The 117,008-nt window shown below is 37.2% G+C and overlaps 6 protein-coding genes across 22 annotated transcripts; 3 read left to right on the top strand and 3 right to left on the bottom strand.

The window, feature by feature from the left end:
- The first annotated feature begins 8,216 nt into the window (after window positions 1-8,216).
- On the top strand, window positions 8,217-13,012 carry LOC135598948 (uncharacterized membrane protein At1g16860-like). 4 transcript variants are annotated; one of them, XM_065093476.1, is made up of 5 exons: window positions 8,217-8,395; window positions 10,516-11,477; window positions 11,832-11,987; window positions 12,157-12,368; window positions 12,616-13,012. In XM_065093476.1, the coding sequence occupies exons 2-5, from the start codon at window positions 10,581-10,583 to the stop codon at window positions 12,806-12,808; spliced, it is 1,458 nt and encodes a 485-aa protein (XP_064949548.1). In that variant the 5' UTR covers window positions 8,217-8,395; window positions 10,516-10,580; the 3' UTR covers window positions 12,809-13,012. The 4 variants fall into 4 exon arrangements, with proteins under 4 accessions (XP_064949548.1, XP_064949549.1, XP_064949546.1 ...); XM_065093477.1 differs by having other exon boundaries at window positions 10,516-11,486; window positions 12,157-12,387; window positions 12,616-12,854; XM_065093474.1 differs by having other exon boundaries at window positions 8,218-8,395; window positions 10,516-11,486.
- A 15,199-nt stretch (window positions 13,013-28,211) lies between these two features.
- On the bottom strand, window positions 28,212-33,152 carry LOC103995937 (F-box/kelch-repeat protein At1g51550). Its single transcript, XM_009416691.3, has 2 exons — window positions 32,392-33,152; window positions 28,212-29,325 (listed from the first exon to the last, which is right to left on the bottom strand). Exons 1-2 carry the CDS (start codon window positions 32,909-32,911, stop codon window positions 28,370-28,372), a joined length of 1,476 nt encoding a protein of 491 aa, XP_009414966.2. The 5' UTR covers window positions 32,912-33,152; the 3' UTR covers window positions 28,212-28,369.
- Window positions 33,153-35,942: 2,790 nt separating this feature from the next.
- On the top strand, window positions 35,943-64,794 carry LOC135585240 (DNA ligase 4-like). Of its 5 annotated transcripts, none has more exons than XM_065093469.1 (27): window positions 35,946-36,504; window positions 37,848-37,939; window positions 38,435-38,520; window positions 38,590-38,726; window positions 40,987-41,061; window positions 43,188-43,279; window positions 43,540-43,611; window positions 43,841-43,920; window positions 44,010-44,047; window positions 44,134-44,140; window positions 44,604-44,759; window positions 48,371-48,446; window positions 50,473-50,597; window positions 50,675-50,709; window positions 50,951-51,009; window positions 52,126-52,209; window positions 57,182-57,274; window positions 57,359-57,407; window positions 57,666-57,753; window positions 58,607-58,807; window positions 59,003-59,128; window positions 59,250-59,352; window positions 59,432-59,537; window positions 59,913-60,043; window positions 60,177-60,335; window positions 60,862-61,017; window positions 63,918-64,794. In XM_065093469.1, the coding sequence occupies exons 1-27, from the start codon at window positions 36,169-36,171 to the stop codon at window positions 64,621-64,623; spliced, it is 3,468 nt and encodes a 1,155-aa protein (XP_064949541.1). In that variant the 5' UTR covers window positions 35,946-36,168; the 3' UTR covers window positions 64,624-64,794. The 5 variants fall into 5 exon arrangements, 4 of the variants coding, with proteins under 4 accessions (XP_064949545.1, XP_064949544.1, XP_064949541.1 ...); XM_065093470.1 differs by having other exon boundaries at window positions 35,947-36,504; window positions 59,253-59,352; XR_010481747.1 differs by lacking the exon at window positions 60,177-60,335 and having other exon boundaries at window positions 35,944-36,504; window positions 59,913-60,006; window positions 63,918-64,054.
- A 3,641-nt stretch (window positions 64,795-68,435) lies between these two features.
- On the top strand, window positions 68,436-80,036 carry LOC103997705 (pumilio homolog 5). Of its 9 annotated transcripts, none has more exons than XR_001979771.2 (11): window positions 68,436-68,627; window positions 70,133-70,977; window positions 72,605-74,049; window positions 74,155-74,296; window positions 74,446-74,553; window positions 76,682-76,894; window positions 76,990-77,100; window positions 77,537-77,731; window positions 78,753-78,924; window positions 79,328-79,456; window positions 79,642-80,036. XR_001979771.2 is itself a non-coding variant. In XM_018831414.2 (10 exons), exons 2-10 carry the CDS (start codon window positions 70,345-70,347, stop codon window positions 79,342-79,344), a joined length of 3,036 nt encoding a protein of 1,011 aa, XP_018686959.2. In that variant the 5' UTR covers window positions 68,436-68,627; window positions 70,133-70,344; the 3' UTR covers window positions 79,345-80,036. The 9 variants fall into 9 exon arrangements, 6 of the variants coding, with proteins under 6 accessions (XP_018686959.2, XP_064949538.1, XP_064949537.1 ...); XR_010481745.1 differs by having other exon boundaries at window positions 79,621-80,036; XM_018831414.2 differs by having other exon boundaries at window positions 79,328-80,036.
- Window positions 80,037-83,292: 3,256 nt separating this feature from the next.
- LOC135598946 (bZIP transcription factor RISBZ4-like) lies at window positions 83,293-94,597 on the bottom strand. 2 transcript variants are annotated; one of them, XM_065093462.1, is made up of 7 exons: window positions 94,373-94,597; window positions 94,177-94,303; window positions 85,781-85,937; window positions 85,280-85,357; window positions 84,680-84,755; window positions 83,914-84,039; window positions 83,293-83,803 (listed from the first exon to the last, which is right to left on the bottom strand). In XM_065093462.1, exons 1-7 carry the CDS (start codon window positions 94,520-94,522, stop codon window positions 83,444-83,446), a joined length of 1,074 nt encoding a protein of 357 aa, XP_064949534.1. In that variant the 5' UTR covers window positions 94,523-94,597; the 3' UTR covers window positions 83,293-83,443. The 2 variants fall into 2 exon arrangements, with proteins under 2 accessions (XP_064949534.1, XP_064949535.1); XM_065093463.1 differs by lacking the exon at window positions 85,280-85,357.
- Window positions 94,598-95,485: 888 nt separating this feature from the next.
- On the bottom strand, window positions 95,486-111,692 carry LOC103995984 (cation transporter HKT1;5). Its single transcript, XM_009416767.3, has 3 exons — window positions 110,505-111,692; window positions 96,000-96,218; window positions 95,486-95,848 (listed from the first exon to the last, which is right to left on the bottom strand). The coding sequence occupies exons 1-3, from the start codon at window positions 111,638-111,640 to the stop codon at window positions 95,650-95,652; spliced, it is 1,554 nt and encodes a 517-aa protein (XP_009415042.2). The 5' UTR covers window positions 111,641-111,692; the 3' UTR covers window positions 95,486-95,649.
- Window positions 111,693-117,008: the final 5,316 nt, after the last annotated feature.

Below are 117,008 nucleotides of genomic sequence, written 5' to 3'. Positions count from 1 at the left end.
GTATTAAATAAAGCAAATTTTCTTCTAAAATATAAGAAAATTAAAGCAAAATCAAAGATCAAATAAATTTTAATAAAAATGACTGATGAAGACTATAAAAAGTGGAGACTTTATAAATTTATGATTTTAGGAAAAAAACATGTAATTATTTTATAACTGCATTATGTAATCCCATATATATATATATATATATATATATATATATATATATATATATATATATATATATATATATATATATATATATATGAGACAAAAGTCAATTCTTGTATGACTTTTGATGTATTGATGGTGTCATATTGAAACCCTAAGAGTCTCGATGAAGCTGTAGAGGCCGTATTGCATGGAAAGTATCATCAAAGACTTGTCCATCAAAGTATTGACTATGCTATATTCGATATAACAAGCTATGTAGGATATAAATCAAGTCATATATATATATATATATATATATATATATATATATATATATATATATATATATATATATATATATATATATATATATATATATATAATTCTTCTAGAGGGGTATAAATTAAACGTATAAATTTGATGACTTGAAACCAAAGTGAGTCATCAATATTTTTTAATGGTAAGAAAGGAAGGGGAATAACATCATGCATTTGAATGGATTTGGAGAACGGCAGCGTACCTGATCCACCACCGTATCGCCATGCGCGACAAGTGTTTGTTGATTTGCTGCTGACGAAGACACGACTGCCCTGCGCCTTTACCTAACGCGCGACAGGTGTTTGATGTTTTGTTTACGAGAACATGACCGCGTTGCGCTTTTGCTAAAGCGGCAGCAGGTGGGAGTTGCTTCTTCTTCACGGCCCCCTGCTTCGGTACGCCACATCGGGAAGCCTTGGTCGCCTAATGTTAGCATCTTACAGTTCCATCGCATTAATTCTTTCATGAAAAGAAGGGGAAATATCTCCAAAGTGGAATGTGATCCGATCGAGTTATCTGTGGCGATCCTCCCGCTTTCCGAAGGAATCTCCTGCGCTGCACTCAACCGTACCATGTGAAGCAAGCGACTCACGAACAGCGTGGGACGGAGGGAATCAAACGTACTTATTATACGGATCAACTATCTCTGTCTGATTGGTATAATGTATTATTTATTATATGAGTGATAGATTTTATGCTCAAATTCAGTCATATATTATTATTTGATATAATAAAATAAATTTAATTAAAAAAAATATTTTGATGCTCAAATTAAATTATATTTATTATGATTAGACTTACTTATAGAAGTTCATCCATGGATTCAATCATATTTATTATGATTAGACGGTGGGATTGGGTGGGAATCTGTGCACGGTGTGTACTTTGGACTCCGTCGCCCACCCGCGTCCTTTTATCGTGAACAGTGCCGCTCTTTATTATGTTGTATCAAATTTTATCGTGGTCCTAATAATTTTATTGTGTCACTTCCCAACCAAGTTGTATTGGTATTGTTGTCATGCACTGCTCGTGACACATGTCACGAGATTCCTCCACTTTGATGGACTCATGCGCTTGTGTTGCGTGAGGATGGAGTCATGCGCGCTCTCAAGTATCTCCCATATGTTGCTTCGCGATGTGAGCCCGTACACGTAGCCTGGCCCACGAGCCGTTCAGCCCAGCCCAACTCAAGTCTTGTGCAGGCTCAGCTCTCTCTTATATATATATATAGTAAAATAAGGACCTTATTATTTAGAGCACCTTCATAATATTCATAACCCCTTTAAAGTTTAATAAAATAATACTTTATTATTTACAGTCCTATCTAATTCTATTATTATCCCTTTTTTATTTTTTTCCTTCCTCAAAGTCTTTGCGTTTACACCCTACTGTCGTCAGCTTTCCCTACCACTCATGCACTTTATCGGACAATTTGTAAAAGCTCGAAACATGACATCTTATAGGTTAATATAATTGACATAAAAGATGATATCTTTTGGGTTATTACAAAATGTATGAAAAAAATATTAAATCATTAGAATAAATATAAAAAAATATTTCTTACATTCTCAACTTTGATCTTTGGTTCGTCTCATTTTATTATCTATCTTTTTTTTTATCATTTTACATCATTGTGATTAAGAAGAAGAAAAAGAGAAGAATGAAAAAAATAGAAGAAAAAAGATTATATATAAGGAGTGAAAAGTTCTTATTAGAATTAAGTTATAAATTAAGGATATATATATATGTCTATTTATAAAGGGATAACTTAAGAAAATTTAAAATTCTTAATATGGGATTAAAAAAGTAAAAAGAGATTACTAATAGTAATATCCTAAAATAATATTTTATTATTTTTAAGGGATTATCAAATAGCAAGGAGGCTATTAATATTAGAAAATGGATGTGAGTAGTAAGCTTCATAACTATATCTTATATTCCTTATCAATCCTTACATTAATTTTCTTTAGTGCAAATAATATTTTTTGAATACATTTAAATAAAAATATTTCTTTAGATATCTTTAGATGTTCTATCACGTCTCTTTCTTTTTATTATCACTTTTATATACCTTATATTTGGGATATAACTTGTTAAACTGTTAGTTAGATAAAACTATTTTAAGTTATCATTGAAACTGCAATATAACTATTAACAATAAATTATTAGTTAGGAAAAAAAGATTTGCATGCTTTATTCTTTTTAGTTCTTTGTTTATTTTTTTAATTTACAAGATCATTCATCTTTTTTTTTTCGGTCAAAAGATAAAATTATTTTCTAATCAAACTTCTCTATGATAAGTATTGTATAAATCTATTGAAGTAACAAGAGTTGAATCACAAGAATAAATCTATAAATTAATAATTAAGTATAAATTTAAAAAAGTTGATGCAAAATTTACATAGTGCAATTCTCCTTAATTATATCAATGGAGAAAAAAAAATCACTATATGAAAATAAAAAATTATAAAGAATTACTCTTGAGTTAACATAAATTTAAATATGAAATCTTTTGTACATGATCTAAATTGAGTTTGCATTCATTATAGAGCCAGCAATAAGGAAGCTATGTTAATATTTTTAAGCTCATGTTACGTAGGTGATTATCGATCAGTCGCTTTGATGTCCTCTATTGAGATAATCATTAGAGTTTGACAAATTTGATGTCCTCTGTGCTCTAAGGGTGACGATAAAGGTTGGTTCTAGCATACTTCATCTTAAAGGTTATTCTACCATACCTAACCTATGAACCTGTCCTATCTACCTGAACCCTCTTTGTCGACGGATCGACCACCACCAAAGGAGGAAGAGCCAAATTTATTCTCAAAAGCCTCGATGCGTAGGCATATGAGCAAGCTCTATGCTTTGGGTTTAAGATATCCAATCACGAGATAGAGTATAAGGCCCTCTTGTCCAATCTCAAGCTGATAAGAGAGCTTGGTGTTAGGGAGTTCGCAGCATACAATGACTCCCAATTAGTGCGAAACTAAGTTAAAAGAGACTTTAATGCCTTGGACGCAATGATGGTGAAATACCTTATCGAGGTATGAAAACTTACCCCCACTTTTCTAAATTCGAGATCTTAAATATACCTCAAGAGGAGAATACTTAGGCCAATGAGCTAGCTTCGACCCAAATGGTGAAAGACAGATGCATGTAGGTCGAGATGCTACTGATGAGGAGCATTGACACCTTGCATGTCTCCCAAGCAGAAGACAAACCTTACCGGATAGACAACATCTGCAATATAAAAGGGACGACACACACCTTACTAACCAAGCTTCAATGAGGCAAGTTAGGCATCAATAAGTATGCCTCAACTCAATCGACTACAAATGACCTTTCGTTTAATAGGGAATTGACCTTCTCGAGCTCTTTCCATTGGTCTCAAGAGAGTGTTGATTCATAATAGTTAGGATAGGCTACTTCACAAAGTAGGTCAAGGCCAAACCACTCATATCCACTATCAAGAAACAAGTAGGGTTCATGTAAAGGAAAATTATTACTCGGTTTGGGACCTTGAGAGCCATCATCATCGACAATAGAACTCAATTTAATAATCATAATTTCAAAGAATTATGTCAATCCTTCGGTATTCAATTTAGACTTACCTCAGTGGCCCACTCGCAAACCAATGACTTGGTTAATGTGATAAAAACCAAACCATATTGGAGGGTATCAAGAAACAAGTGGTGGACGCAAAAAGCACTCGAGATAATAATTTGTCTAGCATCATATGAGTCTTATGGACAACATCAAAGATTAAGTAGAATGAATCACCATTGAGCCTAGCATTTGACACGAAATCCATCATTATCCTCGAGATAGTATTCCCAACCCTTTGTGTTGAAAGCTCTAATGAAACCACTTCAGAGGAGAGACTTTGCTTAAGGTTGGATCTTATTGATGAAGTTCAAACCAAGACACACTTGAAGATGCTCAATAAAAAAAAAAAAACTATCTTCTAACTCTATAACAAGGATTTCTAGCCCCAAGGAATTGACCTTGGTAACTTGATCCTCTAGAAGGCTGAGATAAGTGACCTAATGCGCTATGAGGAAATTTAGCTCCCAATTGGGAAGGATCATATCAGGTCACTGAAATGGTCTAAGATGAGACCTACCACCTTAAAACGATGGAGGGGTCACTACTACTATAGACGTGACATATATCCAATCTTATAAAGTTTTATCCTTAGCTTGAGGGACATCGATATGGGTAGACCAATTGAGGAGTCATAATCGAAGAGTTATATCAAAAAACATCTTATAATTCTACAAATTAATAGATTTACCAAATAAAATTCTATTCTTGGAATGTGCCACATTGTATGGGTCGGGTATTATATCTCTACCCAATCAAAAGAAAAAGGAGAAAAAGAAACAAATACACTATTTCATTGGGAGCTAAGCATTCTCTAAGGGAGGAATATCGATTGAGGGGCTCGTACTGATCGAGGAGGATTCATGGGCAAGCATTTCAAGGAGTCGATGTCGAGAGGGGACTCTAAGCTATCATCAAAGAAGATACTCGTATTTGAAAGATAATTTCTTTGAACATAATAGCCCTTTTTTGAAGTTGACTAAGGACTTGACCTTTTAATCATCTTAGCATCCCTCTTCGATAGTATGGCCTCAGCCATTGACTATTTGGCTAGCTCGATGACCCAGAGTTCGTGCTTTGGAATTTATCACTTCAACACCTTGATTATCACTTAGTGTTGTATTCAAGGCATGGTATTATCTCTACAGTGCCTTCAGGTCAGCCACTCGAGTGGCATCAATTTGACAAAGCTGCTTGACTTTATCCTTCTCCTCGGTGATGTGGCATTCTAGTTTGACCACATGCTCCTCCAATCGAGAGACTACATGTGGGGTAGTCGTTTCGTTCTGTTTGACGTTCTCACTTTAGAGTCAAGTAATCTAATCTCCTTTACTTGATTAGAGATAATGACTCTAGAGTTATGACAAACACACACACACACACACACACACACACACACACACACACACACACACACACACACACACACACACACACACACACACACACACACAAGAGCCCCAACTTAGGAGGTACTTACGAGGACCTTCCACTTCACGACCACCTCGATAAGTGTCTTTGATGATAACTTATACACCTTTACCTGAGAGGCAACTAGAGACTCTCAGAGGTACTTAGTGGTCATAGACTGATCCTTCCAAATGACATGGGAGGCCTTTAATCCCTCGTAGTGTGGCTCTAGTGGGGCCCACTCTACTAGGTCAAGATGTCTGTCATCTTCAGTGCCGTGAATGACACTAGTCAGTGTCGATAGAGGTCTTAGAGCTAGTTCTTTTGAGACATCTTCGGGGTTGGCTCCTTCGGACTCAGAGGTAGGTTCCCTGAAGCCTCATAAAACCTTCTATTTTGGATGACCCCTCACTTTCGAGTGATCGAGGTTGTGGGGTGGTGTCTCAACCTCTAGCTAAGGCTACGACTTCAGCTCAACCGCCTTAAGAGGCTAGTCCTTAGATGAGAAGGTCAACCCAATCTTTTATTTAGATCCCTAAGATTCATTCCTATAAAGAGACAACTTAGTTAGAAGCACATCTAATAAGCCATGAAAAGATACCTTGGGAGATGATGCATACCTTGAGGAGCTAGACTCATATTAATGTCGATTAGCCAATCTTCATTCATGGACTTAATGGCCAAAGAGGAAATGATCTTTCCTAGTCGGAACACTAACTTCTCTTTTCGTTAGTTAAAATTCGAGTTGTGTTAATGAAAGTGTGTAGATAAGTATAGACTGATGTCGATAAAGAAGTATCATCCCTTCTAACCCTTATTGGAAGTTGGGGCCACCCTCATTGTGAATTCTTCTCGAGTCACAAGATAGTAGTTGTTGGCCCTCTTGCAAGCCTAGAAGCAATAATGAAATAGATTAAGGTTGAGTCTATGTTGGTATAGTAGCATTTCTCGAGGAAAGTGACTAGATAACATCATGAGTTAAGCACCATCTGAGAAAGAAAGATCATCCACCAATAAAGGCACTCCAAGATGAATGGATGAAGGGAGAACTTAAGCATATGTACTTGCACATCAAGTCAAACGAATACTACTCGACCCGAGGTACCTTCACTTGATCCTCAGATGAGATTGAGAACCAGAGGCATAAGTACTCTAGGAACTTAGGTTTACAACCAAATCTTGGTCATAGAAACCCTTTATAATTTGAAGGTTTATAATGACCTTGAGATCAATTAGGACCATAGATGAACCGATATCTTCTAGACCTAGTTAGGGAGAGCTGACAGGTGCTTTGGAGGTCCAAAAAGAAAAATGAAAGGCTGAAAGAGAAAAGAATCAATGAAGGTGGAGCTAAGGATGCAAAGTGAGCCCTGAGGGGGTGCATCTTATACCCTCGAGGTGCCACTTCACTTTCTAAGGTGTTAGTTTAACTCACGAGGTCCCCACTTAGTGCAATACTTAGTGGTCTTTCTCGTCAACGAAGGTATGACTAGATGAAAGGGTGACCTCCCTTTGAAAGTGCACCCAAGACGTATCTCTCAGACTAAGAATGAAAAATGCACTTGAGACATCTTCCTCAAGTTAAGCATGGAAAATATACCTAAGTCGTTTTTTTCAGGCTAAGTAAAGAAACACACCTGAAACACCAATCTCGAGTTAAATGGTATGCTATACCCGAGGCACCCTTTAAAGGTGGTGAACTTGAAGCTCAACACATTGAAACTATCAAATACTCAAAATCATGTTTGCTATTTATTAGGCACATCTTGACGCTTGAAAGAAGATCCAAAGGCACACCTTTTGGGGGAAAATAGAAAATGCACTCAAAGGCCTCTCTCGAGTCAAATATGAAAAATATGCTCAAGACTCATTTCTCGAGCTAAGCAAAACAATGCACCTAAAACACCCATCTCGGGTTAGTTGGGATGCTACACTTGAGGCACCCTTTAAAGGTGGAGAATCTGAAACTCGACATGCCAAAACTACTAAACATTTGGAATCTTATTCATCACACATCGAACAAATATTGGACACACCTCGATGCCTAAATGAAGACTCCAATGTATACTAATAGTAAGGGGGAGGGGAGAGAAATTATAGGGGGAGAATTCACCATCGATAGCCTACCAACATAACATAGTGGGTGACACCCAAATGATATGATAGTCATCCAAACTCAACAACAATAATGAACCCAAAAGAAAATATTCCAGAAATATTTCCTTTAACTCAATCTGAAGTCTATTAATCTGAAGTCTATTAATTTATTATTATCTAGATTAATTATTATTTATTTGTGATCCTCATATTTTATTTCTTTGTACTAACTTGAATATCATAGGAACTAAGCATCCCATTTGATCTCGATCTTCTTATGAATCAATTCTTATAGTTTTTTTGAACTTAAAGATCGAGTGGAATTGAGAAAATTTATCCTATCACATATAATTTACAAACAAGTTTCCTAATTGAGAAAAAAATAGCCCGACTTAGAGGGTAAGGGTATTATCGTAACAAGATCAAAACAAGTTCGCGGCTCGACTCGTGCGGTAAGTTGTGGTTTACGTCACTCCCGTGGCAGCGATTTTGTTAACCAGTTGACTAAAATCTTACCTGCCATAAACTTTGTTCGTACGAAGAATAGGACGAATGTGAACCCTAAGGGTATTGTCGTAATTTCAGGAAAGAGATCCGGCCTCCCACCTTTCTCTCTCTCTCTCCTATTATTTCTTTCTTTTTCCTCTCTCTCTCTCTCTTTGTCTCTCAATCGCTCCCTTTCTCTGTCTTGAGATTTTGGAGTCAGTACGCTTCTCTCCCTCCTCCCTTCGCTCACTCTTCGGCAATTGTGGCATTTCAACTCCACATCTCGCGTGCTTTTGATCCGCCCGCGGACTCGTCCATCGAACTCTCGGACGCTCGCTTTGTGGAGGTACGGGGACAACTCTCTCTCTCTCTCTCTCTCAGACACACACACTCTCGCTCTCTCTCTCCTTTGTTTGGTCTCCCTTGAATCGAATATCAAGGCATTGGCATCTCGGGTCGGGGTTCGTTACTCGTAAAGTTGTGATCGGAAGGGGGAGTGCGGGTTCTGATTCCTCCCTCTTGTTTGGATCTAAGTGAATGGAGACTTTTGATCTTATTTTGGTGGGTAAATCCGAGTTTGGTTCCATCGGAGGTGGAGATCCAGGAATCGAACTGGTTGTTTTGATTCGTCACGTGTTGTTGTGGGATCTGCATTACGTTGTAGGGCGAAATTCTTATGAAAAAGGTCGATGTACATAGTTTCTGGAAATGGTGAAAAGGTCGGATCTTATTTGTATTATGGCTGACATTAATATAATTTATAGTGGTTGATCTGTTGATCGGAGATCTGCTTTTGATTTTGGAGACTTGGACAACGTAGATGCTAGTTTTTCGTACATCTTTTAACTCTTATTGGGACTGTATGATGTATTCTATACGGGTTATGGGTTCTAATGGAATGAAATGGAGATATGGATGGAGCAAGAATCTGAAACTGTTCAAGACCTAAAAGGTGGAGTCAAATTTCAAATGTTACTCTTTGCACTTCTTTTAGCACCCATTCATCTTCACTCTGGTCCAAATGTTAGTGGACACCGAGCTTATATTTTCTCAATGTTCTCATGACTGGCCGCCACAGTCCCACTTCAACATAGGCGCATAATGCTTGTCGAGCTTCTGGCCAAGCTGCCGGAACTATGTACTTCAATCCCATATTCTGTCTGAAACTGCTCCTAATAATTAATAATCAGTTGGTCGAGCAAGGTATCAAATGATACTAGTAATCATTTCATGTAATGTGACAAGAATCACATAGGGAATCAACTCAAAATGTGGTTGTTGGGCCATAGATTCTTTTGGGGAGTATCTCTATCTCATGCACCTTTCAATTGTTCTCCTTTATGAAAAATACACTACACATGTCATAATTGACATGCGTTAATTTGATTTTAGACCACATCCTAAAATTGGAATATATGTTGATCTTTTGGAAAGAATTTGATTTCATTGCTTAAGTAGGTATCACTTAATCATCCTCAGCTATCAGTTTCCTAATTCGTATTTCATGGCAAATCATGCTTCCTAGTCAAAGGCACCCTGTATAATTTACAAAATTTGGATCTTCTTTTCAAGTTCTAGTCACAAAATAATTTCCATATTAATCAATTCCACTTCCATGGGTCCAGAGTTTTGTTCGTTAGTTTGTTGTTTTTAACTTTTTATAATGAAGATCGTAGGTTTTTTCAACCATCTCTTCTCTAGTTAAATTTCTCTTTCTGTAATCCTTTGTTTCTTCTCTCACATATTGATCGATTAAGTTTGATCATGACCCTGGCTTTGTTTACTCTGTCATTGCTACATATCTTGATTAGTAGTCCTCTTTCTGATGTGTTTCAGTGAAACAGAAATTAGAATCTTTGAAAAGCTTGGCTTTCAATGTTGACATGATTACTGCACTGTTTCTGTTTTGTTGAGTTTGCAGTAAAAGATAATTTAAAAACAGTAAATTTGTCTGTTTCGTAATGAGCTACTTGATGCTCTTTTCATCCAGTCATCAGTGGACTCCTATGATTTTTCTGGCACCAAAATTAGAGCAGACTTCAGGTTCTAATGATTGATCCTTAGTAAAAGTAATTGGTTGAAATTATTATTATAAAGTATAGGAAGAAAAGGACAAGAGCCAATATTCTAGCGACTAAATGTGTAAGACATTCTCCAAATGTCGTTATAGGTTAACAATGTTTTTTTCAAAAATTTGCAACCTTCTGCTATCATTGCCATAATTAGTATGAACATTTTTTACATTGATACTGGTCATTATTGGAGATCTTGATTAGTTTATTTAGATATCTTGATCCTTTTTTCTTCTGTACAATTTTTTTACTAGGCAATGGATGAAGAAATTGTGCCTAGATATACATTCTTGATACCCGACATTGGTTTTCGGTGCTCTAACAGAGTGCTTTTCCTGTGGATTTGTGCTACTTGCAACTTTAGCCTCATCATGACCAAAATCTTATATTGCAGTGCTGATTCCTGTGGGCTACAATAAATATCCGCCGTCTGCACTCCAAAGAGCCATTTGAAGCCTGATGGGTTCCAGATTCCCATCGCACCAGCTCAGCAATGGCCTCTATGTTTCAGGTCGACCTGAACAACACAAGGAGAAACCTCCAACAATTTTCTCTACAGCCATGCCATATACAGGAGGAGATATTAAAAAATCTGGAGAACTTGGGAAGATGTTTGATCTTCATGTAGAGAAATCCAGAAAATCTGGGCCACTTACTAATCCCCCTTCAAGAAATCGATCATTGGGGGCTGCTGCTACCCACTCAGGGCCTATCATGCCTAATGCCTCTGGTCAGCCTAACTATTCCGGTTCTTCTTCTTATGCAGCTCCGAGTTCTGGTTCTTTGCTAGTCACTGGTGGTTCTGGTAGACAGAAATCCAGTTCTGGGCCACTTAAACACGGGGATTCAGTTAAAAAGGCATCTGGGCCTCAATCTGGAGGTGTTACCCAAGTGGGACGCCAAAATTCTGGCCCTCTTCCACCGGTGCTGCCCACTACAGGTCTCATCACTTCTGGCCCGATTTCTTCTGGGCCACTTAATTCATCCGGTGTCCCCCGGAAATTATCAGGTTCTCTGGAATCCACTAAATCAGTGAAGTCACATAGTGCATCTGTCATTCAGAACCAAGCTGTCACTAATCTCACTCAGGAAGATGATTATTTGTTCAAGGGAAGCTTGCCTAAACCCATCATTTGGTCCGTGGTTTTGTTATTTGTGATGGGTTTTATTGCAGGTGGCTTCATTCTTGGTGCTGTTCACAATGTCATTCTTCTTATGGTTGTTGTAATTATTTTTGGAGGAGTTGTCATGCTTTCCTTTTGGAATACTTGTTTTGGAAGAAGGGCAATCGTAGGATTCATTGCTAGATATCCTGATGTGGATTTGAGAACTGCAAAAGATGGGCAGTATGTCAAGGTCTCTGGGGTATGCAACTCGAAGAATGCTTTTTTAAACAAGTTTGTTTGGAATCATGAAAGTTAGTATTCGATATTTGACTTTCTTATTTAGGTTTGCATATAAAAAAGAAGTATCAATTGCTTTTAGTTGTTTGTGAGCAGTGTTCTTACGAACGATCCCAGCATGTGTGGATTCTTTTGTTGATGGCTTATCATGTGGAGAAATGTTGATGCATAAGCCTTTTTTAAGCTCAAACTATCATGTTTGCTCCAGCTTGATATATTTCCCAGGACTTGTTTACTCTCTTTGTTTCTCCCCTAATGCTTATAAAAATATGTGCAACATGATATATTTAACAAAAGCTTCTTGCAGGTTGTTACATGTGGAAATTTTCCCCTTCAGTCATCATACCATATGGTTCCTAGATGTGTGTACACATCTACTGGCCTCTATGAATACAGGGGCTGGAACTCAAAGACTGCCAATTCCCAGCATCGGCGTTTTACTTGGGGACTAAGATCAAAGGAGGTATGCCGCTTTGTTGAATAATTGAATTTATAAGAGAAACTACATCTGAAATAAAGGAACCTGTAGAATTTATGCCCCATAATTTGGAAATTTTTAGATTAAGCAACAATTTGCTCCAGCTTCATAATTTTATCTGATCTGTGAGTCATCTTATGTGAAACTTTGGCAGAGGCATGTGGTTGACTTTTATATATCTGATTTCCAATCTGGTTTAAGAGCTCTGGTCAAAGCAGGCTATGGTTCTAGGGTGGCTCCGTATGTTGATGAGTCTGTCGTCATTGACATGAACCCAAACAACAAGGATTCGTCTCCTGAATTTCTCAGGTGGTTGCAGGAGAGGAACCTTTCTAGTGATGACCGTGTGATGCGCCTGAAAGAAGGGTAATCTGAAACTTCAATTGTTAGTATTTCATCAAACAGTTATCATTTTGGTTCCTTGTATGTGTTTCCAGTAGTAGGAATAAAGAGCTAGGATTGTCTTTGTTGGTTACTGGCTTCTCATCAGGATCCCTATGCATAAAACCTTGTTTTTAGCCTACCATAGGCAATCTGACGAGAGAAAAAGATGTCATAATATATTTTCCCACACCGTACATCTTTTAACAATTTGATTATTGTATCCATGCAGTTATGTCAAAGAGGGCAGCACTGTAAGTGTAATGGGAGTTGTCCGAAAGAATGACAACGTTCTGATGATAGTCCCTCCTCCTGAGCCCTTCTCCACAGGGTGCCAGTGGGCGAAGTGCGTAATTCCAGCGAGCCTCGATGGAATTATATTAAGATGTGAGGACACATCAGATGTTGATGTCATACCAGTGTAATCGATACAATTGGTGTCAATATATTTGCTCTTATTTGTGCCGTCTCTGGAATTTGTTTTATTTCATTTTCGGCAGTGCGGTGTTTTGAAAAAGCCACCTATCAGTTTGAAGAGGTGGCTTCATATCTCGAGTCTGTATAGCTTTGTCTCCCCCTTTTTAAATGAGATGGATATTTTTTGTGAGATAGATATCTATGTTGTTGTCTGAATGGCTTCATATCTCGAGTCTGTATAGCTATAAATGTCATGCATTCTTCGGCTCTGCACTACTAAATAACATTTTTGGTTCTCCTTCTGCTCTTCCTTCTTCCTTCTCCCTTTCTTCACCGGAATGGGTGTTTCTTCATTGCGAGGTTTGTTTTTTTTCTGCTTTTAGGACTGAACCATTCTGGTTTTGATTAAAAGTGATCGAACCGTTCCTTTTAGAGTTCCTGACGAGTTGCAAGTTCTAAATGCATTCTTCTGCATTTTTTTTTCACCTTCTATTCTTCCTACACCGTTAGAATCTATACTAATGGTATTCAATATAATATTTATATATGTCCATATGTTTCAGTAGAAAACTTCCACATAGTCACATAAATCTATACTAATGGTATTCAATATAATATTTATATATGTTCATATGTTTCAATAGAAAACTTCCACATAGTCACGTGGGGTGTCAGTTAGCACATCCACATCCAGAACCTACCCGGATGTCTAAAAATGATTTACTATTTTATTTCATAGCAATGTCTAAGTGGGCACTTGTAGGGGCTTTTGACCATAGCGGATCACCTTGAACCCTTTTTTGCATAATCGTTTTAAGTTTATATGTCTATATTTATAATTTGTATTATCTATCAAGTATTTATCAAAATGTCTACATGTGGAATACCAAGTTAAATACTTCCTCTAACCCATATTCTCTTTGTAGGTCCTTAAGTGACTATAAAAGGTTTCGGGGAGATTGACCCTTTGCAAACTAACATGCAAGGGTTTCACATGACTTTGGCAAAACCAGTTAAGTTCATGACAATTGATATCAAAGTGGGACAATCACACTTAGAAACACTTGACATGCAAATGTGGAAAACTTAACAGAGATGTATTGAGGACAACCAACACGCATGACCGATTAAGAGAAACAAGCGTAGGGACGTAGAGAAAGGGGTCGCTCAAAGGAGCGAGCATTCAAGATTGACATTCAGAGGAATGAACAACATTTCACACGAGGGGCACCGTAACAACAAATGAGCTAGGAAGAATGTGTAGCGCACAAAGTTGAAATGACTAAGTTTGAGCTATAGCTCGACGTTGGTAATTAAACTTGATGGTGCTCAAAGCAAACAAGACACTTGGTAAATAATAAGACTATGTAAGGAGGGATGAGTTGCTCAACAACTAAAATAGTTGTGTAAAGCTTAAAGAGATGAGAGGAATTGCTAACTTGAAGAATTTATTATTCATGCAAGGGCTTGTATACAGATGACGGATTGTCTATGGCCATCCTAAGGTAATCGAAACTCGACGATATGGAGCATAGAAACTTTCTCTTTGGATAGAACCGATATATTCATAGGAGGTTGAAGTGTGTAATAAATTTAGCATATTGCTAGGCTTTAAAGGGTGCAATGAGGGCTATATTAGCAAAGAGTTGTAATCTAACTTGGGTGAAACTTGGTGAAATGTCAAATTCACATGAAGGGAGTCGACATAGAAGATTGAACATAAAGTAAAGGCACCAAACTTTCCTTATAGGCAAGGACTTGAACTCTTACGGAAGCAAGAGCAAGTTCATATCATTCCATAGGTCCCCCATTCTATTGGAGTGAACTAATCTTATATGGTGTTAAAGTCGAAGGGAGCTTCGAAACATATGCACCTTATCTCGACGAAGTGATTGACGGAGAGACTAAGGAAATCAAAACTATCAGAGACTTGCTCCAAGTCAAAGTAGAATTTTACTCTTTTTGGGGCAAAACTTCTTGCATTCCAAAAGTTTGATGGCAACGAGAAGATAAATTACAGTAGCTAACTCATTGCAATGAGTGTAAACACCTCGGCTGCTTTAGTATTGTGAGGAAAAAGTACGCAAAAGCTAGTAAGCAAAGTCAAATAATTTTTGTCCTCTCAACTCTTAAGAAAATGGGTGAAACCGGATACTAAGTTCTCTTATTTATCTAAAAGAAAAGCTTTGCATATATTCAAAGACTTTTCAAAGAAACTTAGTAGAAGTTAACAGTTATCAAATCCTCACTAATGGTGATTGATTTCACCGAGAGTTGATTGTCTACTTCATTTTTCAATAGAATGTCAATTGAAAATGAAAGTGGTGTGAAACTAAGCAACAATTAAATAAAAGAGGAATCAATGAGCAAATTTTATGGAGGAAAGATATCAAAAACTTCAAAATCTGCAAGGTGATGCTCGTTAAAGCTCTAATAGGTATCCACCCAGTTCAAGCTATGCGAGATGTTTGAGAGACTAGTGCACAACAAAGAATGTATTTTCCTTCATCTGAGAGATCCGTATAAACCAATAAAAGTCAGCACAACTCGATCGACCCTATATCAAAATTAGAGTAATTGACAAGTTGAAGCAGTATCGGCGGATCAAAGTTCGGCTGCTTAACAATAGTGCTAATGAGCAGCTGAGAACTAAGAGACACATTGCAACTGAAGTAGAAGATTAAAGATTCTATAAAGGCAAAGAGATGCAGCATCTATAAATGCTGAGAGAGAGAGAGACTTGATTATATAGAGATATAATCAGAGTGACTAAAGAGTTGGACTACTCCAGAATCTATTATTTTCTTGAGAGATCTTGGTAAGTCAAAGGATAAGGCTGAGTGAACAAACATTACTACTAATAACATAAAGGAGAATAGTATTAGCCGAGCCCAACAACATAATAGTGGTGGTCATGCATGGAAGTTGTAATATATCTTTCCATTGACCAAGAAGAATTACTCAGACAACATAGAGGTGTTGAGGTAGGTACCTGTTGGGAAAATCTTTGGGGGCGACATCATATGCGCAACGGAAGAACAAGAAAATAAAATCCTCGATTCCCAAAAAGATGTTCGTCGTCGTGCGAAGATTGGTGCGCAAAATCCGTGAAACTAAAAAACTACGTATAGAATAGATTGTGTTACCTAGGGAGATCGTATATCCCTGTTTCCTTGCAGATCCTTAGGAGAGGGTGAAGGAGGTCAAGCGTCCTCCTCTCTAGTGGTGATCCACACAGTAGGGCTGCGACGATGCTCCTCAAAAACTCTAGCCCTGCTCTGAGGTGAAGAGGGGAAGGAGAATATGAGAGGCAAGCAAAGGCTCTAGCCTATGAGGCTCTGAATCCCTCCTATTTATAGAGGTCTCCTGTCAAACCCTAATGGATCCTCGCCTAGTGGGTATTGGATCTGCATCCAATAACCCAAGCCTTTTAGATTAGTGGATCTCTATCCAATAATATCTCATGGGCTCTAATTGGATCTCGTCCATGGGATCCAATAATTCAGGGGTTTATTGGATATCCAATCTATCGCATGAACAACCTGGCTTTGGTACCACTGTTGGGAAAATCTTTGGGGGCGATATCATATGCGCAGCGGAAGAACAAGAAAACAAAATCGCTGATTCCCAAAGAGATGTTCGTCGTCGTGCGAAGATTGGTGCGAAAAATCCGTGAAACTGAAAAACTGCGTATAGAATATATTGTGTTACCTAAGGAGATCGTATATCCTTGTTTCCTTGTAGATCCTTAGGAGAGGGTGAAGGAGGTCAAGCGTCCTCCTCTCTAGCGGTGATCCACATAGCAGGGTTGTGACAATGCTCCTCAAAAACTCCAGGCCTGCTCTGAGGTGGAGAGGGGAAGGAGAATAGGAGAGGCAAGCAAAGGCTCTAGCCTATGAGGCTCTGAATCCCTCCTATTTATAGAGGTCCCATGTCAAACCCTAATGGATCCTCGCCTAGTGGGTATTGGATCTGCATCCAATAACCCAAGCCTTTTAGATTAGTGGATCTCTATCCAATAATCTCTCATGGGCTCTAATTGGATCTCGTCCATGGGATCCAATAATTCAGGGGCTTATTGGATATCCAATAAGACAAGGGCTCCATCGGATATCTTATATACGAAACTCTACTGATTACAATGCCTACCATATGTGTATGACCCTCTAAGCCCAATATCAAGTTGGCCGTGAGTCATATCTGTCAGAACTCCTTCTAACTCAGTGAATTATTATCTCTGTAATAATTTACTTGACTCATCGACTACAGACATACTAGGCCACTGCGCTGTAGTCCCCAGACGATACAGGGGAATCCAATCCATTGGACCTGTTTGTCCTTAGTTACCGTGTACCTATAGTCCCTCATCTATCTAATATCCCAGAGACCGTATATCGAGCATGGTGCTGTCAGACCCATACGGTTTCTACTCGAGTCTCGCTATAATCGGATTCTCCCGGAGAACTCTTTCTCTCTCAACCTGAATGACCCTGGCCAGGGATTTGTCTAAGCAAGAACACATGAGATATTCCTCTTATGACGCCGAGAGTGGATGATCCTCTATCGACACTCAATAGCCCTCGTAAGGTCGACTACCACTCCCAATGACCAGCTGTACTAGATCTGGGACAATCAAACCGATAAGTCTGGTATCAAAGAGTGGAGCACTCATATAGGACATCCTTGGTATCTCAAGTCTAAGGACCATATATACCACTAGGACTACGAAATCATTGTCTGACAATAAGGCATCATCAATCATCCAGCATTCCGTAAGCGGATCAATCAGTGAACTCATTCTACAATGAGCACCTGTTCTGTATCCCTAGTGTCCCTACACGAGCAGCTATGAGACCAGCTGCATCCATCATATGGACGGGTATACAGCACACCAATATGTCCGGTTATCACGATGTCCCTCTCGAATAAACCTATGACCGAGATTATTTAAGATCTGTGTTTAACGGTGAATCGATCTCATTTTCATGATCTCATCACGATCCGATTTCTATTGCACAAATCCAAGGACATCACAATATATATATGCATATATGCAATAGTTATAAAGTGATATATACGAAAATATAATAAGCAAAAAGATTCTGTATCAAGTCACACGTGCCATCACTCACGTGATTGGCTTGCTGGGCACCTATGACTAGCAATCTCTCACTTGACCTAAAGCCAATCACCTATGTGTCTGATCCCCATCAGACCCCCATGACGCTTAAAGACAATCTAAGACAACGATTTTGTTAGTGGATCTGCAATGTTATCTTCGGATGGAACTCTTTGCACTATTACATCTCCTTGGGTTACGATCTCTCTGATAATGTGGAACCTCCTCTGAACATGCTTAGATTTTTTATGAGACCTAGGTTCCTTCGCTTGAGCAATTGTCCCGTTGTTATCGCAATATAATGAGATCGGCTCCTCGCTACCCGGCACGACTCTCAAATCTGTGATGAACTTCTTCACCTAGACTCTCTCCTTTGCTGCATCTGATGCAGCAATGTACTCCGCCTCTATGGTCGAGTCAGCAGTAGTATCTTGCTTGGAACTCTTCCAGCACACTACTTCTCCATTCAAGGTGTACACATACCCCGAATTCGACTTGCTATCATCGACATCAGATTGAAAACTTGAGTCTGTGTAGCCTTCAACCTTAAGGCTACTACCTCCATATACTAGTAAAAGATCTTTAGTCCTTCTCAAGTACTTAAGGATACACTTTACTGCTTTCCAGTGCTCCAAGTCTAGATCCACCTGATACTTGCTCATGACACTCAGAGCATGCGCTATATCAGGCCCAGTACATAGCATGACATACATGATAGACCCTATTGCTGAGGCATAAGGTATCATATCCATGTTCGCCCTTTCTTCTAGAGTCTTTGGGGACATACTCATAGAAAGCGATATCCCATATCTCATCGGTATGGGACATCTCTTGGAATTTTTCATGCTAAACCTTTTGACAATGGTTTCTATATACCTAGATTGGGACAAGCCAAGCACCCTCTTGGATCTATCTCTATTGATTCTAATCCTTAAGATATAGGATGCTTCCCCTAAGTCCTTCATGGAGAAGTGTCTAGATAACCAAGCCTTTACTGTGGATAGCATTCCTACGTCATTCCCAATGATCAGGATGTCATCCACATATAACACCAAAAAGGTGATAGCGCTCCCACTTACCTTCCTGTACACACATGGCTCATATTCGTTTTTAACGAAGTCATAAGATATGATTGCCTCATCAAATCTTATGTTCCAACTTTGGGAAGTTTGCTTTAGTCCATAAATGGATCTAAGCAACCTACACATCTTATCTGGGCAGTTCTTGGATACGAATCCCTCAAGTTGCATCATATACACCTCCTCCTCGAGGTTCCCATTGAGGAATATGGTTTTCACATTCATCTGCCAGATCTCATAATCATAGTATGCTGCAATAGCCAATAGAATTCTGATAGATTTTAGCATTGCTACAGGTGAGAAGGTTTCGTCGTAGTCAATACCTTGCCTTTGACGATACCCCTTAGCCACAAGCCTTGCTTTATAGGACTCTACCTTTCCATCTACTCTGATCTTTTTCTTAAAGATCCACTTGCAACTGATGGGTACAATACCTTTGGGCGCATCAACTAGGTTCTAAACCTTGTTGGAGTACATTGAATCCATCTCAGAATTCATGGCTTCTTACCACTTCCCAGAGTCTATACTCATAATAGCCTCCTCGTAGGTCTGAGGATCAATATCCTCTCCTCTAATATATCCCACATATCTCTCAGGAGGATGGGATACTCTATCAGATCTACGTAAAGTTAAAACTTGTGTATTATGTACCTAAACAGACTCGGGCTGTAGAGTGGTGCTTGAGCTTGGTTCCCCAACCTCGCTTAACTCTATCATTCTCCTACTATTTCTGCCAAGAATGTGTTCCTTCTCAAGGAGAAGGAACACTGCTCTCTTAGCTACAAAGACCTTTTGGTCCTCGAGATGATAGATATAATACCCACAAGTTTCCTTGGGATATCTCACAAATTTGCATCGCTCTATCCTTGATTCTAACTTATCAGGGTTGTGTTTTTTAACGTGGGCAGGGCAGCCCCAAATCTTAACAACCTTAAGATCAGGCTTCTTCCCTTTCTATATCTCATATGGTGTAGATACTACCGACTTAGTTGGAACTCTGTTCAGAAGGTAAGCTGCGATTTCTAGGGCATATCCCCAGAATGAGATGGGTAGGTCAGCGAAACTCTTCATGGACCGTACCATGTCTAATAGCGTACGATTTCTCCTTTCAGAGACACCATTGAGCTGAGGTGTATAAGGAGGTGTCCATTGGGATAATATCCCATGGTCCTTGAGGAACTGAATAAAGTTTGTACTTAAGTACTCACCTCATCGATCTGATCGAAGAGTTTTGATACTCTTTCCAGTCTGATTCTTCACCTCATTCTTATACTCTCTGAATTTCTCAAAGGCCTCGGACTTGTACTTCATTAAGTACACATATCCATACCTTGAGAAATTATCAGTAAAGGTAATGAAGTAGGAGTAACCACCAATGACATGAGTTGACATGGGTCTACATACATCACTATGTATGAGTTCCAACAGCTCAATGGCTCTCTCTCTAGTTCTACTAAATGGAGAGTTGGTTAGTTTTCCACGAAGGCAAGGCTCGCAAGTTGCATATGACACATAGTCAAATGGATCTAGATTTAGCAACTTTTGAATCCTTCTTTCATGGATGTGATTTAGCCTACAATGCCACAGGTATGCACTGTTCATCTCATCTCATTTCCTCTTAGACACATTTACATTCATGATATGTACATAAAGCTTCATCAAGCTTTTGTTTCGCCCTTTCTGCAAGGTATTCTTTGCAGTTCCTCTTCCAGTGCCCATCTTTACCACAGTGGAAGCACTGGCCTTTGTCCTTTGCTGGGTCTTTCTTAGCAACCTTTGCTTTACCTGGTCTGCCCTTGCCCTTTCCCTTCTTAAGGGACCTTTCTGCTTTCCTTTTCTTTTTAGTCTCACTAGTGTAGAGAACTGGCTTCTCTTTCTTAATAGTACTCTCTACCTCCCTCAACATATTGAGGAGCTCTGGGAGAGTCACATCAAACTTGTTCATATTAAAATTCATTATGAACTGTAAAAAAGAATCTGGTAGGGACTGAAGCATAATGTCCATACACAAGTGATCCTCTAGGACCATTCCTAGACCTGTGAGTTTCTCTATCCACTCAATCATCTTTAGGACATGGTTTTGAACCGGTGTCCCCTGAGTCATCCTAGCGCGGAAGAGGCTCTTGGATATCTCATATCGCTAAGTCTTTCCCTGTTCCTTAAACAATTTGCAGACATGTAGGAGAATGGATCTGGTATCCATCTTTTCATGTTGTCTCTGTAACTCAGGAGTCATAGAGCCCAACATATAGCACTGAGCAAGAGTGGAGTCATCAATGTACTTCATGTAGCAAGCAATCTCATCCTCGCTTGCCCCTTCTTCGGGCGTAGGCATCTATGTATCAAGGACGTACACGATTTTCTCTGCCATGAGAACAATTCTCAAGTTACGGAGCCAATCCGTATAATTTGGACCAGTGAGCTGGTTGACATCAAGTATGTCACGTAAGGGATTTGAAAGCGACATTTTCTGAAAATAAAGATGCAGCAGAAATGAATAACATGCAGATTTTGCAAGAAATAAACTATCAAGATATGGACTTCTATCTTAATATGCTCCCACTATTTTACTAACGAGTCATGTGACACCCTCAGCACGTGAAACGGAAGTCTCCGGCGGACTTCTAGTGGGGATCAGGATCCAATCAGCGTCTTAGTGTAACCTCGAGGGACTCGACCAATCACACTAAGCCTAAAAGGTAGACAACTCTTGCCGATCACAACTCCTTGTGATTCTCATCCTGTTCGGCCTCTGAATCACCATGGTCTCGAGGGACTTGACCAACCATGATGCTCGGTTAAGTCAACACCTTCGTTACAAGATGAGTCTGATTTGATGGTATACCCTCGAGGGACTCGACCAAGCATACCATGTCCTCAGGTCACCGGTGACATCTCTATGTCGTAAGCAAGATAGCGAATCACGATATAGGTGAGTCTCGAGGGACTTGACCAACTCAACCTACACCGGGAATCGATTCCTACTTATAACGATGGAAGGCCACGTGGGTCAATCTAATTGCCTCACGTTTACCGACTTAATATTATCGAGAGAGATGTTTCTATGATTTGGTCTCCTAATATGACATGTCACACATATGCATATTTAATATATATCTACATCGCATGCAAATATATATACATATCTAGTATGTGTATAAGCAATCACACCACATGATCATGGACCACAACCTAATGTGATTAGGCCCGAGCCAGTAGGCCTAATCACTCACATCAAGATCTATGTGTGCAACGGTGCATCTCCATGCCCTGTGATCATCCATCTCGTCCTCGTCGGTTTCGTCGACATCTTGATGCATCTTCATGCATCGCGATCGTCCGTCTCGTGGGTCCCGCTATCGCATCCACGCTCCCGCTGCGTCTCCTCATGTGATTACAACTTAATCATAGGCACGCAGGCCCAACAATAAACAAGAAATATAATGGAGGCTCGCAGACCCCGATAATAATAATCACAAGTACACACATTACACGGTCCATGATCATCCGTCCACACATCATACATCACATGTATAAATAATCATCATCATGTAGGACTACTAGATAATAATAAAAATAATAATCAACTAAACCTTTTAATTAATTAGTATTTTATGAAATCAGGGACATATAGGGAATATCTTAATTCCTAAGGGTATTTTCGTAATTTAGGCAAAAGACATAAATTGGAATTTCTCAAATTCCGAGGGGCAAAACTATCTTTTGCCCAAAAACCCTAATGCCCTCATCCTCCCCTGCTGTTGCTGTTGCCGCCACCCCTGCCGACGATGGGCTGTGCGGCGGAGGGCGGGGTCGCTGCCCTCGCCTACAGGTGGCACGCCCCTGTGGGCGTCGTCCCCTCCGCGGGCGGTTCTGCCCGCGAGGCAGCGCCCACAGGCGGTGCTGCCTCGCTGAGCGACTGCCCCTGCTGGGTTTTTGCCCACGGGAGCAGTGGCCACAAGCGTCGCTGCCCTGTGCCGTGTGGTGCCGTTGCCCTTGCGGTTGCTGCTGCAGGCTACCTGCTTGCACACAGATGGCAGTGCTGCCATCTGCGACGACAACGAGGGCAGCAACAGTTGCTGCCCTTTTCCGCTTTTGTGTCAACGATTTTGATGTCAAAAGCTTCTCCAAAACACAACACACGCAGTTTAAAACCAATCTATCGCACGAACAACCTGGCTTTGGTACCACTGTTGGGAAAATCTTTGGGGGTGACATCATATGCGCAGCGGAAGAACAAGAAAACAAAATTCCTTATTCCCAAAGAGATGTTCATCGTCATGCGAAGATTGGTGCGAAAAATCCACGAAATTGAAAAACTGCGTATAGAATATATTGTGTTAACTAAGGAGATTGTATATCCTTGTTTCCTTGTAGATCCTTAGGAGAGGGTGAAGGAGGTCAAGCGTCCTCCTCTCTAGCGGTGATCCACATAGCAGGGTTATGACGACGCTCCTCAAAAACTCCAAGCCTGCTCTGAGGTGGAGAGGGGAAGGAGAATAGGAGAGGCAAGCAAAGGCTCTAGCCTATGAGGCTCTGAATCCCTCCTATTTATAGAGGTCCACTGTCAAACCCTAATGGATCCTCGCCTAGTGGGTATTGGATCTGCATCCAATAACCCAAGCCTTTTAGATTAGTGGATCTCTATCCAATAATCTCTCATGGGCTCTAATTGGATCTCGTCCATGGGATCCAATAATTCAGGGGCTTATTGGATATCCAATAAGACAAGGACTCTGTCGAATATCTCATATCTGAACCTCTACTCATCGCAATGCCTACTATATGTGTGTGACCCTCTAGGCCTAATATCGAGCTGGCCGTGAGTCATATCTGTCAGAACTCCTTCTAACTCAGTGAATTATTATCTCTGTAATAATTCACTTGACTCATCGACTATGGACGTACTAGGCCACTACGCCGTAGTCCCTAGACGAGTCAGGGGAATCCAATCCATTGGACCTATATGTCCTCAGTTACCGTGTACCTATAGTCTCTCATCCATCTAATATCTCAGAGACCGTATATCGAGCATGGTGTTGTTAGACCCATACGGTTTTTACTCGAGTCTCGCTCTAATCGAATTCTCTTGGAGAACTCTTTCTCTCTCAACCCGAATGACCCTGGCCAAGGATTTGTTTGAGCAAGAACACATGAGATATTCCTCTCATGACGCCGAGAGTGGATGATCCTCTATCGACACTCAATAGCCCTCGTAAGGTCGACTACCACTCCCAATGACCAGCTATACTAGATCTGGGACAATCAAACCTATAAGACTGGTATCAAAGAGTGGAGCACTCATACAGGACATCCTTGGTATCTCAAGTCTAAGGACCAGATATACCACTAGGACTACGGAATCGCTGTCTGACAATAAGGCATCATCGACCATCCAGCATTCCGTAAGCGGATCAATCAGTGAACTCATTCCAATGAGCACCTGTATTGTATCCCTAGTGTCCCTACACGAGCAGCTATGAGACCAGCTACATCCATCATATAGACGGGTATACAGCACATCAGTCTGTCCGGTTATCACGATGTCCCTCTCAAGTAATCTATGACTGAGATTATTTAAGATATGTGTTTAAAGGTGAATCGATCTCATTTTCATGATCTCATCACGATCCAATTTCCATTGCACAAATCCAAGGACATCACAATATATATATATATATATATATATATATATATATATGTGCATATATGCAATAGTTATAAAGTGATATATGCCAAAATATAATAAGTAAAAAGATTCTGTATCAAGTCACACATGCCATCACTCACGTGATTGGCTTGCTGGGCACCTATGACTAGCAATCTCCCACTTGACCTAAAGCCAATCACCTATGTGTCTGATCTCCATTAAACCCCTATGACGCTCAAAGACAATCTGAGAGGTGGACTTAGAGGAGTGCTACAATGGCATAGAGGCAGATCTACTAATCACAGAGAAAGAAACGCAAATGCTAGATGACAAATAGTAGGGCTATGGACACAATAACACCATGATGCCGTAAAGGTGAGACTTCCATGGTGTCATTGTTCTCTTACTTTCATGGAGGGAGGGTGTATAGTCGTGAAAGGGGCTAAGGAGGTGCAAAATGCAAATATAAACTTCAAGTACCAAAATAAGATCCAAGGATAGAGGCTAAGGAACTTCGTAAGACCAGTATCGATGAGCTTCTCATCAAGATAGCCGAAAGTATGAGACTTTGGATTTATGTAGGAGTGCTCGACAAAGGAACAAAATAGACAGTACGTAGTGTTGTACCCTTTTTACTCAGAGAAGTAAGCGATAAAAATGATGAAGAAGATGGTACAATCCCAAAGGTAATTAAAACTATCGAAGACTTGCTCCAACTCGAGGTAGAATTTTACTTATTTTGGGGCAAAACTTCTTACATTCCGATGGCAACGAGGAGATAAATTATAGTAGTTAACTCGATGCAATGAGTGTAAACACCTCAGGTCCTTTAGTATTATGAGGAAAAAGTATGTGTAAACTAGTAACCAACTTGATACATGAAGTATAACCCTTGAGAAGGCAGGCAAGATAAAGCAAAATAATCTTTACCCTATCAACTCTTAAGAAAATGGGCGAGTACTAAGTAGAAAATCTTTACACATGTTCACAGACCTTTTGAATAAACTTAGCAGAAGATAACAGTTGTCAAATCCTCACCAATGTTGATTGATTTCACTAAGAGTAAATTGTCCACTTCATTTTTCAACAGAATGTCAACTGAAAATGAAAGTGATGCGAAACTACTTAGAGGCAATAATTAAATAAAAGATGAATCAATGAACAAATTTTATGCGGGAAAGACATCAAAAACTTCAAAATCTGTAAGGCGATACTCATTAAAGCTCTAATAGATATCCGTCCAGTTTAAGTGATGCAAGATGTTTGAGAGACTGGTGTACAATAAGGAATATATTTTCCTTCATCTGAGAGATCCGTAGGAACCAACAAAGATCATCACAACTCGATTGATAACACATCAAAATTAGAGTCTTTGGCAAGTTGAAGCAATGTCGGCGAATCAAAGTTCGACTGCTTAACAACAGTGCTAATGAGCAGCTGAGAGCTAAGAGATGAATTGCAATTGAAGTAGAAGATTAAAGATTATATAAAGTCGAGGAGATGCAGTATCTGTAAATGCTTCAACGAGGATGTCAAAGGAATAAGTGGGGAAGAATGTCATAGACAAATCTATACCAAAAGTGTTCAATGTAATATTTGTATATATCCATATCTTTTGATTTTGTTTATGCTTTGTACAACATTTAAGGATTTACAATAGACTTGACAACCCCATTTTAGCTGACTTTTATGATCGTCTTAGTTTTGTAAATACAAATTATGTGTAATCATCATGCAAAAATAAAACTATCCAAAAATATGCTAACCAAGCAATCATTTTCTAACTCCGTAAAGTGGTGCGGAGTATCAACCCACACAGCACCCCAGATCTACCTGTATAGCACTTGACTGGATAAGCCTTTGAGGTAGTGTCTAGAGTTGATTTATTGTTTTGTTTTGTAGCAATGTCATATGTCTTTATTTTATTTTGTTGAGGACTTTTGATCACAGCATACCACATTGAACTTTTTGTCATATGACTATTCAAGGTTTGCAAAGTCTATATTTATAATTTGTATTATATGCTAGTGGGATCCAAAGTTCAAAGCTTTCTCTAATTGTTTTTGTTTAACGGAAGTTAATTCTTTACGGATGGACATACAAGATAAACGTACAATTAAGGTAAAAAAATTTAAATCCATAAGAACCCAACATACTAGACTGTACCGGATATGAAATTGCAAACTTTAGCTAACGACTTATTTGCTGGTAAAGATACGGCTAAGAAAGCTGACTCGTGACTAATTCTATTTGCTAGTCTTTTACCGAAACACTTTACCTAAGTGTTTATTTTAAGCCTCAATTGAGATGGGCATTGTGCTATTTCTTTTGGTATAATATCAGACTGAATCCGTTGTTGAGATGACTATCTGAAAACAATGTGCTCAGTGCTTGCAGTCAACTGCCATGTCTTATCAGTACCGCAAATTAAGCACAACAATATGCCTTCTTGAAGCTTACTTGAGATGAGTCTCAAATGTGCAACAGCTGTACATCTTTTATTGATTGGCATACAATTCTCAGAATGCATTCTCCCATGTTGTGCTTGCTCTTGCAAACACAGTTGTATGAAGCTGGATGTTCTTATTCCTCCCTTGAGGGAAGGAAAGGGGCTTTAGAACTTATTCCAGTGAATCCTACAATAAGCTGGAGAAAGCCACAGCTGCACAGGATTGCTTTATATTTGGGAAGCAACAGATCTGCATCTAAGCAAGTTGATGTGGAGATTTGAGCATGGTAAAAAGAGAGGGACCTCACACTCAGAAGATTTGCGTCACCATCAGGATCGGTGTCATCACCGATCGCTCTGTGACATTCCTTTCTGCTAAATATCATGGTGAATTGATCTGACACTGGTTGTAGCAGGACCATGTTGACATGCAATTTGTTGGTCCCCTTTCTTTGCCTGACCATGTCACATGAGAGAGTGCATGCATCCAGACAACACCGGTGTAGCTCCATGTCCATTATGCATTGAGCAAGATCCAGACAACATTGGTTGGACCATCTTACCAGCGAATGATCCTAGATCAATCGTTATATCATCTCTCTCTCTCTCTCTCTCTCTGTGCATTCTTGGCCTTGTCATGAGATCCCTGGTCTCTTCAACCAGCTGCAGTCACAAGACAGAACAGCCTCCTCAGAGATTTCAAGCTTTGGTTGGCATGAATGAACAGTTCAAAAATGGCCTGTCAAGGACATGGAATAAGATCACTCTTTGTTCCCAAACAACCCATAGTGCTCACAGATTTTTCTCAAAGAAGGGACCAGAGGAATTGTCCTCTCCAGCACAAGACCTTCAGGTCTCTGGCCGTCAGAAGATGAGCTCACAGCAAGATGAGGAATGTCTGTCCTGCCACAATCACTCTGATACAACTTGTCGGGCTCTTTACTCCCCTCAAAATCTCATTATTACTGGGTAAAATTGCTCAAACTACAGTCTAAAGCAACTAGTTTCTACCTCTATATTTCTGGCTAGGTTCTTAGTAACTAATATATCTGAACTTCCTGAGAATTCATTCCCACCACATTCAGTAGCATCTGCAACCGATATACAACCTCAGTTGATGACAAATCATGATTCATACGATCTGATCCACTAATAAAATGACTTAATGGATACATTCTTACAAGGAGCTGGATTTCTGAACAGACTACCATTTGTCTATACAACATAGTGGATAGATCCTAGTAGTGGTTTGATACAGGAAGTCACATGTGCCTATAACTGAAGCACAAGCTTGACCTGATACAACTCCCCGTTGAAGCTCAGCCCATAGGCTTCAGCAGGATGTACAACACCATCGACCATACCACCAAAGACATACACATAATGTCCTGACCTGTCTGTGCAGGCCCCATGGAAGGACCTGTACTGTGGGGAGTGACCTTCGATGCTTAGCCTCTTCCACAATTTTCTCGGTGTTTTCTTTGAACCTGCTGTTTGGAAACTTCGCAAGGCTCCTATGTCTAACACCCAGAAATCATCCTTCCGGTGCCTCTCTGAATCTTCACCACCATATATGAGAATCTTGTTTCCTAATATAAGTGTTGCCGAATGCCCGACTCGTGGAAGTGGCATTTCACTAGGTAAACCAGATAGCTTTAATTCCTTCCATTCAGGACCATCGCCACCAACATCAAAGAGCCAGACATCATTAAGAACCTCATATCCCGAGCCCCTCCCACCAAAGAGAACCATGTATGTCCCACCAATCCATGTTAACGAGTGACCGGACCGTGGGGGAGGTGATGACTGAGCATTCATCACCTGGTGCCACCTACCAGATTTAAAGTCATCTGACAGATCTAGAATCCATGTATCATCAAATCTGAGGCCGTACGACCCGATCCCTCCATGTATCATCACCCTCTGATCTCCAGCACAACATGCAGCATGGGCTCCTCGAGGGGGAGGAACCAGAGTACCCACATCCAGTAGCCTCCATGCAATTCTGAGATCAATTTGTCCTTCATAAAGAACCTCCCCAATCCATGTATCATTTAAACGCTCTCCATTATCGTTGATTCCACCAAACAGAACTAGAAACTTGCTAAGGAGTGTGCATGTCTGTCCAAAACGCCCACTTGGAACACCAGAATTAACATGCTGCCAACATATCACTCTATTGTGTCCATTTCCAATGTATGCTACCCATGTATCATCAAGGTGGCGACCTAAATAAAGAAGAGAAATATATCAACTGGAGGGAAGATTCCAGTACCAAAAATGAACATGCCCATGGAAATATTATTAAGCTAAAATTCAAGTTCACGAATAGCTAATATATACTTGAATGCTTATGAATCTGATAATTGCAAAAAATTACTTAGGCAATTAAAGGAATTGCCAATATAAACATGAATGTGAATACTAACTATTCTTGCAAAGTTGCAGTGGAAGCAGTAGTTCAATGTCCCTATTACCATGACTTCTTAAAATCTATGGTTCCTGATATTTTATGATTTTATCGACAATATACAGTTTCCTGGAGCAGACAATAGTTCTACATTGCAAATAATTCAAAAGTTAATCAACTCTTCATTACCTCCATAAGAATCATATGGATCTACTAAGAAGCACTTTTTTTTCATATGCATAGCATCTTGTAGTAGAACCAGTTGAAATGTAAACTATGGTAATACTCCTACAAATAGTAACCAATAAGATCTTTAGTGTAAGCAGAATGCGTTTTCAGAGAACAATCAGTTTCTAGTAAAAAGTCAAAATAATTTAGCAAAGGTTGCAGATATTTTATCCTCACTTTGTCATGCTTCCCAGAATTAGAAATGAGTTGATAAAGACGATTGATATTAATTAAATATCAATTGCCACAAAGGTTCTATCAGACTTAGACTTAAATACGATTGCCAAAGGTTCTACCAGAGACAATTGCCAAAGCTTCAGACTTAAATATAATTGATATTAATTAATTTATAAGATCTATCAGATTGACAAAGTTGCAAGCAAGATACTGACCTGATTTTCTTGACAACTTTAAACAAGCACTAGAATAGCACAGTATGAACTTAAAAAGGTAAGCATTGCTACAGAGAATAACATTTTCATGCTGCTCAGATTAGACAAAGAAACTTTACAACATTAGCAAAAACATCAGATATTAGCCATGGAAGTTGCAAAGTAGTCATAACTTCTGATCACCAATGCCAAGAAATGGAATTTATAAGAAAGGACGAAATGAATAAAAGAAAGGGTGGTTCAAAATTCCAAAAACATTTCCACTGATATCACCAGAGACATTTTTAGCTACTACAAGAACGTTATCAGAGACATTTGTAAACATCAGGAGAGAATGAAACTAGTTGACCCGATGAACTAAATAATGAAAAGTGCTTAAATTCCATCAGAACTTTCATTCTATAAGAGTCCATCAAAACTTCAATTTATTCCAAAACCACCATTTGTACTTTACTGCAGGTATATCATAAATGGCTGCTAGCTTTGTATCGAAGAAAGTGCACAACTATGCAGTATGAATGCCAATACATTGACTTGTTATGATACAACATCAATTCAGCAAGTAATATATTTTCAATATATAACATAGTAACATACACAGATTTGACAGTTATTTATATGCTACAGTAGACAGTTGTAGCCCATCACAAATGATAGTTATCTGAAGAGTTTCCAATGTGCCCTAAATTTACTTGGCAAGTACCCTTTATATGATGTCCTATGAGTGTATGCAAAATGTTTTGAAGTATCTGTATCACAGGCAATCAACAAAGGACATCAAGTGATATATCTGAAGGAATGGTATTCCCTCTAGGACATGTAGAAGTCTATTTTGCTTGTTGGCTGACTGACATTTTCGTTTATACATCATCATAATCGTTCAGCCTCAGAATCAAATGTTTCTATGAGCTAAAGTACACATCTTGAATAAAAGTTACTTTAATTGAGGCAAATGATAGCAAAAAGAATTAATAAATTGAAGCAAAGGCTTGCCTTTGTAGGCAAATATATTTTCTTGTTGTCATAGTCCATATAGCTTTTTCAAAAAAGTATTACCTATTTTGTCCACACTCTCTCTTCTCATTTAGATCTCCCTTAAACAAAAAGGATATATTTTCTGGTAAGAACAGCCCAATGGCAACTACATGAAGGCAAGTGAAGAAAGATATTCTGCATCTTTGTGAATTTAAGAAGATTCTTCATTTGACCCCAATGCTGTGTATGAGGACAATATTCTGATAATGTCTGGAACAAGTACTTCAAAACTAGTGATAAATTTCTCCGTTACCATGTTTGGGTACAAAGAAAACCTTAAAGAAAGTAACTATTTTCACATGTAGATGTCAGATCAACAAACATAAAATAATTTCATGTTTCAGCAAATATGTAGCTGCAAAGAAATATTATCCTTATAAAAGAAAAAATATGCTCAATGAAACAGTTCAGCGGTGAAAAGTGGATACATCTGACCAAAGGAAGAGGTTGAGTTTATTTCAGAATAACTGAAATACAAATGAGTGAGAAAGTAACGATCAAAGCAAGGTTGACTTCTTCAGATCTCTAAACTCTTGGAACTCTTTAATCAGCGGTTCTTGGTCCCTCATTGCAGCTCTTTTCATTAATAGTTATGCCGCCCTTCAAAGTAGATGACATATGGCAAGACCTACTCGTTCAAGGGCAAATGAATTTGCCCATTTTCTGATACTACTAGTCTACAAATAAATAACTACAAGGGATTGCAGCGCTACACTCAATTGATATTAACATTGAACGTGAATGGGAAAAAAAATGCTGGTTTGGAATTTCAAGTGAACACTTATAGAAGTCAAAGCAAATAATTAATTTCAAAATTTTCTTTTAGAAGCATAGTTTCAGTAAGTTGCACGGACTGCAAGAATTATACAGATTTGGAGAGACATGCATCACTAGAAAGAACTAAAAGAGCCCAACTTCTCTTTCTCAAAATAGATAAGCAGCAAATGGCATGTTCTGGAAAGTCTTTGTCACCGATTGTTATCACACTTCTTCTTATGCACTGTACATGTACCAAAACAGAATTTCTCCAGACATAAAAAAAAAAGTAGGTAAGATTAGGCGGTAATAGACAAGAAACTGAACAAGATCCATAAGAACACGGCTGCAGCAATAAAAGTACCAACTCAACTATCCAATCAAACTATCCGCCTATCATTTGCACGCCCACTAAGAATCTAATTGCAAAGAGGAAAAAAGACAGGTTAAGCCGCTAGCGAAAAAGGGCTGACCTCCTTCGCATCCCCCGCCGAAGAGAACAAGCCAATCAGAGATGAAATTGAGGGAGTGAGAAGCCCTGGGATTCGGAAAGGCGCCACTTTTACTCGACAATCGGCGGCAAGAAAGGGAACGGGGCCGGGAAACTTGCGCGTAGAGCCGCTTCCAAGAAAGCCGCTGCCTTTCTTGCTGAGACAAGGAAGCGACGAGGGCGTCGACGCCGCCGCTGCCCCACTCCCTCCTGCAGATGGGTTCCCACACGGAGTCGGAGGAGGCCACGGATCTGAACCTTCTGCATGTCATGGAGAAGGAGAGGATGGACTCTACGGGGAGGAGGAGGAGGATAGAGATGATGTGATCACTGCCCATCTGGGTTATGCTGCTTGAAGAGTAGTTGGAAGGGGAATAAGAAGAGGAGGAGGAGGAGGAGGGAGAAAGCGGGGGAGGGATCGAAGCCATGAGAGGGGCCTTCTTTAAGACCTTGGTCGGGGCGGGGAAGGCAGAGAGGTGCCCTGTTTCGGCCGTGGGTTTCATGGAGGTGTAGGAAGCAGCGAGGGCAGGCAGGTAATTTGGAGATTGGAGGGTGGTGGGTGATGGACGCTGTGACGAGAGAAGTGAACTGCCGACGGACTCTTATGTAATCATGGGTTTAGTGGAGGCCGAGAGACTGGTGATGCAACTAGAAAGATAAGGAGCGAGAGAGAGAGAGAAAACAAGCTACAACTTTGGAGAGCTCTCAAATGGTGTGACGCGCGGAAGAAGACAACCAGGAAATTTTACGTGGCATGATCTGCTCATGAAACAGTGCAAAGATTTGGAGTGTGGCGTCCTCACCCTCATCTTAAAATCTTTGGTAATTTGTTGTCTTTTATGAATAAAGTATGTATATTGTCATAGTGAAGTCAATTTTTTAAGTTTATCCTTCTATAAAATAATATTATATTATATATATAATTTAATAATATTATATATATATATATATTATTTAATAAATGTTTAATTTTGAAGTATCACCCTCGTATATTTTTGATGTTTTTAGTTGGAAAAACACAAACGGTACCTCAGATCTAGAAGCTTCTGCTTAAATATCAAGTCTGAGAATATATTCTGCGTCTCGATCCCGTAAGTATCATCATCTTAAAAGAATGCAGCATAAGCAGACTTTTCAATGGCTTTGTGGAGGGGTATCTTTTAGAGATAAGAGTTTGCGGTGGTGACTTTGTCCATTGATGATGCCACAACCTCTCGCGTTCGACCCATTTGTCTTCACTCACCTGCCTTTGTCATCGTTGTGCTGCTTCTCCGCATCTTCCGCTGCACCTCCTAATCAACGTCGAACAGCCTTCCTTTCGTTTTCCGAAGGAAGATTTGGATGAGATTTAGGCTGAAAAGAAAGCCTCCTCGAGGAAGAGGAAGAGTGAAGAAGACTTTTGCAGAAAGTGATAATAATTAGATAACCATATTCCTATAGTTAATTGATTTATCATTATTAAAGGATAATTATATATTATTTTTATTTATAATTAATTATAATTAAAATATCGATTTTATATATTTTTAAAAATAATATTATGATATCTATAGTTACGAAGGTGAAACATTTAATCCGATTCTTTTTACATCGCCCGTATGTAAAAAAAAATACTAATAAAAAGAATAAAAATATTATTTTTATTTTTTAATTATTAAATTTATATCAACTTCTCGTCTTAATCGATTTTTCTTTCTCTCATCTTTCCACTCCTCTTTCCGACTTACTTACCCTCCTCTCTTTGATCGCACTCGCTTGACCGTTGTTGCACCTGTACCGCTCATCGCTACCGCACCTGCATCGCTCGACCACTACTACTCGATCGCCATCTCTCTTGCACCACTCATTACCACCGCATCAGACTTTAGCTCACCCATTGCATAATTGGACGCGTTTGTTGTGGCATCGGAGCATATGAACTATTGGCAACAAAGATGGGAGAAAACCTATAACACCCCATTTAGTCCAACATTCGAAATGGGCAATGACTATGATTGGCTTATATGGGCTTGATAAGTATACTATGTTAACTTCAACTTAAATATTTTGATCCACAATTGAAGGACCAAAATGGGTCATGATAGAACTTTACTGCATACTTTCTACTAGCAAAGAAGTAGTAGTCAGGGGTGGAAGACGATGAGCTGAGTACCGCGAGAGGAGAGGGAGAGACAATTGTCACAAGGGGACTGCTGTAAGTTTTAGTTGAGGCGAAACAAGTCCCAACTAGAGAGGTGATCTCGAAGGTGAAGCCATCCCATCGTTGGACCTTGGTAGTGATCGAGCGATGTAAGGTGAAGCTATTTGCACTCTTTTTGCACGTGATAACACGTGCGATTTTTTTTATCAATGAAATTAATGACGTAAGAAGAATTGGAATTAAATGTTTCACATTCATAAGTATAGAGACCTCGATGCCACTTTTTAAAATGTAAGGATCGAAATACTAATAATAATTAACTATAAGAGGTAATCTATGATTATCCCTTGTGATTACAAGACGATATATATGAAAAAAAATCGATAACATTCTAATTAATCTGAGGTGATTTTGGTTCATATACATAAAAAGAATGAGGTGGTCATAATATGAAGCTCTCACATATTCCAAGCATGAATGAATATAATTTGATTTATAGTCCAATCCTTGATGTTCAAATTAGTTTTGAGGTGGATAAATGAAAATAGTAAAATAATATCAAATCTTGATTACCATACAAGAGCTAACCTTTTATATCAAGTAAAAAGAAAAAAAATATCTATAATATGTACACGTATCAAAGGAATAATTTGATAAGTTTATAATAAATTTATATAAAAATTAATATATTTTTAATAGGGTTTGTGAATGAATATAATTTGATTGTAACTCAAGTATAAGTATAACTTAGAATGTAAAAGATCTTACCCAACCCAATCTAATTGGAAGGGATCTAACCTGAAAAAACTTGATTCGGAGAACATCGATACTTTTGAAAAAAAGTATCAACGAGACTTGAATTATTATTCCTTTGAAATAATCTAATTCAAGGGTATCAACGAGACTTTTTTTAAAAAGGACATCGATAGTAAAAATTAAATATTTTTTTTTTGATAAATTACTCATATTCCTTTCGTCATGATTTGTCTCGACAATATGTGTCATAATTCGATAAACAATATACAAATAACAAATTATTATTGTTAAATCTATAAGGCTATTAGTCGGTCTTGTATATATTCAATCAATTCGTACAATTCTCAAATCATGAAAATCCCTAAAAATATAGATATATTGAAAGAATCATGTCACCCTCATGTTCGTCAATCCAATATAATTGAAGGGATCTGACTTGAATCAATGGATCGATCAGATTTGAAATAATCTGATTCAAGGGCATCATCGAGACTTAAAAAAATAAAGAAGGTATAAATAATAAATTATTATTGTTAAATCTATAAGGCTATTAGTCAGTCTTGTATATCTTCGATCAATTGGCACAATCCCCAAATCGTGGAAATCCCTAAACTCGAAGACATGTTGAAAGAACCATCTCGCCCTCATGTCCGTCAACTATCCGACGCTAAACCCATTCCCGCTGGATCGGCGCCCAGAAACTTCCGAGGACGCCACGTGGCACCCAGAAAACTATAAAGAACTCCTCTCTTTCTCTCTCCCTTCTTTCGTAAGAAGCCGTGGCGGTGTCCGCCCCAATTTAAAACCCATCGAGGAGGACAGCCAGAGGGCTATCTTTAGTCGGGCTGCGAGTTTTCGATCGAGATGACGGATACGACGGTGAAGTTTGGGCTACTGGTAAGCATGTTCCAGGCGATGCTCCGTGACCGGACCGCCGCCAAGAAGCGGAAGCGGTTCCGGACGTTCTTGGACCGGGTCTACACCGGCCGCGAGTACTTCAGCGCCGTCCGCCTCATCCTTCCGGGCCTCGACCGCGAGCGCGGCACCTACGGCCTCAAGGAGTCCACCCTCGCCACTTGCGTCGTTGACGCCCTCGGCCTTGCCAAAGACTCCCCCGACGCCCTCCGCCTCGTCAATTGGCGGAAGGGCGGCGCCAGATCCGGTGCTAATGCCGGAAATTTCGCCCTCATTGCCGCCGAGGTGAGTTTCTCGTTACAAACCCTTTTCTGTGCAGTGCTTCGCATACCGTCCGCAAGAAATCTTGAATCATTTCGTGGCCTTTGTCCCAATGTCGCTGGGAAATATGGTCTAAATGGTTGCTTCACGAGCTACCTTCGTAGGATTATCCATTGCGCGCACATGGTCACTTGTCCTTTTTGCCAGTGTTTTCCTCCTCGTTTTAAACTGGTGTTCTTTGAACTGATTCTTGAAATCTTTAATGGTTCTTGAAATCTTTATTGGTTCTTGAAGTCTTTTAAGCGTGAAATTTCACCTGATGGTACTTTTCCCCCTTTTCCCTGGTTTAATCTGCATAAGAAAAGAAAAAAAGAATGAGAAATACGTTTCGAGCCGAAAGACTTCCTGTTGTTGATGAATAGTTTCAGTCACTCTATTTATTTAATGCATAGCTTCTATTACTTCATTCATCCACGTGTTAATTAGAGAAGAATATAAATTGGATATATTTTCTTTATAAGGTTATCTTGGTATATTTTCTTTATGTTCCTTTTTGTCATAAACAAAACATTTTTGCATCCATTTTTAGATTAATATTTTGTGGCGTATCTCTTGCCATCTAAAATCAAACTTTTGCATGTAGGCTAAGATTCTTGAATTGTAGGTGTAGTAAATGGCTTGCATTGAACCAAGTAACGTTATTTGGTCCCTCTCTGTGTGAACTATGCTCGACTCAACTGTCAAGAGTGCTTGACTGGAGTTGACTTGTTTATCCTTTTGCTGGCACCGGCTCCTTGCCTGATGAAATCAATATTGTTATATTACCATGCATAGGATGGGCCTCTCTTGACTTGTATATTTAAAGTTTGAAATGCTACCTTTTTGAATCTTAGTTCGTCCTCTTTAAAGCTACACTTTGCAAAACTTGTTACATTTTGCATAGGAAATTTTTTTATCATTTGATTAGTTCCCATTGATTACGGGTGGTACACTTATGAACTTTTCTCAGTCTTCAATTTTGATTGTTTTGGCAATCCACAGAGTCCTAGTGCTCACAAATGTGGTAAGTCCGGTTAGGTTCAAGTATGGCCATGATTGTGTAGTGAGGGAATGGGTAGCCTGACATCAAGCAAACTTTTGTAAGTTAACCATCCTTGAATAATTTGCTTTCTGCAATGTACAACAAATTTCTGGTATAATTAATCAAACAGCGTGTTCTTCTGGAATAATTTTTGGTATCCTTTTTTTGTTTCACATTTCTATTTGTTGGTAGTGTATACCCTCCATATCCTATAAGCTTGTTGCCTTGTTGAAATTCTTCTCTTCATATCTGTATGCTTGCAAAAACTCCACTTTTTGTTGTTCAGGTGTTGCAACGTAGGCAGGGGATGGTTTCTGGCGGACTTACAATCAGGGAGCTTAACAATTTGCTTGATCAATTGGCATCAACAGAAAATAGGTACTTCATACATGGAAAATTAGGGTGCAAATATTCATGTACATAGAAAGACAGTTAGTTGAAAAGTCATTCATGCATTTTGCACTGGATTCAAAGAATAGTGCAAAGCTAGAACTGTGATCTATTTACTTGTTGATTTTAGTCATGTTGGATACTCCAATTTTGTATATATCCCTTGATGCCAATTTATTAGAAGAGAAAGTACGCTTGTTGGATGATAATCGGCCTCTCTTTCTGGTCACAACAGAATGTCATTTTTTTTTTTGTCAACTGCGATAAGTTGATGAAGGCATCTGTTGTGTCACAGGTGGTCCTAGAACTCCATGTTGACCTACGATTCTTACTGCACCAAATTCCAATTTATATGTAACTTTCTTTAAGTATCTGCTGTCACCATATGAAACCTTTTATCTCCGGTCATTACTTTGTGTCTTCATGTTCTCAATCATTTTTTATTTGTTTTGCTTATCACATTCTTTAACCTTGTATCAACAGGGGGGAAAAGGCTGTGATTCTGTCAAGTCTCATCAAGAAAACAAATGCCTTGGAGATGAAGTGGATTTTGATGATCATCTTAAAAGGTACTTTACGACAAGTTATTGCCTTTCCCCTCCACTGAAAGGAACTAATCATTTTAAAATTGTGTGTAGATTTAAAGCTGGGAATTAGTGAAAAGAGCATATTTCATGAATTTCATCCTGATGCTGAAGATTTGTTCAACGTCACCTGTGACCTTAAATTAGTATGTGAAAAGCTGAAAGATCACACTCAACGACAAAAGAAACAGGTTGTTTGAAGGTCATCTCATGTCTACATAATTAATGAATTAATATTTTTGCTTCAATTTTGGGTCTTTAAAATTTATTAGGATCCAGGAAATACTTGAACCCAGAAGTATGAGCTTGTCTATTATGTGTCATAGACTAGCCAGAACTCTTCAATGAGTATGCGATTACAGCTGGTAATGCTTTCTCTTAAGCGCAGAACCAAAATTTTCTAATTCTTTTTGAGGCCTTCTGTTAGGTAAATTCTAAAGGCTATGTAATTGTGTATAGTCGTTATTTACTCAAACAAATGGTGTAGATGACAAAAGAGCTAGTGTAAAATCCATGGTTATGTCTAAGAAATTGTTATTTGTAAAATGGTTGATTATTACACAATCTGAATCTTTTTATTCTTCACTATGGAATCTAATCACGTTTACATGAATAACTATATGCTTCTGTAGTCAGCTTTAGGCATGACATGTTTATCAAACATATGTACTACTTGATGGACAATAAGATAATTTCTGTTTGGGACAGCAAAAGTAGTAGAATAATTCCTATCGAGAAACAAGGAAGATACCAATTTTTTTAAAGAGCATCAGGCTTATCTGGACAAGTGATTCTTGCTGCAATTTGATGTTGTTATCGTGTTATAACTGTACAACTATTTGAAGTTGCATGATTGGAACATATTAACTCTGGTGCCTGCGTCTTGGTATATCCTTTCCACAATTTTGTTCAAAACCAACAGTGATGTGAAAGGTTGCTTTGGATAGCCGGCGGATGGCACAAGATTCTGCAAAAACAACTATAAATCTAGATGTTTTTAGAATAGGAATTGTTGCATAGTCCATACAATCTTGTAACCTTTCTGGTTGTCTGCTGCAAAGTACCTTTTTTTCATTGGTCATGTCATTTGGATCTGTTCGGGGGATCAGTATGGGAATCTGAAATTGCAGATGTTGGATATTGCTTGCAAAAGAAATTTGTGACACTGTATAAACTTTCTTCAGTAGTAGTAGGATTTATCATGTAGAGCAATCCAAGATTTTAAGTTTTTTTTTAAAGTTACTAGTTAGGTAGGAAACCACATTGCTACGGAAACTTTCATTCAGAGGGTAATCGCTACAAATACTTTTGTATCTCTTTGTGCTCTTCATGTTGTCGGAATCAGATTTTGACCATCAAACTGAACTTCTATCAAACCTCCCTTTTATTTTATCTTCTCTCCATTGTATTAGCTGAATGTTAGTGTCTCTGGCTCTGTGCTGGCCTACTCCAAATCAATCAATTTCTGTGCAGAGTCAAATAGGTTCTTGTATTCCTCTTTTTACCGGAAAGCTATTTGCAAGCTATAACTACTAATTTGATTATGTCTCTGTGCTCTTTTATGGTCTACTAGGGCATGCATTTCATTTCATTTGTAGTGCCTATTATGGTTGGTATAATCAAGGATTGCGTTTAAATGGCATAGCGATGTGCCAATGCCTCTTCCGCAACACAATTCCTTGCCGTGCCTATCAGCATGCCTTTCGATTCTTGGTGTAGGCCATGATCTAACCTTTGACATAAGTCAACATGGAGCATGTCAACAAGTTTCGGCATAGGCCATGATCTAACCTCTGACATAAGTCAAAATGTAGCATGTCAATGTCTTGGCATAGGCCATGATCTAACCTCTGATGTAAGTCGACATGTAGCATGTCAACAAGCATGCCGCAGCTCGCAATCATGGGAGCTGTGGACTTTGGTACTTGGAGCTAATCATCTCCTAGTTGTTCTTTCTGAGTAGGATTAACAAAAGCGAGCTTAAGTAAGCCTTTCTGACAGTTTATTCTGACATGTGGAAGCTCATGCTAATCAGCATGGTAATCCTTGAGTATGACAACCAAACATCATGGCTCTGGCAGAGAACTTCTGAACAGTTTCAAGTTTATATGTCACTACCAGTTTCATTCCTGAGGATTATGGCTGTTTAAGCTATGTTTCTTTCTGTATGATCTATGGTTGAAGTGACTTGAGAAGTCAATACATTAAACACTAAACATAGGGTACCTTGTGCTAATATTTTTTTACTTGTTTTGCACCACGTTTCCTAGAAAGTTGAGATACATGTGAGTCCATTGAGTTCAAATCTTTTCTAGAACTATTCAGAATAAGATGTCCTAGTTTACATGATCTGGGTGCTTCATCTTATTTTCTGTACCAATGTGGTTTCCTATCTAACTAGATCTTGAATTTGTTACTTGTTGACGATTGAAATTAATTGCCAATGGATAGGATATAGAAGTCGGAAAACCTGTTAGACCACAGTTGGCTATGAGAGTCGGTGATGCAACAACTGCCTGGAAGAAGGTACTCTTTTGCCTTAGCCTTGCAAAAGATGCTATAATCTCTCCCGTTTCTTGCCATTTTCTGTACTGATAATTTCATATCCAGTTCATCAGTTTGTTTGATGATGCATGCTACTATTCAGATGTTCGGGTGCAAGTTTCCTTGTCCAACGCATCTTTTGGTGGACAGTTTTTGTTGTATTTGCAGGATTTTTTGTTTCTTTATGTACAGGATCCAGGTGCCCCTTAAGGAAGACACACACACACATGCACAACAACAAACAAAAAAATGGCAAAGAAAAGAAGTGGTGATGCGTGTTAATTCCTATTTAGTATTTACACATAATACAAGACAGGAAGGTTCAATTAAGTACAGTTACAATAATGAATTTTTTTGATACAAGATGTTACTTATAACAGGAAATGTTCCTAGGTCTCCAGTTGAGTTTCTTTCCTTATGTAGCTATAACTGATATAATTACATCAAAGAACGAAATCAGGAGAAGCAGTTTCTCTGATGTGCAAGCTCTATCCAGCTGAGGAAAAATGTGGTTGGTGCTGAGATTATATAATTTGCTCCTTTATAATTAGGTCCTATGTTATTCTCAGATCGTGAGATCCTCCTCACTGCTTTTGTATATGCATATTAAGTATTCTGTTCTATTTCCTTGATCCTTTATCTGAATTCTATCATTGTGGTGCTTGTTGGTTTCTATCTTGCATTATTTTATAATGCCTTGTCTTTCTCCTGAGGTTCGTAAAGTTTCCATGCCATTGCAGCCATATTGGTATGTTAAGGTGATGACATTGTGTCTTACTGGATTCAAATTAATGATCATGTTATTATTAACGGTTTGTTCTGTTGTCCTTTTGCCTTTTTCTGGTTTCGAGATGGAATTATTTCGTCTAGTTTCGAGATGGAATTATTTCGTCTGTAGATCATATGATTTTCCATTTTCCATGTATATTTACCAAAAGATACAATTGATCTAAATTTTTTGATCCTTGATTATTGAACTTAAGCTGCAACCAGTGAGGGAAGCTTTCTGTGTGCAAATATACTTCTTTAGGATTTTGGCTAGTCTGTCTTTATCTTTGTTTGCCTTGATATTTAGCCTGGGAGATGGTTGTCAAATTTGTTAAATCTTCCATGGTATTTTTTGGATTGTCTGATGCTCGCTAGGCGACCATGTGGATGGATAAAAGATTATGGTGGCGGCGGTGATTGTAAATAAACAATTTTCTAGTCAATACATGTTTTTCCTTGATAACCAACATGCCTTCTCTGCATGGTTTCCAGCTTGTGTGTTTACGATATGTTGGAGAATGTTTATGTTGTGCCATGTCCTTGCCTCTTCAAGTCTTCATATGCATGCTGTGACCCTCGTTTAATTCTATTTTTGCATGACTTGCGTGTATACTTTTGTGTATATTTTCATTTTTCTAAGCCTGTAGTTGAAAACGAGTGAATTTAAAACTGTCTATTTCTTATTCTAATAGGACAACTGTAAGCTTCCTTTTCTTATGTACGAAGATTGTTATAAGGTTTCAAAATTTATTAGTAAAATATTTGACTTAGTTAGACTCATTTTCTTTGATTAACTATACATGAATGCAAGGTTCGCAATACCGTACCGTACCGGTATTTCGACCTGGGCTTGGTACCGGTACGGTACGGTATACCGAGCGGTACACCTGGGTGTACTGAGTACTGTAGCACTGTAGTAAACTGCTACATTGCTACAGTACCTCGGACCGGTAACAGTCGGTCCGCGTACCGAAAACCTGTCGGACCGGTATGTACCGCCCGTACCGGGCGGTACGGCAGACCCTGCATGAATGGTTCTTAGTGCAACTTATTCACAGTTTACTATTATTTGCAACATTTGTTATGGAATTTAAACACTATACCACATCCTTGAATTTATTGTATGCAGGATCTGTAGAAGTGTCATCTCTGAGACTTGCTTTGATCTCATCTCATACTTAGTCTTCTTCACCTTTTAGCTTCTATGTAGTTATTGATCTTTTAGCATGAAGCTAATCACTTTGTGCTGATGCTTTTTTTCCTGATCATGAACACACTTCTGTCGTTTGATATGTATCTGTAGTCCACTCTAATGATTACCTTTTTATTTGTTTGTCTAGCTTCATGGGAAGCATGTTGTTGTTGAGTGTAAATTTGATGGTGACCGCATTCAAATCCACAAAAATGGAGAGGAAATACACTTTTTTTCAAGGTAGTGCTCTCAGATCTTTAAAAAATTGTGTAACTTCTTGCTGCCTGGTTGAATATATTTGATTATTGAATGTTGTTTGTTCTGACACATACCAATTCTGGTGCAAAAATGTGTAGTAATTGGTCTATTACGTTGTATCTTGTTCCATTGCCTTGTGTGTCTAATTAGCGTACTTGTTTTCTCTCTCATCAATTTTGTTACAGTTAATCAAGAACACTAAGGATCTCTATTGCTTATGACCTTTGTCTTCCTTGAGTCAGGAACTTCCTCGAACACCCTGAGTATGCACATGGCATGTCGAATGTTATTGTACAGAACATACTGGTTCAGAGGTAATTATTGTGTTTTTTTTTCTCCTTAAAATGCTAAGAGTTCTGCATTCATTTTCTATGTGCAGATTATGAATAACAAAAATCAGATTATGAATAACAACTTATTATTTGTTTCTGTCTTTTGGTATGTCAATATACAAACTGTTACATATTTTGTTTGCAGATGCTCTGCATGAGGTTAACAATAAGGTATTTTAACAGTATTATATTTGGTGTTGATGCTATTTAGGTGTATATTGGATGGTGAAATGCTGGTTTGGGATATGGCTGCTCAACATTTTGCAGAATTTGGTTCAAATCAAGAGATAGGTCTTTCAATAGCTTCATGCAGTTATTGCACATTGTTGCATGTCTCTTTCTGTTTGTTGGCATTTCTATTAATACCTTTTTTATTGCAGCAAAGGCAGCAAAGGAAGGATTGGAGAGCAATCGCCAGGTTAAGAAATGAGGATTGTGTTTTCTATAGTATTTGTCCGCTGTGTAGTATTTTGTGCCAATTGATTTCTCTTATTCTACATGCAGTTGTGCTGTATCCATTATTTTTCTGGATTCCAGAAGTTGGTTCCATTTTTGATGATTGGAAGTTCTACACTGGTGAAAAATGTAGCTTCTAAATTGCATAATCCAAGTAGCATGAGGATTGATTTCAAGTTTATGGTATTTTTCCTGAACATTATAAACATTGTTCCACGAGGACTGATTGCGTGATTTCAGAACCCATTTATGCAGAGATAGCCATTTAGAAGTTTGTCATGGTTGATACATATTTGCTAATTTGAAAGTTAGTTTTTATTATGTCTATCATGGTTGATATATATTAGAAAGCATGGACACTTCTGCAAACCTTGTTATTTGCTTCAGTTTTTGCCTGGTGGATTTTTGTTATTTCTTCTGAGCATTTCTAAGTTGTTAAATATAAGTTCCTGGCTTTTAATTGGCTTTGGTTTAATTTTTATTGTGTAATTGTTATTTCTAAAACTTAACCATTGTAGATATTGCTTTTGATATTCTCTATGTCGGAGACACTAGTGTGATTCATCAAAGTCTGACGGAGCGACACAGTCTCCTGCAAAAAGTTGTAAAACCCGTGAAGGGACGCCTAGAAATATTGGTTCCTGATGGAGGCATTAACGATCATCGTCCGCCGGGTGACTTATCCATTTCATCTTTTATACTATTAACATTTTTCTCTACAAATCATTTTTCAATGATGCTTCAGAAAAGGAAATATGTGTGCAATAGACTTCCTCATTATAGGAAATGCTTGACTCATGGTCTAAGATTGAATGCTTGAAAACAAAGTATTTTGAAATGAGCTTCATTTGAATAATCTTCCAGAAAAGATGATGGTTATAAAAACTTTAGAACATGTAAATAAACCAGTAATTTGGAAATCCATTGATCATGACATCTTTTCTTGCTTTATATGGAATGCTGTTTGCTTGCCCCCTTGATCATTGGCCAAGTCTTTGTAGTTTTCTTCCACTTCAATAGTTACAGCCGTGCAACTTATGTTCTTAAAATGGATTTTGAACAGCTTGGACCATATCATTCGGAACACTTATGCTGAAGGATCATTCGTTCGATTTGACATCTTTCTTTTATTTTCTACAGTCTCAGTTTGATGGAAACCATGTTGTATCTTTTAGTGCATTCTCTCAGTATCTAGAGTATTTCAAGATATAATAACCAATTAACAATAATCTGTTGTGTGCTAATTACTGGTGGTTGGCTACGTGGATCTTTTTAAGATTTATCTCTTTTAATTAGTAAATGGTAATAACTGTAGATTATCATCTCTGCTATTTTTTGCTCTTTTAACATAGCTAATGTCATAATTGGTCAACAATATTTTAAATTTATATTTATGATGATATTTTCTGTTCTCTAAAGCTTTAGAACTATCAATAACTAGCTTCATATCTTTGGCTTAATACATTAGTCTTATTTTCTATAAAATAAGTGGAAACACCTCCAAGCATTTAAGTCTGCTATCTGTTTGAGAACCGTCAACTAAGCTTGACATTTTGAAGAATTTTCATAAATTCCTTGTGTCGTCAATTTAAGCAACACTAGAGATAATTGTTGACTACCAAGGTCTTAGTGTAATAATTGAACATAGTTGTAAAAGTTGACATGAAAGTGGTACAAAATTCCTGCCATGCCAGTCTGAAATTTTACAGGAAATGTATCTGTGTCGGATGTGGGTAAGGTTTTGATTTATATGAGTTGTTACCCACTCCAGGGCAAGTTTTGAGTATTCATTTTTGGGGTCTTGACCCACATGATTGTTGGAATGGGGGCATGCAGTGCTCCAATATGTAGATTGCTCATTAGATTTTGTACTTACTGTACCTGTGGACATGCTTAACTGAGTTTCCAATATCTAGTTTGCTAATTTGGAGACAATAAACAATATATACAAACTGACATATGCACCAATGGGAGTATCAGCCATTGTTTTCAGGGTCTGTTGATTCTTTGTTTATCATCTGCAAGTATTACAAAAATAAGAAAATCAGTTAGACATGCACATGATCTTGATGTGTAATCATCAACCAGAGCGGGTTTTTGATTATGCATTTCTTCAACCTCCTCACTCTCTTAATACAAGGGAACATATTATGGATTAGACAGATTCTGAAGGTCTAGATCAAAGGAAGGTTGACCGGCTACCAAGCATGTTCCAGGTGTATGTAGTCATCGAGACTTAGATGATCGTGTTGAGCATAACTAGCATGGTGCAGGTCAATAATAACTTGTATAATTCTGCATGGGTTGCACAGTGATCCGCAACAGCATTCTGCTGTTAAGCACCGGCAGTATATGTAATAACTTCTGTATTGGTATTTGCCATTTTGGTGACCCTTGATAGGCATACGACAAAACAATGAGAAAATGGAACATGACAGTTAAATAGTTGATGTACATTACTAAAGATATCCACTGTATAGCATGTGTAACAGCAAGGTATCAAACACTGTTTCTATTGGCCAGTATTGGTTAGTGTTTACTAGTCCAGTTGCCAACTGGGGTGAGGAATGGGTGATTTTGCCCAACAGGCTTCCTGGCAGAAATTTTTTTAATTTTTTTTAATGCATGGTACTTATATAATCATTTTTTTAAATTCTTTTTTAACAACCGTGAGGGACCATGCCATTTTTTTTCTATTCTTTGGTTCTCAAGCTCTCTCATTCTTTCATGCATTCTCTCCTGCACACATTCTCTGCACACATTCTCTCACTCGTATTTTTTCCCATAATTTGCCATTGCCACCGCCTCCTCTTCTTGGTTGCGTTGCTGTCATGGTCTCCTCCATCCCTCAGCATCATGTCCATCATCTAGGTTCTAGTTTCCTCGTGTCAAGTCCGTCTTTTCTCCACCTTCTCCGCTTCATTTTCTGCCTTCGTCTTTGTCCTCTTCTCTCCGCTACTCTTTCTCTTTGATCTGGTAACTGACATGTCCTAAGTGCTGATACATCAGAATGTACTGGAATCTTACTGGTCTTGCTGCTGACTGATATTGACACTGGACCATGATCATAAACCTTGTCTGGTCATGTTATTTTTTAGAGCATCTTGCTATTTATTAGCTTGTAATAGAGGTAGCACAAGATTTTGTTTTTAGTAGTTTCTAAAAGAGTATCTTGCTTTTTGATAGTTACAGAGCTAATTTGGATTTTGATTCACCCAAGTGTATTCCTTGCTAAGACCGAAAAATTTAGGAGTGGGTTAACAAGCGTTTGTTGCAAGTGATTCCCCAGTATCTGAATGTCGAATAAGCTGAGACTATTGTTCCTATTTGTTCTGGGATATGCTTCCTGAATATAGGATAACTTTGTTTAGTTTAAATTCTAAATTCAAATAGTATAAATCATGTGCCATGTTCACCTCCTTAATGTTCTAGCTGTGTTGATTGATTATAATTTAAACTCATTGAAATCTCCAAATAACTTCTATACACTCCAAGTGTTTCCATTTGATTTTGCTTCTCAGATTGCTGGTATTAAAGAAATGTAAAATTTAGTCAGGAGCTTATGCTAGCTCAAAGACATTGTTTTTATTTTTTTATTTTTTTGACTTCTCTGTTTGGTGCAGTGGAGGAAGAGGAAGATGGAGGAAGGGAAGAGGAAGGAGCGGAGGAAGCATGAGGAAGAGAAAGGATGAAGAGGTGGTAGTGGAGGAAGAGGAGGGAGGAAGAGGAAGGAGAGGCTGCGGTGGAGGAAGAGGAGGGAGGAGGAAGAAGAAGAGAAAGAGGAAGTGGCCTGCGAGAGGCGGGCAGCGACGGGCAGCTGCATGAGGAGAATGAGAAGGGTTCATGTTTGGGGTGAAGAGGGTTTATGAATGTGAGCCCTAATGTATGTTTTTAATTTTTTTTAATGGTCTGGACTGGACTGCCTGAAATGGGGGCAGTCTGTGTGAACCGTCTGCGTACCGGTTCACGCATCAGTGGTAAGATGGCTATGTGCGATATAGTCATTTAGTGGCAACAACTGTATGCACTATTTTGTTTATCATAGCTATATATTGGATGCACTTGCGCGTTAGTTTGAATGTAATGCAATTTTGTTTTATAGAGGGTTATCAGTGACACTCCACTAAGGTTGCTCTTTTTAGGGGATGAGATAATTATTAGTTGGTGGGGAAATTGCACAATGGGCTGTCCTTTTTTCTGCAATATTGTTTGTTATATATTCATGCTACCGCTCCAATTTAAGTTGAGTGTTTATTATGATATTTTCAATTTGTTGACTTTGTAGGTCAACCTTTCTGGTCTACTGTTGCTTACAATGTGGAAGATGTGGAGAGGTTTTTCAAAGACACCATTGAGAACAGGTCATAAGAGCCTTATGTAGTTAAATTGGCCTCATTTTTGAATGACTGTTAATTGGATCCAGTGTTTAGCATTTCATAGTTCTTTCTTTTTTGAATTTGTTCTTTCTCATCTAGAGATATAGTGGATGATTCAAGGCATGACATACCTTTTTATCAATCTTAAGCTTAAAGCATAAGAACTTAACTAGATCTGGACTTGTAATTACTTATTTTGTTAGATTTGTGTATCATATCTTTATTCCAATAACAAAATTTGAGATGGTCCTTTTCTCTCGTCTATAATGATCTTTAATCGGTATGGTACGTACCGAGGCGTACTGATGGTACGTCGAGGTACGCCCAAAATTATAAAATAAAACCTCCAAAAATATCTGAAAAATAGAAAAAAGTTAGATTAGGATTTTTAAGTTGGAACTAAATATAAATTTCATATATTTTTGCCAAAATAATATAAATTGACCTAATACCGATCAAATTTCGATTAAATCATCATTAAAACCATTAGTCATAGTATTAAAAACTTAATTAAAACCTAATTAAATGTATTATACCATCATAAACATATGATCCAATCCTTAATATGTATGAAATATAAAGATTTGATCTATTAAGTGTCTAACTTGAAAAATCAATATTAAACACACTAATCACAACATTAAAGAATTAATTACTCCCTAATTAACACTATTCTACTATAAAAAATGTATCAAACAACATATTAGACATTAAGTCATACATAACATAGAATAGGCTTAATCATCTCATAAATCAATAAAAATCTAGAAAGAAAATACGAACCTCTTGATTAGAGTGTTCTTCATCTTAATCTTCCTAAATTAGCCTCCTAAATTTGATCTAATTTATAAATCATAGCTTTGTTGAGTTTCAAAGAGTGAAAAAGTGAGAATAAGAGAGAAATGTGAGTGATAAAGAGTTTGAGAGAGTTTAGGAGATTAAGAGAGTGAAATGAGTTGAAAGACGGGGGTGGAAAGAGTTTAAAAACCCTTTTCTAAGTCTCAAACGGTCAAATTGACTGTTCGAAATAGGGCAATCTCAGCCCTTGATCAGTAACGGTCAAAATCCGATCGTTATTGACTGGTACAGGTCGGTAACGGTCGAAATCCGAGCATATCGATCGGTATTCGATCGTTACCGCCCGGCACAAACCCCGTATCGCCTGATACGGGTCAAGTGATTGGTACCACTCGGTAGAGGACGGTCCGAATACCGGTATCTTGTCGGACCTGTATGTACCTCCTGTATCGGACGGTACGCATCGGTACAGTAAAACGAGTGAAATAACTATTCATTTGGATAGGTACTACCCTTTATGAAGAAAATCTTTTGCTTTAGGCCTTGTTTTGATAAATTCAAATGGGTTGGTATGAAAAGATATACATGTTACATAAATGGTTATTTTCTCTTATTTTATATCTGATTTAGCAAGCTTGCTGGGTAATTTTTTACCAAAAGAACTAATGTGAGGAAGTCAAACTTCGGGAATTCTGTTAGTCTGTGTCAAGGTTTAAGGTTTTAGTTTGATACCAGTTTGACACATTGTCAGTCAAACTTCGGGAGGGTATACTGACCTGTATCACTCATGTGACTGAGAAAAGGTAAAAAATGAATGTGGATTGATCCCGATCCATTTGGTGCAGTGCTGGTTCTTTATTGGACTGATAAAATATAGATTGGTGTGCACCAATGCAACTGGTGTTTGAGTGGACTATGTAAGATAGCCTACTCAAACCTAAGTGAATCAACCAGTTTATGTGTGAATCCTACAATTAAGGAATCTTAATTCTCTGTTTTGGAATGTCAAGTCTAAGGTTTAACATGTCTAGATCTGTAAAATGGACATTTTGTAGAATTATAATATATGATTATAATTTGGATGCTGCCTTCAAAGTTCTGTCAACTTTTGAGTGGCTTTTCAAGCAAAGTTGACTTTTGTTCTTTCAGAATGAATTATTGTACATTTTTTATATTTCTTGTTTATATCTATCCTTGACTTTATATTTCTCAGAGATGAGGGAATTGTGCTGAAGGACCTTGGGTCCAAATGGGAACCTGGTGATCGGAGTGGGAAATGGCTGAAGCTGAAACCTGATTATATACATGCCGGTTCAGACCTAGATGTTCTTATTATTGGTTTGTTTTTCTAGTCCTTACTATATTTCAGAGCTGTTTTCATAACCATATGAAACTGAATAGGCTATTTGCAATAGGTGGTTACTTTGGGTCTGGACGTCGAGGAGGAGAGGTGAGTTCATTTGTAGTTGCATTTTTGCACAACACCTTTCTATATGAAGTTTCAGTATTTGTGTTGGTTAAATGCCTTATGCTGATAAGTGCACATTACTGCATATTCTTGTTTCCATTTCTGTAGTCCATACTACTTCTTGATATGTGGTTTGATGGATACTGAATTCCATAAACTTTCTTTCTAGCTCTTCTTTTATAAGTGCTGATAGAGATAAATCTTTATCTATGATTCATTTCAGGTATCTCAGTTTCTAGTAGGTCTTGCGGAGCTTTCAGATCATACTAGCTATCCAAAACGGTGAATAAAAACTTCAATTTTTTTCCTTCTTTTGCCAACTAAAAGCCTGTACAAATTATCATGCTGCTAGTCCAAAAAAAAGAAAAAAACCCATTTAGTTATCAATACTGGTCATGCTTTTGCTATCTTTTGAGATTCATTATTAATCATTCCTTTATGTTAGGTCACATCTTACTGCTTGATTGGGATAGCTACTTAGTCCCATTTGCTTGTAGGTGCTTTGTTAGATATTGCATATCTTGTAGATCATGGGCATGCCTCTGAAGCTCGAATTAGGACACTGGGCCATAGAAATGATTTTCTGTGTACCATTTGTTTGGAATGCCAGACATGAGATAAGCTCATTTGAGATATCTATTTTTTGAAAATTTTAGTTGCTGTTATATGGATCATTGTATTTTTGGTCTGTTATGCTTCTTGCAGAGATATATGAGTCATTCATTTCTAACAAGTGTCATTCTGCATATTATACGTTGCTGAAATTGTTTTACCATGGCACATTGATTATGTATATATGTTGTTGTTATAAATGATTATTTATTTTCCATGAAAGTGATTTATGTTCCATGCCAGTATCAGAGATAGGTGGATTCACAAAATTTATTGTAGGAAATGGCTGTTCCCAATACCGGTTTTCAGACAACATAATTTTCTCTCTTTCTCTTTTCAAGTAGTAAACATGTTTCCTATATTTCTCAAATTTCTTAGAAATTTTTCTCAGAAGAGGGGAAACTTTTTGTTAAGCAAATAAACATTTTTTTTTTCTAAAGGATGGTCTAGCTTATGTTTTAGAGTCCTTGAAATATTAGGAAGCTCTTGGGTTTACTTTGGTTCTTTCTTTTGTTCTCTCTAATGGATGTTCTGTAGTGATAATGTAGAATGGATTGCAAGTGACTCAAATATCTTATTGTGATAATTTATCCTACTTCCTTTATTTTGGCCTTTCTGTATCTCCTTTTTTTAAGCATACTCAGCACGCCTTGCAAAACCCTTATACTGGTTTGGAAACATTTTTGTGTAACTGATCGCAGTCTGAGAGAATGTGTGGCCTTTCATCTATTTTTTATCTTCCCTTAATTCCATAGTAGTTTGTGCTTATATAATCTTTATATGCAGATTTATTTCATTTTGTCGAGTTGGTAGTGGGCTCTCTAATGATGAATTAAATGCTCTAGTTGCCAAGTTGAAACCTTATTTCAGGTATCTTTGCCGTGTCATGATGTACTTTGTGTTGGCATAAGATTTTATATTGTTGTTAATATTTTCTCTTTTACACTTCTACTTTAATATTGTTGGTGTGGTACTTCTTTTACTGCAAAAGAAAACAAGCCAACAAAGAATGACTTGTCGCAGAATGCTTGATCTCCGTTCTCTTTTCTCTTTTCCTTGCCACTGGTGTAGAAGGTGAAAAATCATAGAACTCCTGCTGGGAATTTAAAGAGGGGAAGTTGGAATTTGAGCTCAATCCAACACATTTTTAATTGTTTTATCCCTTTGATTAAATACATGATAATACAGATTGATGTTGATTGGTTAATCTGTTAATTTTAAATTACAACTGTTGGCAGGTATTTTTGATATGACAAAATGCACTAGAAATACTCTATAGAACCACTTGAAATTGTGTGTTTTCCCTCATGTGCAGCTTCAGTGGCCATTTGGCAGCAGCAAGCCCTTTGAGAAAACGAACTTCTTCGATCTCATTAATTTTATATTATTTTCTTCGAGTTCTTTTGATCGTTTCCCTCTTCCTCTAATATGAAAATAATAGTTTCTTTTTGCTCATAGTTTATGAGGTATGCAGATGCCTCGGTTCCAAAAATAGTGCTCTTCCAAGTTGACTGTTGTTACTGTTTGACATTCTATGTTTGTATATTTTTATTCAACTTTCTTAGTCAGATCTTGTTGTCAACTCTGCCATTTCTGTAGCTAATATTGCTATCATTCAAAATTTTGTCTAATATAAAAGAGTTAGCTGATTGCTTTATTGTGATCATGGTTTTGCAATACCGTACCATACCGCTCGGTACGGACGGTATGTACCGGTCCGATAAAAGATTGGTATGGGCAGTATATTGGTATACCTTAGTGTACCATATGTTAGTACGCTTGGTACGTACCATACCAACAGCTGATTGGAACACCGGTACGGTATGGTATTCAGAACCTTGATTTGTGATATAGCACAATCTCTTTAATGTATGGAACTATTAGAACCAGTAAGTGTCAATCTATAGGAGAGTGATTAGTGTTATTGAGGTTTGTAAATTTGGTTTGGTGCAAGGATTGGGTTATTGCAGCAAATGAACCCAATATGGTGTTTTATGCCAGTCTAATTAGGGACTAGAACGCTGGTCACCAAGTTTTGAGCACTTGACATTTGAGGCCTAGTGACAAGTTGTGATTTGTTTTGACTTGAACCAGTCAAAATTCTCCAAACTGAGTAGCTAAAAGCTTTAGCATAATTCAAGCTTGAAATCATAGGCGATGCCGCAGCACACAATGAAGAGAGAAAAAGAGATGTTAAGAGCTGATTCTCAAACTCTAGGTGTCACTTGGACTTTTGATAATGAGAGAAATGAAGAGGAGAAAGATATAGTTTTGTTTCTCTTTTTTTTCCTTTTTCTTTTCCAGTTTCCTCCTCTTTATTAATATTTAATAGTACAGTGGTTGATGTCAACTGAAATGCCAATTTTAACCTATCACACTCTATGATGAGGAGCTTGTCAGGGCATGCTGGTAGCATGGCAGTCGTTGGTGCAATGTTTTGCTACTTTAGTTTGACTATTTTTATTATGATTTTTTGTGGTGAAGTTCCACATTTTTCCTAGACCATTATATGGTTCCAAATTGCTCTCTCTCTCTTAGCTTAGGCTTCTTGGGACTTTGGCCGCATGATAGCAGCTGGCGGCTTCTCCCATCTCCTCCTTCCTTCTTTTGGTACTGTGGTATCTACCAAAACCCATACCAGTTAGGGGAGCTAGTACAGGTTCGGTATCCAAGATATTGAACCATGGTTTATAGTTCTTTTTTTTATATTTAAGATAATTAAGGTACACGCATTGTATATCTTTTATACTAGGGTCTGCCGTACCGAGCTGTACCGCCCGGTACGGGCGGTACGTACCGATCCGACAGGTTTTCGGTACGCGGACCGACTGTCACCGGTCCGAGGCACTGTAGCAGTGCTACAGTACTCGGTACACCTGGGTGTACCGCTCGTTATACCGTACCATACCGGTACCGAGCCCAGGTCGAAATACCGGTATGGTACGGTATTGCGAACCTTGTTTTATACAATGTTTGCTATACCACTCGAAACAGTATGGTATGGGCAATACATATTGGTTTGGGCATGGGCCGATACGTAGACCATCACGTTTCGGGTGGTCCAATTAAATTAATAAAAAATTCAAAGAAATGGTGGGACCTTATTCAAAATCAATGTTAAAAAAGAAAAAAAATATTAGGGCTTGGAAACGTGACCCTTTTCTCGTGTAAGATGTCGCCACCTCGTTGTCGTTGCTTCGCCACTATTTCTTCGATGCTTCCTCGTCACTATTGCTTCTCTTTTCCTCTTCTTTCTTCTTCCTCCACTTCTTCCACTTCTTCCTTCTTCCTTCCTTCCTCCCACCTCCTTTGTTCCTCCATCGCCCCCTCCACTTCTCCCCCTCTTTTTCTTCCTCGTTGAATCATCAACACGCACTGATGTACCAAATGTTCGTATATCGGCATAGACACCCCATTCTGACAAATTGTCGAAATGGGTCCGATACCTGAAAGGGAATCCTTGCTTATATAGACCATTTGGTACATTGGCGCACTGACACACAAAATGGTGCCATTTGTTTCAGCAGACCAAAGAGAAAAAAAGGTAGAGAAGTGGGGGAGGAGAAGAAATACAAGGAAGTGGAAGAGTATCAGAGAAGGAAGAAGCAGTAGTGGCAAGGCAGCAACAGGCACCATGAGGTAGAATCAGTTGGGAGAGAGAGAACCGGGAGAGGAGAGGAGAATATGAGGAAAATAAATAAATAAAACAGATAGTTATTGCTATCAAGTGAAAAAAAAGAAAAGAAAAGAAAACAAACATCAACCTAGTTTCAGATCAGACTAGGCGAAATTGGTTGGTCTGGGTGCTGGTTTTTGGTTGGATCATTAAATTTTTTGTGCCATGAATTGGTCTAATTGGGTTTGAAAACTGTCAACATGACTCGATTAGGATAAATAAACTTTACAACTCAGGAATTACAGTTGCCAAATGTAGGCTTGTCAATTTATTGGATCTTGAGCTGATTAAGCTGCGATCTAATCCAACTAGATAGGATATTTTGATATGATTGGATAAGTATATGTAATTGCATTGTGTACCAATCAACCCTGTCTCTCATTTCTTTACCTTTGTGTAATTTACTTTGTACAACAGATGAAGTAGAATCGGAAAATTTGTGGAGTACTTCTTAAGTAGAAATAAACTAACAGCCTGACGCCACTACCTTACTACTCAGAGGTTCTTCCACTCCATCCTAGTGTCTTCAAAAGGTGTTCACCTAGGTGCTTGGGCGAGGCAAGGCTTAGCCCGAGCGCCTCACAAAATGTCGAGGCAAGTCGATTCAATGAAGCATCGCTTGGGCACTTGCCTGAGCCCAAGCGCCACGCACCTCGAGGCAAGCCCTTGAGCCAAGTTGGGTTAGGGCTTGAGCATGGCTCGATTGAACGAGCAAGTTGGTTCAATCGAACCACTTAATGTACCATAACACAAACCCCCCTCGCCCTCGAGCTCGATTGGGTGAGACAAACCTAAAAGCGAAACCCTACGTTCGTCGTCGTCGCCTTCATCCGCAGCTTTGTCTACTGCTGTTGCCTTCGTTTGTCGTCACCGCCTTCGTCCATCATCACTACCTTCGTTTACAGCTTTGTTTGCCATTATTGCCTTTGTTTGCAGCTTCATCTGTTCGTTGCCCTCTCCTTCCTTCACAATTGTTGGTTACTTATCTTTGTAGTCCATTCTTCTCATTTCGATTAACTTCCTGCACCATATTGAGGTGGTGCATTGTTCCTCTGTTGGGAGTTGGAACTGTTTAGCACCATATTGAAAACACTGTTTATCGTAGGTCTTCACCAGTAGAACCATATTTAGCATATTTTATTGAATTTGATGTTAAACTTCATTATTTTAATAATTTTGTTATTAGAAGATGAACAATGTAATTTGGTACTCTATATGTTTTTAATTTGATGTGCCATTTTATTTTTATGATCATATTTATCAATTGTAATATATGTTTTTAAAATTTTAATATTATAGGGCACCTCGCTTTCGCCTCGGGAGTTTTACCTCGGCACTTAGCGCTTTTAAAAACACTGCTCCATTCCCTTCCTTTCCCTACCATTGATTTTCTAAGGTCTTGTACTTATCTCTTTTTCCTACTCAGGGCCATCAACATGCCACTATGTCCTCCTTACCATTGATTTTTTAAGATCTTGTACTTCTCTCTTTTTCTCACTTAGGGCCATCAGCATGCCACTATGTCCTCTGATTGCTTTGGGAGGATGTACAAATAGAGAGAGGGCCTAACTTGAGATGAGGGCTTATCCAATCAGTTGTTGTCCCAAAAGTAAATTTAGTTTAGGTTCTTAGATATTAAAGCTTGATCAACTTACTTTACTACTAAGTTTAGATAAGGTGATGGATTAACTTTATTCTTATACTTTTTTTTTTCCTTTCTATTTAATTGACAATCTGTTAGCTGTCATCTAACAAGCAAAGATATTAATTGTAACAAGGAATTTTTAAATGAATATAACTGTGGTTTCTGTATTTGGTAGTCTGCAAGGTAAATACTTGCATTTCACTTGGAAGTCAAAAATAGTTTTACTATTTTCAGATCTTGCACTAGTTTCTGGATATCAATTGGATTTGACAGAGGCTGTAATCTATATTAACCGAAGTGTTGGCATATTGGATTGGACCATTCTTAGTGTGTCAGAAAAAGTCCATCATGATTCTAATTCAATCTAAATCTCAACCATTTTCAGGCTTAATTTAGGATTTCCATTGCCTTTCTATTTGATATTTGATGTTCTAGTTTTTATTCCTTAGTATTCTTTTATTCATAATATCAAATTTGGAGATTTAGTAGTAAGATTATTCTTATATGCGACATTTTTGAAGGAAAAATGAGTACCCAAAGAGAGTACCACATTTTTATGAAGTTACAAATAATTCAAAGGAGAGGCCAGATGTATGGATTGAGAGCCCTGATAAGTCAGTAAGCCTTTTCTCTCTTCATTCCCATTTGAATGGGCCTATGGTCTTGCAAACTCTTAGTAGTCACTCTTGTAAATGCAGATCAATTGTTATCTCTATAACTAGCGATATCCGAACAGTTAAATCAGAGGTACTTATGTTATCTGCTGCTTGTTTTGCAAAATTTTCTCGGTATACCAACTTGTTTGCAGCATGTAATTTTTTCAAAGATATTTACCATTTACATCTTGGATCTATATACATTTTCTATGTTGCATGACTTGGAGGTATATTCACTTATAATATGTGATTCTAGTCCTTGGTCCTTTGTCCTTTGTCTTCATCGTGTTATTTAAGATGCATTTTGTTTTTGCGAGGATGTCACTTATAATGGCTTTAATTTTCCAAGGTGTTTGCAGCACCATATGGTCTAAGATTCCCTCGAATTACTCGGGTGAGATATGACAAGCCATGGTATGAGTGTCTTGATGTGCAATGTAAGCATTCCTTGACCATATATATATATATATATATATATATATATATATATATATATATATATATATATATATATATATATATATGCAAATTTCACTTTCCAATTATGTTGGCTGTGTGTTGGACCTATGAAAATCAACATTCCAACTATTGTGTCATATTCCATTGGTTTTTTTTTTTATAAATTTGGTATTAATGTTGTCATGGAAATCCTGTAATCTAGAAAGGAGTCCTTATTTCTTGGACATTTTTCCTAATTATTCCATTTGGTGCTAATCCTATTACAGTGCAGAATGTTATGTATCTTGACAATCACTAGTAGGCACAGCAATTTTCTATGGAAAAGAAATATTTTTAAATATGATCTTTAAAATTTTTGAATTATTAGGTCTTTCTTGAAGTGCTGTCTGCCTTTGTTTAATTTGATTCATAATCTGATAGTAGTTACATTTATATGTGGTTTGTGATTCATTATTAGATACAAGTCAGAAAGTTTCTCTTGTCATGATTCTGGTCATGGTTTACTCCTTAGACATGGTGACATAGATAGAATAGGTACTTAACATGGACTCAACGAGTCCAACTGTTGGTTGGTATATCTACCTTCTTAATTGCATCTTATAGGGACAAGCTCTGCAGTCCCCATGGATATGTCAATAGTACTGAAGAAGGGGGCAATAACTCTTTTCACTAAGGAATATTGTTGATTTTAAGGCACAAAGCCTAGGGAATGCAGTCTTAACTAACTTCACATGTTATATTATTGCCTGCCTTCCATTTCACAAAATTATTTAATAGTAATCAACACATCAATCTTCAGTTGTCATTTGTTTTGACTTTGAACTATTTCAGCATTTATAGAACTGGTTCAATCGAGCAATGGAAATACACGGAGGGCAGATGATGCTGGCTTGCAAAATGAAAATCCAAAACACACAAGAAACACAAGGAGAGGAGAGAGGAAGAAGGTGACTGTGGTCCCGGCTCATTTTATCCAAACTGACACCTCAGATGTTAGGGAGGAGACCTTCATATTTGCAAACATGGTGTTTTGTATCCTATTGATGACTTTTGCCCGTCATAACTTCTTTTCCTTTCTGAGTACAAATATATCTGAGTTGAAACATAAGGGAACAGTATGCTGATTGTCTCAGTTGTAGTTGGTAACTTAGCTACTTTCTCCATGATTCCATTTCTTCTATCATTTTTTTAGAAGTCTAAAAATGATCACTTCCTTGACATAATTAGACTTTGTCAACATTCCTCCTTCCTACTCTGTGGACTACTTTCACAAAGTAGTGGTTGAAAATGGGGGAACATTCTCCATGAATCTTAATGACTCAGTAACTCACTGCATTGCAGCTGAAAAGAAAGGTCTACTCTTTTGGGAGCTAGGGTTGTATGGCTAACATTTTTGTTGTGGATATGGCAGGAATTAGATATCAGACAGAAGCTCGCTATGGTAGTATGCCTAACATTTTCATCATGAATATAGCAGGAATTAAATACCAGGCAGCAGTTCACCATGGAGATGTCATTCACTATTCTTGGGTCTTGGATTGTTGCAAACAAAAGCGGCTTCTTCATCTGCAACCTAAGTTAGTTTTAGCTATAGTTTCTTTTGCATTATCTTTTTGGTTGTTTTAGCTCCCAAGCCTGACTACAGTACTTTGAAAGGTACTTCCTGTTTTTTGCCGGTCCTTCAAGGAAAAAGATTCTGGAGGAATTTGATGCATTCTCAGATCATTATTACTGGGATCTCGATGTCACAGACATCAAACAGGTTAGAACTCGACAGAAGTTATCTTACCTGCCCAACAGTAATAGTAAGGATTCTGTGGCTTTGTGACTATCAGCAATGTCATAATGCATCAAACAAATAATTACTGAGATTTGTTTCTTATTGATTTGCTCAGAATTCGTTTGCAAGTCAATGGCGTTGATCTGGTGGTTTATATTTTGTACTGCTTTATTGCAATTGGTGTATGCTTCTGCTGCAATGCTATTTATTGGTCATTTAGATGCACAGTGTGCACTTTTTATTTAGTATGGACTAATGCTTAAGAAAAGAGACAAAAAGTGATTTTTCTTCTTTATTTTCGTTGCTTCACATTGCCAAGAGTCTAACTTTGTGTTCTTTTATTAAATGTGTTTCCAGATATTCAGCAATATTGTTGGATTAGAAAGTTCCGACAGGGTAGAGTATTACAGGAAGAAGTACTGTCCAGTGGAAAGTTTGTGCTTATTTCGAGGTTGTTGCATTTACTTCTTTAAAGCACTGCCTATCATGTAAGTTTTATACTTGCTTTGTGTGGTTATCACTTCTACTTCAGAGAATGATATAATATGAAACAAAGATCATAAAGAAAACTGTTCTCATTCTTTCATAGTCACAAGCTGACACTAAATTTTGCCGCTTAAGAAATACCGATTGCAAGGAAGTATCAGAGCTTGCATTGAGGAGAATGAGACTTGAAATAACAATGCATGCTGGTGAAGTTTGTGACAGCCTTACGCATGCTACTCATTTGCTAGTCTATTCGACAAATGAAAGCTATAACTTTGATCACTTATATAAGAGGTAATTGTTGCTCTGAGATTAACCTATTGCATGGACTTAAAGTACAATATCTCTATCTTGTAGTGTTTTCAATTGATTTGTGTATCCAAGATTTTACCTTGTGTGTTTGTGAGGATTTACTTTTTAGTTGCCCAGGCTTTGTTTTGTCTCTCACTCTCTTGTATACCTTTTTACTTTTGGATTATCATCGGTCTCTTTTAATCTCTTTAAACATGTTTCTTAAGCTTTACTGCCTCATGCCTTGTTTTTCTAAGAATTTACTTGTTGCTGTGCCATGTGCATTTTCCAAGAGCATTATGCATGCACAGTCATTTGCTGCAGTTTATGTGGGCATGATTCTTGGCATGACTTTATGCCCAGTGCCTCACAATTATAATCTTCCTTGGAATTTATCTTTTCTTTCTGCTAATTTCGCTTTCTATCTGCTCTGGACCCTTTGTTTCTTCACCTCTATTGCTTCTAATTATTCCTGAAGTGTGCTATTATGGATTTCTCAGAAGTTGGTTTAACTTGTATGCTTCTGCAGCTTTCCACTTATACATAGACATCTTCTGCATAGCAAGAAGTTACACATAGTGAGATATCAATGGTTGGAAGATTCTGTGAAGAAGGCCAAGAAGCTGCCTGAGGATCCTTATAATTTGATACCCGATTCCTTGGAAGATCTGGAAGTTGATAACAGGTAATTTTATTGGCACTATGTGCTTAGATTCAATGATGCTTCTTACTTTGAATTCGGCTGGCCTTGTCCTTTCTGAGTAGCAAGCATACTTGTGTGGGCCATATAATGTGGGCTGCAGAACTGATCATATTGGGCATACTGGCTGAAATTTATGTGTATCCCACTCGTACTGGCTGAACTCATAAGTTATGGCTGGTCTGTAACATCAAATAATCTTCTTTCCTCCTTTATTTAAACTTTTTGAGTTCATTAGACCTTTTCATCTTGATAAGCTTCCTTTGGCTCTGAGACCTTGGATTGTGCTGGCCATGGAGATGCTGGGGCTTGGCATTTCTTCCTGTGAAGTTAATGGATGAAAGTATGCCACTCAGAAAGATTTTTCTATTATTTTTGGTGTCCTTTTTTCACAACCTTGTTGATAAGATCAATTTCTTTTCTAAATTTTTGAACAATCAGGATACTGACAGCCAGTTACTTCATGTCTTGGCATATTGGTTGATGACTAACACATGTCCATTCGACAGGGGATGAATCCTTGCATAGAACTGTTAAATCCTTGAGAATTTACTGGTGAAAATTATCTTCAGAGTTTTAGAAATAATGAATTTAATGATGGCCTCTGAAGTATTGTAAGTTTATTTTTCATAAGTTTGGTTTTAACCATTGATCTTCAATGTTATTAGAGACTTCACTATGATGTGATACATTAGGTTATATGCATTTATGTAATGCATACATGTTATGCACTTATAGCTTAGGTTACAAAGTAAAATAATGAGTAAATTTAGCATTGCAGTTGCAAGTGCCGACATAAAATTCTCAATTGTGTAAGACATGAGTGTACGGGATGTGGATGCAAGTGCGGAAATTCCGGAGATGTTTCCAAGGATAAATACACAAAATCAAGTCAAATAAGTGGTTGGAATTTTTAGTTTCTCCTTTTCCCTTGAAACTACCGGTTGTGGATCTTTCCCTTCAGACTTTTTTCTTATATATATAACTTCAGATTAGAAGGGAAAAAAAGCAATGGTTTTCAAGTTTTTCATAACATGCAAGTCTAGCCTGGTGAATGCTTGCTTTCTAGGAATTTATATAAGTTGGAGGGTCTTACCCATGTCGCAAACGATGGGTTTAATAGGGTTCACATAAATAAAATCCTAACCCTAATGTAGTGCAAGAATTAAAAAAACACTGAGAGAGAAAACAGAGTGCTCTATGAGAGAAGAGACTTGGATAATCAGATGGTTGATTAAAGCCTGAACTTTATGATTTTTGATATGTTGTTCTTGACTCTAATCTCTACAAGATGATGGGTATTGATTTTGAAGTCTCTTCCTACTCTATTTTTTCACGTCCTTATTGGTTAAATTTGATCTCTCTTTTGTTTGTCACTGAAACCAATGTGTACTTATTCTTGATAACAATGATTCTCTTGTATTCCTGTGGTCTTGCATTCCTCCGGAAAAATGATTCTTGGAAAGGATAGAACTTGAGAACAAAAATATTGTAAATTTCCTTCTGTTGGCTATAGTAACTAGTTGGCCACTGTTTTTGCTACAGTTGTCTGTAACAGTTCTGTCTCTTTTGCTAGAGAGTTTTGTCTCAGTTTAGATATTAGTAAATACAAAATCATAACCTTACATGCCATATTTAATTCCAGTGATTTAAAAAGGCGCTTGGGCGCTCGCCTAGGGGCTCGAGCATCTCATATAAGGGCCAGGTGGTGCGCTTCAATAAGGTGCCACCTGGGTGCTCGCCCGAGCCCAAGTGCCTAGCGCTTCAGGCAAGCGCCCGGTTGATATAAGGCAATCGGGTTTGATTACATGTGCTTTAGTTGGTTCGATTGAACCAAGTAACGCACGCAGTTACCTCAAAACCTGCGCACGACCCCGACTTCCAACCCTAGCATGCGCTTTCTCCATCTACCTCCACCTTGATGATTTCTCCCTCTGCCTCCGTCACTGACGATTTCTCCCTCTGCCTCCGTCACTGATGATTTCTCCCGCTGCCTCCGAGTCTTCCTCTATCACCAATCGAGTTTCCTCAGCTTCTGCCGCTGCTGTTCGCTGTCGCTGCCTCTGCTGCTGTCCGCTACCGTGGTTGTCCGCTGTTTCTCTTTTGAGTTCTAACTTCTCACTATCAGTTTCATTGGGTGATTTTATCCCTTTTAATAATTATACTCTTCCCTTCTAACTGCTGTTAACAGTAAATAATATATTGTTAACAGTAGATTTTTAATTACTGTACAAAATAATCTTTATTTATTAGATTAATAATATTATATATTTATTATATTTTAATATTTTAGAGTTTTTTGCTTCGTTCGGGCGTTTTGGGACCTTGGCGCCTAGTGCATTTTAAATCACTGTTTAATTCCCACTGACATTCTTTGGTTGTTGTGAACTTGCTTTTACTTTTTAATAAGATAGTATGAAGATAGGCAGACTGTATTGTTTAAATTTATACATACAACTTGTTAGCAAATACATATAGAAAGTAACCTTTTGTTTGACATCTAATTTTTCTTCGCGGCCAAGATCATCTATCAAGAAGATTATGTAAGCAGAGTTTGATGGTGGTGTCAATGTGGGAATCATAACATAGATGGCGAATGGTGTCTGATTAAGACAGTTCACAAAATTGGTTAAGGTATTATTTACTGTGAAGAGCATATAGTTTACTAATTACTTCAAGGATGCTACTTATTTTATTGGGTGGTTAAGCTTGTTATGTAAACAAATATGGGTTCCTTACTGGCATTAACATTCGTGAGCAACTTGTATATGAACAAGTTGTTTAAATGGGCTGAAGTATTAAGCAAAAAGTAGCACTTGTGCAATTATCTTGAACTTGTTATTGGTGTTCAGATCTTAATCTGAGTTATTATCTTTTTGTTTCAGTGAGCATGGCCTTCCTGCTTCAACCAGTAACATGGAGAACCAGAGTGTCTCAACATTGCTTGATAAATATGAAACTGGAAAAAGAGCGAGACCTATACAAAGAAACACAGGGAAGGGAAATCCAAGATCGACTAGACGTATGCGAGCAAGAATTGGAAATCGACCTGCAAAAATTGATAGAGAGGAATCAGTGAGCAGCGATTCGGCAGTAGTAACTGGTCGAGAAGAAGCTCTGGAGTCGAGAAAATACAATAATATAATGGGTGAGGGTGAGAGTGCCAATGATAATACGAGGATCGAGGGTGAGAGTGCCAAAACATGTGAATCACTTGGAGGTACACTTGTTTGGGGTCAGACTGGGTCTGAAGATATGCATCCAGCTGAACTGCACAAAAAGAAAGACAGTGATGTAGGATCAGATAGCATGCATGTGATAGAAGACCGCTTAGGGGAAGGCGAAAAGTTGGAGCAGATGGTAGATCCATTGCATGCTATGTTACTAGATATGGTACCAAGTCTCAGCCAGAGAAATGTGGAAGGCGAGAGTTGCAGTCTTGGAGGTGAGAAACAGCAGCAGCAAGATATCAATGGCAATCCAGTGAAGAAGGTTGATGGTGAGAAGGAGAAGCTAAACGTTGATGCAAATCCAGTAAAGAAGAAGGTGAGTTACAAGGATGTTGCTGGTCAGCTCCTCGAAGATTGGTGATCCTATTTTGGTATCTCATTGTGTGTGCATTAACATAGGTTGGCACCATCGCTTGTACATTAATTTATATGCTTGTTAATTTAGTTTATACTATTTGTTGACTTATGGATAAGCCTCTTGCAAACTTGTAGAGGAGTTCCGAGTTTATGAATGGATTTGTTTCGAATCCAAGTATGAAACTTCTTTACAGGTCAACCAGTGAGTTTACTCGAGTATTTTTCATGTTGATGTTCAAGTTGGACTTACGTGGAAATTAATTTTCAGGATTTCATATAAATTTGGTTCATTAATTTTGATGAACAAGCTCAAATGCGTCTTTGAACGGTCTCGATTTGTCAACGATTCCCTGGTAGGTAATGTTCACTGCTTTATATGTCTTAATAATGTGAAGTCATGATAAAGAGTTCCTCATTCTGGAATATATATTCTATATAAAACATTAAAAAAAAAAGTAAAAGAATGATTTTTTCAAGAAAAAGTTCATACCGTCTTAGGTTTTCATATTTTTCGTATAAGGTTTTATTTTTATTTTTATTTTTCTAAATATAAGGTTTTTCTAAATTTAATTTTTTAAATGGTTTATAAAAAAATATTTTTTTCATCAAAACTAGCCCGTTGAATTGGATTGGATATATTTCAGTAACTAGAAATATTATGAATTTATTAATAAATATTATAATTACAGTTTAATTATTTTATTTTTTAAATTATTTTTATTATAAAATTTGAGGTTATGTTGGAAGAAGTTCAAAAAATCATTAGAAATAATTTTTTTTTACAAAAGATAAGTGTGACTTTGAGTTCAGGGTCTTATGATATATCATCAAAGTTTTTAAATAAGTTAAGAGGCATTAGGATATATCATCAAAGTTTTTAAAAAAGTTAAGAGGCATTGATATCTAGCTGCCAAGTTATGATTTGTCATCAACCAATAGAAAAAACACAGACTAGTTGTTCTCAAAGAACAACTAAGATGAAACTCATTCCTTTCTTTGATCATTGTTCCTGTATGGCTGTCTTGCATGTCTACCAGCCTCCCAGCAAATGTGACGGATGTAACAGTGTTATATTTAAGCTCAATAGTCATTTTATTTCCGGAAGATTACAAGAGATGGTACCAAGGGAATCAGTACCAATCGACCATGTCAAAGAAAATAGTCTACCTTGATTTTATAAGAAGGCCTGACTGATATGCTACTTCTTATGTTAAAACCCACCACCCTCCAAACAGGGGGGGGGGGCTTTACCAGAGGGGGAGAATGTCCAAATCCACATTTCAACAACACAAGGCAGACCACAAAAGAATATGAATGGCTTGAAAATGGAAACTCGAAAAATTCGCATCACTCGTAGAAAGCAGGAGGCAAAATTCCTTTTTAAGATGCCCTAGATTTGATGAAATCAGCTGTCTCTGTTTAAGAGATAAGATTCCATCAGCTTTGATCAGGTCTATTCGTAGAAAAGTTCTCTCTTTTTGGATTTCGAATAGTGCCTTGCCGTAGGGAATATCTAAAGTTCACTTGCTTTGCTGAAAAATTCAAAGAAGAAATTCTCACATGGATATTTTTGTGTCAAACCCTATGATTTTGTTACGTCCATACTCTGTCACACTGAAATTGCTGATCTTTGTTTATTGCTTATGTTCCACATACCGACCTTTTTGTGTCCTTCAAAACCCAAAATTAGTTTCTACCTTATATTTTTTTCTTCATAGTTTATACTATGCTCGAAAACTGACTGTTATCTAAAATTTTTCCAACAGCATTTCCTATTGTGACTCCTTTGCAGTATATGCTTCAGATATGGGTGGTTTCAGCAAGTTAACGGAGCTTGGTGCTGCACCGATACAGGTAGTAGATGAACATTGAATATTACCTCTGCACTCCTCCTCTTTCTAATTTTTCTAATCGATTCGACAATGTTTTGGCCCTTTCTTTCTTCACCTCTAACATCTTAACCATTCAATTTGCAAGAATTCCCATGATCTCGACGTCCCAATGTCAAGACAATAGGCACCACCTTTTGTCTGGATGCAGTCGGACTCCTAAATTTTCAGCTACTTACCGAATCCATGCGGGCACTGCGAGTTGATAGCGTCCACGTTTGGTGTTAGCCGGAATCATGCGGAAGCCTCACATGAGAAGAAGAGAGCCAAACGTAGCCAAGGACAAACTTGCCGGCAACACCAAAACTAACCACTCTCCCTTCGAAGAGAAGACACCGGCAAGTCATCCTTGGCTGCATTCCACTCTCTGCCTCTTCATGCAAAGCCCTCGACGAGCATCCTCATATCCATCTTGCAACTTCTCTGCTGCATCTTCTGGTATATATAGGCGTGGCTGGCAATCATGGACTGCATCTGATCCTTCTGGTTGGCTGTGCATAGCCAATGAAATTTCACAGAGCATGTGTGACATGCGCTGCCGATCGGAAAATTTCCGATTCCGGTACTATGCTGCGGTCGGAAAACAGGCAAGTGGAACGATTTCCACTGCTCAACGGATTCTGGTCCTTCACGGCAGACTATTGAAATGGAGGAAGGTGGGCCTTAAAAGATGTTAATTGGGCTGCTGTGGGAATATAATCAATCATGGGTGGAGGCCACGCAGAGATATGGTGACTCCGACGCTGCATCCAATTTTTCTTGGCGTTCTCGACGTTCTTTAAGTGTTTGATTCGCCTCTCCACAGCTCCGACTTCCTTGTGTGTGTGTGTGTGTGTGTGATCGAAGGACATCATCATACACTTCAGAGCTTCTTTGCCCCTCCCCACCAAATAAAGTCTGTGACCAGAAATCTTCCTTTCTTTACTTACATCTTGTGAACTCTCCATTCGAGATCTGTCCCTTTGCCCCTCCCACCAGCAAATCTTCCCTTTTCTCTTCTTTACATCTTGATTCGGTGATTGTACCGCTCTCCAGTCCAAGCAACTGTTTTCCAATAGGAACATGGCAGCGTGGCTCTTCGGTTGCCCCAAAGCGTCGGCCCCTTTCCAACTCTATCCACAGTCCTTTTGGACTTGGGTTAACGTATCTACTTCGGCCTTCAAGTTTCGTTTTGTTCGATCCAAGAGTACAACAATGACGGCTGACGGCTCGAGGGTTCTTCTCCTTTACTCGTTCTCGAGGAAATCTGAAGATTATGGAGATGGATATCATGATGATGTGCTACGTTTCATCACATTCTAACAGAGGAAAAAAATATTATTTTAATTCTTGATGGGGCCCATACTAATCATCGTTGGTGCTCTCTTTGAGGCGTGACGAATTATGAGCCCACGCGGTAGAGTAGAACTTAAAAGAATTATGATCTCGATTTTAGACAAATAAGATGTACACGGACTAAACACATGGCATGGCATGGCATGGCATGCGAGACCGTAGTAGAGGTACACGAGATATTTCTGCGGGAGACGGGCGCCGTACAAGCCGCGGGGAGGCGCCGCGACGCGTGTGGTCGGACGACAGCCGGCGGCTTACGGCCATGACACTTGGCGTTTCCACGTGTCAGAATCACGAGTGGGGCGGTCTTGTCCCCCTGTACGCCTCAGTGGAATTACCAAACCACCCTTCGTGGATTACGTCGCATGTTTCCAGGGTAGGAGACGTAATCATCCATTTTATACGCGGTTATCGAAGGTTTTCGCAGCATTTGAATCCTTCCCACTTAATTATTAAGTCGACTCGTATAAAGAAACCCTTCGTTCTGGAACAGACATCGTCGGGTCCCACCATCTCTAACCATGCGAGGACGGGGGCCACTGACGTTATCTGGGGCCTTCCGGGCCGAACGTAATTTCCAAAAGCCCGGGGACCGAGGGTTTTAGAAGCGGAAGGAGAGAGCGAGAGAGGGAGCGCAGGCGAGCGAGGGAGGAAGAAGCCCGCTTTCTGCTCAACTTCTCAGCCCGATTTCTCTCTTGATCGGGCCAAACCGAGCGAGAAATGCTGTTGTTCTTAGATTGGATTGCGGTTAGGGAAAGCTTGGTCTGGCGACGTGCGAAACGGGGTGAGAGTCCTCCGCATGGTTCCCGTCCCCTTATCGTTCCTTGCTCCAGGGTTCGATGATCATCTCGTGTTCCTGTTTGGTTTACCGTTTCTTGAATATAGTTGAGAAATTCGGACCTTGATCTGCCTCAAGTTTCCTTTTCTCTGTGTCCTGACCGTTAAGTTTCGAGACTCTTTCTTTACTCTTTCTCTTAGAATACGCTTAGGATGGTAGGGTTAAGTTTTGGTTTCGATGGCCTTTTTCCTCTTATTTATCTTCAGGTATCTATCGTTTTTGTGCCTACATTTATGTTCGGACTTCTGAGTGTGTGTATTTTATTGTAGTTTCAGTAGATAAAGTTGAAGCAATTTTCAGGTTTACTGTACTATTATTATTTGCTAGTTCCATGCTTGATTTTATCAAATATAAAATTTATGTTTATTTTATCTTCTTGGTGTTTATGGTTTTGGTCTTGTCAGTGGTTGCTCTGGATAAGTTAATCACAGGGGATAGATTAATTGTATAAGAAAAATGGATTGTTACATGCCTAGTGTTGTTAATTGCCATTTTTAGCTTGCTTGGTGAATTCTGAAGTGCTTTGCCCTTATTTGTTGCACTTCTGCTTATCGGTTTTTTCTTACTGTATCAGCAAGATTTTAGATCTAAACTTCTAAGCAGGATATTGTTGGTGCTTTGGCAAAGAACTCCACTGTACCAGATGAATCATATGTGCATCGCTGTGTGTTTCTGATCGAGTCATTTGAATTTTATTAAGTTATAAATTTGATTAATTGGTTGCTATTTTACCAATTTTGACTAATATAAAAATAAGTAGCTTACTGTACCTCTATGCCTAAGGTGTTAAGTTTTGGTTTCGATGGTCTTTTTCCTCTTATCTATCTTCAGTTAACTATCGTTTTTGTGCATGTTCGGACTTCTGAGTATGTGTTTTTTATTGTAATTTCAGTAGATAAAGTTGAAGCAATTTTCATGTTTACCGTACTATTATTATTTGTTAGAGCTAGCCCCAGGATATTTACCAAAGGGTAATTTTGGCAACCCAACAAAGACAATAAAGCAGAAAGAATAAAAGCGACAAGAACACCAGAACACCAGATATACGTGGTTCGGTCAATTGACTTTGACCTACATCCACAGAAGATGAGCAAATTACTACTGCAAAAGAGGAACAATTACAAATGCCTTAGGAAGATGTTCCTAGGCCATAAAACACCCGAAAATACTAAACAAGAAAAACCAAACTATAAGTCCAAACTATTTAACTGAGTATGGACTTAAACCAAAGCAAACACTTAGGTTTTTCTTGTGGTGCCTGTGGTGCATCTGACTTCAAAGCTCAGGCCCTTATTTATAGTTCCAAGATGAGACAACAAGTCTGATTTTCCTGATGTGGGACTATGGGACTTGCCAAACTAACATTATTTGCTAGTTTCATGCTTGATTTTATTCAAATAGAAAATTTATGCTTATTTTATTTTACTGGTGTTTTCTTTTGTCACTTGCAGTTGATCATTTTGTATATTTGTTGGTTGAAAGTCAGCTGCTTCACTGAAGTTATGCAGCTGTTGTTGCAAACTTGCAATGCCCTTTCACCAGCTGGAGTTCACATCTGAATTACAGTAATGGGTGAAAATAACTTGCTTACTTCCAGGAATCTACAGAATATCTTTGGGGTCTAAGTGCTGTTTGCCTAGAAACAAACAGCTTCTTGAAATAAATGGCTACAGAGAATCCATTGAGATTCATAGGGAGTAATAGTCCTGGAAACTGGCCCCTTACTAAGGGCACATCAAAATTTGCATCATCAAGTAATTTAGCGCCGGAAGAGTTGGGATTACTTTATGAAGGACAAAGGTACCATGGGAACAAGAACACTAGTGGCCTTAGTCGAAGTGGAAGTGCTCCACCTAGCATGGAAGGTTCTCTTGCAGCGTTTGACATTATGAAAGGCCAGACTGTTGACTTGGATGGCAGCTTGGAGAACTTAAGCAATGCAGCCCAAAACTGTAAATCTGAAGAGCAACTCCGTGCTCATCCTGCTTACCTAGCATACTACTGCACAAATGTGAATTTAAATCCGAGGCTTCCTCCTCCCCTTGTGTCTCGGGAGAATCGACATTTGATGCAACACATTGGTGGGCTTGGGAACAACAGGAGAATGCCTTCATTTGATGTCACCAGCAATGCATCTTTCTTTATCTCACTATCCGCCCTTTCGACTCATAATGAGGAACCCGAGGATGATAGGTCACCTAGAATTGAATCTAGTGACTTGACAGACAAAAAAACTGATGTTGTTCCTGGGCCTCTTTCACCAGGATGGCATGTGAATCCTATAGACTTGGGACAGGTAATTTGAATACTAAACTAAATTTACTTACAGCTTAACTGTTTTTTTCCCTGTTCTTATCTAGTTGGTAAAAGTGCATTTGCATCTCAAGATTGTTCCTTTTAGCATACCTTCTTTTTTGTTTTTATTGCATGGCATAGGCTGGCCCCTACTAAATGATTTGCTGATTGTCTATGCTAAAAAAACTCACTCAGGCTTTTTTTAACATGCCAATCGGAATGGTATCTGTTCATCAGCATTTACGAATTCAACCAACTATGAGTTATGGACCTTATGCGTTTATTTTATTCCCAGTGAAATTGAACATTATAAGTTGGTATATCACGAAAGATCTCAGCACCCTACTGACCTGACTTGTTGGAGCTGGTATTGTACTGGAATTTAAAACCTTACTCCCAACAACATAAATTTAGAGTCATTCTCTTAGGTAATCTAAGTTCTAAAACAACCAATTCTATTGACATGATGTTTGTTGGTCCTAGTTAGCGTCATGAAGTTGTTTGACATGACCTCAATAGGTGACAGAAACTGAATGTTGGGGTAGTTCACATCTATGTTCCAATTTGATCTAGCATTTATCATGAAATTAAAGTAGCTAACTGAAGCAACAAATATTTGAAATATGGCTAAATATATGGAATTGGAGTAAAGGGACCAGATTGTGGTCTTGTAAAAGATCAGAGGGAAGAGATTGTGGATCAGAAGTGGAAGAAAATGTGAAGAAATTATCTATCTCAAAAACACAATAGTAGGCCCACATTGAAGAAATATAATCTTTCTCATCGAAAAATTCATGTCATATTTGTTTTACATATGTAAGCATTTAAGATTTCATTTATAATTAACAATTCAACTACTACTAAGATTGTATAAGATGAGATCTTTATCTTATCTTCTCTTCAAACTCATCCTGTACTTCTTAAAAGTAAGATATTTTCTTATCATCATTTGAAAGGAAGCCTAAAATAATAATAAGACTTATCTAAGACAAATCCAACATAAAAATATAAAAAAAAATCAGAATTTATAAAAATAAAAAAAATTGAATCTAGATTCTAACTCACTAATATTTTTTTTCCTAGGCTGGGATGCATCAAGAGTGACACAAAGTCGGAAAATATTGCTGCATATTGAGAGGCTGGATTTTGGAACTTACCATGATATGCATTGAGGTATTGAGCCGTGCTGGTCCTAGAATGGTTGGTTTGTTGCATGCATTGCCCATTGTGTGGCATTGTTATATGCCTAAACTAGTTGTTTACTCATGCATGTGCTAAGCAGTATATATGAGTACGTACTGTTTTTAACACACGCTGTGACAACTGGACAACTGCCTGAGCCCAACAGATGCTGTTTGGTGGGATTGAGTGGGTATTTCTTGGTGGAAATTCTATGTTCCTGTTAAGTTCTTGAAATATAAACATTGTATTATATAAACATGGTGTGATCAGGTGACTTTGTTGCTAATTTTTTGTGTAATCACAATGGACATAAAGTCCTCTTGGAATTATTTCTGAATTTTATGGTTGATGAGTATAAATTTCTTTTAATAATTTATATGTCATACATGAATAGTGATTGTTGGTTTTATGGTCTTCTTGAAGTTTGGTTGCTTTTAATGTTTCAGGAAGATTATACTCAGACTCCATGTCCACTGTATGATGATCATTCTTATCCGTCAAGCCGCATAATACTAGAGCAAGCATCAAATCCAGATGAGTTTCCGAATCCTCTAAATGATTCTTCAATTGGCAAGACTAATTCAGAAACAAAAACACCCAGCATTGTTGTCAATTCTCATACGCGTCACCTATGCCTACATTCAGTTGGATCAACGTCGGATGATGATTTTGGTTGTGTATCAGTTCTACGCCCAGCATCCACTGAGAAGACAGTTAATCTACACCCAGGTCAAAATGAATCAACCAATGGCAGCACTGATATACACAACAGCATTTCACCTCGCGGCGTGGTTGATCTAAGTCTTGGTAATATTGAAGATGAGATGAAGAAGCTAAGGCTCTCTTCTGATGGCCACAAAGGTCACCAATCACAGCAACACTTGCAGCAAGTTGGCATAAATACACGAAGATTGTCTTCCCATGTTCAGACTGGTCAGTCTCATGTACTTGCTCAAGGAGTGCACCATTCTCAAATTAGTGGATGTCACTATTCTCATGGACAACCCAAATTACCCTCTGTTGAAGTGCAACCTTTGTTGCAATCCTCTGGCGTTTCTCCATCGTTTGTCACAGGAGCTGCATATGGAACTCCATATTACCACAACATGCAATCTTCTGGCCTACATCCTTCCCACTTCGGGATAAGTGGGTATGCACTAAATCCCCCAGTTGTTACTCCACTTGTTTCTGCTAATCCTCCTCATCATACTGGTAATCTGGTGCCTTTTGAGAATGCTGTGGGTGCAAACTTCAGTGCTAGAGCTTCTGGAGTTTCTTCTGGGGGAAATGTTGCATCTGGAGTTGAGATGCAGCATTTGTATAAGATATATGGGCAGCTGGCTCCAGCTATTCAGCCTCCCTTTCCAGATCCTATATATGTGCCTTTTTATCAGTACCCCTCTATAGATGCATACGCTACTGAAGGTCAGTATGATTCAATGATCTTTAGGGGAAGTGTTTTGCGAAGCTTACCTGTTTCTTCTGGTCTACCAACAGCTCCAGCTTCTTCTGCATATTTGCCTCATCAGACGCCCCAGGCCACAAGAGTTGCTGGTGTCAATACACTTTGTGCTATAAAAGGAGGCAGTGTTAGTCCCAATTACCATGAGAGCTCTCCAAACATCAGTTTCCTGATGCAATTTCCAAGCTCCCCGCTTGTCAGTCCTGTTTTTCAAGGATCATCAGTAGCTGGGACAAGCTTTTCAGGAAGAAAAAATGGCAACATTAAGTTTTCGTTCGGAAATGCTGGTTCTTTATTTGGATGGCAAGGCCAAAGAAGATGCGAGAAGGCTGACTACTCAAATTCATACTCTTTTATTGAAGAGCTTAAGTCCAACAAAGCCTGTAGATATGAGTTATCCAATATTGCTGGGCATATTGTTGAATTTAGGCAAGTTCCAATTTTGTATTTTCTAATTCTGACCATTTTATTAATTGCAATACTGGAACTTTTTGTATGATGAAATGATATCCTTCATATGCTTCTTTGCCTCAGCACTGACCAACATGGTAGTCGATTTATTCAGCAAAAGTTAGAGACTTGTAGTCTTGATGAGAAGACATCAGCTTTTAAGGAAGTGCTTCCACATGCTTCTTCACTAATGACTGATGTATTCGGGAATTATGTCATTCAAAAGGTATAGTGTTCTAAACATGTCGTAGACTCTTTTGGTGATTGATTTTTTTTCAAAATATTGTAATTTCTAAGTTGGTTCTTGTGGAAGTACTTTCGAGTCTTTTCATCAGTATGTGAGGCTTTTCCTATTGATTGCTCTGGCCTTAACAGTTTTTTGAGCATGGGAATGCTGAACAAAGGAAAGAGCTTGCTATTAAGCTTGTTGGCATTGTCTTGCCTTTGAGCCTGCAGATGTATGGTTGTCGTGTAATTCAGAAGGTATCTTCCTCTGGCTAGCATAAGGTCTATTTTACACTATCTTATGTATTTTCTTTGTTGGACCTCAAATTCTAATTGTATGGCTGCGTAACATAACATGAATGGCCAGTGTGATCTTTATGTCAGTGGCTTTGAATTTGTTAACTAGATCTGGCATGATGTTATTTGGATTCATAGATGCGGCTTATTTCTGTTATCAGACAGCAAAGTGTATTCTATTTCAATAATGGAAATCTTTCTAAGACAGGTTCAGGAAAGTTTCTTTTATGCTTGATCAGTACCAATCATTCTTATAGCTATAGAAACTTCTAGCTATAGAAATTAGTGCAATTTTTCCAATCACAGTTACTTTCCAGTTTAACTTGGTCTGCTTGATCGGTACCAATCATTCTAATTATTATTATTTTATTCATTTGAAGGATAATAGTCCTTATTAGCATGCATGCCTTCTCTCAATATGGGTTAATTATAAAGCATGACTGAATTGCTCTCCTGTAATTTGACGTGGTCTTATAGGAAGCAAACTAGACATATGCAATAGAAGATGGACTTAATGGGAACAGACCGTGTGATCTAGTTTACTGATTGCACAATGCTGAATATCACTATCTATTTTCTTGCCTTGTACATAGCATAAAATATTAAAAATAAAACACACATATAGTTCAGGTCCATTTTTCCGGTGCCCATGGATTTGATTTAATGGTAGCGAATGAGGGTAACCATTCTGTGATTTTTTTTTGAGTTACATTGGATTATACAGCTGTTAACTATTTACGAAAGCTGAGAATTTCACAGATGTACACTGCACAGTTTGGAACTTTTGATATTGCCAGAAAGCAAGCATATAATTTTCCTTTTGAAATGGCAAGAAAGCAAGCATAAAATATTTTTTAGGTTGTTCCCTCAATTTATATGACATTGAAGGGTAGTAATGTTGAGAGTGGCATAAGCAATATTATATCAATTTGAGTTGTCTGGAGCAAGATAAATGTCTCAAACTAAAAGATAGTAGCATTGAAAGAAAATATGGAATATGCATGTTCACCCATGCCTCCCTTTAATGCTGCAGATTAGGCAGGTTTTCAATGTAAAGGTTATGTGGAATTTAATAAACTGGTAACAAGGTGTTAATGAGAGGGTAAGCCTTAGTACAATGGCAAGATTGCTTTTCTATTTTTGGTGATCAAGGTTTTAGTCATGAAATGGTTTTTCTACTTACAGAGATGGGAGATCATGCATTGGCAGTGACCTCGTGCACTATGTTCTTTTTTTCTTTTATAGCGTGTTAATGTTATAGCTGGACACTAATGGGAATAGTTATCTTAATTATGAAACTAAAAATGCTTACATGCTGTTCTTTCTATCATACAATGATGGAAGTCCTCTGATTATCTTTCAAGAAATTATTGATGAGACTTCTTTCAAATGTTTATCAACTTCAACTTGTGCCCTGGATGTACGACTATGCTACATAGCATATGCACAAACCTAAGCAGGGGAGGTTTAATGTGTGCAGCCTTAACCCTGCAAGTAGACTATTTTTGTGACTCAAACCTGATTACCAAGGCTGTGCAAAGACTGGCTCTCAAAATTTATTTAGTAAAACAAATTATGTTGTTTGTATTACAAAGCAAGTTATTAAGCTAATAATCATTCATGAAAGTCCATATGAAAAGTCTAGGCTGTTACCACTATTATCCTACCTGGGTATTTAAACTGCATGGAAAATTTTGATTTACTACTTGCAAGAGGATCCACTTGTTGGAAAAAGAGAATATACTGCCGTGATTTTTGGTTTGTTGCTTTTTAGTCTTGCATGATGTTCCAAGTTAACATATAGAGAACCATGCATTATTTTCCTGCTTCCATCGAGAGCGCTTAAAATTGTAGACCTTTAGCGTATATGCTTAACATCAACTTTTCTTTTGCATTTAGTTTGATTCTTAAAATGGTAGTCCTTCAAAGTTAATGAGCTAAATGCTTAAGATTATACTAGTTTTGGCAAGTTAATCTTGTTTAAAGCTGGAAGTAGCACTTTCAATGGGTAGGGAAATTTTCTAAGCCTCTTGTTTCCCTCTGGCTCCATCTCCTTGCAGGCCCTTTAAATTATTTTTCCCAATTGCAGGCTCTTGAGGTTATTGAGCTTAATCAGAAAACACAGCTTGTGCAAGAACTCGATGGAAATGTCATGAGATGTGTTCGAGATCAGAATGGGAACCATGTGATTCAAAAGTGCATTGAGTGTATACTGACACAGAAAATTGGTTTTATAATATCTGCATTTCGTGGTCAAGTTGTAACACTTTCTACACATCCTTATGGTTGCCGAGTGATCCAGGTTAGAAAATTCATGATTTTCTAGGCAGAATTTTGGTTCTAAAATCACTTGTACATACTGCTTTTTATATTCTGAAGCTTATCTCCTATTTGTAGAGAGTGCTTGAGCATTGTACAGATGAATCTCAAAGCCATTGGATTGTGGATGAGATTTTGCAATCAGCTTGCCTGCTTGCACAGGATCAGTATGGCAATTATGTCACACAAGTGAGTTACTTCACTTTTCCCTTTGGTTCACCCCATTCTTATATACAAATAAAGGATTGCATAGTCATTCATCAGTTCAGGTAATGGGAAACTCTTACACCTTATGCTTAATTCTTGAATTTTAAATCAGACTACAATACCTACTATGTTATCTGTTGGTCAACATGTCATGCCCAGCATGGCATGGATACTTAGTTCAGTACTAAGAAGAAGTGAACATTTTTTGGAGTCTTTGATCGCATAATCTAACGATTAACCTGTAATTGAAGTCGCCCATTTGGGTGGTCTCTAGAGGAGACGAGGTGTTGTCACAGTATTTTTTTTTTCTTTCATTTCTCTCTCTCATTTTTGTGTAGTTGCTGCCAGAATAAGCCTTAGTAAGAGGGTATCTTAACTTTTAGACTGGTATATCCTGACATAATTATATTGGTTTCAGCATGTTTTAGAGAGGGGAAAACCACATGAAAGAAGCCAAATCATCAGCAAATTTTTTGGGCAAATTGTACAGATGAGCCAACACAAATTTGCTTCAAATGTTGTTGAGAAGTGTTTGGAGTATGGTAATATTGAAGAAAGAGATCACCTGATCAAGGAAATAGTTGGACATACTGAAGGAAATGATAATTTGCTGGTATGTGCAAATACATTAGTTTGATGGTTTGACGTCCAATTGGACTTTGATAAGTGAACTTTTCTGTTGTGACTCAGTTTGAGAACCTTGTTGTTGCCTGTTCCCATTGTGCTGTATTCAGGATAAAATTCTAGATGGCTTTTCTGTATCGCATGAAAATAACCAAATGCTCATCTCCACTAGCAGGAAACTTGGCTTCATGGTGCCACAGGCTTTTCCAAAGCTTTTTTGGTCTGCATATTGTTGTCAACATCAAAATTTTTTTCCTTGCCATAACTTAAGCAATAGTGCGTCTTTCCATACTTACAGGCACATCTTGCTATATTGAGTTCATTTCATACTATTTCTATATGGTAAACCACATATTGTGTCTGATTCATCCGTTTATGCTATATACAGTATTTTGGTAAATATATACTATTCCATGCATGCCTTGGTATATTTGTTGCCAAACTGGTATTTTGTTGGCTCATGCATGATGCAACAATTAGCTTATACGGTGTTGTCCTGGACCTAATTTGGTTTTAGACACTCCATGTGCACTAATTCTGCAAAAGTATCTATATACAAGGTGTCATGTCCATTTGGCTATGTTTGCCATTTCTAAGGTAGCAGCAATATGCTTGTAGTAAATTGTTACAGAGAATAGTATACACATGCTCCTATGTGTGCATGCAATCTTAAAAAGGAATAAAAAAATTTCTTTTCTCCACATTATCAATTTAAAATCATTGTCAATTTTTTTGTAGCAACCAAGTCCTTAAAAACGTTTCTGGAAACCATTGACCAAACATAGTAAGTACCAATTGAGGTTGTTACAGTTTGTTTCCGATCATTGACTTGATTGACTATTTCTTACTCCAAGAGCTTTTTTGGTTATTTCTTGTGGATTAGATGATGTTTTACAAGATCTCCATGCAGCTTGGTCGACAGAATGATTCTTCTCTACTAGGGATGTAGAGTTCTTTCCAAGTTTACCATCCCCAGTTCTTATGTTTAACCTTTGGCAGCCCTTTTTCAGGTAATGATGAAGGATCGGTTTGCAAATTATGTGGTCCAGAAGATTCTTGAAATAAGCACTGATAAACAATGTGAAATCTTGCTGGATCGCATAAGAGTTCATCTGCAGGCTCTGAAGAAATACACCTATGGGAAACATATAGTTGCTCGGGTTGAACAGTTATGTGGTGAAGGTACAGATTCATTCTCTACATATTAATTTGCTAGCAAATTTGAACCAATATGAAAGATGTTATAAGATGGTTTACACTGTGCCCTTGTTCTGGCTTCCAATTCTATGTAGACCTTGTTAGCAGGTGTCTTCCAGTCTGCAGTGGGACTTATAAATCTGATATACTAGTACATTGATTTGCATCTTTTTATGATGTAAATAAACCAATGCTAATTGATGTACCTATTCTCTGACTATTTGGGCAGATCACCCTTTCTTTTAAAAGAATCTGTAGTTGTACTCTTGGCATATAAAATGTCATTTCAAATATAATTTTTGCAAAGTTAAAATGCTTTTGCAGATATCGTGAGCTTGCTATAATTTTGTGTTCATTGCTAAAAGTTTATGCCATTTTGTGGTCACAGCTGCTCCTGACTCATGAAAGGCGAATCAAAGTTGCATGGTGGCCCTGCTAACTCACCTGAGGCAAGCTCCCTAATGAGACCTGCTGGATTTCTCCCAGTTATTTTCTTGGGAGCAGCTGTGAGCTAAAGGTCAGGGTATATATATATAGTGTAAACCTTAAAGCTGGTATAGTATATGTATTTTGTAGGAGTCTAGCGTAGGTTACATGGAGTAAAGGGTATGCACCTGCATTATTATTATTATCACCTCTTGATTTAACATGTTACTGACGATGGTGATTTGGGCTAACCAGGTTTATTATATGATGGAATAGGTTTTTGAATTGGACCTGTGGTCGAGAATAATATGACTGACAACTGGGAAATATTGGTTCTCTATTCTGGTTACAACATGATGCATTTAATGTTGGTTTAGTGGAAGTCAATCTGATTGGTGGGTGATTGTAGTTGCCTTTGCGTGGTGACAAACTGAGAATTATTGGTCCGATGTTGTGGCGATTGGTTTCAGCTGACTAGGAAATCAACAAATGCTGATGGTACAAAATTTTTTTATATTATTTTCCTCGTCCTTAGTAAATAGTTAACTATAGATACTATTATAAATATTGTATTCTGTCATGCAATTATTTCTTGCCTTATTCCTAGTTGTTTGTTCTCATTTTACAGTTTCTCGTCAATTTTTAAATAATACTTCTTGTAGAGGTTGTTCTATGAACTTCCTTACGTCTCTGTAAGTTGTACCATTGGATTCCTGAAATCCAGAGAACTTTCTCGGACTGGATTTTTGATGTGTGTGCATGCATATATATATATATATATATATATATATATATATATATATATATATATATATATATATATATATATATATATATATATATATATATGGGTACTTTTTTGATTTTTTTCTCATGAGGTGCCATATGTTTTTTTTTTTCATATAGGGCCTTCAAGTTTTTATAATTTTGTAAATGCCCTTACCTATGTGTGGAGTTGTTGACTATTGTTTGTCATGTTTGTCGTTTTTACCTTTTGTTCTCATTGTGATGCTTCACTCAACGTATTCATTGTCATTATCTTTTGCTCTTATTATACGGTCATGCTTACTTGTCGTCTTAACCCTTTGCTTTTATCATAAGGCATTGTTTGTCCTTTCCTTCTTGTTGCCTTATGTCCTTTGCGCCTATCGTATCGTTCACTCATCGCTTTCATAGCTTTTGTCCTCGTCTCTCATCGTGTGGCCTTATCCACTTCCATGCTTGTCACCCCCATACTTGGAACCATCGTAAGGTTTCATCTTCTCAATGTGGCACTTGTAAGCTTAAAAATTATCCTTATGATTTTGTTATACAAATAATTTTAATATTAAATTTTGAAATCAAATAATAATAGATCAAACTTATGATAAGTATCTTTTAATATTATTTGAAAAGTTTTTATTTGATTTGGGGGTGTAGAATTAGATTTGTCTTCTTCTCTCTTCTTATCCTTTATAAGACTACTATGAACAATGGGTTAGAGAAAAGGAGATTACTATGAGCGATGGATTAGAGACAAGGGATGATGAGAGAAGATTTGTAATTTTTTAATAATGTCAGGTATCTTCATTTCCTCTTATTTGTCTTTAATCTTTAGGAGGTTCTATCCTTTTATAAGTGTGAGAATAGGGTCTAGTAAGTAATTAGGAGAGTCTAACACTTTCTTATTTTAATTTCTCTCCTAAGAAATTTTACTATAATTAATTTTTATTTTTGTTAGTTGATAATCATAATTAGAATATAATTATATTCATAATATATTTTACTTAATTAGATAGGATCACATAGTTTAACACTTTCTCACTTGACCTATTAATATTAATTAGTAAGGTCTAAAAAAATTAAAATCAAAATAAATAACATATTTTTTAAAAATAATTTTATTTAATTAATTTTTTTTAAAAAAATTATAATTATGTATGAATTTTAAAAAATAAGTCAATAAGCCTAATAAACATAATATCATATTAAGTTTAACTATCAAAATAAGTCATGACGATTGTATATCATCAATGTCATATTTTCTTCTATTTACTATAATACTATTAGTCATTTCTAATATAATCTAAATGATCTTTGTGTTGGGAAATCTGGGATGACATCACATGCTGAAAGAACAAAAAATAAAAATCTTAGAATTCTCACAGAAAAGAAGGTTATATCCTTGTGCAAAAATTGGTGCATAAAAATCTATGAAAATGAAAAACTATATGTACAAGGGAGATTGTGCTACATAGGAATATTGTATATCCCTGAAAACCTACAGATCTATGGGAGAGGATGAAGGAGGTCAACTGTCCTCTCTAGCGGTGATCCACACGATATGGGTTACGGAGATGCTCTTCAAATAGCTGCACAATCTTCATCGTTGCATGCACCACGCAATTAAAAAGAGAGTGCCTCTTCTTGTTGTCCACACACCCTAAATAAGGGGTTGTAGGTTGAGGAGGAGAAGGAGAAAGGATAATAGGAGGCGACAACAAAAAAGAACCTAGCCCATGGTCCTTTGGTTCTTTTTTATTTATAAAGGTCCTTTATCAACTTAACCTTAATGGATCCTACCATATTTAATACTAGATCTCCATCCAATTACCAAGCTTCTTAGATTAGTGGATCTTTACCCAATAATATTTTATTAATTCTTATTGGATCTCATCCATATGATCCAATAATTTAGGGGCTTATTGGATATCCAATAAGATAGGGGTTCCAATGGATATCTTATATTCGAACATCTACTCATCGCAACACCTATCATATGCGTGTGACCCTTTAAGCTAAATACTGAGTTGATTGTGACTTATACTTATCAAAATTCCTTCTAGCTTAGTGAATTATTATCTTCATAATTATTATCTTTATAATTATTCACTCGACTTATCAATTATAGACGTACTAGGCTATTATGCTACAATCCCCAAGCGATACAAGGGAATCTAATCATTTGAACCTGTCTGCCCTCAGTTACTGTGTATCTATAGTCTCTAATCCATCTAATATCCTAGAGACCGTATACCGGGTATGGTGCTGTCAAGTCAATATGGTTTCTATTCGAGTCTTGTTCTAATCGGATTCTTTTGGGGAACTCATTCTCTTTCAATCCAAATGACCTTGGACAAGGATTGTTTGAGTAAAAATACATGAGATATTTCTCTCATGACATCGAGAGCGGATGCTCCTCTATTGATACTCAATAGCTCTCGTAAGGTTAGCTACTACTCCTAATGACCGATTGTGTTAGATCTGAAACTTCAAGGCCTATAAGTCCGGTATCAAAGGGTGAAGTACTCATATAGAACATCCTTGGTGTCTTAAGTCTAAGGACCAGATACACCACTAGGACGATGAAATTGTTGTCTGATAATAAGGCATCATCAACCATCCAGCATTCTATGAGCGGATTATTTGGTGAATTCATTCTCTAATGAGCACCTGTATTTTATCCATAGTGTTTCCACACGAGCAGCTATGAGACTAGTGGCCTCCATTATATGGACGAGTATACATTACACTAGTTTATTTAGTTATCTCGATGTCCTTCTCGAGTAACCTATGATCGAGATTATTTAGGGTATGTGTTTAAAGACGAATCGGTCTCATTATCGTGATCTTATCATGATCTAAATCCCATTGTATAAATCCATGAATATCATAATATATTCATGCTAGTCATAGGTGCCCTGCATAAGTGATGACACGTATGACTTGACACGTAATATTTTTACTTATTATTATTATTTTATTTTATCTGTTATTTGAATATATTATAATATTTATGAATCTATGCAATAAAAATCAGATCTTATACCAATTAATCTTATTTAATTAGGTAAACTTATAATTAGTTTACCCAAATTGTGCTCATAGATTTGGGCTTACCATTCACCCAATTAGGCTGGTGAAGATTAAAATTGATCAAAATCAAAATTGATCAAAAGTTGATTTTTTTTTTTTTGAATTTGATTGAAACTTAACTGATCAAACCTAAATCCTCACAATTCCTTAAAAGTCCATAAGACAAACAAACAAACCAAAATAATGTAAAGTCCTCAACAGTGGTACATGGAAGATTAGGATGCTACTTGAGCATTGTGCCTGTGTTGGAATCGCACGCCCAGATGTCAGTCACACAGCTTGCCACTTCACTAGGAATTCTATTATGTAGGCTGCCTATGCTTGCATTGCTCAACCCGGACCTGAGTGCTGCAGTTTTGGCATCACCAGTCTCCATTCCTACGTTCTGAGCTCGTCCACCAGCTGGGATGCCAATGTAGCTCGAGTCATCTCCTTGGAATTCGATGGTGGGGAGGAAATCTGATGATTCCTCACATGGCAGTTGAGGGTTTAGGAACTGTGGTGACCCAACACTGCTTTGGAGGAGATGATCTAGACTGCAAGCTAAACTACCTCTGGTGACCAAATCTTCTGCCATCTTCACCTGCAACAGTTGAACAGAGTAGTAGTTCTCTTGCTTGTTCTATTTCCGTGAGCCAAATATTTATATTCCTGCTTTTTCTATCAAATATGTAGGAGTAAAGAAGAGGCTACTTTAATTCTCAGTGCTTCCACATTTGACTTGAGAACCCGATTATTTGTGACAGCTTCAGTGAATTCCTGATTGGCATCTGTTAGTTGCTTGAATAGAGATTCATTTTCCCCTCGAAGTTGATTAACCTGACAAAAATAAAAGCAAAAATGTTAAGAGAATATTCATATGTAAAGAGATTGAAGTAAGGATTGAAAGAGTCAGATAACATATACTGAGTTTATCCCCATGACTGAATAAGCATAAGCCTTTGGATGCAATTGATGTCCAATCTGATATAGGTTAACTCAGATCAATTTGATCCAGACTTATCATTCAATTTAACAAATCATAACAAACATTTTTGACTAATACATTTTTCTCTTGATCAGCTCCTTTAATAATCAGTGTTCTTTAAGATGAATTTGGAGAACAAATGACATGATGTCCTCAAATGCTCTTAGAAATTTTGTTAAGACCGCAAATCTGGAAGGTCAACAAAGGGATGACTTAGTGTTGTAGGATGCAAGCTTGCAGATTTCCCTGTATCTACAGTTCCATTTTCATTTACTCTATGCATCAACCTGCTCATGAACATTAAAAGATAAAAGCAATAGTAACTTTTCGTTATTCATCAAAAGAGAACTTTCAGTGATCTTGTTCCATATATTAGTCCACCCTGCTGTGAAAATTTTGCTCTTAGCGAGAAAATATGCATAGATACTTCGGGTATTCACATCTACCACTAAAGCAACATGAAAGTGAAGACTAACTTTTCAGTAAGTTTACCTGCGACTCGAGATCAGCTAGATGGGCTTGCTTTCTCTTTCTTGACCGCCTAGCAGATTCCCGATTGGACACCATCCTTAAAAACAAGAACAACAATAAAAGAACATCACAAACAATAAATAATTCCTCACTGCATTTTCCTTTTGATAAGTAATGAATAGATTATTGTTCTTTACAAGTTACGCATCCTGTGTACTATGCACTTCGGTCAGAGCATAAACCGTGGACCAGCATCGACAATATTGCATAAACCTTGGATATAGATAAAACCATTCAAAGAAAGAGTTAATGCTAACTACTGGACCCTCTGAAAGGTTAAATATTTTTGTTGCTTGAAAGTACCCTCACCCAAATCAATTAAAACGTCTTCTCTTAATTTCATTTTGCGCTCTTAAATTATTGCAACATTAAGAATTTTACCCTTATTTCTCAATAATTCCATTTCATGTTCTGTTCTTTATGTATAATTACATTGCAGCACTTGCTTCGGCATTCATGATGGGAACTTCCAAAATTCCTGAGTCATTATAATCTCGATAGATGGAAATAGCATCAGATATATTAAAAACCATATTTGTTTATTAATTTACAAAAAGGCACCTTCTTGTGACCCCCTCATGGATGAATACAGGTTGGTTGATGCCCTTCTTCATGAATAAGAGACGAGATTGTCCTTCCCTAGAAATATGGGTGGAGGAGAATAAGTTAAGGAAAGAGGGAAAACAGGGTAGGACATAAATACTTAAGTAAGAAGGAAGAATGATGAAAAGGTGAGAAGTGAGAAGAGAAAGAAGAAAGACGGGGAGGATAGAAAACAGAGTTCTGTCATCTGTGTAAAAAGAAAAAGAGAAGACCAATAATTACGAAGATTAGAAGAATCATCAATATATAATCGATGGACAAACCAAAATGGCCAAAGGGAACCAAACGAGTGTATTTTCCCTTTGGCTCAATTTCTCTCTTTCTGTATGAACAAGAATAATATGATCCTGAGAGGTGAGAGCACACATAGATTGTTTCATGCCTAGGCACACAACTGTTTTGAGCAAAATGCAATGTCAAAAACCTTCTCAAATGAAGCAATCATAGTACTTGATTTACCTTCGCAAGCGTTTGATGTCTATAGCATCTGTGCTTTGTTCACAAGGCCCACCTTCAATTTCTAGGGACTCCTCATCTGATTGCTCAGACCCGCTCGTTCCCCCAAGAGTTTGATTTGCTTTTGCCAAAAGCTTATGAGATGAAGTTGGTGTCCCATCTGAAACATAGAAGCAGACATTTCAGCTTGTTCATAGAGTAGAAACCTCAGACCTCAGGCATTGAAATCCTGCTTTTGGAATGTTGAAGTTTCATGAGTTATAATTCACAGAAATTTTTAATATTTATGCATAGGCTTTTCTAATCCAAAGACAAAAGGTCCAATTTGCAAATCTAGTTGTAGAACCAGAATTCACAAGTGACATAAAATGCTGTTTTGTTTAACTTACAAACTCATTCCATGTGCATATATTCTTTATACAATTGCTTGGCTTTCTAAATCAATTCAACTGAATTTTCCTAAAGCAGATAAAATTTAATTGAATTTAAAGAATGGGGAAATAAAGCAATTTGTTTAGGAATTGGGCTCTCTTTCCTGAGACAAACAGTATTGTAGATCCATCAAAAGGGCCCATCCTACTAGCATCTCAGGCATAGGGGCCCTAATGTCCAGAGACTTTCTGAGAAAGTGACAGAATCTGGGTTCAGAGAATTTATGAAACTAAACAATTGTCATTTTTTCCCCTGGATTGGAAGATTAGATAAAAGATAAAAATGGAACTCAAATTCTGGCAATTTCAATTTATTCTCAGATTTGGTCGTTAAAGATGAGCAAAATGGAACAAGAACTGCATATTATACAGTTCTATACAATACGTATACAAAATACTAATAAGACTAGTATCTTATGTGCCCATAAACATAATTACATATAATACATATCATCTAATTCGAAGGACTCATATCATCTAATTCAAATAGAAGTAAATTTTATCTAAAAGAGGGATACTTTTCTTTAATATGTACTTTGTTTCTCATCATCATCATTTTCCTTAGAGAAAATTTACCATATCTTCTAAGATCTCAAAGGATACAGCTTCTCAGGCTCTAATCCCTGAAAGCTGGAAAGGGATAGATTACCTACTAAAGAGAAAAGGGTCACAAATTATTACCTCAAATTTTGAGAGAGAGTTCTCTTGCCAACATAGTACATTATTAAAAAAACAACAAATCTTTGTGAATGTCCTTAATGTATTACTCTTTTATTGTAGGCAAGTGAAATCACAAAATTTAAGATAAACATGGTTAAGGATTTACGTACTAAATGAATATGTAAATGTTTGGGGAATTAATATGCATATCACCAAAATTTTATGCACTACTACCTTTTTTTTTAAAAAAAAAGAAGTTAAGATTGCAAATATATCCATAAAGAGTGAGTGATTTTTATATTTGCCCTTCCAAACTTGACTTTTACATACATATCCCTGTCAAACTCGAAAACTTACAGGTAGGTATATCACTTTGGTTTACCCCTATCAATTGATCGTCAGCATATATTGATGTTGAACTGCAACTGATGTCATTCATTTAAAAAATATTTGCATATGCATGCCATCTAAATTAGTAATTTTTGTATTTGCTAGTATAAATTTAATTTTAAAATGCTGAATCAAATAATCAGTGAAAATTTAAGTGCACATTAGATATTTGAAATTTAAATCTTTTTCAAACTCATTAGAAACCTATTGGTTAATCTGAACTTGACGAATGCTAATGCCAATGTCATATATGTAGGGTTTAAATATTTTACAAAAATATATATGTGATATTTTAATATTTTGAAGGGTGCTATTTCCTAAAGTTGAAACTAAAAGAAACTCCGATTAAATATGTTCGATTCAATTTATTTTATTTATCTATTTTTACTCATTTAGCCGGGTTGAGCGATCATAGTCCTTCTCAGAGGTTATCTCCACGAAGAAAGAAACAGAAATGAAGGATCATGAAAGTATACTATGTTAGATTATGTGACCCTTTATAATTGGATTCTGATGATAGATATTAACCAACAGAAAAAAAGTTCATATTATAGTAGGGTTCCTTAAGGGATGCCTTTGATGAGAGAAACTCTCATAATAACTTATCATAGACCCTCTACTCTTGTCTATAAATAGACAGGACCTCTAAGGGCTAATCAACGCATCTCATAGAACGTAGTTGAGAGATTATGATTTCTCTTTCAATCTCCTTGAACGGGTTTTCTGAAAGGATAGGAAGAGAGGAGAAGGAGAGTCTAGTTCTCCTTGCAGATTAACCGTTGTTTTAGATCTAAAAACGATGTCCTTACATATTACACAAAGATTTTTTTCAGATGACATCAAAAGGTACACATCGTAAAACTAATCTAATGTTATTTGATTTCAATCCTGTATAAAAGTTTTTTTTCGCATTACATATAGCATATAATAGTTTTTATACTTACAATTGGTATCAGAGCCTAGATTCTTGAAATCTAATACCTTAGATCTGTTGTTTTCTAATTTACGATGTTTAAATGATCTGCTTGCAGGCAATGTTAGATTCCTTGTAACGTGATCTTCAATGATTGCGAAGGGTCGCTGTGCAGCACTGCTACCAACCTTATTGTGTACGACCAGCGGATTTGCTGGTGGCAGCAGCTGCGTCGGGCAACGTGTGCGTTGTAACGGCAGTAGCTGCATCGGGCATCGTGCGCATCACAACAGCATCAACAGTCGCGAGCAATCGCGCATCGCAGCGATGGCCGCGAGTCGAGCGCTGGGCCGATAGCGTAGTCGGCAGTTGGGCATGGGCGGCAATCGCACACAGGTGCATAGGAAGCTACATAGGCAGCAACATGCACACTCGACGGTCGCGCGCAGGCAGAACCCTCATCCTATCACATGCCTAGTTAGTGCTGCAAGGGGGTTACATAGTCAATAGCCACCTGTAGGTAACGGCCGCACGCGAGCACAAGCAATGCCGTGGCGACGATAGTCGTGCGTAGGCAATGGTCGTAGCCACGTAAATGACGATCGCAGCCGACGATAGCGTAGGCGGAAGGGTTTTGGCAAAATTACAGTTTTGCCTTAGGGTTGCCTTTTAATCAAATTATAGCTTTGCTCTTCTGTTTTTTATTAATGTCTTTTAATATTTTGATAGTTATGCCCTTTAGAAATATCATAATTACACCTTATATCTTGTTAATAAAATTATAATTTTGCCCTTATGAAATTGAGAATTTCTAATTCATATCCTCAATTATAAAATTGATAAATATGATTTATTATAATTGTGATTGAATTTGATTATAATTATATTTTTATTATTTGATTGAATTTAATTTTGATTAAAAAATTATAAATTATGATTTTCTTTTATAGCTTTCTCATATTTTGTATGTGGTAAATAAAATCTTATTTTTGTTCTTAGATATTTATTTGGTTATCCGCATGTATATATTTAAAATTATGAAATAATATTTATCTTTCACGTGAAGACATGATTTATATGTTACCATGATTATTATATGAGTTTTTTCTTTTGTTGATTAATGTTTAATAATTATTATGATTGTTATTCTATTATTAAACTATTTAGTATAAATTAAATTAAATTTATCATTATATTATTTAGAATACAAAGGACAAGGATTGATGAAAAGACATGTACTCTTTGGATCAAATTATTTAGAATGATTAGAGCATGTGAAATTCACACTAGGCATATTAGATCTTGACTTAGCATTGCTTGTTGAAAAGCCCAACAAAAGCCCGTAGACTTGACTGATGAAAATATTGTAGAACAAGTTAACGAAATGAAAGCTTGGGAAAGATCTGATAGGTTTAGTTTAATGTTTATAAGAATGACGATTGCAAATAACATAAAGACTTTATTACAGATTGCAACTAGCGCAAAGGAATATTTAAAGGTTATTGAAGACAGATTTAAATATGTTGATAAGTCATTGGCTGACACACTAATGAAATAACTGACTACGACTTAGTATGATAGCACTTGAGGAATTTAGGATCACATCCTCAATATGACAGATAAAATTATAAAACTTAAAGCATTATGCATGATTATTGATGAGCACATTTAAGATTCACTACAATACAAATAAGGATAAGTGGGACTTGAATGAGTTAATTAGTATATGTATTCAGGAAGAATTGAGATTAAAACAGGAAAGTTCATATAATGTCATAACTACTACTCAAGGAGTTGGTAATAAGAAAATAAAATTAAAATATCATCCATCAAAAAAATTTGTCAAGTCAGGAAATGTTAAACAGACTAATAAAAAGAAAGCTTTTACAGTAAAGTGTTTCTTTTATGGCAAAAAAAGATATATGAAGAAGGACTAAATTAAACGTAAGACTTTGTTCGAAAAGAATGGTATAAACTCAACCTTTGTATGTTTCGAATCAAACATTACAATAGTTCATTCTGATACTTAGTGGATTGATTCTGGTGCTTCAACTCATGTTACCAATAATATGCAAGAATTTTTTTCAATCCGGAAACCAAAAGAACATGAAAGATTCATCATTATGAAAAATCGTCTGAAAGCGAAAGTGACGTCAATGGGAACTTATCGCCTATGCCTAGAGACGAGTCATCTAATGGATCTTGTTGACACATGTTATGTTTATACTATTTCTAGAAATTTAGTTTTTCTATCTAGAATTGATGAGTTAGGATATTATCTTTCTCTTGGTAATGGTAAACTCAGTATATTTTATGATTCAATAAAAGTTGATTTTAAAATTCTGTGATGGTTTGTACAGAATTAATTTGAATTTTGAGTTTGTAAAGATATTATTGACCTTGCAATCAAGTGTTGGATTTAAATATAGTTTCAGTAATGAAAGATCTTTTATACTATGATATAGAAGATTAAGACATATCTTCAAAGAAAGAATTAAAAGTTTAGTGAAGGATAACATTCTGGAATATTTAGATTTCACTGATTTTGATGTTTGTATAGATTGCATTAAGGGAAAGCAAACTAAATATATAAAGAAAAATATCACAAGAGGTAAAGAACTCCTTGAGATTATTCATTCTAATATCCGCGGACCACTCTATATTCCTTGTTTTAGTGGAAAAAGGTATTTCATCATATTTATAGCTGATATGTCGAGATATGACTATGTTTATCTAATACATGAAAAGTTTCAAGCCGTTAACACTTTTGAAGTCTATATAAATGAGGTCGAGAGACAATTAGATAGAAAAGTTAACATTATCAAATGGGTGGTGAATTTTATGACAAATATGATGACTCCGATCAGAATGTTGGTCTTTTTGCTAGATTCCTAGAACAACGAGATATTTGTGCTCAGTATGCATTACCAGGTGTGCCATAGCAGAATAGTGTTGTTGAAAGACGAAGTCGTACTCTTATGGATATGGTTAGGAGCATGATGAGTTATTCATCTATACTTAAGTTAATGTATGATGAAGCTCTTAGGACAGCTATGAACATCTTGAATAAGGTTCCTAGTAAGTTGGTTCCATCAACTTCATTTGAGTTATGGATTGGTAGGAAACCTAGTTTGAGACATTTACATATCTAGGGGGTGTCCTGCAGAGATAAGAGTATTCAATCCACATGAAAATAAATTAGATCCAAGAACTATTTCTGAATATTTTATTGGTTATCTAGAAAAATCCAAGGTTACAGATTTTATTACTCTAATCATAGTACGAGGATAGTAGAATTTGGTAATGCAAGATTCCTAGAAAATGACACAATTAGTAGGAGTGAAAAATCTCAAATGATCAATTTTTGATATTGAGAAGATTCAGGTTAATTCTCTCATATCATCTCATATTCGATAAATTGTTGTTCTTCAAATCAACGAGAGAATTAACGAGGGTGAACAACAAAAGAATATCGATGAACTCTCACATGACGTTGATGTCGCCGCTGATGATCTTGTAGAACGATCACAATTGGCAACTTTGAGAAGATCTCAAAGGAAAAGGAAACATATCATTTCTGATGATTATGTGATATATCTACAAGAATCAGATTATGATATAGGAATAAAAAAAGACTCTTTATCGTTTTCATAAGCCAGAGAAAGTAATAATTTTGAAAAATAGTATAATACAATGAAAGAAGAGTTAAAATAAATAAACTAGAATAGTGTTTGGGAACTCATTGAATTACCCAATAATTGTAAAAGAGTCGATTGTAAATGAGTCTTTAAAACAAAATACGAGCAATATCGAATGATACAAAGCTAGACTTGTAGCTAAAGGTTTTTCTCAGAAAGAAGGCATCGACTACAATGAGACTTTTTCTCCAGTTTTTTAGAAAGGACTCATTAAGAATCGTTATAGTATTAATAGCTCATTATGATCTTGAGTTACACCAGATAGATATAAAAATAATATTTTTGAATAGGGATTTTGATGAGAAAACATATATGGAACAACATGAAGGATTCATAGAAAAGGAAAACGAAAGTAGGGCTTGTAAACTTAAGAAATCCATTTATGGCCTTAAACAAGCTTCCTAGTATATAAAGTTTCATGATACCATTACTTCCTTCAAATTTAAGAAAAATACTATTGATCAGTACATATATATATGAAGGTAAGTGAGAGCAAGTTTATTATATTGGTCTTATATGTGAATGATATTTTACTTATCAGTAGTGATCTTGGTTTATTGTACGAAACCAAGATAATTCTCAATAAGAACTTTAAGATGATTGATATAAATAAGATAGCCTATGTTCTTGGCATTAAAATATTCAGGGATAGATCTCAAGAATATATTAATCGTATCTTGGAGAGATTTAATATGTAGCTTTGCTCAATCAATGATATACCTATTACTAAATATGAAAATTTCAGTCAAAACTAGTGCCCGAAAAATGACTTAAAAAGAAATCAAATAAAAAATATTATTTATGGGTGCATAGTTGAAAGTTTATTATATGCTTAAACCTATACAAGACCAGATATCAATTTTGTAGTTAGAATGCTAAGTAGATACCAGAGTAACCCAGAAATGGAACATTAGAAAGTTGTAAAAAAAGTAATGAGATATCTACAGGGGACGAAAGATTATATGCTCACATATAGGAGATCAGATCAGCTTGAAGTGAAGGGATATTCAGATGCTAATTTTACAAATTACATTGATAGTAGAAAATCCACTTTAGGATTTATATTCATGTTAACCGGTAAGAAAATTTCTTAGAAAAGCGCAAAGCAATCGCTTAGTGCATCGTCAACAATGAAAACTGAATTTGTGGCATGCTTTAAGAACACAAATCAAGTTTTATGGCTACGAAATTTCATCTCAGGATTTAGTATGGTCGACTCAATTGCTCTGTCGTTGAAAATATTTTGTGATAATACTACAACAGTTTTCTTATTTAAGAATTACAAGTACTCTAGTCACATCAAGATGATACTTGGTGGTTAGAAAGAGAATCCAAAAACAACAAATGTCAATTGAGAACCTGAGCACCACTATGATGATTGTTGATCCATTTACCAAAGCTTTACAGTGTAAAATATTTAAAGAACATGTTCTTAGAATGAGACTTATGAGCAAGCCATAAAAGATATGATAACTCATGTTTAAGTAGATGCTATTATTGATATTTTTTCTTACATAATTAAAATTATTTGTTTATGTTATTCTATTTATATTTATGTTTATACATATTATAGTTGAATGTAATAACAGGACTGTATTGATAAGACAAATTACATAGGTCATTATAGACTATGTTAGGAAAGACTAATAATATTATGGTACATAGAAGCGAGTATAATATTAATGATATTTAACCACTATGATTTGTATTGATAGTTGGATATAATATAGTGTTATTGTGTTTATTAGATTTATTAGCTTGTTTTTAAAATTCATGACCATGTATAAAATGCTTTTCAAAATTTTTTAGAATTCAATTAGGTAAAATTATTTTTAAATAAATTTTATTTTATTTATTTTGATTTTGAATATCTCTTATATCTTATCAATTATTGGACCAAGTGGAAGAATATTATACTATATAGCTCTTTATAATTGAATAAAATATATAATAAAACTAATTGAATTATGATGATAGATATTAATCAATAAAAAAAAAATTATATTATAATAGAATTCCTTAGTGGATCTGCTCTTACTTATAAATAAATATGACCTTTAAAAACTAAACAATGTATCTCATAAAAGATGCAGTTGAGAGTTTACAATGTTTCTCTTAATCTCCCTCAATCATCTATCTAAGTAGTCCAATTAAAAGATAAGAACAGAGAATAAGAAAACTAGATTTTTTTAGATGACATTAAAAAGTATATATAGTAAAACTGATCAAATATTATTTGATTTTAATCTAACATAAAAATATTTTTTTAATCATATATAATATATAACAGTTTTTATGCTTACGTACCACAGATAGAGGATTGGGTATCCATGTTCACCGAGATGTTAGAGTGCCTGGGCGTCAGAGACCACGCCTGGCTCTCTCTGCTCAGTAGCTGCCGCCCACCACCAGTCGAATGGCCACTTACACCAACCTGCTTCGATTCACGCCTTAAAACAAGAGACGCAATTAGATCTTAGGGATCATCAAAGAGGGAACTCACCCGATCGACGAATCCGAAATCTAGAGCTCCGGGGAGGAGTAACTCCTCCAAGGACGAAGGGGGAGGCCGAGGGGGGTTCCGCTCTCCGCCATCGCCTCCATCCGGCCGCAGGAACGCCTCCAGCACCAGCTCCGACGCGCTCTTCTTCATTTCCCCGCCGTTGCCGTCGCCTGCCTTCGCTCCTCCCGAAGCCGATGCGCTCCAATACGACGTCCGAAGGAAAGCAATGGGAAGTTATAGAAAAGCAAAGGAAAAGGGCAAAAAGACAAAAGGTACAGAAGATGAGGGATGGGGAAGAGCGGGTCCGATTCAATGCCCTCGTTTCTTCCCATTACTAACTAAAATGCCCCTATCATGGGCTCCCATCTCGATCTTGGTAGATGGCAGTTCAAAGAATATGGTACAATGCAGAGGTAATTTGGGGATTTTGGTTGTCGGGTAATGGAGGTTGATTTGGATCCGCACCGCCGGGTGGAGAAAAAGAAAAGCAACAAATATGTATTCCACCGAGTACGACACTTTTTCGTACCCCTTTATTGCTCGTCCAATAGATCAACTCTCGTTTGTATCCAATAAAATTGCAGGTAGTGCCTTGGGTATCGACATAGGTAGCAAAAGTATTGCTCGTAAAAGCTATTGCGGCTTACTTGTCGGTTTGTGCCTCGATCAGCTGTCTCTCCTCCTCCTGCTTTCTTTGCGGCTTGATGACCATTCGGGATTCATTCATTAAGTGGGACCGCGTCCTACGTGTCATGGGATCCTCGCGGCGTAAGTGAACTCCCAAAACTGTAATAAAACGGTGGTAACGCTACAACCCGGTCGAACCGGGTCGACCCAAATCGGTTCCCTGATACGAGTTGTAAGCATGGCTTAGGGAGAACCGCACATTTCCATAAGCACTACACAGCGTGCATACAAATCTTCTCAGTTCCTTCGTAAGAAAATGATACATATGTGTACGTATATTCTCAGGATTAATCAGATTTGTGTGGAGCTAACACAATGATCAAAATGACACGAGAAGCGAATGAAGTCTCAGAGAATTATGATGGTTTGATGCAATGGGAGATGGGTCTTGATGCATGTATATTTGGACGTTTAAGTTGATCGGATTCTTCTGAAGAGGTCTAAATCATTCTAGATCTACATACATTATATTATACATATAACAATCTTACACAAAAACAAAAGTCATGGGAAGACCAAATTACGGACACAATACTGTAGACCAGACTTGGAGATCGAGACAAATTATACAAGAAGACGCAGTGGAACAACTATATAAACTGCCAATATTTGCCACCTCCCATGCTAAACTTCTTCAACCTGCCGAAGAACATGACAGCAATGAGCACAAGCTTCCCTTTGTTGCTCCATTTCGCCGAGAACCCAGCCGACACGTCTTTGCAGTGCACGTCCGCCTTCACTTGCCGCTTGCAGCTGTAGCCCGTTGTGTACCCCACAGTTCCGTATGCACTACCACAAGTTCACAAAGCTGTTAGTTCCAGAGAGAGAGAGAGAGAGAGTAACATGACTGCTTTGTGGTGTAAGTTCGAGCTGCATAAAGGTACAGGAAACTGAAGAAAGTGGGATTCCGAGGCTTCTTGGAGAGACGGGACGCACGTACCTTACAACCTCCACAACTACGTTGAGGACGCTAAAGTTCAATGGGTCTCGAGACATCTGCCTCCTCTCTGTGATGCAAATGATGAAGGTGAAGATGGCAATAGAAGACAGTGGTGAGAGGATCAAACCCAGGCCTGTTGTCCTCCTGCTTGTTTCTCCATCCTCGAGGAGCCGCCTGTCATCTTCTCTGGGCAGAAAACAAGTATACGGAGGAAGATACCTGTAACACAGTTAAGTTCGTGAATTCGTTCGTTCAACAAGTTCTTGATGTCTTGCAAATTAAGGCCATCTGTGGATGATACATGAAAATTGAACATCTAAGTCTCTAGGGTTCTCTCTTTTGACAAGAGTTTGAGTGCGATCTGGGCATCTGCCATTTAGGTGTTCACATGTGATGGCCTTCAGTGTGTCACCTCATACCACAAGTGTGAACATTTTAATATCAAGAACTGAAATCATATAATCATGTATCAAAGTTTAGATATAGGTACTTGATAAGGGACAATAGCCTTATCAGTACCTTTCGATATTATTTTTAAAAAAATTATTTGATCTATAAGTACGAGCGCTACAATGATATTGATTTGTAAGAATAATTAGTTATATTTGAATAAGGATTATATATTAAATTTGTATGCGATGTAGATATATATTAAATATATATATATGTATGATATGTCATATTAGGAGACCAAATCAAAATCCCTCCTCTCTCGATAATATTAAGTCGGTAAACGTGAGACAATTAGATTTACCCACGTGGCCTTCCATTGTTATAGGTAGGGACCGATTCTCCACGTAGGTAGAGTTGGTCGAGTCTCTCGAGGCTCACTTATATCGCGATTCACTATATTGCCTATGATATAGAGAAGTCATCGGTGACATGAGGACATGGTATATGCTTGGTCGAGTCTCTCGAGGGTATATTATCGAATCAGACTCATCTTATAACGATAGTGTTGACTTAATCAAACATCATGATTGGTCGAGTCCCTCGAGACCATGGTGATTTGGAGGCTGAACAGGATGAGAATCACAAGGAATTGTGATCGACAAGAGTTACCTACCTTTCTGGGCTTAGTGTGATTGACGGAGATAATGTAAGCGTGATAGAGTTGAATGAGATTGGAGAACCTAGCTCAAGCACCACTTCATAGCCCGAGTCTATTCAAGTACCTAGCATACAGGTTCTGACTTTACGTAGGTCCGACAAAGTATCTCATCCTCCTAAGAGATATGTGAGACATATTAGAGGAGAGGATGTTGAGGATATTGATCTTCAAACCTATGAGGAGGCTATTACGAGTATAGACCCCGGAAAGTGGTAAGAAGATATGAATTCTGAGATGGATTCCATGTACTCCAACAAGGTTTGGAACTTTGTTGATGCACCCAAAGGTATTGTACTCATTAGTTGCAAGTGGATCTTCAAGAAGAAGATCGAAGTAGATGAAAAGGTAGAGACCTATAAAGCAAGGCTAGTAGCTAAGGGATATCATTAAAAACAAAATGTTGACTATGACGAAACCTTTTCACCCATAGTCATGCTAAAATCCATCTGAATTATATTAGTTATTACGACACACTATGATTATGAGATCTAACAGATGGATGTAAAAACCACATTCCTCAATGACAAACTCGATGAGGAGATGTATATGATATAAGCCGAGTGATTCGTGTCCAAGGACTGCCCAGATATAGTGTGTAGATTGCTTAGGTCCATTTATGAACTGAAGCAAGCTTTCTGAAGTTGAAACATAAGATTTGATGAGACGATCAAGTCTTATGACTTCAACGAAGATGAGCCTTACGTGTACAGGAAAGTAAATGGGAGTTGTATTACCTTATTGGTGTTATATATGGATGACATCCTGATTATTGAGAATCATGTGGGAATACTATCAATAGTAAAAGCTTGGTTATCTAGACACTTCTCCACAAAGAACTTAGGGGAAGTGTCCTATATCTTGGGGATTTATATATATAGAGATAGATCTAAGAGGATGTTTGGTTTGTCTTAGTCCAGGTACACAGACACCATTGTCAAAAGGTTTGACATGAAAAATTCCAAGAGATGTCTCATACCAATAAGACATGGGATATCGCTTTCTAGGAGTATGTCCCCAAAGACTCTTGAAGAAAGGATGAACATGGATAGGATATCCTATGTCTCAGCGATAAGTTCTATCATGTATGTCATGCTATGTACTAGGCCTGATATAGTGCATGCTCTAAGTGTCACGAGCAAGTATCTAGCATATCCAGGCTTTGAGCATTGGAAAGTAGTAAAGTGTATCCTTAAGTACTTACGAAGGTCTAGGGATCTTTTACTAGTATATGGAGGAAGTAGCCTCAGGGTTGAAGGCTACATAGACTCGAGTTTCCAGTCCGATGTCGATGATAACAAGTCGAATTCGGGATATATGCATACCTTGAATAGAGGAGCACTATGCTGGAAGAGTTCCAAGCAAGATACTACTACTGACTCAACTATAGAGGTGGAGTATATTGTTGCAACAGAGGTAGCAAAGGAGGGAGTCTGAATGAAGAAGTTTATCAACAGAGAGATTGCTCAAGCAAAGGAACCTAGGTCTCATCAGAAGTCTAAGCACGTTCTAAGGAGGTTCCACCTGATTAGAGAGATCGTGACCTAAGGAGATGTAGCGATGGAAAGAGTTCTATCCGAAGATAACATCGCAGATCTACTGACAAAGTCGTTGTCTCATATTGTCTTTGAGCATCACAATGGTCCGATGGGGATCGGACACATAAGTGATTCACTTTAGATAAAGTGGGAGATTGTTAGTCATAGATGCCCTGTAAGCTAATCATGTGAGTGATGGCACGTGTGACATGATACACATTCTTTTTACTTATTATATTTTGACATTTTATCACTTTATATTGCTTGTTGCATATATATATGTCTATGGATTTATGCAGTGAGAATCAGATCGTGATGAAATCATGATAATGAGAACGATTCGCCTTTAAACACAGACCCTAAATAATCCTGGTCATAGGTTACTCGAGAGAGACATCGAGATAACCAGATAGACTGGTGTATTATATACTCGTCTATATAATGGAGGTAATTGGTCTCATAGTTGCTCGTGCGGGGACACTAGTGCTACAGTGCAAGTGTTCATTAGAGAATGAGTTCACTGATTGAGCCACTCAAGGAATAGTGGATGGTTAATAATATCTCATTATCAAACAACGATTTCGTTGTCCTAGTGGTGTACTTAGTTCTTAGACTTGAGACACCAAAGATGTCCTATATGAGTACTCCATTCTTTTATACCGGACTTATAAGCTTGGAAGTTCTAGATTTAACACAACTAGTTATCGGGAGTGGTAGCCAACCTTACAAGAACCATTGAGTGTCAATAGAGGATCATCCACTCTTGGTGTTGTAAGAGGAATATCTTATGTATTCATGCTTAGATAAATCCCTAGCTAGGGTCATTCGAATTGAGAGATAAAGAGTTCTCCAAGAGAATCTGATTAGAGCGAGACTCGGATAGAAATTGTATAGGCCTGATAGTACCATGCCCAGTATACAGTCTCTGGGGTCTTAAATGGATGAGGGACTATAGATACATAATAACCTAGGACAAATAAGTCTAAAGGATTGGATTCCCCTATATCTCTAGGGACTGCAGCGTAGTGGCCTAGTACGTCCGTAATCGATAAGTCGAGTAAATTATTATAAAGATAATAATTCATTGAGCTAGAAGAAGTTTTGACAAGTATGACTTATGGCCAACTTGATATTGGGCCTAGAGTGTCACACACATATAGTAAGCATTTCAACGAGTAGAGGTTCAGATATGAGATATCTGCTAGAGTCCTTATCTTATTGGATATCCAATAAGCTCATGAATTATTGGATCCTATGGATGAGATCCAATAAGAGCCAATGAGAGATTATTGGATAGAGATCCACTAATCTAAGAGACTTGGGTAGTTGGATAGAGATCCAATACCCAATAGGATAGGATCCATTAGGGTTAAGTTAATAGGAGGCCTCTATAAATATGAGAGAACCAAACATACATAGGCTAAAGGTTTCTTGGTTGCCACCTCATATTCTCCTCTCCCCTTCTCCTCCTCAGATAGCAGGTATGAAGTTTTGGGTAGCAATTTGAGGAGCATCGTCGTAGCCCTTGTTATGATCAAGAGCGACACTAATAGGGGGGGTGAATTAGTGTAGCAAAAAAAATCGTTAGTTTTATAAAATATTCATTTGTTGAAAACCAATCTCAAAAAGTGCTTGACTTTAGAGTAAATGAACTAGCAATTAACTTAGAAAGTAATGACAGTAATGAAAAGTAGAATGGAAATGAGCACACCGAAATTTACAGTGGTTCGATCATTGTGACCTACATCCACTTCCGATTCCTCCTCCGTCGAGGTAACCGGCATTCACTAATGGTCTTCCTTCAATAGGCGAAGACCAACCACCTCTTTACAATGCTTTCTCTTTTTTACGGGTTTAGGAGATAACCCTTACAAGCCTCATACCTCTCTTGAATGATCATAACACTAGAAAAGTAGGAGGAGGACTCTTTGTACTTTTACAATACTTTTAACACCCCAAGACTTCAAGATATTGTGACACTTTCGTGCCCTTTCATGCAGAAAAGGGTGGAGTATTTATAGGCCATAATGACTTCAGAATTGGAGCCAAAAAGTATCATATCCTCGGATTTCGGGGGTACTAGCAATACCAATGCCATTATTGGGTGGTACTACCTCCTGTAGACTGACACTGGACGGTATCACCACTCATTCTAGGCTGTACGACCGCTTGACAAAGCTCAAAGATTGAGCTCTGGTAGTACCATCGCTTGATAGGATGGTACCACCGCCTGACAGTATTAACTACCGGCGGTACCACCACCTAGAGTATATAGGAGATTGAGTCTCAAGCGGTGCCACTGCCAACCGTGACTTCAGGTGCTGAATGGGCTATTTCAACCGGCCCAATTCAGCCTTGTTAAGGGCCCAATTGGCCCCTAATTGAGTTAGTGAGATTACCTCCTAATCCTAAGTCAACTTATGGTCTAACTATGATAATTAAGACATTTAAACAAGCAATCTCTTTCTGGTATGCCAATTTTTCTCTTGGCGAACATCTTGGCGAGCTTCCGGCGAACTTCTCGGTGAACTTCCGGTGAACCCCCAACGAACTCTCGACGAGCTTCCGGCAAACTTCCGACACATCGTCCAAATCTTTGACGTATTGTTCGATCTTTGACTCTAGCCCAACATTTGCTTTATGCCTTATCGCTATCGTAGTTAATCCTGCACACTTATCTCAACATATAGATTATATCAAACAATATACCAATTGATTTCATTATCAAAATATGAGATTCAACAATCTTCCCTTTTTTTTATGATGACAACCAATTGATGACGGAGTTAACCTTAACTCCTCCTATCTATATGTCATACTTGAGAAAAGACAAACTTGAATTCAAGCTTTAATCGATTTTAATTTAGAAATTTCATGTATTGTGCATCATCATAGTTTCAAGTCATCAAGGTATTAAATGCATAATTTCATTACTTCATGCATGATAAAATACTTTGAGCAAGCCTTACATCTACTTGCATGATACGTCATTATAACCTTTATGATACTTATATTATTGCATGGTGATATTCAAAAGTTTACAATATTAAAGAGAATCCGACGTTGCATTATAACATTCAAAAGGTCACAACATTAAAGAGTTCACAACATCAAAAGTTCACAACATTAACAAGTTCACAACATCAAAAGTTCACAACAATAAAGAGTTCACAACATCAAAAGTTCACAATATTAAATAGTTCATAACATCAAAAGTTCACAACATTAAAGAGTTCACAACATCAACAATTTATAATATTAAGGAGGATCCGTCAACTTCTCCCCCTTTGTCATCAACAAAAGGACATACATTAGCTATTCAGGTGGTGCTAAATCAAAATATCTAAACAGAGTATTAAGTTGTTGATGAATTTGTTGCAACTCATTTAAGATTTGATCTTGACGTAGTTCAAATCGATCCATTCGAGTCCCTATGGCATCAGCAAATGAGGAGGGTGCTTGCTCTGTTGGAGGTGTTGCCTCAAAGGGACTAGTAGGAGGAGATTGGTTTTCCCTAAATATTGGTGTTTCAGGTTCTGGATTAGGTGGGGTGGGTGGTCAGTCCTCCTAGATAATCTAGTTCAAGCCCCATTTCTGACTATACATCTTAATCTTCTTAGCAGGTTTCTATTTATGATATTAAACCTATCTAGTTTCAAGATTTCTTCGTCAGGTGGAATGACTATGTCATATGCATGGATTAGTCTAGTGATTAAGCCACCATATGGAAGCATCATATCCTTTTTTGATAATTCAATCATGTTTTGTTATATCAAGTAACCAAAACAATTGTCATGTCCCTTCATAATCCAATACATCGTTCCTACTTCAATTTAGCTAACTTCATCGTGATGATATTGCTTTAGAAGTATAATACTTATCAAGATGTGATGAAGTAATTTGTGTTGAAAGATAGTAAATGTTTATAACTTTTTGGAAGGATAGACAAGTTTGGATTACCAAAAATGGTACATAAGGCTTCAGAATAAGTGGTCGCAATTGATTCTTCATCCTATTGTCCTCTAAAGTAACAACTTCTCATTTTCTCAGAAATTCCTATGAGGTTGCAAATTATGCTATCCATAATGGGTATATGATATCCTAAGAGATAAGTAGATAACCTATCGTGTTCATCCATATGTAAGTTGTTGTAAAATAACCTAACAAGTCTAGGATAAATAGGTTCACTTATTTGAAGAATTGTAAGGATATTTAGGTTAGCAAACCATTGAATTGGTTCTAAATTACTCAATTCTTCTAAAGCTACATATTTACCCTTATGAACATTTCTAAATACCACATGCTATGTCATGAATAGGGTTCTAGTAAGACCATTACTCTTCAAAACTCCTTGAGTTGTGGAATAACAAAAAACCCAACATTTCATATTTTAAAGTTTTCGGATGTAAATGCTTTATCTTGAATAAAAAAGATGCCTTAGGTAAATTTGATGTAAAATCCGATGAAGGAATTTTTCTTGGCTATTCTTCTATCTCTAAGGTCTTTCGTATTTTTAATAAAAGAACTTTGGTTATAGAATAGTCCATTCATATTGTTTTTAATGAAGTTTCCGAAGTTAAGAAAATTGATCTTGATGGTGATGTTAATTTTGATGCTTTGAATTTAAATAAAACCCTTTCTTCATCTAGCAACTTGGATGCATCTTCTTCCGAAACATCCTTACCCAAGGAATGGAAGTATGTAGATGCTTATCCTAAGGAGCTAATCATGGGAGACACAACAAAAGGGGTTTAAACTCATTCTTCTCTTAAAAATTTTTGTGCAAATGTCACTTTTCTCTCCTAAATTGAACCTAAATGCATTGACAAAACCTTGTAAGATGATTCATGGGTCATCGCAATGCAAGAAAAGTTAAATCAATTTGAGAGAAATGAGGTGTGGAAGCTTGTTTCAAGGCCAAATGATCATTTAGTTATTAGTACTAAATGGGTCTTTAGAAACAAGCAAGATGAATTTGGTATTGTGGTTAGAAACAAGGCTAGATTAGTGGTCAAGGGTTTCAACCAAGAAGAAGGTATCGACTATGAAGAAACCTTCGCTCCTATGACACGATTAGAAGCCATAAGGATGCTCCTTGCCTATGCTAGTAGTAATAATTTTAAGTTATTTCAAATGAATGTTAAAAGTACTTTTTTTAATGGCTTTATTTCCAAAGAAGTTTATGTTGAATAACCTCCCGGATTTAAGAATGATAATCTCTCTAATTATATATTTAAATTGACTAAAGCTCTCTATGGATTGAAACAAGCCCCAAGGGCTTGGTATGAGAGACGTAGCTCATTTCTTATCGAAAATAATTTCTCGAAAGGCAAGGTCGATACTACATTATTTATTAAAAAATTTAAAAATAATTTTTTTATTGTTCAAATTTATGTTGATGACATTATTTTTGGTTCCACGAATGAATCTTTATGTGAATTATTTGCCAAAAGTATGAGTCTAGAGTTTGAAATGAGCCTAATGGAAGAATTAATTTTCTTTTTAGGCTTACAAATCAAACAACTAAATAATGATATTTTTCTTAGTCAAATAAAATATACTTTAGATTTGCTAAAAAGTTTTAATATGGATAGCTCAAAGGCTATCAATACTCCTATAAGTACCTCTACTAAGTTAGACATTAATGAAAGTGGAGAAAGCTTTGATAAAAAAGATTATAGAAGTATGATAGAAAGTTTACTATACCTCACCGCAACTAGACTGGATATAATGTTTAGTGTAGAACTTTGTGTTAAGTTTCAATCTAATCCTAAGATATCTCATCTTAAAGCAAGCAGTTAAGAGAATTCTTAGATATTTTAAAGATATCACTAATCTAGGATTATGGTATCTAAAATTCGAGAACTTTAAACTAATTGCTTATGCTGATGTGGATTTTGCTGGATATAGATTAGATAGAAAAAGCACATCCGGAACATGTCAATTTTTAGGACACACACTTGTTTCTTGGTTTTCCAAGAAATAAAACTCGGTTGCACTATCTACAACTGAAGCTTAGTATATTGCAGCTAGTGCATGTTGTGCACAAGTTATGCAGATGAATAACACTTTAGAGGATTATAAGATTCATCTTAAAAATATTCTCATAAAATGTGATAACACAAGTATAATATGTTTAACAAAATATCTCATTCAACACTCTAGAACTAAACATATTGATATTAGACATCACTCTATACGAGATATGTCAATGATCATGATGTAATCTTAGAGTTTATTAATACGAAACATCAATTAGTCGACACCTTTACAAAACATTTAAGTGAAGAACAATATAATTTTATTAGAAGAGAGTTAGGAATGTTAATTTATCCAAATGCATGAATTTGATGTATATCTTTTCTGGACTATCTTTTTGTATTTCATAAATAGAGCTTTCATGAATTTATTTTGTTTTTATCTTCCTTGATATTAAGTTTACTTCATATCCTTACTCTATCACTTAATGATGTTTGATACATGGAATTCATTGACAAATGCATCTCTCACAAATTTCACTCTTATGAATTTTTAATGAGAAATGGATTTGATGTAATGCTCCTCTCACTATGAAGTTTTATTCGTAAATTTCTCTTTCATGTGATACTCCTCTCCTATGAATTCCTCCTTATTCCTCTCATGAAAGATGAATTTTCTGAATTCCAATGGATATCATGGTCTTTGAAAGATGAATTTTAGTGTGTGATGATTACTTGCAAGATTGGGGATTTGATTTCGTATAGATATCTTGATCCTTTTCATGAATCCCTTCTCTTTGTCAAAATGAAAGTATGTTTTAACGAAAACTTATTTATCATTTTTGACTTAATTCAAATCATTTCATAAATTTAGTTCTTAATGGATTCCCTCCTTACCTTCCTTCCTCTTCTTCATGCAAAGTTGTGATGACAAAGGGGGAGAAGTTGATGGAATCTATCGCTTTAATGTTGATAACATTTAATGATGAGAACTTTTAAATGTGAAACTTGAATTTTTATTTTATCATACTTGCATTATTGAATTGTTCTCCTTTTTGTTGATGACAAAAGGGGAGAAATAATACCAAAATATGGTAAATTGATGATAAATGTATGCAATGTATTTTATCATATATACTTAAAATGTTTGTTTGATAAATTTCATTCATTATGATAAGATATCTAGAGCTTAACTTGGTATTTTACAATTGATATCTTGTCATAGGATGATGAATTGCTATCTTTATCATCTTTCATATTTGAAATATTATACTTGAAAATAGACATCAGGCCTTGACATCATTTTGATAAATACTTGGCATCGTATTTTGAGAATGTTAAATCATGATAGGAATCATGATGTGCATGTTGATAAGTTTAATGAACTTAACTTATCGGTTTGATTCTTAAATTCAAAGGTCTTGAATTCAAGAATGTCTTTTCTCAAGTATGACATATAGATAGGGGGAGTTAAGGTTAACTCTATCATCAATTGATTGTCATCATCAAAAAGGGGGAAATTGTTGAATCTCGGATTTTGATGATTAAGTCAATTATAAATTATTTGATCTAATCTATATATTGAGAAAAATGTGCAGGATTAACTACAATAGCAGTAAGACATAAAGTAGGTGTTGTACTGGAGTCAAGATCGAGATCTCGTTGGGAGTTCAAGAGTTCGTCGGAAGTCCGGACGTTCGTCGGAAGTTCTGCCGGAACTAACCGAGAAGTCCAAGAGCTTGCCAAAGAAGCTCATCGGAGCTCGCCAAGAAAATCGTTATAAAGTCTAGGAGCTTACCGGGAGTGCATCAAAACATCGCCGGAAGTTCGTCGGAAGCTCGTCGGAATCGGGCCGGATTGAACAGCCCATTCAGCCCTTGAAAACATGGTCGGCGGTGGCATCGCCTGGTGACCAAGTCCCCCAAGTAGTCTGGGCAGTGGCACCGCTCAGACTGGGCGATGGTACCGCCAGCAGTTAATATTGCCAACGGTGGTATTGCCCCTGTCAGGCGGTGGTACCGCCAGAGCTTGGTCTCTGAGCTCGGTCAGGCGGTGGTATCGCCCAGTGTCAAACTGCAGTCGGTAGTACCACCCAGTAATGGCAATGGTACCGCCAGTACCTTGAAAATCCGGGATGAGACACTTTTTAGCTTTATTTTTGAAGCCATTGAGGCTTATAAATACCCTATCCTTTTTTGCATGAAAGGGCACGAAAGCATTGGCATAGTCTTGAATTCTTGAGTCTTAAAGTATTGTAAAAGTGAGAAGAGTTCTCCTCCTTCATCTCTTAGCCTTGTAACCATCCAAGAAAGAGGAGTAAGACTTATAAGGATTGTCTCCTAAACCCGACAAAAGGAGAAAGAGCTGTAAAAGGTGGTTGGCCTTCGCTTATTGAGGGAAGGCCATTAGTGGACACTGGTGACCTCGAAGAAGGAGGAATCCGAAAGTGGATATAGGTCACAAAGACCGAACCACTCTAAATTCTGGTTTGCTTTTCAATTTGTGCGAGTTACATTACTGCAAGCTACATTACCTTCTTACTGCATTCTCTACACTTCCATACACTTTCAAGTTAAACTCCTTACGAAACGATTTTTATCAGAATTGGTTTTAATCGAAACATATACTATTGAAAGTTGTAATTTTTTCATTGCACTAATTCATCCCCACCCTCTTAGTGCCGCTCTTGATCCTGACAGGTTTTATGCGGAATAATTCATAACTATGAACCAAAAAATTGATTTTTGACTCCTTAACCCTACTTGTGTGTTCGTGTGTGATTTCAAGTGTATTCTAAATGTTATAAGTCATTTCGCAAATAGAAACTCTCGATTGAATTCATTTTTATCCAAAGTACAAAACAAAGCATTCATAGCTTAGGCGTTCAAAGAGAAAATCTTCTTCTCCAAGTCATTCCAATCGCTCATTGGAAGAGAGGACTTTTGAAATATGTTTTCAACGATATTCCATAACTCAAAATCCATAGAAATTAAGAATATCTTAATCCTAGTTTTCCAATACATGTAATATGTCTCATTGAACATTGGAGGATGAGTGATAGAATGACTCTCTTGATTACTGGCAAAAGCCATCTCTCTTGGTTTTTAAACGAAATCGAGAGTAACTTAGCTCTGATACTAATTGTTAGGATCAAGAGCGGCACTAAGAGGGGGGGGGGGTGAATTAGTACAATGAAAAAATCATCGATTTTATAAAATATTCATTCGTTGAAAACCAATCTCGAAAAGTGATTGACTTTAGAGTAAATGAACTAGCAATTAACTTAGAAAGTAATGACAGTAATGAAAAGCAGAATGGAAATAAGCACACCGAAATGTATAGTGGTTTAGTTGTTGTGACCTACATCCACTTTCGATTCCTCCTCCCTTAAGATCGCCGGCGTCCACTAATAGTCTTACTTCAATAGGCGAAAACCAACCATCTCTTTATAGCACTTTCTCTTTTTCACGAGTTTAGGAGATAACCCTTATAAGCCTCACACCTTTATTGAATGATCATAATACTAGAAAGGGAGGTGGAGAACTCTTTACATTTTTACAACACTTTTAATACCCCAAGACTTCAAGATATTGTTCACACTTTAGTGCCCTTTCATGCAGAAAAGGGTGAGGTATTTATAGGTCCTAATGGCTTTAGAATTAGAGCAAAAAAGTATCATATCCTTGGATTTCAAGGTACTAGTGGTATCATCACCATTATTGGGCGGTACTACTGCTTGCAAACTTACATTGGGCGGTACCATCGCTAAGTCTGGGTGGTATGACCGCCTAACAGATCTCGGAGATCGAGCTATGGTGGTACCACTACTTGATAGGGCGATACCACCTCCTGACAGTATTAATTACTGATAGTACCATCGCCTAGAGCACTTGGGAGACTGAGTCCTAAGCGGTGCCACCGTTGGTCCTAGCGGTGCCACAACCGGCCATGACTTCAGTTGCTAAATAGGTTAGCCTCTAACTGAGTTAGTGGGATTACCTCCTAATCTTAACTCAACTTATGATCTAACTATGATAATTAAGATATTTAAACAAGTAATCTCCATCCGGTATGTCAATTGTTCTCTCGGCAAACTTCCGGTGAGCTTCTGATAAACTTCTCGGCGAACTTCCAACGAACTCCCGACGAACTCTTAGCAAGCTCCCGAAGAACTCTAGACGAGCTTCCGGCAAACTTCTGACACATCGTCCGAATCTTCGACGTATTGTTCGATCTTTGACTCCAGCACAACATCTGCTTTATGCCTTACCACTATCGTAGTTAATCCTGCACACTTATCTCAACATATAGATTAGATCAAATAATTTACTAATTGATTTCATTATCAAAATCTGAGATTCAATAACCCTACTATGTGGATCATCGCTAGAGAGGAGGACGTTAGACCTCCTTCATCCTCTCCTATAGATCTATAGGGATCCAGGGATATACAATCTCTCTAGGTAACACAACTATCTCATACGTGGTTTTTAGTTTCGTAGATTTTGTTCACCAATCTTCGCACGACGATGAACACCTTTTTGAGAAATTTAGGATTTTTATTTTCTATTCTTCCGTTAAGCATGTGATGTCGCCCCTAGATTTTCCTACACTTGTGTTACCGCATGAAGTAGAACTGTTGCGTGTGCAGTGTCACCTATAGCCAAATCCTACCATTGTAGGCAGTAGTGATACCACTCAAGGTAGCCGCTGCCCACAATCGCAATTGTCACACACAGCAACACCATCATAGGACTTATGTTGCCAAGGCTATTGGACAAGTAGGCATCCGTCCAATCTTATGGCCGGTGACCAATAGAGACTACCACCCTTAATGGTGCTATCGCCAACAACAAGCTACCGATGGTAGCTCATCGATCAAACATGGACAGCATGCCATCCCCGGCTTTACTTATATAAGGCAAGAGACCTTGCATCACTTGCAAGCAATAAGATGAATGATATAGAAAAGCAAATCAATAACACATATGAATCGTTCAAGCACTAAAATCATGCTTTTGTAATCATGCTTTTGTTACGTAAAAAAAACTTTAATGTCAAGCACTAAAATCAAATAATGTGTATAGCTTTTGATATCATTTAGAAAACTTTTATCTAATCTACAAGTATATCATCATTCAATTTGAAAACTATAGCGATATTGATTTACAAGAATAACTAGACTTGTATTATCATCTCTTCCTATTCTTTAATAAGATAACTATAAATAATGAAATATGGACTAAGGAGAGACGAGAGAAGCGTTGGAATTAAACTTGTTCAAGTATCATAAAGAGGTTCATTTCATCAAAAAAAATGTTCATTGCATCAAGAGAGAGATTCATTACATCAAGAAGATAAAATGGATTAAAAGTCTATGGAAGGATAAGTCAAATTGGTTATTGGTTCTTGAAAGGGTTTCTTGAAAGAGAATGATTCATCTTAAATATAATTAATGTAATATATCTTTGGGGACTATATAAACCTCATATGTTGGGTGATAGAGAGTTTCTGAAATTGTAAAGAGTTTTCTTGAGAGAAATATTGAAAATTGAAGCTTGTCCTACTCTTCTTATGTTTGATAACTCCATCCCCTCTTCCTATCAACATCAATAAAAAGATCTATAATCTCTCTTCTGTATGTTGTCACGTCACATATTGAGTCCCTAAGAGATCCTATCAATTTATAGATGAAAGTAGATGGTCTAGGATAAATAATTAAGATATTCTTTTATATTAAGTCATCTTCTAAAGAATCCTATCATAATTAAACTTTCTTTCTATTGATTTATAAACTATAGTCAAAATCTAATTCAATCTATTATATATCTTATCCAATTAAAAAAATTTATAATCTAAGAAAAAAAAAAGGTGTACTAACATCATCACGACAAACAGCACCAGGATGGCCGGAGAGATAGCTGAGAGGTCAACAATGGATTCTCCGGCGTAGCGTGAGTTCACTGACAGGAACAAGGCACCGACGATCTTCTGATACGTGCTCAGCCCAGTTATGCTGTCGGACGTCCACTCCATGCAGCAGAACAGTATGAGTTGTAGCAGCACAAGCCCCGCCACGGTGATTGCCAAGTACAATGCATGAGGGCCAGGAAGCAAGTGATCATAACCCATCTCCCCGTAGTTATTTAGCAGGTAATCGTACTCCTGCCGCTTGGTGAGCTTCTTCAAGAGCCAGATGACTGCCCTCAAGCTCGAGGCGTACATCGTGTTTCCGACGAGTGCTTGCACTATAACTATCAGTAGGAGGCCAGAACAAGTCCTAAACACCACCATATTCTCATTGGTGAGCACGAAGCCGCAGTTGGCGAAGGTAGAGACCGTCGTAAATATGGAAAACATGGACGCATTGATACCCTTTCGGTCAAGCACAGTTCCGGCATCTGGGACAAGTCGCAGGTAAACAAGGATGAGCAAGAAACCAACCACGTGAGCTACTATGAGATAGCCCAACACCACAAAGAACAGGTGCTTTCTAGAGCTAGATTTCATGTCCAGTACTGTCATGTCGGGAGGCATCAGGTCGGGTTTCTGGTGTCCGAGCTCAGCTTCATCGGAGAGAGTCGCGAGTTCCATGCCAGATGCATCGAGTGAAGAATCCTTCTTCTGGGACTTGATCTTTGCGAAGTGGAGACCAAGCAGGGAAACGAAAACCTCTCCTCCAGTCACCATTAGAAGAGTTAGAACTCCGAGCTGGTAGTTGGAGAACACCTCCATCTCCATGGCATCCATGCTTGAGACAGTGTTAGCTGACGCCGACATGAAGAGCAGGTCGACGTTGGTAGGCTTACTCGTTACGTCTCTCAGAGGCAGTATCTTTAGAAGTAAGAAACCAGCCATAGACAAAGAGAAGAAGTAGCAGGACTGGATCCAGAATGGGTTAGCCTGAAAAAGTAGAAATCGATAGAGAGAGGCGACGAGGGTGGGAATAGATTCAATGGAACGTGAGAGTTTATGGATGAAGCTTTTCGTATGAGAAGTAATGGCCGTGACAGCCATGGCGGTCCCTGAAGGCAGGAGTTTGGATGCAGCTATTAGGGTGGGTGGGGAGGTATACATATATACGCACGGCAGAGGTGCAAATTTAGTTTGCCATCTTCCTGCGCACATTCGGAAACAACTTCTTCTACCAATATAAGAATTCAGATATATATATATATATATATATATGTATATATATATATATATATATATATATATATGTATATGTATATGTATATATATATATATATGTATATGTATATATATGTATATATATATGTATATATATATATATATGTATATATATATATATATATACATATGTATATATATATATATGTATATATATATATATATGTATATATATATAATCTAGCTGACAAACTGCATTTGCAGGCACCAAAATGCTAGATTAGCTAAAATAGGGGTGAGTGGTGCAGGGTGGGATAATTAAAAATAAAAAGCAAAGGTATAGTGAGAGGTGATGAAATCAAAAAGTTTGGAAAAGACATGTGAGGATGTTAACTCATATTTTCAATCATAATTTAATTAATTTTTTTGATTAATTTAAATAATATTTAATAAATCTAAGTAAATATAAAATAACTATATTAAGAAAAGTAAATGAGGTGAGAAAACTCACTTTGGGTGGAAGGACGATATATATATATATATATCAATTAATATATCCGTTAATATATCATATTCCTCGACTTGTTCCTCACTTAGATATCTCACAATACGTGTTTTGTTACTGTAAGCTCCCAACTATTTATTAATTTTAAAATATGAAGTTTACAATGTCTTTATAAGTATAAATGTTTCTTGGATGAGTATCACATGCCCCCATTCTATAACATAGTCGATAGGGATTCATAAGATGAAGATAAGTATTTATCCTTAGTTTATTACCACACATAATTCCTTTTAGAAAAATGATGGGTATAAATCGATAGGATGGTAATAAGTGACCACCCTTATATAAATGTCAAATAACTCCTTTTTTAAAAAAAATTAAAGATTGAGATGAGACATATGTCCACTCTAATGTATTTTACTATGTGCATAATATACCCTTTAATAATCCCATAAAGGCTCAAGCCCAAAGTGTAATATAAATATATTATATGTTCAAATTTTACTATAATCTAACAAGAAAGTAAAATATATATAAGATGAATTCTCTATGAAAATTTAGGCCCATAACTTTGATGTAAGAATCCGAAGCTCTCCCGATCATCTTAAATCATGATAATTATATGATGGGGCTCTGATCCCCAACATTAACAAAGTGTTTCTTGTGCTATTCCCAACACTGAGAACACTGATTCCATAATTCAGATGCCTTCATATGCACCGCAAACAATAAATTTAAAATCCTTGTATTCTCTACAACTTCATTGCTTATAGATTTAATCTTTACCAAAATTAGATAAAAAGTCAAATGACTTATGATTGATAGATAAGTCTTTTGTCATCTTAACTTAGGTTTAAGTATTTTGGATAAGTAATTTCAATTCAATAAAATTAATGAGTTAAATTAGAACGTATGTCAAGGCGTAAAATCATCACCTTCATGATGAGGACGAGAGATGTGAAAGTGAAAATAATATTATGATTTAATGTTACATCGAAAGATATGAGAGCGTGAGAAGATCTAAATGGAGTTTTAGAGAATAGATGAGTCTACTAACACTAACTTAAGTGTTTAAATATTTTCAATTCATGATTCAAACTTACCGAAATTAATAAATCAATATATATTATTATGACAATATCTCGCATATGCAAGAAGCCTCTTTTCACCATCTTATCATCCCAATTCCTATACTGTTTATCAAGACAAAAGCTAAACCCTCTTAGTTTCTCCGGAAATGTTCTCGCTTTAATTTTCAGCAACCTTTTGCCTGTCTTAATGCTTATTCCACTCTGATGTATTGTTTATTGGCATGAACCATTCACATGTGTAGCATTTTTAGCTCCTAATCTTGGTGTGTTGCAAGAATACTTTTACATGTGTAGATCATTATGCCAAGAACAATTATCCTAGCAGAGATATGGACACGAGGCCATTACAATATGATGTGCCAAATCTTATAATCTTGTGTTGCAGATACTGATCAGATATATAATTTCGTGTGCAATATTATAAATGCTAAACTTTAGTCTTAGAATATGTACTTATCCATTATATGGCATTAAATAATTAACTAGCATCCTTAAAGTAGTTCTACAATGTAAAGAAAACAGTAAAAACTTATGCAAGATTAAGTAAAATAATTGTTTCAATTCTGTTTATCACATTCTCATGCTTAATATACACTATAAAATATTCTCAGTAATTATGAAGCAACATATCTAAAAGGTATCTTACAAGTATGATATCCAATATATATATATATATATATATATATATATATATATATATATACATATCAAATGATGGTGTTCAACTTGTCCAAGGTTAACATGCACCAGAATTTTAGCTTAGAACAATGAGGTAAAAATATCAATCTACAAGCTCTTAAAAGATTGAAAGTTGAATGTCAAGTTAACTTTGCTTGAACAAAGAAAAAAAAAAGACAAACATATAGGTGCATTTAACCAAAACCCTAATTGGGTTATAAAGCCTCTTCACAGTTGCAACCCTAGTTTGCTGTCAGATGGTGAATTAAACGTCAATCAACAGTATGATGTCATAAACAGCTCAATCATTGGCCATTGTGGATCGATCTGCCATCCCCTTGACAACGGATAGATACAACACTGAAACCAGCACTAAAGCAGGCTTTCCACGTTACATTTGCCTCACTATGTTAGAAAAAGGAGCCATGCCAAGTGCACAAGACCAAAGATACGCATGAGACTTAAATAAAATATGTATAAAAGCATGAGACTTAAATAACATATCTATAGCAACAGAAAGCCCAGTAAATGCGCCCGGAGCTTGTGGTCCTTTTGGTAAAGCCACTGATGCTGTGGACAAGCACATGACCTTCTTCCACATTTTGAGCTGATATGAGTCGCTCTTCTAGGAAAAGCACATCGAGGTTGTGCGCATTATGGGGAGATAATGAGAGGTGGGTTCCTAACGAAACCAGTGCTTGAGAGATCTTCTTTGTCTCATCTCTTTAATTTAGTTGCAGGTTGTGTGAAGATTAATCGCTTTCAAGGCACTAAGTAGTCAGCGAATCTAGTGTGCAATCTAATGGTGTAGTGGGTGCTCCACTTTGGCTATGATAAAGAGATCGTACCGGGCTCTTCCAGTGTGCAGTGTCTGCGATAAGAACTAGCTAATCATGATATTTTTCGGTATATTATCTTTTATTCTAAAGGTTAATTGAGTTGGGGATATTGTAACATCTCATTAGTCCCACATCGGAAGTGGACAATGTGTATGATTGACTTATATGAGCCTAATGAATATATTATGTTAACTCTCATTTGGTATCAGAGGATGGCACGGGTCGAATCAACGAACTGGAGGGAGTGATGGCAGCAAATCTAAGGGAGGTCAAGTCACTGAAGAAGTCGGTGGAGGATGACGATGATAGTTGAAGGGTCCCCTCCAAATACTATTTATGAAGCTTTTGGTACATTGTATGCTCTTCCGAATTATTATCCAATCTTCTAGCACTTCGTCCGAAACTTCAGCATATCAACTTTCCCAAGATATTTAATTTTTCAATGCAATATCTAATTCTTTCGGCATGATGCCCGAACCTATAGTACGAAGTTCGATCTTTAGCACATCGACTAATCCTTCAACTTGACATCTAATTTTTTATATGATAATTTTTAGCGCAATGTCTGACTCTCCTGCTCAATAGTTGGCCCTTCGATATTCCAAGTCTATGATCGAAGTATCTTTTATATCACTTATCTCAAAATATATTTAGTCTAATGAACTCATCAATTAGTTTTATCATCAAAATCCGGGATTCAACATACATTAGCTTACTTTTGATTTGAGCTGGGCTATTAACTTTGGTTATCTATTGAACTAAATCCTCCTCCAACTAATGAGGATAAACTTTGGTATTGAAGGTTTTAGTAACCACCATTTAGTAGGCTAGGTTCTAAGGTGTGCTTGAGCTCTGACTTCATTAATTAGATCTAGATTTGCTTCAAGTCCAACCTCTAATTCTTCCTCGACAAAGCATTGAGTCTAAGTAATCGATAATTCTAGCTTGATCAAGAGCACCACTTTGGTTCCATATGCTAAGCCAAAAGGTGATTCCCTAATGGAAGCTTTCAGTGTAGTTCGGTAACTCTCATAATATGCTCAAGAATTCATCCAGCCAAGCTCCCTTAGCTTTTAAAACTCTCTTCTTTAGTCCATCTAGTGCGGCTTGGTTGGTTATCTCAACTTGATTATTAGCCTATAAATGGGCCATTTAGTTGAATCTAAGGTAAATTACGAAGGAATCATAAAATTCTTTGAATTTAGCATTGTTAGATTATATTCCATTATTAGAGATCAATACTTGTGATACTCTAAATTGAGATATGATACTCTTCCGAATGAACCCTTTAGCCTTTTTTCTTTTTGTAAACGATGCTAATGACTTGACTTTGACCCATTTAGTGAAGTAATCTACCCTAACCATTAGATATTTTCTTTGCCCTATAGTTGGTGGGAAAGGTTTAGGAATGTATAACCCTCACTGTGTAAAAAGGCCAAGCTACATCGATCAGAGTCAACTCTATAGTAGGTAGCCTTTGGACTCGGGCTTTATGCTGACACATATCGCAACATCGGATGTACTCCTCGACATCATGCTTGAGGGTTGACTAACAATAACCTTGTTATAGAATCTCGAATGCCAATGTCTTTATGCCAATGTGCTCCCCACAATCCTCTCATGGATTTTGGATAACGTGGGCAGCTTCAGCAAAATGGAGACAATGCAACAAGGGATGTGATAGGAATCGTCTATAGAGCACCCCATCCAATATGTAGTATCACGCTTGTTGCTTATGCACTTTTCTTACCTCGTTCAGCTCATCAAGAAGAACCCCAGTTTTTAAACATCTCATAATATTTTCCATCCAAGTGACCTCTAAGACATTATTTACCACCTAATCCTTATGTATTCTTTTTTGAATTAATACCTTTGTGATGATCCCTCTAGATGGTAGAGGATGTTTCCTAATACGTGGTCTAGAAAGAATGTTTCCTGCCATGTTATCATTTCTTAGGATTTATTCAATGCTAGATGTTGAAATGTTGACTATTATTTGTCTTACCTCTGCAAGGTATAATGCTATGGTGGAGTCATGAGCCTCATATATGTTATTAATTTGGCTGATGTCTGGTTGGGAGTCACTATATACTTTTAGATTTTGTTTTCTCATGCCCCTAGTAAGCTTCAGTCATGATAAA

This window comes from Musa acuminata, chromosome BXJ2-1 (assembly GCF_036884655.1).
Source record: "Musa acuminata AAA Group cultivar baxijiao chromosome BXJ2-1, Cavendish_Baxijiao_AAA, whole genome shotgun sequence".
Taxonomy (NCBI): domain Eukaryota; kingdom Viridiplantae; phylum Streptophyta; class Magnoliopsida; order Zingiberales; family Musaceae; genus Musa; species Musa acuminata.
Note: the sequence above shows the minus strand (reverse complement) of the source record. Positions and strands in the feature narration are given on the sequence as shown.

What these genes read in the sequence shown, in the direction of transcription:
- LOC135598948 (XM_065093474.1), top strand. Translation starts at nt 10,581, where the DNA reads ATGGGTTCCAGATTCCCATCGCACCAGCTCAGCAATGGCCTCTATGTT. An exon ending in AGTATGTCAAGGTCTCTGGG is followed by an intron (nt 11,487 to 11,831) that starts GTATGCAACTCG and finishes AGCTTCTTGCAG; the next exon opens with GTTGTTACATGTGGAAATTT. An exon ending in GTGATGCGCCTGAAAGAAGG is followed by an intron (nt 12,369 to 12,615) that starts GTAATCTGAAAC and finishes GTATCCATGCAG; the next exon opens with TTATGTCAAAGAGGGCAGCA.
- LOC103995937 (XM_009416691.3), bottom strand. Translation starts at nt 32,911, where the DNA reads ATGAAACCCACGGCCGAAACAGGGCACCTCTCTGCCTTCCCCGCCCCG. An exon ending in CGGCGGGGGATGCGAAGGAG is followed by an intron (nt 29,326 to 32,391) that starts GTCAGCCCTTTT and finishes TTCTTTATTTAG; the next exon opens with GTCGCCACCTTGATGATACA.
- LOC135585240 (XM_065093469.1), top strand. Translation starts at nt 36,169, where the DNA reads ATGACGGATACGACGGTGAAGTTTGGGCTACTGGTAAGCATGTTCCAG. An exon ending in CTGGACGTCGAGGAGGAGAG is followed by an intron (nt 50,710 to 50,950) that starts GTGAGTTCATTT and finishes GATTCATTTCAG; the next exon opens with GTATCTCAGTTTCTAGTAGG. An exon ending in CATACTAGCTATCCAAAACG is followed by an intron (nt 51,010 to 52,125) that starts GTGAATAAAAAC and finishes CTTTATATGCAG; the next exon opens with ATTTATTTCATTTTGTCGAG.
- LOC103997705 (XM_065093464.1), top strand. Translation starts at nt 70,345, where the DNA reads ATGGCTACAGAGAATCCATTGAGATTCATAGGGAGTAATAGTCCTGGA. An exon ending in GTTGTCGTGTAATTCAGAAG is followed by an intron (nt 74,554 to 76,681) that starts GTATCTTCCTCT and finishes TCCCAATTGCAG; the next exon opens with GCTCTTGAGGTTATTGAGCT. An exon ending in AAGGAAATGATAATTTGCTG is followed by an intron (nt 77,732 to 78,752) that starts GTATGTGCAAAT and finishes GCCCTTTTTCAG; the next exon opens with GTAATGATGAAGGATCGGTT.
- LOC135598946 (XM_065093462.1), bottom strand. Translation starts at nt 94,522, where the DNA reads ATGAAGAAGAGCGCGTCGGAGCTGGTGCTGGAGGCGTTCCTGCGGCCG. An exon ending in ATTTCGGATTCGTCGATCGG is followed by an intron (nt 94,304 to 94,372) that starts GTGAGTTCCCTC and finishes GAATCGAAGCAG; the next exon opens with GTTGGTGTAAGTGGCCATTC. An exon ending in CATGAGGGGGTCACAAGAAG is followed by an intron (nt 84,756 to 85,279) that starts GTGCCTTTTTGT and finishes CTTGTTTTTAAG; the next exon opens with GATGGTGTCCAATCGGGAAT.
- LOC103995984 (XM_009416767.3), bottom strand. Translation starts at nt 111,640, where the DNA reads ATGGCTGTCACGGCCATTACTTCTCATACGAAAAGCTTCATCCATAAA. An exon ending in GTGCTGTTTGTCGTGATGAT is followed by an intron (nt 96,219 to 110,504) that starts GTTAGTACACCT and finishes ACTGTGTTACAG; the next exon opens with GTATCTTCCTCCGTATACTT. An exon ending in GTAGTTGTGGAGGTTGTAAG is followed by an intron (nt 95,849 to 95,999) that starts GTACGTGCGTCC and finishes AACTTGTGGTAG; the next exon opens with TGCATACGGAACTGTGGGGT.